The 144179-nt window shown below is 41.5% G+C and overlaps 5 protein-coding genes across 8 annotated transcripts; 2 read left to right on the forward strand and 3 right to left on the reverse strand.

The window, feature by feature from the left end:
• Nucleotides 1–14179: 14179 nt before the first annotated feature.
• rpe65a (retinoid isomerohydrolase RPE65 a) lies at nt 14180–18819 on the forward strand. Its single transcript, XM_042104754.1, has 15 exons — nt 14180–14250; nt 14538–14620; nt 14731–14881; nt 15046–15153; nt 15339–15480; nt 15637–15784; nt 15939–16020; nt 16118–16250; nt 16464–16603; nt 16857–16986; nt 17249–17363; nt 17540–17634; nt 17809–17920; nt 18078–18261; nt 18629–18819. Exons 1-14 carry the CDS (start codon nt 14240–14242, stop codon nt 18221–18223), a joined length of 1596 nt encoding a protein of 531 aa, XP_041960688.1. The 5' UTR covers nt 14180–14239; the 3' UTR covers nt 18224–18261; nt 18629–18819.
• An 874-nt stretch (nt 18820–19693) lies between these two features.
• On the reverse strand, nt 19694–23562 carry LOC121719282 (RING finger protein 11). The gene is made up of 3 exons (XM_042104761.1): nt 22955–23562; nt 22081–22250; nt 19694–21947 (listed from the first exon to the last, which is right to left on the reverse strand). The coding sequence occupies exons 1-3, from the start codon at nt 23075–23077 to the stop codon at nt 21776–21778; spliced, it is 465 nt and encodes a 154-aa protein (XP_041960695.1). The 5' UTR covers nt 23078–23562; the 3' UTR covers nt 19694–21775.
• A 321-nt stretch (nt 23563–23883) lies between these two features.
• Nucleotides 23884–38037, reverse strand: si:ch73-140j24.4. Of its 2 annotated transcripts, none has more exons than XM_042098420.1 (9): nt 36239–38037; nt 35467–35536; nt 30986–31147; nt 30503–30700; nt 28809–29054; nt 28590–28682; nt 27343–27469; nt 27194–27238; nt 23884–26924 (listed from the first exon to the last, which is right to left on the reverse strand). In XM_042098420.1, exons 1-9 carry the CDS (start codon nt 36292–36294, stop codon nt 24427–24429), a joined length of 3495 nt encoding a protein of 1164 aa, XP_041954354.1. In that variant the 5' UTR covers nt 36295–38037; the 3' UTR covers nt 23884–24426. The 2 variants fall into 2 exon arrangements, with proteins under 2 accessions (XP_041954354.1, XP_041954342.1); XM_042098408.1 differs by having other exon boundaries at nt 30488–30700.
• Nucleotides 38038–39075: 1038 nt separating this feature from the next.
• On the reverse strand, nt 39076–52833 carry dsg2l (desmoglein 2 like). The gene is made up of 15 exons (XM_042098433.1): nt 52738–52833; nt 51588–51713; nt 50941–51066; nt 47218–47373; nt 46970–47120; nt 46718–46884; nt 46304–46438; nt 45925–46110; nt 44947–45209; nt 44568–44710; nt 44166–44384; nt 42377–42616; nt 41392–41522; nt 40957–41250; nt 39076–40785 (listed from the first exon to the last, which is right to left on the reverse strand). The coding sequence occupies exons 2-15, from the start codon at nt 51636–51638 to the stop codon at nt 39748–39750; spliced, it is 3300 nt and encodes a 1099-aa protein (XP_041954367.1). The 5' UTR covers nt 51639–51713; nt 52738–52833; the 3' UTR covers nt 39076–39747.
• A 12818-nt stretch (nt 52834–65651) lies between these two features.
• On the forward strand, nt 65652–77249 carry LOC121720382 (desmocollin-1-like). 3 transcript variants are annotated; one of them, XM_042106437.1, is made up of 18 exons: nt 65652–65735; nt 65827–65982; nt 66084–66170; nt 66375–66468; nt 66629–66828; nt 66950–67054; nt 67623–67778; nt 68211–68352; nt 68658–68812; nt 68966–69100; nt 69612–69800; nt 70387–70634; nt 71010–71152; nt 71486–71707; nt 72441–72665; nt 72845–72957; nt 75732–76019; nt 76266–77249. In XM_042106437.1, exons 3-18 carry the CDS (start codon nt 66105–66107, stop codon nt 76461–76463), a joined length of 2679 nt encoding a protein of 892 aa, XP_041962371.1. In that variant the 5' UTR covers nt 65652–65735; nt 65827–65982; nt 66084–66104; the 3' UTR covers nt 76464–77249. The 3 variants fall into 3 exon arrangements, with proteins under 3 accessions (XP_041962371.1, XP_041962389.1, XP_041962380.1); XM_042106455.1 differs by lacking the exon at nt 65827–65982 and having other exon boundaries at nt 65721–65735; XM_042106446.1 differs by lacking the exons at nt 65652–65735; nt 65827–65982 and having other exon boundaries at nt 66003–66170.
• The last annotated feature ends 66930 nt before the right edge of the window (nt 77250–144179 follow it).

Genomic DNA, 144179 nt, shown 5'->3' on the forward strand with positions numbered 1-144179 from the left:
GTCCACGAGGTGCGGCTAAAAGAGGTGGTCTGTTACGGACGCCTCTGTTGGCGCTCTCCGTCCCCCACCCCCACTGCGCACCGTCCCTGGCCAGTGCAGATGGGCAGCCATCAGAGCGGCGTTACTCACGGCTGGGTGGAACGGTGATGATCTGGTGGGGGGGTGGGGTTGGTGGTCAGACCGTTGGCCGCAATCATGCAATCATGCAATCCGAGCCTCCCCTCACCTGGCCACCTCCATGTGTACGTGTACAACTAGGTCACTGTTTCAGTCGTGCTCGGATTGAATGTGGGATCGAGAGTACAGTAGTGCCTTGTGTGTGTGTGTGTGTGTGTGTGTGTGTGTGTGTGTGTGTGTGTGTGCGCGCGCCTGAGTGTGAGCGGAATGTGAACAAGGTGATGATGCTGCTCTGCACTCTGCTCTCTCCCCCATCCTTTCACCCACCCTCTCTCCCTCTCTCCCTCTCTCCCTCTCTCCCTCGCTCTCTTTCTCTCTCTCTCCCTCGTTCTCTTTCTCTCTCCCTCTTTCTCTCCATCCCCCTCCATCTCTCTCTTTTCTCTATTCCATTTCTGGGTGATAGCTGCAGTAATCCTCGGAGGGATGTCAGATCACAGCTCTAGGGGAGGATGTTAGAGGTGGATTTGGTGAGAGGAACAGAGGTAAGCCTCTCTCTCTCCCTGTCTTAATGGCAGATTAAAGGACTCCTCGGAGTTAAGACACCAAAGTGGGAGGATAGGGCAACACACCACCTTGCACAGCAGCAATAGGGTGTGTGTGTGTGTGTGTGTGTGTATCTGTGTGTGTGTGTGTGTGTGTGGGGGGGGGGGGGGGTGGGTGGGTTAGCTCAGCAGCAGGTGTGGTACTAAGAGGCAACTCTGCAGACATGCGAGATGTAATTAAAAGAGACTCAGTGAGATGGGCCCATTCTACTCACACACATCAGCATGGGGTATATGCTGGGGCTTTCTCGGAGAGTTAAACTGGCAACGTGAATGTATCTGTCAAGGTCAATGCCAAGGACAGAAGGTGTGCAATGCAATCTGAGTTGAGGCCCACCTGCTGTGTGATGGCGGATGGTAATAGGGCCTTGGCGGTACAAGAACAGCGTGACGCTACAGGCTGGAATAAGGAGAAGAGGGTTAACACACCGCCATGTATGTCTTATTCTTTATATGTCTGGAGTGTGCTACATGCCTGTCAATCACACACATGCAAGCATGTCGCCCAACCTGGCATCCTGAAACAATATCTATGCAAATGCATGTGTTCTGTGCAAATATGGCATGCCCAACCCCAGCGTTTCCTGCCATCGGTATGTCAGAAAAAATCATCTCGGCTGTGGAAGGAGCAGTTGCATACAAATAGGGGCCAATAGCACTAACATCGATCGGCGTGCCATTCAGCTGCAGGCAGCCATAATCAGGCTAGCTGAGAGGAAAATCATAGTTGTGACTTGTGAGGTTGGCACGTTTAAGCCTTTCACTCTCACGGTGATGTGATGTGTCTGCAGTGAGCAGAGAGAGAGAGAGAGAGAAGAGAGAGAGAAAATCAAATCTGACCTACATTTGGGGAGTGGGTATCCTTGGCATGCTGCACTCCTCGGAGTGACGTGGCATCACATGTTGGACACGGGGGGCCTGGTGCAGACTCCTCCTCTGCTGCAGTGCTTACTCTCCAAGGTGTGCCAGGGATGCCAGCTGCTCCACCCATGCTAACAGGGCACCGTGCGGGTGGAGGGGACAGAGGGGGCGTGGAGGCATATAAATCCCCCTCCACAGAAGGAGGACCAATATTTAGGGGGACGTGATTGTTTTGTACAAGCATCTGTGGAAATATGCACACACACACATACACACACACACACACAAATAAACAAACACATAAGCACACGAGCAAACACACACACACACACACACACACACAGCATGAGAGCAAAGATAAAAGACCCTCACAAATCACACACAGGGTTAGAAGTATGAAAGTCCAGGAGTTAAATGATTAGTGTGAATCATATTTGTTGTTTAAAAAAAGGTCATATTACTATTAGTATCAGTTGATATATAGACACGAGCAGACAAAGGCTCACCAGTGATCTTTAACACTGAAAGCGAGAGACATAATCTGCCTGATTCAGATATTTTTGACACACATCTCTTTGTGTTTCTCTCTCAGGCAAAGATTTTGAAATTAGAGCAACTTGAATACGAGAGGGAGCAAGTGAGAGAGAGGGAAGGAGGGAGAGAGGAGAAAGAGAGAAACATAGAGGGAGAGAGGGAGGAGGAGGAGAAAAGCTGTGCCTGTGAAAAAAAGCTCAGTTCTGCAGTTCTGAGGAAACGCTTTGATCCCGTACTGCCGCAGCCGGGATGTTGAACACCCAAGGGTTAACCAAACCCTGGCTGCTGCTTTTATTTTAGGCTTACTCTCCATTCTATTTGGGAATGCTGATTAGCAATTCAAATGCCGCCTCTTTCAATATGCTTGCCCAGCTCTCTCTCTTCCTCTCACTCCCTCACTCTTTCTTTCCCTCTCTCTCTCTCTCTCTCTCTTTTCCTCTCTCTCTCTTTTCCTCTCTCTGTTTTCAGGGCAGTCTGACAATATTTCTGCTAAGCTCCATTTCCCTTTTATACCACTGTGGAGTTGTTGTTAGGATCAGGAAAAATGGGAGTGGGATGTGTGTGTGTGTGTGTGTGTGTGTGTGTGTGTGTGTGTGTGTGTGTGTGTGTGTGTGTGTGTGTGTGTGTGTGTGTGTGTGTGCCTATTCGTGCACACATTTGTGTATGTGGAGGGTTAAACGATTTTTTCCTACCATCTGTTTTGGTCATAATCTGCAATCAGGAAAACATGCTGATGGAGGTCATGTCAGTCATGATTTTCTATATAGAGCTGACGTCTGAAGATATCACTTTTCTGAACACTTTCCAGCTAAAATCATGTCCATGTAATTGTTCTGAAAGTGTTTTTCATAGTAGTTTGTCTCTCAACCCACCAACTCTTTATATCTTATTAAAATAAAACCACACTATTTAACGTAGGTCTTTAGTAGAGAACACATGTGAGCTGCTGTCATGTATGTATCAGTGCCTTACATATGAATGTACATTCTTGTTCATATTAACCTCATAAGTTTGCATCCCACCCCAGTTCGGGTAATTGGATTTAGTGCACAAACAATAGGATCCTGCACTTACAAAACAAGAAGCATACGACTCGTCACAATAGCCCTTTCAGCTGTCCTGCCAATCACGGCCCGATTAACACTGTTTACTAATCTGGACTCATCGCATCACTTTTCTGGCAGCACCACAATGCAGTCTGTATTTTTTTGTTGAAGTGGCAGTGCTGTTGGCGCCCTATTTAGGGGATTCCTTTATCACAATGGCGTCCATTAAACATTCATCCATTCATCCTGGTTCATTTGCATGTGCACACCAAAGGCGTATTCATAAAACATTCATCTGTTCACTCCATGTCATTTACATGCTCACATTCTTACTGGAACCCTTTACCCAGATTTCAAACAATGTTTGATCAGCCAATTGCGTTGAGTTCAGCCGATTTATGAAATAAAACATGCTCAACGCAGAGAAAATTGCTTTTAGTGTACATGTGTTGTCATGTTTTATGTAGCCTATAGCTTTAAAGCTTTGAAAAGTTCATTTCAGTCGGTGACCTCTAACCAAGTGCATCTTTCTTTCCTGATCCATGTTACCTGTGTTCCCCTTGTGCAAGCTGCAGGTAGGTGGCATCAGTCTCTGTGACAGGTGAGTAATAGCTCGTCTGTGGCCTAGAGGAAGGTGGAATAGTGCTGAGATGGGTGTGTATAGCCCCACACATCATTCAGGGGAATGACAGGCCGAGATGGAGCCTGCATGACTCTGCTCCTTCCCACGCACAGCACAGCACAGAAAATCACCACAGCCGCCAGAGAGCGGCCTCACATTCACAAGCACCTTGTCCGTCTTGTCTCCTCTCAGCTGGCTCGGTCTGTTTCACCCGACGCACACACACACACACACACACACTAACACACACACACACACACACACACACACACACACACACACGCACACACACACACACACACACGCATGGCTACACAACCCAGAGCGCAGTGTGTGGATGCACAGCACAGCAATGCTCACCTGGAGGGGGATTAGTCATCCGTAACGCATGCACACACCACACAATTGAAACAGTCTATCACTGTATGAACAAAGTATACACACACACACACACACACACACACACACACAACAAACACACACACAAACACACACACACACACACACATACTGTACACACCTCTTACCCATGTACGGTAAGAGTGACAACCATTATAGCCAGAATGAGCACTCCTTTTTTTCTGCCCTACTGAAACCAAACCCCATGACAGATATTGAGCAGAGAAAAGCAATATGACCACCTCCTGACATGACAGGAGTCAACAAACATATGGGACATCCTGGCCATGGCAGTAATTTGGTGAGGTAGCAGGGGGTGGCCTTGGCTTGGGGGGGCATGGGGTTTGGAAGGGGCAATCTCATGGCAACATTTTCGGGATGACATCAGGGGTTCGGTGGTGCCCCCCATCCAGGATGACCAGCTAAAGCTTATTGTTGTCAGTCTTGCCTGGTAGGATGTTATTAAAGATTACACTAGATTATTGCCACACCACAGCGCCATTGCTCCACAACACAATATGTTGCCTTTTTGGAACCATGCAATATTTTCAGAGTCACTCATGTGCAGGATTTCAGAGCTAACAAGAGTTGGTGTCAATTTATGCTCTTTTCAGGATAACCATTTCAAATTATAAGCCTTATATGTCTTGCGATATGCAAACTGCAAGGCACATACAGTATGTTAAATGGGTGAAAACTGTCAGCTAAATGGCTGTGCTTTAATATTGAACACCTGAAGAAACAAATTGGTATGAGGGTCACTTACCAAAGAGCATGATCCATGGAATGCCTGCAAGGCATGCTGGGTTTTCACCGTCATTTCGTGAAATATATTGATTGGATGTGATTCTAACCCATATGTCAGTACTCAACTGCTCATCACAGGTTATCACTTTATAGAAGGAAAATGGTAAGAAAAACACAAACCCTGAAATGATTGAAGTTGAAGTTATGAATTGTAACATAACTTGTGAGTATTGTGTGCATTGCATCAAGTCATCATTGAGTCCAGTCAGTGTGAGGAACATGTTTAGACCTGACTCAGCCCTCACCACCTTGAGACCCTGAAGGATATCGAGAGCAAGAGGATGAAAGATACACACTGAGATGAACAGAGAAAAAAGCGATCAGTGCAAAAGTGCACATCGTTGTGACAACTTCAATAGACGTACCATCAAACAAGTCCACAATTCTTGTTATTCATCCGTTCTGCCAAAGTGGAGAAGAGCAGTGGTAGGACACATGGAGTCAGAAGTCTGACACAAAGTAATAAATAAATGATAAAAAAAATCTCAACCACTGGAATGCTCAGGAGCAAGAGCAATTGCTAGAGTTCAATAGCAACAAAAGATGACTGTCATCAAAATAGTTCCCTGAAGATGAAAAGCACAATCTGTCGTATGGTGACTGGGAAACTGAGAAAGTGGAGCTTGAAGGAACATTACTACAGATTAGAACATGGACAAACCACTCACGACTTATTTACTGTATAAAAAAGAAGATGTGTTGAGATAAGTATACCCATTTTCTCCATGTCAAACGCTGTGGTGGCACAACACAACGAAGACAAGTGGCGTCCTCCAGAGGAACAATTACAGTGGCAGTCGGCTTCTGAGGAACACAAAGTGTTGATTTGCATGCGCTCATCTGGGACTCCGGCAAACTTCCTCTCTCTTTGAAGAACACTTCTGACGATCGCTCCTTACATAATTAAAGGGCAACATTGCGTAACACGTACTCACTGTGTCTGTGTGCTGTCTGTCAGCAAGTGTCGCAGTGACCTCTTTTGAGTCCCCATGGCTAAAGGAAGAGGATTGAGGGGGGCATGTAAAGCTGGGGGACCGTTAATACGGTCAATACGGTTACCGTGTGACAAAATACGGTGACCGTGATTTGTTCAAGTAAGAGTTGTTCAAGTAAGAGTTGTGATGTCATCAATGTGAGCCTCATGCTTTTCCCATTTCCATTTTGAAATTTCCCTCCAGAAACAACCAGTGGGTCACCATAACTTGTATCTCAATACAGGTAGGTCCTTGCATATTTGTGTGTAAAATAGTTGTAAAATAAAATAATTCTGAGTGGAATCTGAATATATGCAATCATTTTTTATTTTCGTTTTAGCTGACTTGGTTCCATGTTTGTCTAATGTTAGCTGCCAGGCTAGGGACCACACATTTACTGTAATACATTAGCTTCCTAATAGGTAATTCAGTGGCTATGCATCTTTTAAATAACTTATTTTGAAGGGATACAGTAGTTGAAGTAGCTTTGAAGCTCATTTAGCAATCTTGGTGCCGCTATTATTATGTTAGAGGCTAGGCTAGGGAACATACATATATGCTACCAAATTAGCTTGCTAATAGGTAGGTGAAGCATGCAACTATGTGAAGTGCCAAGCCGGTGTTATGTTAGTTCACTGGCTAAGGAGCACACTTTTGGACTACTAATGTAGCTTGGTAATAGGCTAAAGCAATAGCTTTTGTTTGTACATGGTCCTGGAGCGATGTTGCCATGTTGGTCTTGGACTGCCATTGTCATGTTTGTCCAGGACCGTCTTTACAGTGTTGGTCCAGGACCCACATTGTCATGTTTGTCCAGGACCGTCATTACAATGTTGGTCCAGGAACAACTCTTAGTTGAATAAATCACGGTCACTATGTTAATACAGAGGAAACCACCATAATGGCCTCAAAAACAGTAATCGTGATAATGAAATAAAATCTGGTTCTGAGGTGAAGGAAAGACAATTGGATCTTCAAGATTCCCCTGAAATCCTAGATTAGGAAAGCGAGCCCCACCCCCCACCTCTACAGCCACACACACCCATTTGATTTGAATTCTTCGTATTTGCATCCTTATCTTGGAGTGTCCAGGGAGAGTATTACAGTATTACAATGCCCACCAATTATTGCCTCCAATTTCAGTTTCATCCTCCATGAAAAAGAAAATGTGTTTGCTCATTTTTAAAAAGAGGACTGAACACAAAAAAATAGCCACTTGAGGCAAGAGCTATAGTCCCAGAGCTTTCAGGAATAGTTTATTTACACAAAGTCTGTTATTCTTTTGGAATACAATGAAGCCTAATGGGATTATTCAGACAGGCAGGGGCGGATTAGGCATGTCAAGGATTGAGTGGGAGAATCCTGTGGAGTAACAATGAGACACTGGGGAACCTGCGCATCATATGTCAGCACAGCTTCTACAGAAAGCAAACCTGTGAGAGGCTAGGTTCCATTTGGGACTATTTTACAAGCACAACTTAATTATTCTAAAGATTAAGTACACACCTACACTAACACCCCCCCCCCCCCTCCACACACACACACACACACACACACACACACACACACACACACACACACACACACACACACACACACACACAAAAGATGAGGCATCGTCTCCCTGATCCTCCATGATCCTTCTTGTGGAATGTTGCGTAGAGAGGCACTTTGCGCGTGTGTGTGACCCAGTGGCTGGATCCTCTGCTGTGTCACTGAGATGTAGCTCCGGGAGAGTGTTGTCTGTGGGGGACAGCAGCCAGATGTCCGGTGCCACTCTAGCTCTCTGCGGCAGCCAAGTGATGGGCTCACATTTTTTAGAGAGGGAGAACGGGGCAAGGATGTCTTCTGTTGTTTTTTTGTTGTTGCTTATAGTAGACAGCACTGATATAACCATATTTTCTAAGCGCTTTGTACGTTTTTGAGTAGAATAAGACGAAAGTATTGTATTGCTAAAATATTTAACAAAAATATGAACCATATAAGCTTATCATATTCTGACCTAAAATGAAGGTTGAGATGCAATAGAGACAAATAACTGATTCATAAACTGATGAACACAAATAACTGATGAACCAACGAAGATAATATGCAGTGAAACGGAGCTCTCCATATACTGTACACACACACACACACACACACACACACACACACACACACACACACACACACACACACATAAACTCTGCAAGACCTGCAGTGAGAAAACAGGACCAGTTTGGGAAGCTCCTCTTCATCTGTATCATGTGTGTGTGTACACTTGTGATTTGAACAAAAATTCAAATGTGAAGAACCAAAAATGTCAAGGTCATTTCAGAAAGAATGTCAGTGCAAGTGACTTTTGAGATCATCTGCATCGCATGTTGGTGTCTCCTCAGTCACCACAGACAGCACCCCTACAGCTGATTCAGTAAGCTCCTCACCTCACGTTCCCACCATACACAGCAGAAATGTTATTCAGGCCGTTATACAGAGAGAAAGTGAATCATGCAGCGTGGTGGTTGGTGTCTGCCCATGAGGGCAGAATGCCTCAGTAGGATGAAAGCATGTGAAAGTGCACACAACCTTGCTTACGGGGCCAAATGTTCTGTCCTAGATTGTCCTCCGTGGTGCGCTCACCTGGTTGTTTTTCTGTCCTAGATTGTCCTCCGTGGCGCGCTCACCTGGTTGTTGACCCCTCAGGGGAAACAGTGGATGGAATTTAAGGTGCTGAAAGGAAACGCTAGAGGGTGCAAAAAAATCACCTCTGTTTTTTTCTCTCATCTCTCTCTCTCTCTCTCTCTCTCTCTCTCTCCTCCTCCTCACACACAGACACACAGACACACACACACACACAGAAAAATAGACAGTCAGGGCAAGTTTGATCAACTAGTGGGGTCGCTTAGTATTCCTCACTGCCTGAGGCCGAGTGAAGATGTTCCACTGATGAACATGTACATCCTATTACTGCAATGCGAATGGGTCAACCTGACATGAGTCACATCATACTGCACTACAGCAATACTACGGTTGGTCATATGGACAGGGCACTCTGACCCATTTTGATTTGACCATAACAGGTCGGCTTGATGTTGAGACTGTAATGCCCAGTGAGGTAATGCATGGATCCTCTCTGGGCTTAATACTGACACCCATAAGCCTGGTCTTAGCCTCATATGTGTGTGAATGCATTAATGTGCTTGTTTATTTGGTGACCGCACGGTATACCCCAGGATTACATTTGTTTAATAATGATGAGTGACGAAAGAGAATGAGAGAGAGAGAGAGAGAGAGAGAGAAAGAGAAAGAGAGATAGAGAGAGAGAGAGAAAGAGAGAGAGAGAGAGAGAGAGAAAGAGTTGCTTTACTCAAGAAAGTCAGGTAATTCCCATCTAAGTCATAGTCTTTAAAGGAGAACTTGGCAACTATTTCAATGTAATAAACCCGTTTAGAAATCATTTGGATGGTTAAATGACCTGTTCCGGTGAAAATGGTGACTTTTCCCGCTGCCCCTAGCGTCCCCAGGCGGAAAACCAACCTTGCAACATTGAGACTACCGTCCCGGAAAGAGAAGTGAGAAACAAGAAACTTGTTTTAAATCGTGTTTCTTACCTTGTAACATCCACATTGTCTACCGAACTTATGCTAACCGTTTTGCTAGCTTGGAAACAAATCCATGTGCTTTATCATTACCTTTTTCCACAGTTTGAAATAGCATAATGCACAATTTCTCCAGCAGAGGGGGAAATCCTGCCAAGTTTCCCTTTAAGAATGTGGGACTGATTAGAACAATACAGACAGATGATGTCTGTTCAACTAACCAAAGGGATTTAATCAGTGTATTGTTTACAACTGACAAATAATCTCCAAAGATAAATTGCAACATTAAGGAAAGCAAATTCAACCAACGTCCTATGGCAGCTTTATGGGAAGTATCAGTGATAGACTGTGGCCATCTGGCCAAACTAAGTGATACTGTAGGCCCTCCCCTTCATCAGACCGCACTATAAGCACTTTAGACACACTTTACTAGGACTGATGTAAAGTATTGCTATGTCTTTCAGTACTGTTTAATGTAATAGTTAAAGCTGTTAAATTGTTGCATCCAACAATTAATTTTCATTACAATATAACAATATAATGATGACAGTATATTTTCCATTCTTATGGATCAATGGATGGAATGAATTTGACCTTGATCTCCTTTATTCAACATTTACTATGTTCTATACAACCATGGGATACACATTTATCACACACATAGATTACAGTAAAAACATATATATATATATATATATATATATATATATATATATATATATATATATATATATATATATAGTATATCTGAACAGCATAAATATATGTACTTTATATCAGTAACATAATACTTTAAGTCACAAAGAGAAGTGTGAGAAGTGTGATGTAAATGTAAATGTCAAACGTGGTTGTGAGACTACTGTACTGTATGTGATTTGAATTGAATATAAATTGCAATGTAGTATGTCATCATACACACAACTACACAACAAACACAATTGTTGAGCCAACTCATGAAAAGTTGTTTGGAAAGGACGATGTCAGTATACATCAATGTTAAAAGAGATAGAGATGGAGCGAGATAGGAATGGAGTGTGTGAGGGAAAGGTAGACAGAGGAAGAGAGAGAGAGAGAGAGAATCAGAGACAGAGGAAAATAAAAGAGTGAGTCACTATGAATCAAAATGAATTTTGAGAGAACCACATGTACTTTGTATGGAAGAAAGCATCTCACTCTCTCTGTGTGTGTGTGTGTGTGTGTGTGTGTGTGTGTGTGTGTGTGGATAATCTTTCTGGACAGGAAACCTAGGAATTCTGTGCTGGGAAAAAACATACACACAGTCACACAGACAAATAAAAAAGGCCATCAGTCGTGCTGATCTCTGAAAGGCTTCTGCTATTCCAAATGAGGTCAGATGACTAAAGAGGTTTTAACCTAATTTCTGACATCCACTTCTACTTCTGTTTAGTGCATAAGAACTAAGCACAACAGGGGAATCAACATTTACCACAGGGCGAAAAAAATAATATTGAAATGCATTCTCTCTCATAGAGGCGCCATGGTGACACTATAAAACAAAATTTGATCATCAATCTTACTTGGTATGAAGTAACACTTATTTGAACATTCCAAATGTGGTAACACTTTACAGCACATTTTAGATGGGCTTATGTTAGCCTAGAAATCTAGACGCACCCTAGTGGCAGCAAATTACATTTGCTGCCAGGGCTAGTCTAGCAACTCTCAGTTGGCTTGTGAGCTTGAAAAATTAAACTTCTATCAGGCCAATCAAATCGTGTATAGAGTCATTAGGCGGGCTTAACATAATGATTGATGGCAGAGTTGCAACGGTTTGGCTTGAATTCCCTGCTATTTGAAAACAAATAAGATAATGTTGCTGTTGGCGAACAGTGTGACATGAGTTAAGCTTTTATTAAGTTGGCAAAAGGTTGAACTAGCCAACTAGCTCCGCTGGTGGGAAACGCATGGGACTCATAGTGCTGTCCTATTGCGTGCAGAGAGAATTTGAAAGACAACCGATTATCCCGCCCCTCGGACTGAGCACTGCGAACGGTGAGTGCCCAGACCCTACATTTTAATGTGGGTCTGGCTCGTCAGGCTAGGCTTATGTACCAAGAATATTGTAGGAACAATATTTTACAAATGATGAACAAACCATTAACTAATAGCTTACAAATGCTTCATAGTGTGTAATTATTATAAAGTGTTGCCGGGTCATAAGAAAATAATATATAACGATACATTTTTGGACACAATTCAGTTAGGAATGTGTCTTTCAGCAGGAGAGTGTCCAAGAGGATAATTTATATGTGAGTAGTGTTATGCGTCTGACATGAAAATGTGAGGTAAAAAATATGAAAAAGTCCTATTAGTAGATGTGTATATGTGCTATGATAAGTTTGTGTTATGTGTATGTTACATGATGTGTGCATAGTAGTAAGTAAGCATGGTAAGTTGTGTCATAAAAGTTGCATGTCTTATTACATACAAAATAGAAAAACAATAGATGCATTCAAAACACCTGTTTAGTGTAAACTGGCTTTTGTCCACTGTTCTTTCCCCAAGCAATACATTGAATTGAACTATTTTTATATAAGCTATGTTAGAGAATTAACTATCCTACCATATTCAGGCAGAACACGCCATATTGAATGATGACGTTTCCAAAACATATCCCAATAGCCCCACCTACTGGATAAGGTAGAAATTGTCAGTGTTCACATACGGTTGTGCTCATAAGTTTACAAAACCCATGCTAAAGTTGACTAAAAAGAAGAATAAAAAGTCATCTTTTGGAAATTGATCTTAGTGCCTTATTAAAAAATGAGGAAAAATCCAACCTTTAAGGACACCAATTTTCTTTGTGAATGAATAATGTATCGTAAATAAATAAATGTTCTTCCTTAAAATACAGAGGGGAAAAACACCCCTATGTGAAATTTCCATAGAGGCAGGCAGATTTTTAAAATAGCCCCACATCATTACATACCCTTCACCATACCTAGAGATTGGCATGTTCCCACAACCAGTTCCACACAGTTCCCTGAGCTCAGTCTCCTGTCCGCCACATGCCCCACAACTGCAAAATCATCTGAGAATTCCTGTAGATGATAGGAATCCGAGTTGAGGAAAAGTGACAGCGTAGTGGTCCCTTTATCCACATAAAGCAAGACATAAAAAATACAGTAAAATGTTAGCTAGGGCCATATCCAAACTCTTATGTCATCATCCAGACCAACCCCCTTTGATATGGCAGCACAAGGAATTTACAGTTTTATATGACGTAGAAAAGTAGATAATAATAATAATAATAATAATAATAATAATAATAATTTAAAAAACAGTATGCTTTATCTATTCTTTGAAAGAAAGAAAGTAAGAATGTGCACCGTACTTGTGTGAACAAATGGAGAAAATGACTTTTTTGCTTGCATTTGTTTATGTCAAAAGACTTTCTACGAGAGTCTAAATCAAGTCTGTCAGAGTTAATACAAATCTGACATGGAATGTAATTCAAAATCAAAGCCACCCTTGAGCAACAATAACCCCTGGTATTCAGGCTAAAGCAATACCTATGGTGAATATTCATTTGTGTTGTCAACATATAGCCTACGAACATGCATACTTATTGATATGTACATAACATAATAAAGTTAACTGTAAATACTTAACAAACATGCAAATTAATGTACCACTTTTAATTTCAGACATACACAGGAAAGGTGTTATATTCCTTGTGCTATAGGTAAGGTAATTCTGAGGGAGAAAAAAAATCAGATACAAAAGTGAATTTAAAACAGTCAGTTGGACATATTAGTGAGTGTAAATGCAGATAGTTACAGTAATTCAGATTCCTGACTGACAAATCATCAGCCCTACTTGGCCACAAAGTTACTAACGTGGCTTTCTTGTCATGATTTCTTGCTTTTGTTGTCCTTGGTGAATAAACAATGTTGCTCTTGTTCGTTGCTCATGTCCAGTGTAATCCACGCCAGGCTGACACGTGCATTCTAAGTGTATCAAATGAGGGCAGTTTAATACGAGGCAGGTGTCTCGCATGACCTCTACGGCTGCTTGAAGCGCAATGTTGTTTCCTACTCCCTTTGCTTTAACGGGCCAGATCTGAATCTTTGGTTTCGCCTAGTAAATCAGATGATACGTGGTACTGTACAGTGTTAAAGGATATCTACCTCTTCAGTGTCATTTACACTCAAAGTTTCATGAAAGAAAACGTGTAGACTGCCTGTGTGTGTGTGTGTGTGTGTGTGTCTTTGTTTAATGTGTCATGCTGATTAAAGTATTTGGTAAGGAAAGGAAACTAAGACATGGAACCAGCGATGAAAATAAAGAATCAAATATACAAAGCATGTTGGATCTCAAAGCTCACAGACCAAGCGGCTCATGTCCCTCTTTTTCTGTAAAACTCTTAAAAGGTTGTACAATCCTGAAATTATTTTTTATTGCGACACGCTTGTCGGCAGAAGCACTTTTGGCTATAGCCATGGGAATTAAATCCTGAAGGAGATTGTGACTATTGTACCCACAGGCTCAAGAACTGGAAACAAAAGCATTCTTGTTCAGACAGTCATCTGATTGGCTAAGAGAGAGGCAATAATGTCTTGAGTTACTACGTATGAGGGGAGCTCTTGGTATAAATGCTGAAATGGTCACCCAAGGTTGAGGGTTCTAACACTCCAGCCACAATCCACCTAAGTAAGCTCACATCAAGGAGGCAACCATGGTCAGCCGGTGAGTGAACATTAATATTTTCATGAAAAGTTGTATGGACTCACTGCACTGCTTCTTTGAATGGTGATTCATGGTTGGTTGGGTTTTGGTTAGATTGAAAGAGTTCACAATAGAAATAGAAATAGCACCCATCTTTCAGAGTTTTGGACATTCAGTACCACTTGGTGACCATTTGTAGACTGCCTGAGCAATGTCTCACTTTGACAAACTGAGCACAACAAACCAGAGTGATGAGCTATGCAGAGGTTTGAGTGATAACCGATTTCTCCGTTCTATTTGGAGAGCAGATTTGAACACCCCGCTGGTGGCTACAAGAAAATCTTTGAAACCGTAGAGGAGACTGGAGAAGCCCTCCCAGCAACAGTCACTGGTAAGCCTTTACGTTCCCTCCATTAACTAAAACAAAGGTTCATTTCTATTTTGTTTAATTAGTCGAATTGACCACATGACTTTTCACATTCCTTTCTGGCCTGTCCACAGGACGGATCCCATCCTTCTTGAGGGGCGCTTTGCTGCGTCTGGGCCCAGGCCTGTTTGAAGTAGGAGATGAACCCTTCCTCCATCTTTTTGATGGCCAGGCTCTAATGCACAAATTTGATTTCAATAATGGACAGGTCACCTACATGCGCAAGTACGAATAGATTTGTTAATATTAAATAAAATTAAGTCCTTCATTTTCAGTATTAGTGATAAAACTTTTATAAATACCAAAACTATGTATATAAATATGTGAATGATTACCTCCCTCAAATATTATATCCAAATGCAAGTGCCTGATTTTTTTGGTTAAATTAGGTTTGTGAAGACCGATGCCTATGTGCGTGCCATGACAGAGAAGCGCGTTGTGATCACTGAGTTCGGCACAGTTGCCTACCCTGACCCTTGCAAAAACATATTCTCCAGGTTTGTAATGATCCATTTACATTCCTTACAGGTGATACTGTACCAAGTAAAAGATTACAAGTCCTCATGGTACCATCTACACCTCTTTCTGTCAATAGTACAATAAAAATCCATTCTATTTGACATAAATCCATTCCGTGCAAAATGAACCACTCAGTAACTCTAGGAATTTGAAATGTTTGCAGGTTCTTCTCTTACTTCAAGGGTGTTGAGGTTACTGACAACTGCCTGGTAAATGTTTATCCAATTGGGGAGGATTACTATGCTGTTACAGAGACCAACTTCATTACAAAAGTCAACACAGACACGCTGGACACTCTTAAAAAGGTATATCCCATCAACTGACAGATGTTTCATTCTCAGCTAAACTGGATTTATTTCCCTTAATTTCACTGGTACTAATTATACACATTTATTCCCCACCATGCACATCAGGTCTCATTAATTAATTGATTGATTTATTCATTCAATAATTGAATTAAGGTGGACCTCATGAGCATTGTGAACGTCAATGGAGTCACAGCACATCCCCACATTGAGAGGGATGGCACAGTCTATAACATTGGCAACTGCATGGGAAAAGGAGCAAGTCTGGCCTACAACATTGTCAAGATGCCACCAACCCAGAAAGGTATGATCTTCCAGCGTTTCCAGGCGACTTGTCTCTGTGCTTGTCATGGCAATCCATGCAGAACCAGATGCCATGTGTTGGTTTGGTATAGTATTGTGTCTCTGATCCCTAAAACTAGCATGTGATATGCGCTCTACTTGTGCATGATCATCAGATAAGTCTGACTGTGTGGAGAAGGCTCAGGTGGTGGTGCAGTTCCCCAGCGCAGAGCGGTTTAAGCCATCCTATGTCCACAGGTGCAGCACTAGTGCACACATTAAATTACACAAGATACTTTTGTACTCAATTGTACTTTTGTACTCACTTTCTATTTGTGGGGTTGGACTTTCACAGCTTTGGGATGTCAGAAAACTACTTTGTATTTGTGGAGACACCCATCAAGATCAACCTGCTGAAATTCCTGGGGGCCTGGAGTGTCCGTGGGACCCAATACATGGATTGCTTTGAGTCTGACGACATGAAAGGAGTAAGTGTCGGAGCACCTGGTCATAATGCAGGTGGTGGGTTTGTTGCTCCCACCAAGGAGGTTTTTGGTGCAGTTTGTCTGTAAGCAGGATAATGCAAAAACGACTAAAGTGGAAACTCAATTCACTTCAAGTATTTCCGAATACCAGCACTTTCTCAGCATTTGTTTTCTGGACATTGTGAATTCTGAAATATGCCTTTCTATGTTTTACAGACCTGGTTTCACATTGCCAGGAAGAATAATCCAGAGTACATTGACATTAAGTACAGGACTGGTTCCATGGGCCTTTTCCATCACATCAATTGCTATGAGGACCAAGGCTGCATTATTGTGGATCTGTGCACTTGGAAAGGGTAAGCATATGCATGAAGCCTTTATCAAACGTCAGGAAAATAATCTCTTGATCTAATATACAAGCTGATTTGATGACATAAGTATCCTGCATCTTTGCCAAAACTCTTGTCCAATAATTGGACTGGTATTTGTACACAAGGTACAAATTATAGGCCTAGAAGAAGCATGTTACCTAGGTTTATTCTAATTTATGGATTAAGCACATGGATTATACACATTGATCACCCATACCCTTCTATGTGTTGTGTGTAGGCCTGAGTTTGTGTATAACTTCTTGTGGCTGGCGAATCTCCGTTCCAACTGGGAGGACGTGAAGAGAAATGCCGTCCGGGCCCCTCACCCTGAGGTGCGCAGGTACGCCATTCCCCTGAATGTCACCAAGGTGAGTTCTTCGCCATCTGTCTGCATCCTAAAAAGCATTGGGACATTTTTACTTAGTATTTACATAGGATTACTAAGTCTGTGATGCTGGTGAAAGTCTGCATTTGGTCCAAAATGCTCTTTTGTTTTACCATTCTTTCACATTTTACAGCAAAAAAGTGTATTTACAATGGCTCAATTAATTTGTGACATCACTAATTAAGTCTGTCTGTGTGTGTGTGTGTTTACGCATGTATGTGAATGTCTGGAATAAACATCAACAGGAAGAACAGGGGACAAACTTGATCACTCTGAACTACACAACTGCTACTGCAGTGATGCGCGAAGATGGTACCATCTGGTTGGAGCCCGAGGTGCTATTCTCCGCTCCTTACAATGGTAAGAGGACCACTGGTGGCTTTTATATCACTTCCAGGGTTTGCCATGTCAGTCAAAGTTTTCTTTGCCAAATCTTTAAATAAACATTATTAGAAAAGATAGAGGAATAATTTACAACAAATGTTGAAAATTAGGATCAGTTGTAATTTATGACATTTACTTTTTTTTGTCCATAGCTTTTGAATTCCCCCAAATCAATTACAAAATGTGCAATGGAAGGAATTACACGTATGCCTATGCCCTGGGCCTGAACCATTTCGTTCCAGACAGGGTATGTACCTAATTATAATTGTGATCAGATTTACAGTATAATCACCCGACGGAAGACCATAAAGTGAACAAAAGCAAAACACAAATGAACTCAAACCATGCAATTGTGCTTGAGCTTCTTGCATGCAGTGCTATTTTTGTTTTGATCAATCTTTATTTACTATGTTGACTTCAGATTTGCAAGCTGAACGTGAGGACCAAGGAGACCTGGGTATGGCAGGAGCCAGATTCCTACCCCTCTGAGCCCCTGTTTGTGCAGACCCCTGACAGCACAGATGAGGATGACGGTGCGTGTGAACTCACAAGTTTATTTATTTATTTCTCAGATCATTTACAGGTCTCTTACACTAAAGCCATACTTTTACTCATTTTATACACACACGTCCCAGTAAACATAATCAAAAAGGAAAGATTTCTGACAGCACATGAAAAATTAATTTCCAGGTGTGCTCTTGAGTATTGTCGTGGCCCCGGCATCCGTGAGACCGACGTACATGCTCATCCTCAATGCAAAGGACCTCTCGGAGATTGCCAGGGCCGAGGTTGATATCATCACTCCTGTCACGTTCCATGGAATGTACAAGCCTTAGGAAGAACAGCTCACAGTTCAGTCTTCAGACACCTAAAGGTATACGACTTGGCAAGCAATTTGTGAAACACGTCTTCACAATGTGTACACAGAGTTTGGTAGACGTCTTTTTAGTAACTAACAGGTAATTGCGAGCAAGCCTTAAACACTGGATTAGTGCATGTATGACTTGATATGGCACAAACTGCTTCATGAGTGTTGGATTTGAGTATTGCTGGAACACATTACATGGTATTACAGATGACTTGCATTGTGGTCAGCCAGAAGTTTATATTTAAATGTTTATGCTTTTGGTTCTTGATCTTATTTAAATTAAAGACAAACCCACTTATTTTAATTGGTTGGACCATCTTATTTTTCCCAATGAATCTAACAGTATCTCGGCAACTCTCCTTTGAATTTACAGGGCAGAGCAGAGCCCTGGCTTTATTTGTTGCACATTTGGAGCACAACCAGTCTTAGCACCACCATGATTGGTGAATGCATCTCAGGTATAAGTAACAACAGCAGCAAAAGACAGTTTGGTGAATGTAGAATACTCTGAACAATTGTTAAGATTGAAATCAAAACCAAAATAAAAGCAAATATGTTGACTAAGTTGTGTGTAATGTAAGTGTTTCCTTATTCCTGGTTTAACATCCCTAGCTCTGAACTTTTATATTGTGACCACCCTTACTCAGAGTAAATAACTCTGCAACAACAGTAATGTCAAAATGTGGAAAAGGTTTGGTCCCAGTCTACAATGAGGCTGTTTGGTAATACCATGCATGTGACGCAAATGGATCAGTATTTCAACTTCTTTGCATAGTCTACAGGAGAAAAGGCATGGAGCAACCTGTGGAAGTTCTCAGGAGGTCAGAAATCTACATTTCCAGGAAATGCCCAGCAAGGCACCTGGCTTTCACAACACCACAGGGCTAATACGCTGTTCCATGAGAGTGCTTAAACACTGAAGCATGTAGGTTACTCCATGTCTGTGTGTGAAGCAATAGGTGGATTTGCTACAGCATTACCATTCTTTGCCACAGGAACACAACAAATACCAAAATGGATAAGACTTTGGGAACACAAAGATGCATTGTAGCCTACATTTAATCACAGTGGGATTGGATTTTGGGATTTTAGAGAAAAAAAAAAAAAACTTTGTTGTTTAAAAAATGATGATAAAGTACTTTAACGTAAAGCACCCATTGTAAAAATACTTCCCTAACCCATTTAATGACCATCAACAACCAGTGTAGAATCCATTAGGGGTGCAAGACTCTTGAATTATGCACACAAGTCTGTAAATTGAAAAGTTTTCAAAAAGTTTTCTGAACATTAAAAAAAGACAGATTGACAATTTATCTGATATAGTAAAATTACCCCAAAACACAAATTTCCACAACACACACACACACATTTGGTTGTGAAACTTAATTTTCAAGTATTACGGTCATCTATACAAGCAATAACATCACTTGCCACTATAGCATGTTCATATCATCTTTAATGTGATCTTTATTACATGGTTACTGAATGGGCAGAGTTGAAGTGTCAATGGTCAAAGCTTGGCTAACTATAAAGACAAAAGAAATCCTATACTACTCTTCTGGAAAATAAAAGAAAACAAATATATTGACTAAAGAGACATTAAATATAAATAAAATAAATTGGTCAACCGATAAAGCTACAAACGCCCCTACAAATGTTAGTCTGGCTAACACAAGCTGTCAACCACAATAATGTAGACAAGGAGAAAGTGTAAAATCACTTGTCAGTAAATTATTAAAATTGACATAGAAGAGCTGATTGAGAGCGAGATCTTACATCTACTACTACTAATAATAATAATAAAAAAAATATTTTATCTTCAACTTCTCTGTTTTTCATCTGTGGCTGCCTATGTTGTCAGTTAACCCAAACATAATAAACAACACTGTAGCATTACAGCCATGCCACCTCTTCAGCTCGACCTGCGAGCAATTCTACAATAATCCAAAATGTTAATTTCAACATCCTGAATGCAGAAATATCTAGTTTTTGTTTTTGTTGTTGTCACACTGTCAATCACAAGTTTTCATACACTGTATATTTCACCTAAGGTATTGTTCATATCATGATGATAATATTCTAAACTGACAGCAAGGGTGTATGAATCTCATTGGTTTACTTTTTCAAATGTACTGCTACTGTACACAAAAGAATGGGACTGTACACTGCTATGATATATAGGGTGACCAACACATTTGGATATAATGCAAAAAAAAAAAAAACATTTAGGAACTGACATTAAATAAACTGACACTTCAATAAAAGGCCTTCAGTAGTGTAGTGTATGATGATGTGACCCAAATAGATTGTTTACTGTAACACTTCAGCATCTGAAATGTACACCAATAGTATGTCACATAAATACTGATCAACAATAGCATTAATAGAATTATTTACAGTGACCTATGTGACAAAAATAAGATTAGTGCAAGGTTAAGGTTATACTGTACATAAATATATGATTCCCATTACTAACCTATGTAAAGTGCAATTTTCTAGGTTCTATATATATATATTTTATATATATATATATATATATATATATATATATATATAAAATATATATATATATATATTTATGTTTTGTATGTGCAAGCAATCCTACTGTACTTGCAAACCGGTGGCTACTTGTTCCTGATCCCCATGCGCAAATGAGCCCTTTACATTGGCTGAATGAGAGTGACTCGACTCCTCCAGTTGTGGACAAAGTATTACACAGTTCTGAAGACTAGAAGAGTTAAGACATGAAATGATGCCTGAAAAACTGGGCAACTCAAATAGAAATGAAGTTTTCTTTTTGTCTCAATAGAACATTGCACGTTTGCTTGAAAAGTACGGCAGGCACGACTCACTTGACTGCCTTTCTCTGCACTGCTAGCTCAGAGGAGATAAGACAGTCAACATCTTTCTGGAAGAAAGAAATATGGATTGGTCTTTCTAGGCATGAAACCTGCTCTTGGACTAAAATTTGGTTTTCAACCTAGAATTCAAAATTCCTTTTGGTCCTAGGCTCAGAAAAAAAAAAAAAAAAGAAAAAAAAGAAAAACATTTCGGCAAGTCGTTGATCTAGACCTTGACTTTGAAAACTGATTTTAACTTGACAAATCCTTTTTTTTTTAAGATAGTAAAACAAAACAAAATAAAATATATATAATGCTAAGAGCTAAAGACAAATGATCCTCAATGTTTATGCAAACCACAAGACTGCACGCCAGCTGGCCACACAACACAGCATGTACGCAGGGAAACCATTGACCAAAACCTAACCACAGTTTACAGCCCCAAAGCATACCGAGCCATTTCCAATGCAGCAACACAGGCTGCTGCGTGAAATGGGGTCTTTTTACACCCCCCCCCCCCCCCCCCCCCCTCAACCCCCCAACACCCCCTATCTTCATTGATGTGTCCCCACCACACACTGGCCAATAGGGTTTGAAGTCTGGGTCAAATTGAGACTAAGAGCTTTGAAGGAGGGCGTAAGAGCAAGAAGAAGAAGTAGGGAGAGTGGTCCACTCCACGGTCAGTTGGTCTCGTACGTGGAGAGAAGAGCGGCGTCCACTGGCTCCATGCATGAAGGGCAGGTGAAAGAGCGCATCAGCCAATCATCTATGCAGTCCATGTGATAAATGTGCATGCATGGCAAGAATCGGATTGGGTCTCCATATACAAAGTCCATCATGCAGATCACACACCTGCAAAAGAGTAATCAGGTATTACACTGTAGCTTTACTATAATCAAACTATAAAGGCCTTGTATATAAAACTTTGTTGCGCGCACCACATTGGTCACTGCTCAAACCTTTATCTGCTACAGCTTGTACTTACTCTCTAATTTTCTTCTCTGAGCCGTCCTGACCCCCATCATAGACCCCCCGGGGCAGATGTTGGATGAGGCCTATGCGCTGAGCGATTCGGATCTGCTCCTCTTCAGTGAGCTGAGTGGCTAGGCATGTTTGACTGGGTGTGGGGTGGTAAACAGGCATGTGGGCCTGCTCCTGCAAGATAGGGACAACTGACTTAAGAAGTGTCTGCTTTGCCAAACATGAGTTATAGCCTTGCCTCTGTTTGAGATTGACTCTGACAGGAAAGTCAATCAAGATGGTAGACCTTTCAGGCCCACATAAGTAGATATGGTAGGGTAGGTATTGTAACTTCTATTACACATTTCCCCTAAGTTATCTTATTTTTCAACTTCATCAACACATCTGACACATTCAATTTTGGGGAGAGGCTGTCAACATTTCTAACACAGGCCATAAATAATTCGTGCTAACCTGCATCACTCATACCTATATAGTTGAGTAAACATCACAATCTAGCAGTGTCTGAACTTCTACAGATAGACTGTTACTTAGCCAGCGTCTATCCAGGTCAGTAACCTTACGTTAGCTAGAGATAGCTGTTTTAACTTTAACTCTATAAGTCCTGACCAAGTTTTGTGTTCTCAACGTTTTTTTTTAAAAAATGCCTCGTGTTATATTAAACATACATCTACAAAGATTCGTCCATTACATTAGACATCACATAACACAGATCAATCAATACACAAAGAATAAAAGGCTTTGCACATATGCGGAAATGACCCGACTATAAATAGCTAGCTGGTTGGCAGAAATGCTAACCTGCCTAAATAACAAGCCAAGACTGTTCCGTCGTTGTAATTGCGATGTTATTGCTAACATGAACATAAAACACTTACCTCATAAGGTGGAGGTGGCTCTAAATCCGGGTCTGTGCCATCACCATAACTAGCTCTGTCAGACTGCGATTCATGTAACAACGAAATATCGTCTGATGTAGGGGATTTCAGACAATTGCCCATGACCACTCCAAGCCCTTTCCCTCTTCCAGCTAGCTAGCAAATCTTAGCGATCGTAAATTCCTCTATCACGGTCTGATTACAACTATTTCCGTGACAAATTAAACAAACAGAGTCAAATCAGTGGTTTAACTCTTGAACTCGCTAATTCATTTTGGGTAAATTAGTCACTCAAGTTTACGGTCTCGGATTATCAATATGGATCATTCCGAAACAAAGGACCTGCCTATTCAGATGTTTAGACTGAAAACTAGCTTCTAGCTAGCTACCTAGCCAACTAACGTTAAAATTATTTTCTTGATTAGACAGTGATCTACATTCATTTACCGAAAACGATTCTAATCCTACTACTAGTATTCGTTTTGATTACACAACATATTGGACGCCCCGTTCCTAAATATATCACGCTGAATATTTAGAGGATAAATTTCACTGCTAGCAAACACTTCTCTTCCGTAGCAGGCGTCACAGCTTGAGTGTTGTTTTCCTACGTCAGAGAAAGGTGGTTCCAAAAGCAAGCTCGCTCTGAGTGGATGGTTTGAGTCTAACGTCACACATTAAAAACGAACACGTGGAACACCAAATACATCTCACGCTATTCTATGCTCTTTGCACAGGTCTGGGTCCTTTCCTTTAGGGTACTGTTGGTAGGTTGCATGGGACTGGCATCCATCTTCAATTAAACTGGCCGATTATTAGATATGAGATTATTACTAGGCCTATTTTCCGGAGCCAGATCAGATCAGATAGTGGTGCATGTGTGATGGCATGGATAGCCTTCATTTTAGTAAAGCTGCAAGGACAACACATTTTGAATGAAACACAATTTATTTTGTTTACAACCAACTTAATCTCGATGGTAAAAACTATTATTATTATTATTATTATTAATCATATTATTATTATTTACTAGGCTACTTACTTACATTTTATTACCAATCCCTACATTAATGTGTGGAGTGGGCTATATACAATTAAACAAAATGTACAGTATTAACAGTGTGGATACTGTGGACAGGAAGAGCAAAACAATGACACAGGCGTGGTGGCACAGAAGTCATGCCCTTAGTAATGCTACTAGACAATAGTTTAGGCCAAATCAAGAACTAAGCAGATATAAGAAAAAAACAATCACAGCTACGGCTATGAAATCTATTGCTGCTCCAATGGAATGCACAACACTGTTCTTTTCACAATATTATTAACTATTCAATTTAAAGTTTAATAGTGTTAATCATTCAAAGGTTTGTATAGGCTAAGCGCTGTCTGTTTCATTATCTTCCAGTCAAACATGAGTTTCAGCATTTAACATCCAGCTTAATCACTTTGAGACCAACAGACCCACAATTCACCTATCTTAGGTTAGGAATTTCAGAGGCTCCGGAGTTAACTGCAACACTGCCATTGATGTCATAACCTGAAATTAATCCGAACTCACATTTGATGGTGTCAGGACTTTCTTCTGGACTATGGTTGTCACATACAATTGTGTTGCTGTTTTCAAAATCCCAGGGATAAAACCTGGCTGCGTTCAGCTCAGGGCCAAACAACATTTCCGCAATGCTGTCAGGCACAGAACTATGGCGACTTGAACGTGCCACTTTGTTCAGCTCTGAACAGCAGCCATCTTGCTCTGAGAAGTCAGAGCAGGTGGTCGTTCTCTCTCTAGTGTCCTCTGGGTTCTGATCATTTAGCCTACTCGTTTCAGACTCTGAGAGGCTCCAACCAGTTGTCTCACTGGACTCTGAATCAAAAGGGTGACCTCGCACAGAGTCATCAGAACTAGTTCCAGTAGGTGTGTATTCACATCTTTCTACTTGTTCAAAACTATGGCTCCTGTCACTGGTGGTGAACATGCTGGGCTCCAAGCCCCAGGAAGAGAACTGGCTTGGCCCATTAGATGCAGTTTCAAAGAATGCAGATTGAGAACAATGGTTGCTTTCGCTACCTACATCACACATCTCTGCATCACTAGGCTCAGGGCTGAAGGGATCAAACTGCATTAGTTCTGGTGGCCGCAAGTCACAGTTTACTGTATTGCTGGTTTTATAACAGCCACTATCATACTCTCTCAGATGGTAGCCACCAGAGTCAGCCTTCGGTTCTGGACTGAGAGAGTTCAGACCCCTAAATTCAGATGGTCCCGAGTTCATCAATAGCTTGCAGTTGTGGGAGACAAAGTCCTCAGATTTACTATTAAAGTTGTCACAGTGTGTTACAGCACTGATGTCTGGAATGTGAGAATTCTTTTGAGCTGGACTGGAAAAATCATCACTGCCCAGGGAACTGGAGGCCTTTGTGTCCCATAGCTCACCGCCACTCGAGTCACAACTAGCTCTGTCATTGGGTTCTGAGCTAAAAGATTCATAATCTGTGTGTTTTGAACCTACTGGATCAGACCTGGAAATATTGTTAAGACCAAGATGACATGGGTCTAGATTTATTACCTGCTGACAGTTAGCATTCATACTTATCGGGTCAGCTGCGTCTGGACTAAAAGGATCACCTGCTTTTAAGTCAAAGCTCTCAATGGGAACTAAAATATTGCATTCCCCATCATCCAACCCAACAAAGTTAAAGTGGACAGCTTCATTTTGTTCTGGACTAAATGGGTCAGGATACCGATACTGAGTTTCACTGACTTCCTGCTTGCTTGAACCGGTGAGGTCAGGACTATCATGATTATTCTGATTCATTCCAGTTCCATCTATGTCATCATCTTTGCCATTATTGAGTTGAGGACTGAGGGGACTATGTTCCACAAATTCATAATCACAAGAACTGTTATCAGCTGGAGAATTTACAGAGGCGCAGTCGCTGAATCCGGAGCCCTCCCTGCTAGCTCTCAATGTGTCAGGATCAGCAGCAGTAGGGTAGTGATGGCAAAGTTCAAAGACACAACCATCACAGTTTGTGGTGTTATTGAGGTTACGAGAAGTACCTTCTTGATCACTAAATTTTGGAGCAACAGATGAAACCCTGATCCTCTGACTGGATTCCACATTCAAATGGTTTTCATCACAGACATCAGACTCTTCAAACTGATACCCATTTATGCCATTTCCATAGCAAAAGGGCTCAGAACAGCTTGATGTGGCCTCTGAGGTCTCAATGCATAGTGCCATACTTGCTTCACAGCTAAAGTGTCTACGAACCTGAACCTTGGACTCTGCTAGGCTGTACATCCCCGTGTCCATCAGTGGAGAGCCACTGTGCTCAGAGCCATCGGGGTCACATCGATGGACTTCACTGCCCTGTGGGCGTGAGAGGACATACTCCATGGGTCCGCACTGTTCCTCATCAATACCATCAACGTTCAGGGGGCAGGAATTGTTTAATTCAAGACCCTCTGATTTCCGTTCTTGTTCGCCAGAGAGAGCAATACTTAAAAGGGGAGGATCCCTAAGCTCAATGGGGCCAGGGTTCTCAGTGACACTTGACTCATGATGTGTTATGTAAGTGTTCTGATCAGCTAGGTCAACTGGGGAATAATTTGTGTGACTAGATTCAGAGCAGATGGACATGCTTATTTCAAAGCCATCACATTCTCCCCTGGTTTCAAGAGCATTAGAATCAGGGTTTGTAGCAGTGCTGTCAAATTGGTCTCCAGCCTGGGACCTATCTCCAATGTGCCCTATTTCATTGGAGGAACAAGATTCAGCAACGAAACACTCTTTATCATCCATATTGTTAGTACTTTCAGGCACACAAAGTTCAGGCTTAGATTCACGTTGGTCAAGATGGTCATCAGGTGGGTACTGTTCTTCTCCTTCAAACTGGCTGAAGAGATTATCAGATGCAAATGGATCAGTGCCTTTGAAAGGATCACTGAAAAATCCATCGGTAGAATCTGTGGAGAACATTTCACATGATTAAATTAAATGTTTTGGGTCTTTTATCACCAAATGGTGTTATCAATTTGCAGATTCTATAGAGAGATGTGCAACCCAGCTGACCACTATGCTTTGGACACACACATCGCCCTGACCTTGTCATTCATACCGATGTTGGCAAAGCAAATGGCAAAGCATTATTTTCATTTGTACACACACGTTTCATGCCTGAGGCCCCACAGCAAAATCATTTCCAAAATTAAACAACAAATTAGATTATACTCACCAGCAACCTCCACTTTTGGAAACAAGTCATCTCTGAACATGTCATCTGTTGGAAATAAATGTGTTATATATGTGAAAACATAGTGTGTTTATGTGTTTGTTGTTTTGACTACTTCAAAATGAGTACTACTCTAAAACAGTATTACTCACTGTCAGTGAAGGGGTCTGGATGATAAAAGTCAAACTGCCCAAGCGTGGTGCGACTGCTAGTTTGGGTCATGAGGGACTGAATGGTTGATGCCTCTTCCTCATCCTCCTCTAAGTCAGGAGAGTCAATCTGCCAAATGAGAAATACCAAGACTGGCTCACCATTGAGGGTAACATATACATGCAGCCATATCATAATGGGATATTTTTTACCCACAACCCTGTCTTACTTGCAGTTGCATATTATAGTGTAAGGCCAGCCTTTTTGCATACCTAAATCAGTGGAAGGTTTCCATATTGACAAAAGTGTTTGTAATCACAGTACCCCTGTCGATACCTACATACAATGAACTGGAAAGTCACTGTTTTCAGCTATAGTCACCCTACTGAAGGCCTAACTCAGTCCTGGGCCTCTCCTGGACCACAGGAAAATACCTGAACTCTAACTGTATTTGTCAAAGGAGAAATGATAATCTGCTCGTGTTTGGTATCATGTTAGAAGTCTCCATGCGGGAAATACAACATTGTCAGTTTCTGTAATCTGGGATATTGTATGCCCTCTCTGATGAGATGTGCCCACACCCTGTGCTCTCAGATAAGATAGAGTCCCTGGTGATTCAGGGGTTTCCAGTAGAATGGTGTCTATATGTTAATATGTTAAGTTGTTTTAGATGTAAGATAAGAACACAGATTCTTCTGTCTTTTCTGTGGCTCTTCTGTTCTGCTCTCCTTGTCTTGGGCTGGCTAGGCGTTTCTCAGCCCTTGCTCTATGCCCCCCCCCCCTCTCTCTCTCTCCTTTCTTTGGAGTTTGTTTTATTTTTCTTAATATTTTATGTACTGTTTTATCTGATGTACTGTATTTAACATCTAACTTGTTTTATAATTTGTTAAGTTTATGTTTTTAATTTGTTATTTGGTTAAGCTTACTTTGTTTAACTGGCATCCAACTTGTTATGGTATATATGCCTATCTGAATTTTACGTCAAATTCAATTGAAGTGATATTGCTTTACATTTAAGTTTATGGATATTGGTTAATAAATCATCATTCTACCACCATTTATATATCTCCCATTGTATGCCATGCCACTACTCTGCTACTACTTGGTAATTATTAACCAAAAATGTCTAAGATGGGTGAATAGAGGCCAGGTAAAATCAATACAGGAATTTATCAATAATTCCCATTCCTGTATTATGTAACATAATATATCTGATTTACATTAAATGTTTGTTCTAAAATTGGCAAACCTGTGGTGTGATAGACCTGGGTGACGACCCTTCCTCTTCCTCTTTCACCTCAGTGAGTGTGATTTCAGTGAATGAAGAGGATCCGCTGCTTTTCTGTCAGAAGGGCCAGAGATGCGGAGGTGGAGATAAGAAAGGGGTCAGCCAGCTAGTGGCGGAACACCCGACAGAGAGATCACATGCACACATGCGTGTGTGAGTGCGGTATGTGTGTGCTCATACCAGGTTGTCTGCAGGATTGGGCCTGTCTGGCTCTTCCTCCCTGGCGCTCTCGCTCTTCTCCTCATCATCTGCGATGTGCAGCTGCAGGTCCTGTTCACTCAGCTCCCCCTCGTCCCCCTGGCTCCCCTCCTCAGGGCCGTCCTCTGTGTGGATCTCTTCTCCTCCCTGCTGGTGGCTGATGCCTATGGCAACAGGTCCCTCAACGGCAATTAGCTCGGCTATGAGCTCACCAAGTCTTTGTTGAGCCTGGTCAAAAGACACAACACCTGTTATGTGATGGCAAAAGGGGATAAGATTGGATGACTTTGTCTGTGATACTTGTTGTCGGAGTACTCTGAATACGGTGAGAAATATGACTCGTGACTGTGTTTACATTCATTACATTTGATATATGGCCATTCCAAATCATGCCCCCTTTTTTTCTGAAGTCTGATAGATGATCATGAAAACACCAGCTGAAGAGGTGTGGTGACTATCCCTGAAGTAAGCTCACATGCAGAGATGACACACAGTGTTACAGACGTACACTCACTTTGTCCAGTGAAAACACAGTTAATCCTGGCAGGGTATCACTTGTACAACTTTGAGACGGAGAGAAGATGCACATGACCGTTGAGGAACTTACACCTCTGGAACATGCAGGTTTTCACATGCCCTCATCTCATTATGCTATCCTTATGCTTCTTGTAGTTTGTAACACTAATATACATTTAGCACATGTAAAACATTCCATTTCACACCTAAATAATGAGCAACACTAAGACCATGCCATGCATGATTATGCATGGTATGCATGGTAAACTAAATATTAGATGTAGAATCTTTATTTTTAGCTTGTCTCTACAAAAGTGGCAAGTTAATGCTTGTCTCACTAGTAAAAACAACTATATTAAATATAGTTTATTAAATATACTTTGCAACATTTGCAAAGTATCCAAATATCCTGGTCTTGAAGCACTCTTTCTGCCACTAAAATGGCCACAACCAAAACCATTATTACAGAGCAGTGGCATATCCTGAACTAGAAGAGGGAGCATTATTATTTAACTATTTTGACTATTTGAACAATAGTCAAAATAATCTCAAAGATGATGTGGGAGGGATTTTGCTACTCATATCTGCTAGCTAGCATAGCATAGCACCCAAAGCATGAAATTGTACTTTGCGTGTATTGTACTTGGCTGTTGCTTAGCTGTCTGTTGCACATGGGAAGATCGGAAAGCTGCAGTGGTATACATCTGTGAGCACATTCTGCAACCTGGAATGGAAACTCTTAGGTCTGAAATGAGGTCAAGCACTCATAAAGCTACTGCAACCCATTACTGCATGTGCTAAATATTTTACATATGCTGCAAACTTCTATTTAAAAAAAAAAAAATTGTACATCTGTTTCTGTACATCTCCATGCTTAGAAACTGTCTTAAGCGATAAACAGTTGATTCCTATGAAGATGGCACTTTGGTTCCTTACTTGCCCAGAGCAGCAAGTAAGTTCTGGTATGTAAGACACAGTTGCTGATAGCCAATGAGCAGCCATCCAATGAGCTTGGGCCACACGTTCACCTTAGACCATCACGTTGCTCGCTCCATAGGCAGCCAGAAGAGGTGACTAGGACAAGCAGCCATTTCAAGCGTGGTCAGACAGTGGGAAGACAAAGCTTAGAACAAGGGGGACCTCACCAAAGACACACCAACCCGTGAAATCTCGGCATACGATTGGCTAATGGAGTTCTGCAGAGGGCTGATGCGGACCCTGGCGCCCTCCACCTTGCGCTCCGCCTGGGTGATGTCCTCCTGCAGGCGCTGTAGCTCCCCCTGGGCGCGGGACAGCTCTTCCTCGTACTCATGCACGCTCTGCTCCAACTCCTCCTGCTCCTCCTGTAAGGAAAGCAGCTGCAAAAACAATTAAGTATGTCAGTAATCTGCGACAAATACTGTAGCCCTAGGTTGTGTCAGTCCTTGAAAACATGTTCTAAAGCAAAGAGAAACAATCTGTGTATTTCTTCCCAAGCATGGTATTCAAAATCACATCTATGGCAAGCAGAGCAAATTTGAACTTTACTGTCATTAGTACTGCTGCTGCTGCTGCTACTACCAATGATAATGATAATAATATAAATAGATGAATAATCTCTAATTATGTTGAAGGTTCATGAGAATATTGTCACTGAGGCTCACCAACTGTCTCTCTTCTTTGCGCTGCTGCTGGATCAGCTCGATCTGCTTCTTCAGCTCTGTCCTCTGCTTTGCCAGCTTCTCCAGTTCCTCTTGAGTCTCATGGCGCTGCTCCTGCTCCTCCTTCAAGCCAAGCTCCTCACAAGCCATTTCTTCGTGAAGCTCCTGGTGGTCAGATTAGGACACACATAGAGAGGGTGGGGGTTCATAAGAGACCTTATGAATAATAATTCTGAACTAGATGTACTGTATAGCAGTACAATATATGACCGCAGCTCAATCCTCTCTGCGAATATAATTCACGGTTGTTAATTTGTCTCCATCTCCTACAGAGCCTGACCAACACAGGCTTTTGAAGGCCGATACCGATTTCCATGTTTGAGTTTTTCAAAAACCGATGACCGATATATATCGGCCGATAGTCATTTTTAACAAAGACAATGTAAAAATGTTCTCCCATAACAAGGTTCTGATTAAGGTGGGGCATTATGTATTTGAATAGGCCTAACTATCTTTGTTTCTATCTATCCATCTTTATTTGGGGCCGTGGCCTACTGGTTAGCGCTTCGGACTTGTAACCGGAGGGTTGCCGACCAGTAGGCACGGCTGAAGTGCCCTTGAGCAAGGCACCTAACCCTTCACTGCTCCCCGAGCGCAGCTGTTGATGCAGGCAGCTCACTGCCCTGGGATTAGTGTGTGCTTCACCTCACTGTGTGTTCACTGTGGTGCTGAGTGTGTTTCACTAATTCACGGATTGGGATAAATGCAGAGACCAAATTTCCCCTCACGGGATCAAAAGAGTATATATACTTATATTCTATCTAGTTTCCTAATGAAAGGCTCTTCATATAGGCCTACAGTAATCAATTTTTTTAAGAAATAAAAGTGTCAGGTCTTTGTTTTTAGTAGGGCGGCTAAGAGCGGTTTTTCAGTGGAATCGTGCAAATAGTGAAGCATCAAATTTGGCACATTTGTTCTCTAGGGCATACTAAAACAATTTGTCCAATTGGCTAATGGAAAATCCAAGATGGCGGCCATATTTCAAGATGGTTGCCAAAAATTTTCATTTTTCTCATTGAAATGCACGTACTGGCTCAATTTCACCAACGGTAACAGACAGGGGAGGGTCCAAGGATTCCAATAGTACCTCATTTTTGAAAATCGGGCATACGAGTCAAAAGTTAGGCTACATGCATTAACACAATATCCAAAAAGTCCCCCCCACACACACACATACGTATGCACACACATGTATGCACACACCTTTACACAGACACACATACATACCAGGCTTGTGCAAAATTCCAGAATTGAATTGAAACTGGCTCTTAAATTCCAATTCAATTCTTGAATTTAACTTGCATTTCAATTGAGGTAGCAAACAGGAAGCAGAATTTCGAATTGTGCACAACCCTGATACACACACACACACACGCTTTGCATAAGCATCAGCACTGTAAAATCATGACTAAATGCAAATGTAAATTTTTGAATGATTTTAATTTCTGATTACACTACATGAACTTGCATACGGTATACTGTATGGTATCGCAGGGGCCAAAATGTGTCCATTTTTTTACTATGTAGTTTTACAGTAATAGGCTAAATGTTTGGGATAAAAAAAGCTGATTTGCAAAGTGCTTCCATGCTCCCTTGAAAAGGGTATTTTGAGTATTGTCAAAACACAAAAATACAGTATTTTATTTTGATACATATATGGTTACTGTATTTTGTAGTTAGCTTATTTGGATACATTTAAAATGAGGGTATTAGGTATTTTATTTTGAAATACATCCTGATGTATTTTTGCCCATCCCTAGTTATCGTTCTTGGTGTGAACGGCTCTTAAGAGCCAAAATAGGGGCGCTTTCCTACCTAATTTGTTTCGAATCACAGGCTGAATCAATACTCTCCATTGTGCCTGGATTTGTTTTTTGTTTGTGTTCACATGGCAGCATTTAATTCGTAAACAAATTATATAACAAACCCACGTGAGATAAAACATTTTTGTCTACAAACAACCTCACGCGTGATTTAATTGTTCCATGATTATTAGTCCATGATTATTCACTGTTGAAGACACTATCCCGAACACTTCACCCCACATTTAACTTATTATAAGAGCTCCACATGCGTGTGTATGTGTGTGTGTGTGTGTGTGTGTGTGTGTGTGTGTGGTGTGGGTTTGTGTGCGTGTGTGCGTGCGTCCTAATGTGTGGGTCTACAAAAATGTAAGTACGAATTGTTTTCCTACACTGGGTCGATTGCTTTCTCACTGCAAAGAAACCACTCTAGAGTTCGATTGGAACCGAGCCGAGACCACCTCCTCCAATCAAACAGATCTTTGAGGGAAACACTCCACGTTCCGATTCAAAGAGCCAGATGTGAAAACGTACTAAAATAGAGATTTTACCAGGACAAACACATTTATGATGAGTGTGTGTGTATGTGTGTATATGGGAGTGTGTGTGTATATGTGGTAACGTATGTATGTGAGTCAAGGTGATTTTCTGTGTGTGTGTATGTGTTTGAGTGTGTGTGAGTTTGTACATGTAAATGTGTGCAAGTGCATTGTGTTTGTGAGTGTATGTCTGTGTTTGTGTATGTGTATGTGTATGTATGTGTTTGTTTGTCTGTGTGAAGGTGTGTGCATATACTGTATGTGTGTGCATGTGTGTGTGTGGGTGTGTGTGTGTGTGTGTGTGTGGGGGGGGGGGGGGTATACGTGTGTGATTCCAAACAAATGTATGTGTGAGTGAAAGAAAAAAAAGGTGGCTGCAATGCCCCCAAACAGGAAGTGAGGTCATATCTCAGCAACACTTTCATGTATCAAAGCCAAACTATGTGGACATTTCATGTCAGTGGGTGGCAGTAGGCAGTAGCGCAATAATGACCTTGTTAATTAAGCGATGTGCACGAGAAGTAGAGAAATAGATATTAGAAAGTTAGATACCGCATTGGGCTCCAGAACATAGCCAACGTAATAGCGCTGCCATCATGGTGGGGGCAACAATCACTAGGTGTCTGATTGGAAATCAAACAGGTGTCTCTGATTGTCGGCAAATGTTGCTCATAGACAGTAAGGCGCTTGCATCCAGCAATGTGACGGGTGCGTTCACGTATAGCCTATGCCACTTAATAGAACTTGACGGACAATCTGGTAGTTTTCTAATATCCATAGGGGGAAAGACGTGGGGGCCTAAAACAGCGATGGATAAATAGGCCTGCTTGAATAGGAAAAATGGAGACTCTGAACTGAACTGTAAACAAATGGAGAGACGAAATTGTCATTATTTTTGCTATATTAGGCTACAGTGTGTAATTCTGTTACATTTTGAAAACCTATTTAGCAAGCAGAAGTGTCCCAGCCCAATGTTTAGGATGCATCGTAGACAGGTAGCCTATCTATGCCCTGCTGTCGCATTAGCGTTGTGGCTAACTAACTTTGCTCCTGTCAGTATGGTCAGAAAAGAATAGGATGATAGTCAAAAGAGACAGTGCTGTTATCAATGTGCTCGGCAGGGGCGTAGCACAAGATCCTGGGCCCGTGCATAGGCAGTGCTGATGGGCTCCCATGCTCCTCAACCCAGGTTAAATAAAATATATTCCAGACTTTTCAAGGGCCCTCTCTTCCCAGTCCGACGCCCCTGGTGCTTGGTGTAACCACGTTTATGTTTCACAAACACACCAACAATCAGCTTACAATACTGAGTATGGAATGTCGGACATTGCCGATGTCCCTGACTGGTATTGCTCTAGACGTTGTTGTAGGAGCTTGAACCTTTTCATCGGTTTGAGATGAATTGGGTGTGTTAAATGAAAAATGTCCTACATTGTGTTGTAAAGAATTTTGTAAAAACCAAAAATGTCCTACATTGTGTTACGTTAATTTATTCTAACTTGACTGCTTACTATATAAGCACATTGGCAGAGAGTTTGCGGGGCTCCGCACTTAAACTGCTCTAACCGCTTGCTGCTTTGCACTTCGGGACCCACCTCCACCTGAACTCCTCCTCATTATGTGCCTGCTCTGTTCTGTATTCGGCTTTCCATGTTGGCTCATAGGGGGAGGGTGGTCTCAGAACAGAGCCATACTGCCAAATGTAACTTGTTGCAAATAGAAATACAATATTATACAATATTATTTTGAGTAAAGTGGTCCTGACTGTAAATGATTTCATGTCAGTTACAACTAATTCAATTCATGGTTCAACATGTGTTTGGTCCGCAAACTTGATTGCTCAACATTAGTCGGTTAATCCACAATAGACGGTAGAGGATGCACACTGAAGAGTTCATGCTGAAAAGCCTGCACTCTTGCCCAGGTATCGATGCTAATTATGCTTTCAGAGAAACTCCAGAACATCTCCTTCTTCCTTCTTTTATTAAACTTTCAGTTTGTTTAGATTATAAATGCATGTGATCCAACATCTAATCAATAAGCAATAAGCATTCTATAGCAATATAAAATCATAATACTGTACCTGGATTTCATTGCTTTGATGATTGGAAGTGCCATCCTTCTCCTTGTCCACCTTTTCCAGGGAGATGTCCCTGAACACCAGGATGAAAGGCATTATAAATACACAATCAGTATTAGCTAAAATCATTAAGGCTATTAGAATTGAATCTCTTTCTCTCGCTCTCTCTCTTTCTGTGTGTGCGTGTGTGTGTGTGTGTGCAAGGGTCCGCGTGTTTTTGTGTGTTGGTGCAGCTTCAACGGAGCATGTGCAAGGTGCCGCACTCAGTATGAGTCAGTCATTCACAGAAAAAGGGGTTCTGATAGGAGAAACATCCTATAGGCTACTCTTTCAGACCGTACACCTCAACAACAAAATTAATATGCATAAATACATAAACTAAAACTAGTCAACTTAATGGAAATAACCAATCTGGTCATGTTAGGACACAAATGGAGCCTACTTCAGGAGTTGCCCTAATATGCGTCTGGTCATGGTTGTCATGATTCGCATCCACCGTGTCCTGACTGACTTAAGTCGCTGCCACCTAAGATGGAAATTATTGTAGGGCAAATCATTCACTAGATTTCAATAAATCTAGTTATTGTCACGTCCATACGTAGGCTAATGTCAAGATTATTTGTTTCGTGGCTTCACTCTGTTCACTCACTAAGGAGAAGCAGGAGGCATGTTCACGGCTAATCAGTGTTTTTCATCGGATCTGCGCTTATTCAATGTCAGAGAGGCCATTGAAACCTACAAAGTCGTTTCAAAATGGACTTAACGTGAGCATTACCTTTCGCCAGCCCGTTGCCGTGTCGGCCTAAGGCAATCCAGTATAAACCGCATCATCTTAGCGGTCCTTGATTTCACATCCCAGGTATTTCCATCCCATGTAGAATTCGAATTATTCCGGGCAATGAGGCAGAGTTTTTTTTGTGCAAAGAAGCGCCACTAATTACCTAGAATATTAAAACAACAAGTCCTTGCAGTAAAATCAAATATTTTAACACGTAAATGACAGACGTTTTGTAGCCTTTAAAGGTAAGAAGATGCAGAGCATCTTCTTGTATCCGGTCTCTCTCCTTGAAACAGCAGTGTTGCATTACACAGTTAAACCACTAGAGACAGTAGACTTTAGAGCATTCAAATAGCTAGAGGGACATAAAACAGACATTCTTGGAAATTCACACTATAGGAAGGGGTTATTTGTGCTGATATGATATGGCTGGAAAATAGTCAAACTGTTTTAATGTGTATAATATGCACAACATTAGTAATGGCAAGATGAATGAAATCAATGAAATCAACTGTATTTTGTGATTTATTTCTTGTCAAAAGATTTTGATCAGATGCACTTACAGTAGGGTGAAGGTAAATTGGGACATCAGGTAAAACTGGAAAAATATGGTTTTACATCTTGGGCTCTTTAAATATTAGAAGGCAATCACCAACAATGTTATTATATGGTAAGTGTCCTTTATTAGAAACAACAATTATGATTGGTCTGAGTGAGATAACAAGGATAGGTGGGGTTACGATGAAAAAACAACAACATTGGACCCAAAACTTGCAAGAAAATCACCTGGCATGTTGATTTTGTGTTGATGGTGATAAGGGCACTGCAGCTAAAACTTTAATGATATAACACAAAACATGCTTGTATGATGTGATAAGTTATAAATTGTGTGTTAATTGTTAAAATATTGTAACAATACACTATAGGCTACTTTTTATGGGAAAGAATAGTGACTATCTGATGCAGATGATATCTGATGGGCCAAAACAATCAGCTGAAATGGGACATTTTCTATGTAAAATTGCCATGTTTATAAGCATGGGAGCCATAAAATAAAATAAAAATATGAAATTAAAAAGGTATCAATTGTGGATTTTACGCTTTTTTGAGATCTACCAAATTACCTGACGTCACCCCCATGTCTTCTTCTGTACACATCTGACAAAGGCAGAATAGTACATTTTCATACTGCATAATGCAGTCATCCATTGATAAAAACAATGGTTCTTTTTGACCCCAAACCCACTCAAGCATTGTGTCTTGCCCACCCAAACAAAGTTTTCAGTTGTGTATCTGTGCAGCCTCAAACCCAGCTTGGATGTAGATGAGTTGGTTTTGAGTGTCATGGTAGTTAGCTGGTACATAGCTGTGCAGTATAGGCCTGTGTATGTGTGTTAGGTAAACACCCCAGCTGATGCTTTAAAGGAAAACTGTCCATTTTTCACATAGATACTGTTTCTCGAAGTCACTGAGTACTGTCGACAGGGGGGAAAAAAAAAAAACAAAAAAACAATCAGTGTCAGTGCTATCTCGAGTTTACTGAATGCATTAGACAATATGGTAATATCACCATGGTTTCTGTATAGTTTTACATAAAGTACATATATTACATATTGTTTTTTTTTCCGGCAAAGTAGGCTATCCAGATCTGCCATCATTTCAGCTATTAGTACTAGCATTGATTTTATTTTGATTTTTAAAGAATTCAAATATAAAAAGCTTATTATAAAAATCTTATATTTTGACATGTATCTCACCACAGCAAGCTCACAGCTCTACATGCATTTCATGTGTGTGTAGGGCAGACTGTCCTGAATCTGGCAATATCATTGCCACGGTGGAGGGATTCTCTGGGGCTGAGCAATTAACAGATGTGGTGTGCGCCTTACAGAAATAAATGCCTTTTTTTTTTTAGTGATTAAAAATTACCTTTCTGCGCTCCATATCTGGAACACGAACTGATCTGACCTGACTTGACCCGAGTTTACGTGTGTGCCTGTCTGCACTCATGATTCTCTACAACTTTTTACTGCGTTGCCATGAACAAATTAAAGGCAAAAAAGGTGTTTCTTTGTCGAACAAATTGGGATGCAATGTGAGCCTTGAATTGAATGCCATGCAGGAATTTGCTAGGATCTCAAAACCGGATTATGAACATTCTTTGCCATAGAGAAACACACAATAGCGTTGGATTATAACCATGCTTTGCCACAAAAACAGACAAAAACGTGAGGTAAGTCGAGCTATATGAAGTTATTATTTTGCTGTCACTTCGTCTGTTTTATAACCCAGAAGGATGTACTTGGTATCAAATGATAGCTCTGTGTCTCCTCTTTCATCTGACATGCGTGGCATATCTATCCGATCACAGGTCCGTGAGTAATTCAAACGAGAGTAATGGGTGTGCAGTTGGTTTTTGTACATGACGTTATTATTTTGCAGTCACTTCGTCTGTTTTCATAAGCCAGAAGGATCAACCTCGGGTTGCGTTCACGGGTTCGCGAGTAAGCCTAAGAGTTCAAATAATAGGTAAGTGCAGATGCATGTAGGCTATACTCTGCTAGTCACAGGCAGGTTTTAGTAAAGCAAGGTTTATTATTATTATTAATAATAATAATAATAAAAAATAATAATACATTTTATTTATAAGGCACCTTTCAAGACACCCAAGGTCGAAGTCCTGAGCAGTCCGAATTAGAGTAGCCTGGAATAGACGCTGTTCCTATGGCTGTTTTACAAGCTTTCCAATGGCTTATCAGACCAGTTTTAAATATGCAAAGCAGCAGTGGCAGGTACAGTAAGTGAAAAAATACCAAATAATATAAAAAGAATGCAAATGACTTAGAATCAATATTTAGCACATTTAAACATATATTACATCTTCTGCATAAAGCTTCAAGTAAAAAAACAAAAAAATGGAAATATCAAACTAAAAAGTTATTGAAATGTCAGTTACATACAAACCTTATTCTTCTGAAAAAGTTAACCTTATTTTTTCATTCATTACGGTAATGACATACAGGAAGTCATTCAGTAGCATAGAACAGTAGCACCCTCTAGTGGTAATAATAAGCAGTGTATTACAGCAAACCTAAACCCATTATACTGTTTATGCTTTCTTGGGAAACAACTATAGAAACATTACATTATTATACAAAAAATTGATTTTGATGATTCATGATCTTCAATATACAATAATTGTAAAGCAACAAATACAGTGCTGGATACAGTTTAATGAGGAGGTTGTGTGTATCTTAAAAACATTTAAATCTTGTACTAAAGTCAAAAGAAATCTTAAGAGTTCTTTTTGTCCGGATCCTTTGCCTTCTGATGGAGTTAATACTTAATCCTAGTAACACTAACTTTTCATTTTGCATTCAATAATATTGTTATTTTGCATTCTAATGATATTTTGTAATTCTTCAGATAGCCACTGGTCTCCCTATAGTTCTAATGTATTAAACTTGATAAACTGGAGCAAAATATATAATTGAAGCCTTAGCATTTTATGCTGTACTACTGGATTGGATATTTTTCTCAGTGACTGACACCCTCTCCTGGACAACCACTTTGTGGGTGCCTTCGTGCATAGCCTCCAGTGGAACATTCACGGAGGCACTTTGGCCTCTCACGTCTACACTCTGACTGGGATGGCCTTGGTATGGCAGCACCTGAATCGGACCTCCACTGCCTGTATACTGCAGCCTCCCGCTCCCAGCACTCATTGCTGTCCCTGAGAGTGAGACATTACCAGAAGTGTAACTCTCACCATGACCGATTCGATTCACAGAGCCGCTCTTCATTCCTTGACCACTTGTCTCGACCATGACCACTTGCCTTTTCCCCAACGTGCCAATAATCTGCTGAGGGTCACCAGCCGCAGAAGCCCTGCCCTCCAGTAGAACCAGGCTCTGGGCTCCGTGCAGGTTCTCCACCCCGAGCACCCCCTGACGCACACCCTGGAGCTGGGCAGATCCTGTTGTGGCGGCCTTTCTCTCGACCATGATCAGGTTTTCACCCACATTGACAGCAGAACCTACGACCAGGGTTGGATGGGGCTGTGGGTCCACCACGTACATAGGTGGGGCAGCAGCATAGTAGAGAGTTGGCTGCTGGATGAGCAGTGTCTGGGTTGGAACGACTAAGTTCTCTTGAAGCTGCACATTGGTGGTGGCTGGACGGGTTGACGAGAGTGTGCTTCCTTGGATCAGGGTGGATGAAGTGGCCAGGCTGGTGGACTCGGTTCTAGCAGCATTAATGCTCCGTGAGATATCCCCGCTGATATCAACGTTCGCCACGTGCACTGCTGAAGGCTGAGGAGCTGTGACCGTCACCATACTAGACCCGACTTCAAGTGCCGCTCCACCGCAGAGGTCAGCCAGAGTCTTAAATTTAGGCCCGAGGTCACTGAGGAAGTCCAGGTCCTGGTCATCCTCGAGGAGACTACAGCAGCCTATTGAGCCCGATGGAGACTCCTGGCCTTCATAATTAGAGATGAGCAGAGCATCTTTTGGAGAATGCTGATCATGAATGCAGTGGGCTTTCTAAAGTAAAGAAACTGAGACTCAGAGACATGTTTGGGAAAGTTTGAGTTGCTTTCAAAGTAAAATACACACACACACACACACACACACACACACACACACACACACACACACACACACACACACACACAAACACAAACACACATACACTATACAAATAAAGAAACTCACTTGTGAATAATATTGCTGAAGAAACCCCTCCGATAATGCAATGCCTTCAAATGCACCCGTTTTGCTGGACACCCCCTCATATCTGTGTTCATGTTGCTGAATCCCATACCCATACTCAAATCCTCCTCCACCAGTGCCCACTGTTGAAATCCACTTCTGCTTGTTATACACATTATTAGTAATTCCTTTGTCTACATGAAGGCCAAGACCGGTGGCAAAACCTTTTCCGCCTCCATCAATGGCCGGAATGTGGCCACCATCCACTTCTGTTGGTATGGTCACCAGAGGCACTCCCTGTAAAGTCAAAACCACACATTTCAGTGAAATGTCAATCACGTCATGCAGTCTGTTTCATGTCATCTGAACCTCCCTGGCTGCTATGCACTATTACAAAGACAGTGAAGGCCTGCCTCTGGGAGTGCGCGTGACCGATACCTTGTCTTCCCCTTGGCCCTCAGTGTGATAAGCGATGAGGTGTTCTTTGGCTCCCCAGGGCATGGGGATAAAACCATCGGGTACCGCTCCGGCACCACCGCACAGGCAGAACAACAGCAGGAGGAGCAGCACTGTCAAGTTGTGAGCACATGTCAAATGCACAGGATTAGTACCATCGAAGATGTTCTCTCTTTTTTCTTTTTTAAATTTAAACGTTTTTAAGAGTTCTCTTTTTTTAACTTAAATGAGCAACTAATGCACCAGCAAGATGAAACACACGGGTAGGGAGTGTATTCCAAGAACGTGGGTTAGTGACAAACCTCAGAACAAGATCAGAATAAGCGGTAAACCCTCATAATAGCAGAGCCTTGTGGCTTCATCAAAGCAAAATAGTCACAGAGGTCTTCTACCTGTATTAGGAGCTTTGCCACTTACTCTGAGCTCATAATTCAGGGTTGTCAGTAAAGCATACACTTGGAATCTCCCCCTGTTCCTCATGTTTTGATGAAGCTATTTCCAAACACCTTTCAAGAGGTTGAATTTCATCTACTAGCCTCTTTATCAAGAGGAGGCCATTGAGTTAAACTGATTACTGAAGTGTTAGTGTCAAATAATCAGTAATCTGACAGTATCTGGCTAAATTCACTGTGACAACAACAACAACAACTTGTTGACAAGCAATATCTGTTCTGTATACCATTTTCACTTAACAGCTATCACACAAACTTGCATGCATTCTTGGTTGCATTCTCTAGAGCTAATTTAGCCAGTTTTCTTATTTCTTTTTACAATTTCAAAGTAACTAACATGGAAGTGACACAAACCACCTACTGCAGCCGTGGCCCACTGGTTAGCACTCTGGACTTAGTAACCGGAGGGTTGCCGGTTCGAGCCCCGACCAGTGACCAAATTTCCCTCACGGGATCAAAAAAGTATATATACTTATACTTATACTAAACACTGTGCGTGAGTTGAATGCACTCACAGAAGAGCAGTAGGAGTCCCAGGAGGAGCAAGAGGATGCCAGCGGGTCCCAGGACGGCAGTGGGCCCCCTTTCATTTCGTGGCAGGCACAACTTGGTGCCAGCGGCACAGCTGCACACCTCCATGTTTAACACCTGGCCATCAGCTGCACAGTATTTTCCCTGCTGGTCTTCGATCTGCAGGAAAACCTTGTAAAAGCCTGGCCACAAAGTCTCTTTGGGTCGCAAGATCACTGTGGTGTCTGATAGTGAACAAACAAACAAAAAATCACACAGAATGATCAGATGAGTGCAAATCTCTCTTTCTCTCTCTCTCACACACACACGTGGGCGACTGTATCAATTTATTCATTGCGTCTTTTTATGTGCAACCATATTGAATCAATTCCGCCTATCTTTTTTAGGAAAATACCCATCAGTGACGATGCATGTCAAGTTTTCACCGCAAACCTCCTGGCAGAATTATTGCACCCAAGTGCAGAGCAAACACGAAGCACATGAGCACAAGTATCGTAACAGTGTAGCTTTTATTCAGAAATATGGCTAGTCTACCCTATTCTGTATCTTGGTTGTAAATAAAGGTGAAGTTTTATTTTGAACACTTACTTTGTCTTACTCTTTGGATTTAGACTACAAAAAGAATGTTGCAAACCTTTCATATCTTTCAATTTAATCTCTTCCTTCATCATTGCACTGACTCTGTTGATTACTGTAAGTGGACAGTGTTTGAGGGCAACAGCTTTTCTCTGCCTACGAGATATGCTATTACCTGCAAACAGTCAACAGATCAATATGCTGACTTGCCTGTTACATCTCATATCCTAAATGCTGTATCAGAGATGCACTCAAACCCGGTTCCATGTGTTCCAATTGGATTATTATAGTTCTCAAGAAACTGATGACTAAAGTTCTCAAGAAACTTGAGGGATCACAACAACTCTGGGCAAGACAGCACCAGTCAGAGGCTGTATCCATTGTTTTGCACTTTTATGATGTCACTACAACTACAAAAATACACACCTATAAAGTATTTTGATACAAAACGGGAAGCCATTTTTTCAACAAAATAAAATACAAAGACAACATACTATTTTGTTTTTGAAATACAAGTACCAGAAATACTACCTATCCCTGGCTGTTTGCTGCAGCAACTCAAACTAGGTAGTACCGATTTTTCTGTGTTTGTGTTTATGTCAATTTTGATCCAATTTGACCGCTTTGCTGTTACCCACCCAAAATTTCTACCAGCTTACCCACACGTAGTAGGCTAAAACCGGCTCTTAGCCTAGTCATTGTTTAATATTAACAGTAGGCCTAAGCTATATCGAGTTCAAACCGTGGTTTAACCCAAATGCAGTGCAATTTTGTCACTCTGGAAAGCATGCTCAGCTCAGCCAGGTTTACTTGTGCAGTAATGTAATGTGAACGAAAAAAGGAATCGCCCTTCTCCAGTAGGCCACCTGTTAGAATGCACTAGAATAATGGAAATCACATCTACTCAGTTAAAACAAATCCTGAGGGAGAACCCCCTAACCCCCCGCTACTTTGCTCCACGCAGGTGCGTGGACGCCCTTGCTCACACACACACACACACACACACACACACACACACACACATACACACACACACACACACACACACACAAAGACATAATACTCAAACTATTCACTATTTTTCCAACTAGCAATATGTTAAAGAATACAAAGCAGAAAGCAGAGTTAGTTTTCTTGTTTGAGGGAACATTCCCCGTGTAATAATTTATCTGGCCGTGACTCTAGTCAAATACTCACCATTCAGGCGCTCTACAGTCCACTGTTCTTTTGTGCTGGACATGACTTTAAATTCAAACGGTGCTCCATTGGGAAAGGAATCCCTATCCACGGGTGTGGCATACACCACATTATCCTGAAAGCACACAGTCTGGGTCGTGTTGGTCAACGTTGGGCAATGGTCATTGAAGTCCTTAACCTGAATGGCGATGGTTCCTGTGGCTGTTTTCTCTGTGCTATCTAAGATGGAATATTACAGATTGTGAGTAAATGGCTTACTCAAGGCGTCTGACTCCTAATACACTTAATCAAACTAATTGTTTATAAATCTTTGGGAGGTACATTTCTGATTTGTAGCACTAGCTTGTTGCAGTTGTAATTTTGACCAAATGTGTGTAAATCAAAGTTTCAAACAATCCCTACCTTTTGTGATACAAATGATTTTGGCATAGTATGTTCCATTAACCAGGTGCTTGGATTCTCGGTCAGGAAATTTGTTTAGTCTGATTTCAGCAGTGTTTTGATCTATAGTTATCCAGTTGTCCCTATCTTCTCCTTTGGCATAACTGAAAAACGAAAGCCATAAACACCACAGCAAACATGAAGATAAAACGTTACATTCACATTAGTAGTGTTGATGTGTCATTTAGTCTACAGCAGTAGAATTGTTTAACAAATCATTCACAAAGGCAATAAAATCATATGCACATCAATGTGTATCGTATATTGAATGTAATGCAGTATATTTTAGTTTTGTTTTTTTTAAATGCACAATACAAACAACATACAAAAGGGCTCTTACATGACATTGGTGGCAAACATCAGTGTGTCACTATCAATGGCCTTGTAGGTAGTGATGACCTCATTTAAATTAATGGTGGTTCTGTCCTCTGAGACTGTCACTACTTTGATTTGAGGTCGGAAGTGAGGGCCTTCCGGCTCATTTTGGACATGGATCTTGATGGGGTAAGTCTTGGACTGAGTGATGGTGGAGGAGTGGTACTCCGCTTTGTTGGAAACAGCCACCCGCAGGTTGACCTCTTTCAGTTCTTCATAGTTTAAGGGCTGCCAAGGATATAAGAAATGCTTTAATTTCTAAATACAACAACCTTGTCTAAAGTCAACAATGTGCTTTTCTAAATATTTGTTCATGTCCATAGATTGCTGAAATATTTCACTCTGTCCCTCTCAGTTTCTCTGACCATTCATGACAAAAGCATAGAAATAGATGAAGATTCTATGGTGTCAGTCAAACACTAAAATGCAGATGATTTGCTGGGAAGAGCAGGTAGCAGTGGGTAGCTTAATGCAGCATTTGATGTTATTGATCACAACATATTACTACACAGACTAGAACACTGGGTTGGATTTGCAGGTATACTTATCAATTGGCTCAAATCATATCTACAAGAAAGGAGCTTCTTTGTTGCCAAAGCCACATGAAAGTAATAACTAAATATTTTTTTACCACCTCAAAAAAAAAAGCCAAACATGTAGGGCTGATATCAAAACATGATTTAGAAACTGATCAAATGTACTTCCTGTTATCACTGAGTTATACATTCTGAATCTGTCTTTTTATTATTCTACCTGGTGTATTTTGTGTTTTCTTTTTAATTATTCTCTATGTATGTAGTTTACTTTTTAAACTATTATTTAACTATTGCCCTTCTATGCTTTTATTTACTAGTACTCTTTGCTTTTGTATTAAATGTATGAAATGTGCTATATAAATAAAGTTGACTTGAATTGACTACTGTGACATGTCTCAGTGTCACACCTTATTCAACACCAGTATGCCCTCATTTGTCTGGGTGTCTGTAGTGATGCTGAAGTATCCTGCTTCATTTCCAGAGACAATGGTGTACACAGCCAGCCAGTTATCGGTATGAATTAAATCGAGATCTACTGCTTGGATCTTCAACACTGTCACGTTGACTGTGTTCTCCATTACTTTGGCCTCGTACTATGAATATAAAAGAAGAGGTTAGAGCAATTCACTTCTAAAGAGGTATTCAATGTGTATACAGAAAGTGCAATGCATCTAACACGGTATGTTATATGATTTTCTAAAATAATTACTTATTCTCATGTGATGTTTATGTTAAAAACAGCTGAGTTACTGTCATGGACTTATCTTAGAGTGAATAATTTCTTACAAAGTTCTTTTCCAGAGTTGGAATGTTGTCGTTTACATCCAGAATCTTGATAACAACTTTTCCCGTCCCCGAGAGCCCTCCTGCACCTCCATTCATGTCAGTTCCTTTGATTGTCAGTGTGTATGTGTCATGGGTCTGCACATGTTACAAACCAGACAAACAATGCTTCAGAGAGACATACGACAAGCCAGAGGCAATAACAGTGTAACAATTTGTGGTATTCAAATTATGCTTCTAGTCGTGACGTTAGGAAGGATACAAGTGGGAGTGGGATCCCTCGATTGCACAATGACTTACAAGTTGTGACACTGTGCTCTCGAACACTGAACATCTGAATTCTCTGAGTCATATTTTGACATGAAGTCAGTCAGTGTCGTTGAAAGTCACACAGTCAACCAACAGTCTGACACTCACCTCCCTGTCCAGAGTTTTCAGCTTGACATAGATCCCTCCTGTTTCCTGGTTGATGTAGAACATGCTGCCCCCTGCAGGGCTTTGCTCAACAATGGTGTAGGCTATCTGTGAGTAAGGAGTGTTGGGCATGTCTGCATCTGTGGCGCTGACTTTCATCACATATGTAGCTGAAATACACCAAAAGTCATCAGTATAACCACCAGTTATTAACCTGAGGTAGAATTTCTGATATCTGCAAAGTAAAACACATACCAATTGCACTTGCTTCACTAATTTCACCAGTAGTTTGAGATGCTTCAAAAGAGAACACAGGTGGACAGTCATTTTGGTCTAGAACCTCTATTACCAGATCAATGTCTTTCTCTGCTCGTGTCCCATCTGTGAACTTTGCCACTCCCTTCAACTAAAAAAAAACACACACCACAAATTCAACTTCATTATACCAACCACAGCCTCATGACAAAAGTCCATTCCTCAGCCAGTGTGAAAAACAGACTCACATAGTAAGAAGATGTCTCCTCCCGGTCCAGAATTCCATTGATCCTGACATAGCCATTTTCAGGATTCACTGTGAAAAGGTTCACTGGAGTTTCAGTTGCTCCCTTGCCTTCGAGATAGTAACGTATGCTGGTTCGTGTCTCTTCATCAGAACGAATCTGTTTGAAAAGACATGAGAGTCTGGTGATGTACAGCTAGGGTTGCCCCATTTGATTTGTGAAAATCCGGAACCCCCCCCCCCCCCCCCCTAGTTCAAGCGTTATGGATGTGACATTTGGACTCATATTGGTAAACAAAATGCCTTAGAGTGGGGGCAAAATTAGTATCAGTGAATTAATTTGCATAACTTTTAATGTAACCTCTGTCCTCTGAATACTGAGAAATCCTCAAATTTCATATAATCAATTTCATCCTAAGAATACAAGGCATTTTATCAGTGCTATGGATGTGACATGAATTGGACACACTTTTGTGAGAGATTACAGGTTTTCTACAAACTCTGTGAATTTTGAAGGAAACTGCCGAAACTATGATATATGTAGCATGAAGGAGACTTGAATGAACACAAAAAATGTGGTTTTGAAACTATGCGTCATTTTCGTAATGCATTATGTAGGAAAAACTGGCGTTATGGATGTGACGGTTTCACGTTATGGATGTGACGTGTCTGAACCAGTCCTCGACAAACTACATAAAACACATAATTAAGTAGTGAATTTTGATATGAAACAATTGAAAACACTGTATGTGTAGTATAAACTTTTCCTATAAAACGTTATGGATGTGACATGGCCATGGAACTTGCTGACTTAAAAACAAAAGCCTTACAAATGTAAGGAGTTGTGCTCTTAAAGGCAAGCTGAGCATAGACATTGCTCTACCATTCCCTTGTCAATCTGGAATTTGTCAAATGACACAATTTGTTTGAACCTTGGGTCCATTTATCCACTTTTTAAATATGTATAATATTACCATGTGAAAATGTTGTTTCTGTATGGTTGCACACCATATTTATGATGTAAAAAGAGTGTCATTCTCCATCAAATTCAATCAGATCAGTTACAAACAATAAAATATAGACCTAAATGAAGATTTTAACAACAGTTCTATTTGCATATGCACAACTTTTTTTTCCATGGTAAGGATGACCTTTGCATGGAATTGCCCTAATAATAAAATAAAATAAAATAAATTAATAAATAAAATAAAAAAATTTATAAATTCTGAAGTTATAAATATTAAGAAATGCTGCAAATGTTATGCTGTTATAATACATAATGGTGCATTGCCACTTTAAGGTCGCTCAGTCTAAGCTTTCTCATGAAACCCTCCAGCTCTTGTGAGATATAAGGCTGATCCATAAACTCTAGCCTTAATTGTTCGTTTGTGCCAAATTGATAACTCAATATTAACAATACTATGCATAATATTAAGTTGTTATAAACAGTTTCTTATATTTAAAAGGGGATATCACAACAAGCCACCTGGAGCCTGCCAGCCTCTCTCTCTCTCTCTCTTTGGTGCGCACTCATGCATTCCCAATTAATTAGAGTAAGTAACGTTCAAGTTTATTGGCTACATTTAGGTTTCCCCTCTGTCCCTTGGTGCCCTTGTGTGTGATGCGTGTGGTGAGAGCGGCGTTACTGTGTAGCAGCCTATATACAATGTTGAAACATTTCCTATAGTATCTTACTTATATTTGCCCTGATGCACTTGACGCAGACACACCCACTCGATTTGGACTCCTTTCCCTGCTACTGTCCCTTTCTATAGTAGCCTACAGAGCAACTAGCTAGACAGGCGCGTGTAACTACAAAGTGGGGTCTGGGGTCATAGCTGTGCTGCCCTATACAAAGCCAAAGAGCAGTATCTGCAAAAAGGCCAAACTGAGAAAAACAGCTTTTTGTGTTTTTCTTACACCAAGTATAAGCATCAAATTATATTCAACAACAAGGGGTATCATTAGATAGATCAAAGTGAGGTGAATATTAAACATTTTGTTTTGTGACATTTAGGCAAAATTTGGTAGTTTTATAGGCTATACTGCACTTTGCCTTTGCATTACTGCTTATACTTACATGGCCATACAATAACATTGCAGTAAGTGTAGCATGTGATCATAATCACTCAGTTTTTATATTATTACATTACATTTAGCAGACACTTCTTGACCAAAGTGACTTACATATGTTAGCTATATTACAAGGGATCACATTGTCCCCGGAGCAACTTGGGGTTAAGTGCCTTGCTCAAGGGCACAACGGTGGAAGCCGGGAATTGAACCGACAACTTGCAGGCTACTGCACGCTAGCCCAGCTCCTTAACCACTACACTACCACCGCCCAGATATTATTAATATATAATATATATTAATTGAGGAGGTACTTACTACATTTTAGTGAAGATATGCTGCTTGATGCCTTAACAATGGCAACTCTGTCATTTATAAACATTTATGTAAAAATGGAACAAAATCAATCGGGTATTCTTGTAGACTTTCATGTCAAGCAATATTGCATTGCTGCACAACCTAACCTTTGACACCTTTGCACACTGCTGCTTATTTGTCAAAGTATATGTTAATTACTTTCTGTAAAATCTGACTGACTATTTTGAATGAATATGATACTTTCACTGGCATTTAATATTGTGAGACTGTATCATGATAGACACCTAATGTGTGTGTGAGTGTGAATGGTAGTGTGCCTTTTTAGAAGAAAGTCCAGGGCTTTTTTTAGTCCCAGTCCACACACACACACACACACACACACACACACACACACACACACACACACACAATTAGAGTAAGGGCAAGTGAAACAAAGGCAGAATGCAGTAATGGCAAGTGACATCAAGGCAGTAAGGGCAGATACTGCACTCTGCCTTGGTTTCACTCTACTTTTCTATACAAACTGCAAACTAAACATGTACATTTAGCTAAGAAATATATTAGGTAGCCATATTAAATTTGAACAGATTGAAGAACAGACCATGTACTTCTTATTTGTGCAAAAAAAAAGTGCAAAAGTGCAGATACTGCTCTTAGCCTTTGTAGGGCAGTGTGGTTGCGCGGCAGTTGCTAGGTAATAGGCCTAAGGTAAAGCCTATTTTGCTGCCAATCAACAAAAAGCATGCCTTTTATGTCTGTGTACGTAGGCTACATAGGATTTGATATACGATAAACACAACCAAGAACAAAACCGAATAGCCGTTTCATTTGAAATAGCAGAAATGATAATCAGACGTTCATTTTCACCAACAATTCGTATCCCAAAAAATATTAATTATCCGGACAGTCACTCAAAAAAGAGAACAATCTGTTCCTGTAGCCTACATGTGGCAACTATCTACAGCCTACTTGTGTAAATTATCAGTGTAGGCTACTAGTGAAAGTGTAAACCGAGCTTTAAATGACCAACAGTGCAATACTCTTGAACTAAGCTAGACGTACTTGCAGATCAGTGTCATCAATAATATTGTAGGCTAGAAGGGATATAAATATACTATGCAATAGGCTACATAATGACGACAAGATACAGCATGGCCTTTTAAACCTAAAATTTGTCTATCAGTTGCTGGAGCAAGGAGGTTGCATTTAATAGATAAAAAAAAAAAAAATACAGACAAGTTAAGGTGCAAGGTTCCAAGCATTGCATGTCTACAGTGTGATTTAACATCAGTAACTTAACTACAGAATCATTTTTTGATACTAAAAATATTCATACTTTTGATATGTATTCCTTCTTAGTATAGTCCGTATTCTCCATCAATTTCTTGGGAGGAATGATCCATTCTCTCTTCTGCCTCTGAAGCTTCTGTAGTCCTCTGTCATACCCCTGGACTTGTAAAATCTAAAAACGAGATGCATAACACGTCAATGTCTGGCATTATTGTAATGATCTAGGGTAACCGTGAAAAAAGTCACTGTTGTTAGATGTAAATAAAAAAATGAATTCAGTGGTAGCCTATTTTCAAAGGTTGCTCCTTTAAACTTCCAGTTTAGATTACAGGCACAGCTCGTGAAATAGCTTTGAACTCCTCGATCAGAACAGTAAGCCAAAGGCAAATCACAATAGTTGTGAAAGTGTCAAATTGTGTAGATTCCTCGTAAAAGCTCTGTTGGCAGGTCACAACAAAGAAGTGACAAATTGAGATTGCAGTCGCTTTAAAAAGGTATGCTTAGTTCGGAGAGTTTCAGTAGGCTACGTGACATATCAGTCACGTAGCCTACTTCTCTTAACAGTGACTCTGTCCAGAACTTAATGATTTTTAGCCTACGCTACTTGTTGAATGTCACTCAACGTTCCGTTATTTACCGTTATTGCTTGAATAGGCTATCCTAAGCCAAAGTTGTCGATATTTTCTTACTTACCAGTATCAGAACGGGCACAATAAGTCGTATAACTGACGTTGCGTGAGCCATTTGATTCGTTGACAAATATCCTTTCAATTCGCCTATCTAGCCTATTCCAGTCGAATAAATACTCCAAATGCCACTCTAAAACAAGAGAAAGTGGGAGATACTTTTATGATACAACACAGGCAGGGGCAGTAGCCTAATGGGCGGCGCTTGATCAAGTCAAACTGCGCCCACATTATGGTCTACTACAGAGATAACACAATATGCAGTTGCAGTATAGTGGTGTTTGGTGTCATCCCAACCCCTGGCATAGTGCACAGTTGCGTAATATCTAACATCTGTCTCAAGATCAGTGTGCGTGTGAGTGTGTGTGTGTGTGTGTGTGTGTGTGTGTGCCTGTAGAACCATTTAGGAATGTGCACCCACCTCCTCTTCACCACTGGCCTGTTTATTTGCAGGTGGTCTTGGATCTGAATCGTGTCACGATTTCAATTCACCTGCTGCAGCACATTGGTGTTTTGCAAACTTGTATTCATTGTTTGGTGCCTTTCTGGCATACTTTTCACCAGACTGCAGATTTTACTTAACGTTCTGCTGTGTTAAAGTAACGACACCCCTATGCTTAACTTAAATGAGGAGAGTTATACTTCAATATTTTTTAATACTTCTCTGTTTGCCCCATCTCAGTCCCTGAGTTTAGCAGTTTTACAGCTTTCCCTTTCGTAAAACTGCAAGTTCCTGTTAGCATTTTTTACAGGCTATTTCAAAGTACCATGGTATAGGTGTGGCACTAATTATTGATAAGGTGAAGCAGAGACAGAAGTCCATTGTGAAGTGTAGGATCCTCATTCATGGGTGAAGTCAAGGCAAGTCAAGTAAATTAATTAATTTATTGTAAACAACACATTTAATGGCTTCTGCCAATTACAAACTAAACAATACAAAATAAGTGAGTATACCCCTGTGCAATATCACCTAGATGTTTAATGATTAAAAAGTACTTCGGGTCAAATAGTTATTCAATACACATGCAAGATTAAACTCAAAGAACGCCTAGAACATTAAAAACATGAAAGTCTATGAAAAGAAGCCTGGTGAATATTGGAAGCAGTTCTTCAGAGATAAATAGCCTATGTGCAGAAAATGTCAGCAAATGATTTACAGTATTCAAAGGATAGCTTCAAGGATAAATCAGAACATGTATGTGAATGACTTAGTTAGCAAGTTTGCCTGTCATGAAAAAGCAACTGTGACTTCATTTGGTTTCATATCTGAAAAACAAACGAATCATTAACTTACAGCCTAGGCAGTACGCTGTACTCAAGGGTGAGTCCCATAGTTACAGAACTGACTCCTCGCACTGTTAGCAAGACAAAGCAGGTATGTTGCTTTGGCACTGGTGTGGCGTTGTAGCCTGAAGTGAAGGTGTAAGACTTCATGGGAAATATGACATTTACTTGTGGTGGATCTTTCTTACGAAAAATGAGCAATATGGGTGTGGGTGTGTTCTGATGAAATAAAACTGTTTTGATGTGCCTAAAGGAGAGGCAGATTATTATCGGTTAACAAACAAACACACACACACACACACACACACACACATGCACACACACACAAGGGCAAAAAAAGAAATAACGTATATTGGCATTATGCAACCAAATGTGAAAGTTTGTGAATCAAGCTGAAAAATGAGTGAGACAAAAGTGAGACACAAATACAAAGATGTAGAAAAAAGATGAACAAAGCCACTCCTCACAGGCAGATAATGAGATAAAAAAAAGATAACATTGCCATAGCGACTCAAACAATGAGAAGTATGTGGACAAGCATGTTGTACATGTTGACATATTTTTTCTTTAGTTTATGGGAAGTAAACATTTCTGCCTCTCTGGCATAACACCACAGGGCAGAACACAGAAATGTACAAAATATAATTTTTTTAAAATTATAATAACAAATTCAGACAGCTCGGGTGAATGCACTACATGAGACAAGTCAATGTTGGTTTTTCAGTGACACAGTTACTTAGTCAGATTGTTACACCTGATAGGAGTCGAATGCATATGCTTTAGACACCCCCTCCCCTCCATTGACACTTTACACTGAAAAGGAGGGTGCTGTCAAACATTTGGGGATGCCCATAATGCAGTATCCTAACAAAGTGAATCTGTACTGTTAGAAGGATTTCTCAATCCCAAATCCCATGATTGCTTCTTTTTTTGTTGAAAAGCAAACTTTTTTTTTTCACCTTTCAATCTGATTCTTAGAATCCCCACAATAGCTGTTACCCTTGTAAGCTGTACCAGGATCTCTGGACCCCTCGTATCCCTCATATGCCATCCCATTGTTAACCACCAGATGGGTGCAACTAGAGAATATCATCTGCTGAAGGCAGAATTTATTGTCTGTTTACTTAAGCCACACCTCTCCCTCTCTCTCTCCTTCTCTCTCTCTCTCTCTCACACACACACAAACAGCTGAGACACACCCAGTCATACTGATATACATTAAAGATACGTTTTATCAGGCCGTGGACAAGTCACTAGAGGTAATGTTAACCTGTAAGTGCTCACTCAGTCCATGTCCACTCAAACCATAAAAGTTTCTTCATGAACTTTTCATAATGTTCTGATGGGAAACAATTCAGAAGCAACAAGTAGCCTCCAATTTCAGATTTCCTGAAACCACTTAGCAAAGACTTAAATGTAAGGTGGAATGAGACAGCTTTATAGTAATGAAACCAGAGACAGCTTTAGAGATACATCATGCTGTTCCTTTAATATGACTTTCTCTGAAAGGAATTGCTTCTCTGTGCTGTACACTCAGCCAACCCAAAAGCTTTGGCTGCGGCCTCCAAATGTGGCTCTCTTATCAGTCTGCTCAGGGTGACGCCGTGAGTTCATCTGCCTGACTCAAGCCTCTCCCACTTGAGCTCCTTTCCCAGTCACATTCCACAGCACTTAGATGAGAAGTCACATGTCCACATTGGAGCAGAAACACCACAGAGTAAATACAGGGCAGATGGGAAAAAGGCTCTTTTGGTTGCTTAGTAACTATAGTCTGACTCTGAGAATACTGTAAATACTCTAAGAAACTGGAACACAAATATCATGTTGCTTTTTGGTATTTCATACTGCTCCCAGTGTGTGTGTGTGTGTGTGTGTGTGTGTGTGTGTGTGTGTGTGTGTGTGTGCTCACTGCACCTAGTGTGTTTTTTTTTTAACAGATAATACATTCCAGTGCGTGGGAATTTATTATCTGCCTTTTACCCATCTCCGTCACAACCAGTGCTCATTTTGCAATTTTATTAAGAAAGATCAATAAATGAATCATGTCCATTATATTTCTGATGAAGTCTTACACCTTTGCTGCAGGCACTAACACTGTACATAAACCACACAATCTTGGGGTGGCACGCCAAAACGGGGAGGGGGAGGGTATTTAAAATGAATAGTAATATCACATATCACATATAGGGCCACATAAGAAGAGTTTGGCTCCAAAACGCTTTATCCTCCATTTTAATGCATTTTCATAAATATTTTTTTAAAACAACACAACTGCACTTTTATTGATATGACCTGAAAAACACAATTAAACTAGATGTACCGCAGAGCGGTACAAAATATGACCGCCGCCCAGTCCAGCACATTTTTTCCACAAAAAGAAATCACGCTGAAAGGCCTATATGATTCTAACTGCCTCACTAAATTGCATTATCCACACTCAATTCTCACTGGTATCTGCTAGACAACAAGTACCAAAACATGATTAGTTCATAGATTTCACATGTAAAATTCATCTTATACAACCCCACCTCCATCTTGCCTGTTCATAATTCTGAGAAATTCTTGATTGTCTGTGTTATGTTTATGTTATGTGTGTGGGTGTGTGTGTGTGTGTGTGTGCGTGCTTGTGTGTGCCTGCGTATGTGCCTGTGCATACAAGCGTACATATGTCTACTGTGTGAGTATGTGTCATACGTATGATTACTGTGAATGTATGTGTGTGTGTGTGTGTGTATCTGTTTGTGCACATGTGTGCACATGAAATGGGTTAACATGACCCCTGGAGGCAAACATACGGAAAAAAATGGTCATCCTATGCCCTACAGTTCTCAAGATATTCACAGAGAACTGTGTCTGCCCTACCCTCCTTTCGGGGGGTCCAGTCCAGCGGGGGGGCTACAGATCAAAACGAAAAATGACGGTTCCATGCTATCCATGTCGGGGTACATGCCCACCAAGTTTTGTGTACCCCGGTCTTTCAGTGTCCCGGGAATCCTTGTTGGTGTACGTCACTAAATGTACACATAAATTATTTTATTGTAAGGCCCCCCATGAACGAAAGTACACAAAACTTGGCATGCATTCGGAGGGTGTCATAATGATCCTACACTTTTAATTTCGTGCAGTTTTGACCTTGTCAGCCAGAGATATTGTGACACCTAATTTTTTGCTTTTTAATTTTTAACTAGGTGGCGCTATACATGAAATAAGTGGTAATGGGATGGGTTGACATGCCCCCTTAAGACCAACATACATAAAAAAGGTGGACCTCCTAGGCCCTACAGTTCTCGAGATATTCACAGAAAACTGTCTCCGGCCACCTACAGGCCAGTTGGTGTATAGTAACATAAATTAATTTATTGTGTGGCCCCCCATGAACGGAATTCCACAAAACTTGGCGTGCATACAGAGGGTGTCATAATGATCCTACACTTCCAATTTTGTGCAGTTTTGACTATGTTAGGTGACAGATACCTTCAATTACAACACCTCATTTTTACTTTTTTGTGTTTAACTAGGTGGCGCTATACATGAAATGAGTGGTTATGGAATGGGTTGACATGGCCCCTTGAGATCAACATAAAAAAATGGTCCTCCTAAACCCTACGGTTTTCGAGATATTCACAGAAAACTATGTCTGCCCTACCCTCCTTTCGGGGGTCCAGTCCAGCGGGGGGGGGGCTAGAGATCAAAACGAAAAACAATGGTTCCATGCTATCCATGTGGGGTTACATGCCCACCAAGTTTCGTGTACCCAGGTCTTTCAGTGTCCCGGGAATCATTGACGGAAATTTGGGCATGCGAAAAAGAAAAAAAAAAAAAAAAGAAAAAAAAAATCTGACTAAACCTATATGACCGCCGCTTCGCTGCGCGGCGGTCATAATAACATGACATTAATGTTGACAAAAATGGATTTATAGCGTTTTGGAAAAGAGCTCTTCATATGCTAGGCTATATCCGTTTTCAGGTCTAGCCTACCCATATCTGGGAAAGTATGATGTGAGCATATATCTTAGATCAGCCTTTATATTATGGAAAAATACTTGGTGTCTGCATCCATGCCACCTGAAGCATGCTGGTAGAAATATCTAAAAGCACAGATGATCTGTGCATGCCATGACCAACTTATGATTCTTTGATTTGGAAAGCAAGTTCATTATTTTGGGCTGCTATTAGAATTTCAGACAAAAGTTGGATAACATGTAGAATTTTGCTGCAATTTCAAAACCGGATTAGCCTACTCGGGATCCACTTACTATACTGAGGAATGCTTATCCTCGTTTATTCTTAATGCATAGGCTATCCTAGTGTTCGGTGAGGTCTGCTGTTTATTTTGATATATGGTTTGTTTTGACCAAAGCGTTTGTGAGATAGACAAAGCACAATGGAAATATGATTAAATGCCATGTATAGTTAATTTTCTCGAGAACCGTTTATCACAACAGCCAGTGGCGTGCACAGACATTTTGGGGGGCACTTTTTAGCGCACGTGGAACACTTAATTATAAAAAAAAATTGCACGCACATGTTGAATGAAATTTGACTTGTGCTGCACAATTAGTAAATCAATATACAATTAAGACAATAAAGAGACCAAAATGTGTTAATTTATGTTGCCTAACAAAACCTATACAACAGCAAAACGTTCGTAACACATAGATTTGCAATTGCAAACTAGAAATGCAATTCCAAGGCATTACCAGTGCATGAAAATGCTAAAGTTGTGATGTAAAATATCATGTATAGTTAAAACAGATAATACAGAGATGGTTACTACAGTGATGCTAGGATAGACATGGTGGTTGCATAGCTTAATAAAAGTTGATAGTTTAAAAGTAGACTGTTTAAAAGCTGAATGTAGATAGTTTAAAAGTTGTTGATAGACAGTAGATAGTTTAAAAGTTGTTGATAGACAGCTAGTTTAATAGATAGTTTAATGATAGTTTAAAAGTAGACCGTTTAAAAGTTGAAGGTAAATAGTTTAAAAGTTGTTGACAGACTGGAAGTTGAATGAATGTTGATATTCAAATAGTTTAATGGCTGTGTATAGGTAGATATTTGACGATAACTGAAAGTTGGAATGGCTCTAATGTTTGCTAGCAGTTATGCTAAGATTTTTAACTATGCTAACTGTAGGAGCCAAATTGAACTTCATGTAATTCTTATATTTTCTTTGTTTATTGGCCGGAGTAAGTGTGTGTGTGCATGTCTGTGTGCGTATGTATGTGAGAGTGGTTGATTGGATTGAGTATGGGCACAGGTCTGTCTGTCCCACCTACAGGATCCTGGAGGAGGTTGCTGAAGGTGGAGCCCCAGGGGGATGACCTTAAGAGCTGTAGGCCGCAGCTTGTGGGCGTGGCTGAGAAGGGCATACAGTCTTTTGACCGTGCTGCTGTGCTGACTTTGGACTTGGACTTAATAGAAAGCCGTATAGTGTTTACTTGTTTTACTTTACCACAACTGTCAACAATAAATGGTCAGAAGGGACCGACTTGGAACAAAACCACTACTCCTCATCATTTAACACGCGTCAAGACTAGGATCCACTCAGCCACAAGTGGTAGACAAAATAGGAAAAACTTAAACGCTACTACACTAACCATGCTACTTAGCTAATGTTTTATAGCAGTGCTAGCAATGCTAACCTGCTAACCATACGTTTTCTAGCAGTTTAATGAATGTTGATATTCAAATAGTTTAATGGTGATAACTGAAAGTTGGAATGGCTCTAATGTTTACTAGCAGTTATGCTAAGATTTTTAATTCTGCTAACCATGCTACTTAGCTAATGTTTTATAGCAGTGCTAGCAATGCTAACATTCTAACCATGCTACTTAGCTAACTTAACTAACATTTTCTAGCAGTTTTGCTAAACATGCTAACTATGCTAGCAATGCTAACATGCTAACTATGTTAACCATGTGACTTAGCTAACCAAGCTTATCATTTTAGTAGTTATGTTAACTATGCTAATTAGCATGCTAACAATGCTAGCATGCTAACTATGTTAACCATGTTACTTAGCTAACTTAGCTAATCATTTTTAGCAGTTTTGCTAAAAATGCTAACTAGCATGCTAACATGCTAACTATGCTAACCATGTGACTTAGCTATCCTAGCTAATCATTTTTAGCAGTTTTGTTAAAAATGTTAACAATGTTAGCAATGCTAACATGCTAACTTTGCTAACCATGCTAACTAGCTACAGTGGGTAGGAGTCATAGTTGATGAAAAGTGTTGACATAGTTGATGACAAGTTAAAAGTTGTTGATAGACAGCTAGTGAATGTATATAGTTTAAAAGTTGAATGTAGATAGTTTAAAAGTTGTTGATAGACAGCTAGTTTAATAGATAGATAGTTTAATGATAGTTTAAAAGTAGACCGTTTAAAAGTTGAATGTAAAAAGTTCAGTAGTTTAATGGGTTACATTGTTTAACAGTGGATTATTGTAGTGAGGACTTTTATTTTGAAACAGTTTTGGGCAGAGGAAACAGTTGAATAGGATGTGTAGTCTTAATTGACCCAGATTGTATGCTTAAAGCCTGAGGCTGCAGGTGGCCTGAACACCTGCCATAGGATTCTAATTGCTTAACGGCCGTATTATGATGTCACAATCGGCAATGTTAAGTCTATGGGGAACAGTTTTTCTAACAAAACATATACAACAGAAAACGTTCTTCTTAACACATAAATTTGCAAAATCTACCGAAATTATTTGTATGTGGTCGTCACGTTATCTGTCATTGATTTGGGCTACAGCGTAAAACTTTATCTAGCTCTAGCTTCATCTAACTAGTTTATCAGGTGACCAGTCGGCAAAAATGCTTGTTTGGTGCTGAATGAGACATTTTACTGCACAACAAAATTATTACATGTTGGGCTTAGAGGGCAAACTGTAAGATTTTGCTTGATCTGTATGTCACCTGGCTGATGGGGCACGGGAGAAGCAGCCTGTCAGCGACCATGCCTGCTATCTGAAGACGCTTCTGAACTGCTATGGCGCTGCGCGTCTGGCGTGCCCTGCGCGCGACCGCGCGAGTTCACGTGACAAAGGAAGAGAGATAGGCTGGTCGGGTGTGCGCAAGGAGGTGGCTCATTTCGGGGCATTAGGCGAGTTCGACTTCAGGCAGCTCTGTGCAGATCTGACTTGATGTGATGCATGCTGGGTTGAACACAATGCATACTGGGATGGACGCAATGCTTGCTGGTTAGAAATTTTGTCCGACTTCTGTCAGCCGGGGAGGGACCATAGACAGTAAAATAAAGGGAGGGACTTACCACCGTGACACCATGTAACATGACCTTAAAATATCGCGGGAGTCTTAGCCTGCAGACAGATCTTGCAGTTGCCTTCTACGAGCTGCACGAGCTGAAACACGCCCTCATGACGTCAGTTCAAAGACGTGATAGGGCCATTTGGGAGGAATGTCCTCATGACGATTTTGACAGAAGTCTCATGCTGCTTCTTTATGTTGGAATATGCGAAAATAAACAGAAATCGAAGGGATACCTTCTCATACGTGATTTCTGCAACAATGATAGGCTAGCCTACTGAAAATGTTCTGTTATTTTCTGCTGTTGGTTAAATAGATAGACACACATATAGGGAAAACACTTGATATTGAATTTATGTGCTACAAAGCAGGCCTGTTAACTGTATGGCAACAGTGGTTTATTTAAACTACATTATACGAATTTATTTCGTCAGTCATCATGCTCATTTTAATGAGTAAGAATGAAAGTTCTGCTGTGTTTATTGCAAACAACATTCCGCGATATCTCCCGCGAGTCACGTCAGGCAGACTGTAGCCTGTCTGTCCGGGATGAGCTGCCCTCTGTTGTAGCTCCTCCCGGCTAGGCTCTGAAGATCACGTTTACGTAGTAAGCCAGACCAAGTCAGACTCAGTCGAAGTCGAACTCGCCTATTGTTTCAGTCGTTTTTAATTGCTCAGGTTTTCAAAAGATCATTTCAAAACCGACCTCAGTAAAATCTTAATAATATTAATAATTAAAAAAAAAAAAAAAAAAAAAAAAAGTTTCAAAAGGGCATTTTCGTTGATAAAGGGCAAACGTCCTAGTGCTTTAGCACCACCTAGTGTCTATGTATGCACGCCTACGACAACAGCCGTTAATATAATGGGAAAGCTCAGGTTCTGCTCTTTCACGTCATATCTGTGTGATTTATGTGTGATAAGTACTTCTTGAGAAATTCAACAGATAATAATGGGTGTGACATAGCCAGGGGTGGCCAGAGTTTATGTTGTGGTGGGCGCAGCTACCCACGGCCCTTGGTGACATCCCTGTAGCCCAAGGCTACACCGCCACACGAGTGCTAATGCAACATGTTGGTGCCCGCCGGGCCGGAAGTTTTTTCACTTTCCCAGATTACAAGGGTGAAGTCGGGCGAAACTGGTGTACGTCACTAGAACAAACACAGGCTAGAGTTTATGCCAAAGATTGTTAAAGCGGAGCTCCGCAATCTTCGTTTATGCCGTGAGTGTTCAAAACAGCGTGTGGCTACTCAACCAGATGAAGGTATGGGAAGAAACAGAGCAGATTCACTCCACCCATCCACGCCCAAAACACCTACAGTATATACCCTTATATACTGTTTTTACTTTTTCAGTTAATCATTGTTGTTTTGACCATGAAGAGTCAAGAAGTTAGTAGCATGTCTCATCACATGATATTGTGGATTTGCGTCTGTGTAGAGGTTAATAACAACTACTTCTTTTAGTGACTGAGAAATACCCTTTTAAGAGACAAAAATGTGTTTGATGTTAATCTTTGATGGATTCTACATAGTTGTATAAAGAAAAAGATAATTCCATAAAAACACTGAAGTCTACATTGTTATCTGTTGATGTTAAAGATGGTAAAGTCATCAGTCTTATACAGTGCCATATTGTTGTATTTCAGATTATTTTCTGTGCATGTGGCGAGTCTTGTTTTCCTCCTTTTTATGCTACGGCTCCCCAAGAAATAAATGCGGGTCACGTCATATCTGTGTGATTTATGTGTGATAAGTACTTCTTGAGCAATTCAACAGATAATAATGGGTGTGACATAGCCAGGGGTGGCCAGAGTTTATGTTGTGGTGGACGCAGCTACCCACGGTCACCCCTTGGTGACATCCCTGTAGCCCAAGGCTACACCGCCACACGAGTACTAATTACGCCTGTTTGAGTCGTGATTCACTCGGATCTTTCACCCGTATCTTTAAATTAACCCATGAGTCGCGAGTCTCTAGTATCATTAACTCGGATCAGTTGAGTCCTACTACAATTCAATCTAAAACGATAAACAGCGCCACACACAAACCTCTTGCAACATTTAGCTAGCCTACTAGCCATCATAGCTGCCAAAAATGTAACAATTTCGTAAGTAGGATAACCACAACTCCACAAATCAACTCAAGCGACTGAGTGAGCAGGCAGTCTGAGATAACTGGTTAACTTCCCGCAGAGCCGGGTTAGTCGGATCAGCCGGCCGGTTAGGCTACATTGAGTACGAGTCGGCTACGGCTACGTTGTCATGAGTGGCTGTAGACGAGCGAGTAGCTCCTCCTCAAAGTGAAAAGCAATTCCACAACAAAAGCCATTCTTCACCTCTTAAATAACATTCAATGTTCTGCATGTAGCCTAGGCATACTTTAGATTTGGTGTATAGATGTAGCATATTAAAATGCAATTAGGTCGCGCAGACAGTCCGAAACATTGCACGCTCTTAATGGAGCTGCTTTGTATACCCGGGTTAGTCGGATCGCTGGGCCAGGCGGTTACGTTATGAGTGCGAGTCAGCCGAATCAGCCGGCTACGTTGTCATGAGTGGATCAGTAGACGAGCGAGTAACTCCTCGTCAAGGTGAAAAGCAAATCCACAACAAAAGCCATTCTTTCACTTCTGAAATAACATACAATGTCCTACACGTAGGCATAGCCTAGGCCTACTTTTAAATGCAATTAGGTCGCGAAGACAGTCCGAAACATTGCAAGCTCTGTATGGAGCTGCTCAGGCTAGCCGGGTCAGTTGGATCAGCAGGGCGGGCAGGTTACGTTGTTATGAGTGCGAGTCAGCCGAATCAGCCGGCTACATTGTCATGAGTGGATCTGTAGACGAGCGAGTAACTCCTCGTCAAGGTGAAAAGCAAATCCACAACAAAAGCCATTCTTTCACTTCTGAAATAGCATACAATGTTCTACACGTAAGCATAGCCTACTTTAAAATGCAATTAGGTCGCGAAGACAGTCCGAAACATTGCAAGCTCTGTATGGAGCTGCTCAGGCTAGCCGGGTCTGTTGGATCAGCAGGGCGGGCCGGTTACGTTGTTATGAGTGCGAGTCAGCCGAATCAGCCGGCTACGTTGTCATGAGTGGATCTTTAGAGGAGCGAGTAACTCCTCGTCAAGGTTAAAAGAAAATCCACAACAAAAGCCATGCGTTCACTTCTGAAATAACATATATTCTGCACGCATAGCCTACTTTAAAATGCAATTAGGTCGCGAAGACAGTCTGAAACATTGCAAGCTCTGTATGGAGAGTAGGCTAGCCAGTCGGATCAGCCAAGCGGGCCGGTTACGTTGTTGTTATAAGTGCGAGTCAGCCGAATCAGCCGGCTACGTTGTCATGAGTGGATCTTTAGAGGAACGAGTAACTCCTCGTCAAGGTTAAAAGAAAATCCACAACAAAAGCCATGCGTTCACTTCTGAAATAACATATATTCTGCACGCATAGCCTACTTTAAAATGCAATTAGGTCGCGAAGACAGTTGCAATGTCCGAAACATTGCAAGCTCTGTATGGAGTTGCTTGAGTAGGCTAGCCTACCTGGGTCATTTGGATCAGCCGCGGGCGGACCGGTTACATTATGTTGTTATGAGTGCGAGTCAGTCGAATCAGCCGGCTACATTGTCATGAGTGGATCTGTAGACGAGCAAGTAGCCTAGTTTCTACTCGTGTCAAGGTGATAATAATAATAGGCCTAATGAGAATAGTAGTAGTAGTAGTAGTAGTAATAATAATAATAATAACAACAATAATAATTTAGTCACTGCAGGGCATTTCTACGTTCCTGTTTCTATGTCTACATTGAAAGTCAATTGCTTAGGCTAGGTTAAGACAATAAATAAACAGTCTGGCTCAAACTGCTTTCTTTCCCGTGAGTGGGTGGAGATTTTGATGCTATTATATTAGGCTATTTTATATTATATTATATTATATTATATTATATTATATCATATTATATTATATATGATATTATATTAGGCTACCTAACATGATATGTATATATATATATATATATATATATATATATATATATATATATATGTATATATGTATAGCTATGATTAATAGGCTAATAATATTAGTTGCCTAGTAGGCCTATTAGCTGCCTATAATACTTATTAGAATAGATTCCTAGTAGCCTACTATTAGTATATAGTAGTGGTAATAAACATTGTAGCAGAGTAGCATTAGACCTAGGCAAATTTTCTATTGTTAACAAAACAACAACAAATAATTAATTATTATAATATAGGCTACCCTCCCTGTCAATAAGATCAAAGTTTCTGAACATGAGCACCAAAAAGATGAACAATGTGTGGATGCACTTTGACCAGGAGACCAAAACTCTTAGGCTAAATGCAAGTACTGCAAAAACCTGGTTTCAAATCATGGAGGATCCACATCCAACATGAGAAGGCACTTAACGAAATGAAGCACCCCACTGCACTGCTTGAACGTAGGACTGAATTTCTTTGCGATTTAGCAATACTGACTCAAGTGACTCAAGTGACTCGTTCAACCCGGATCAGTTTAGTGAGTGACTCAGAATAACCCGGATCCTTAAAAGGAATCGAGTTTGACAGGCCTAGTACTAATGCAACATGTTGGTGCCCGCCGGGCCGGAAGTTCTTTCACTTTCCCAGATTACAAGGGTGGAGTCGGGCGAAACTGGTGTACGTCACTAGAACAAACACAAGCTAACAATCTTCGTTTATGTCGTGAGTGTTCAAAACAGGTGTGTGTGTAGCGTGTGGCTACTCAACCAGATGAAGGTATGGGAAGAAACAGAGCAGATTCACTTCACCCATCCACACCCAAAACACCTACAGTATATACCCTTATATACTGTTTTTACTTTTTCAGTGAATCATTGTTGTTTTGACCATGAAGAGTCAAGAAGTTAGTAGCATGTCTCATCACATGATATTGTGGATTTGCGTCTGTGTAGAGGTTAATAACAACTACTTCTTTTAGTGACTGAGAAATACCCTTTTAAGAGACAAAAATGTGTTTGATGTTAATCTTTGATGGATTCTACATAGTTGTATAAAGAAAAAGATAATTCCATAAAAACACTGAAGTCTACATTGTTATCTGTTGATGTTAAAGATGGTAAAGTCATCAGTCTTATACAGTGCCATATTGTTGTATTTCAGATTATTTTCTGTGCATGTGGCGAGTCTTGTTTTCCTCCTTTTTATGCTACGGCTCCCCAAGAAATAAATGCGGGTCACGTCATATCTGTGTGATTTATGTGTGATAAGTACTTCTTGAGCAATTCAACAGATAATAATGGGTGTGACATAGCCAGGGGTGGCCAGAGTTTATGTTGTGGTGGACGCAGCTACCCACGGTCACCCCTTGGTGACATCCCTGTAGCCCAAGGCTACACCGCCACACGAGTACTAATGCAACATGTTGGTGCCCGCCGGGCCGGACGTTCTTTCACTTTCCCAGATTACAAGGGTGGAGTCAGGCGAAACTGGTGTACGTCACTAGAACAAACACAAGCTAACAATCTTCGTTTATGTCGTGAGTGTTCAAAACAGGTGTGTGTGTAGCGTGTGGCTACTCAACCAGATGAAGGTATGGGAAGAAACAGAGCAGATTCACTTCACCCATCCACACCCAAAACACCTACAGTATATACCCTTATATACTGTTTTTACTTTTTCAGTGAATCATTGTTGTTTTGACCATGAAGAGTCAAGAAGTTGGTAGCATGTCTCATCACATGATATTAAGGCGGAGCTCCGCCTTAACAATCTTCGTTTATGCCGTGAGTGTTCAAAACAGGTGTGTGTGTAGCGTGTGGCTACTCAACCAGATGAAGGTATGGGAAGAAACAGAGCAGATTCACTCCACCCATCCACGCCCATCCACACCCAAAACACCTACAGTATATACCCTTATATACTGTTTTTACTTTTTCAGTGAATCATTGTTGTTTTGACCATGAAGAGTCAAGAAGTTGGTAGCATGTCTCATCACATGATATTGTGGATTTGCGTCTGTGTAGAGGTTAGTAACAACTACTTCTTTTAGTGACTGAGAAATACCCTTTTAAGAGACAAAAACGTGTTTGATGTTAATCTTTGATGGATTCTACATAGTTATAAAGAAAAAGATAATTCCATAAGAACACTGAAGTCTACATTGTTATCTGTTGATGTTAAAGATGGTAAAGTCATCAGTCTTATACAGTGCCATATTGTTGTATTTCAGATTATTTTCTGTGCATGTGGCGAGTCTTGTTTTCCTCCTTCTTTTTATGCTACGGCTCCCCAAGAAATAAATGCGGGTCATGTTCTGTCAAAAGGTGAGAATAAGAGGCATTAAGAAGCATTCATTTATGGATACCATTAATCTCTCTCTCTCTCTCTCTCTCTCTGTCTCTCTCTTTCTCAATGATCCACATAATAGCTACAAGCAAAGAATTTCTCCACCATGTTAACATCTGATTTTCCTACCCTTCTCAGTTTATGTAGTTGGCTGTGCTTCCCAACTAAAGCGTGTTGAAACAAGTGACCCTGACTTTGCCATACACCTAGATGGCACCATTGTTGCTCTCCACAGCACTGAGGTGCCCTCCGCTGGGAGGCACTTCTCAGTGTGGGCCCAGGACAGTGATGGGAGGCAAAGTAAAATGGATGTCTACATCTCCCAGAAGTCAACTCAGGTAGATCTACACTCAACTAATGTCAGTAGTGTTGACTGGTATGGTGGCTCTGGACTAAAGGAAATTTAATGTTTGTCAAATTCATATGTAGTGTCTCATGAGTGTGTGTCATACATTGTAGCCCCCAAAGACCGGAATTCTGAGACGCTTCAAAAGAAGATGGAGCCCTCCTCCCATCAGCATTGTTGAAAATGACAATTCAGGGCTTCCAAAGGATATTGAGCGAGTAAGATGCTTTGTAATGTTGTATGTTTATGGAGTCAAGTGTATTTCTGGAAATGAGGCACAAAATTGAAATTCTCAAAATGTGATTCTTTCCTACAATCTCCCACATACAGTAATTTGTCATTTGAAATTGATAATGGCAAACAGGAAAAAGCAGCCTTGTGCATTTTCATAAGAAGGTTCACTGGGTAAACCACAATAGTGACATGGCTACGCATTTTGACTATCTTGTTCATGACAGCGAGAGAGGAAGGTGTCATTATGATGGCACTGCCATGTTGATTGGCATGAATATTTGCTTTTGAGACATGAAGTAAGCATTTTGAGCAATTTACATGCATTTGCAGGTAATCCACTATGTGTTGCTGTTTGCACAAAATGTTTTGAGAAAAGCAGTTACTGTAGTGCAAACGTTAATGATGATTTGAAAAATCCACTGAATCATGACTGAGAAAAACTGTAATTCTAGCAGAGTGCTCGAACAAAAATGTAGCTTGTGGTGCTGCTTATTTAGCCATATTTGCTTGTCATTGACATTATGAGATATATCAACTGTCTTTTTTGTGCAGGTTGGATCCGACTCATCTGCCAGCCACTCTGTGTACTATGTCATTTCTGGTCCTGGAGTGGACAAGGATCCAGTGGGGGTATTTACTGTGGACAAGTTCTCTGGGATGCTGAGGGTCCACAGTGCTGTTGACCGTGAGGAATGGCCTCAATTTCAAGTAAGAGGGGAAAAAAAAGGTGTTTACCAACAAAACTAGATGCGCGCTCACTTTAGGAGTTTATCGTTCATTTGCATTATTATGGCGAAGACATGCATTCTTTTAGGGATATTGAACATTCTCTAACCATTGTGATTTTGAGTGGTGCAGTTTTCAGCAAAAAAAAACTCATTGTAATCTTTTCATGGACAGCACTGCTCTATGCTGTTCTATGGTGCTTTCTGCCTCTTAGTTGCGCACGCATGTTTTCGTGATGTTGCATAGAAATCCATGTTTTGTATTATTCAAAGACTCAAGCCAATAAGTTTGACATGTGAAAAAAAGACTTAAGACTTAACAGCATAATTATTGGATTGTCAGATTGTCAGTGTTCATTATAGTAACAGTTGCTCTTCATTTTTTGTCCTTTTTTTGTTGTTTTTGTCACTTAAGATTGTGGTCCAGGTCTATGATAGGTTTACTAATAAGGAGACTGACCTACCTCTGCCTCTCACAGTCCAAGTGACCGACGTGAACGATAATGCCCCAACATTCACTGGGTCACTCAAATTCTCTGTTTTGGAACAGAGTGCAGGTAAGACATAAAAAGTGTTTTGGAAGATGGTATTTCTGTTTAAACTATGACATGTTCAGAATTATCTTTACTTATCATCTGATCATTCACAACCCACCACCCAAATTAATGTATTTTCAAAGGGTTTTTAGAAAGGAATTAGTACTGAAATCAATCATTTCTTGTTTGTGACATCAATAGATTTCAAAACCTTCAAATCTATACCTAGTTGTTCGGAAAAAATATTTATAGGTTATATAGCAACACCAAAAGTCAATCAATCACAATTTAATGACTCAAATATTCTTTATTGATCCCTTGTTCAGGTGTTGTAGTTGGGCACGTTAATGCAACAGACCGAGATGAAACTGGCACAGAGCACACCAAGATTAAGTACACTCTTTTGGATGGCAACGACCTGTTCTCTATTGATGCTCAGACAGGTGTCATTAAGACACGAACTGCCACACTAGATCGAGAGGTAACCTGAGACTCCATCATTCAAAGCAACTTTTTATCTCAGGAAAAGAAAAGTCTAAATATTAACTAATGAACTTTTTACAAATCTGCAACTACGTGAATGTATGTGTGAAAACCCTTTGTGATAAACCCTTTCACTATCTCCTTTATGCAGGTGAAAGATAAGCATTTCATCACCGTGGAGATAAGAGACATGAATGGAGCACCAAATGGTTTGTTTAACACAGCCACAGCCACGATTCTTTTGGAAGACATCAATGACAACCCACCAGTTTTCTCAAAGACCTCTGTAAGTATCCACACTTATAGGCAAGGAAAACAAAATGATTAATGCTATGGCTGTTTCAAAATATGGTCTTTTAGTTAAAGGGAAACTCCGGTCTAATAAGTTAAAGATAATATGTTAATATCTAGTTAAATACTAAGTCAATACATTTCACTTTTTTAAATATGATAAATAGTGATATTTAAGATGATGGCCCCTATTTTGCACCCTGGCGCATGTAGTAAAACTCGTTTTCCACCTGGTGAAAGTTGTACACCACCTAAAACGCATTACGCCACTGACCAAGAGAAACCTGGTCGGAAGTCTGTGGCGAGTTGGTTATTTTAAGAGCGCATTGTCAACAGTCATATTGGCGGTTGCACAACGCACCATCCTTCTATCCTCCATGAAAGCGCACCAGCGCACATCCATGCAAAACATTAGTAATTAGGAATAATACCTAACGCACCTGTGAATTCTGTGAATTAGCTACTGTAGATGTACACTGTTCTCAAGCTCTCTGTTTCCCTCACAGCTCAGTGTAAATGTCAAAGAAAATGTAGAGGGAGAAACTCTTCTACTCAGAATCCCAGTGGAAGATAAAGACCTGACAAAAACACCCAACTGGAAGTCTGTGTTTGCCATTACCAAGGGCAATGACGCTGGCCTTTTCAGGATTGAGACCGACCCAGACACAAATGAGGGACTTTTGTACCTGACAAAGGTGATTTTCCTGATGTACCTGATTCATAAAATGCTGACAGGAATTCCTACATGTTAAGCCTTGACTGAGGATTTGAAAGTATATCATTCAAATACTTTTATAATAATTACATACAAATAATTTTATAATAACTTTTAATACTTTTATAATAACTTTTATAATAATTATAACAAATCATTTTTCATTGGTGTTTTGACATCCATGTAGATATGGAATGCAAGGAATTAATAGTGTGAACATACAAGTCTAATCTGATCATTATAGCTGATAACAGTGTGGACAAGATATTCTTAACTTAGCACTGATAGGAAAGCAGTATGTGTGGTTCATGTAGTTTTGCTGAATTTACTGGCTTTACTTGGATGGTTGTGGTTGTTGACACTGTTAACAACAAAATAAGGTTGGGGTTAGGGGTTAGGATTGGTTAAGGTGATTTTCAGTATTTCTTTGAAAGACTGAACTTCATTGAACTGACTGAATTTCTAGAAACATCTGTCAAGTCTCTCTAAGTGGACTACCTGAATAAAGTGTTACCCTGGATTTAGCTATACTAAATACTCAACATTCCTCATCGTCTGTATTCCAGCCCTTGGACTATGAAAAGAACAAAGCTGTGAAGCTTGAGGTTCAGGCTCGGAATGAAGCAGAGTTGAGTGGCACCCAGGCCAGCTGGGCCTCTATCCCCATAGACGTGAATGTGGAGGATGAGGACGAGGGACCAGAGTTCATGCCCGCAAACTTGACACTGAGAATCAAAGAGGGCCTGCCGAATGGTACAGTCATTGGCAAATACATAGCAAAAGACCCAGAGACCAGTAGTAGCACAGGAATCAGGTAAGCCTGTTATGCTTGTAATATGTGTTTGTTTTTACTTACATATACTCCGTCTTGCATTACATAGGCTATGATATAACTGTTGCTATGGTAACAGACTCAACAGCGGAGGCACACCTTTGCTATCTCTTGTGTGTAAATGACTCATTGTAACAGAAGCATGTGAACTTTATTATCGCGTCTGTGTACAGACACTGTCTGTTGATATGGCCTACCCATCCCTTAGTAGGACTTTCATCTTAATCAGTTACAGTGGCTATGAATTTACTCGAATTTGAATTTGACATGTTTACCAAGCTCTCTGTGATGCCAGGAAGATCCTCATCAAACATGATCAGTGAACTGCTCCTATGATATTGTATGGTTGTGTTGCAGGTATTATGAGATCTCAGACCCAGCTTCCTGGATTGAAGTGGGTGAGAGCACTGGCGAATTGAAGATCACCAACACTGTGGACAGGGAGTCTCACTTAGTCAAGAATGACATGTACAACATCACCGTGAAAGCAGTTGATGCCAGTGAGTAAACCATGACTGCATGAGGATTATCTTGCTTACACCAACAACAGACAGCACATTAGTCATAGTCTGAACTATAGGCCCACACGCCCCTGAAGCCTGGGTGTGGTCACCACTTGTCAGTCATATCTGGGAGTCTGATGACCTCTATTTCACATGTACTGGTGGATCAAAATCCTTCAGGCAATCTGAATAATCCTGCCCCACCAAGTGACACATACAAAACCAGGTGCCATTACACAGAGCCAGCTGGATTGATAATGATGCATAGGTACCAGAGAACACTAAATCCTATTCAGCCCCAGTCAAATATGTATTGCTTTGTTCTGTCAGGTGCTAAAACAGGAACAGGAACCGTTTTCATCATTGTTGAGGATGTGAATGACAACATTCCACTTCTCCCGACCCACGAACTGATTGTGTGTGAGAAGGAGGGGGAGCTGGGCTCTGTGGTGCTGGTGGCAGAGGACAAGGACAAGACGCCATATTCCTCCCCCTTCCTGTTTGAACTGAGAAAGCCTTATGAAGGCGAATGGACACTGAGTAAACTCAATGGTAAGGTTTAACATGATAATGAGAGCAATTGTGTTATGATGATCACAACCATCATTCCTAGTAAGATCAGCCTATGGCAAGAATCAGGAGTGCATTAAACGTGCACACAATTACAATAGTAACATACAGTAAAGGATCAGGAGTGCATTAAACGTGCACACAAGTACAATAGTAACATACAGTAAAGGATCAGGAGTGCATTAAACGTGCACACAAGTACAATAGTAACATACAGTAAAGGATCAGGAGTGCATTAAACGTGCACACAAGTACAATAGTAACATACAGTAAAGGATGGGAAAAGAACGGAGCTCAGGAGTGGCCATTCTGAGTGAAGGTTTTACTAAATCGGGCTGTTGTTAAAATCATACCATGCAGTCATTATAATTATTTAATTCCCACAATTTATTCTTGTTTAATTAAAACAAGAGACATATTAAGTCAAATGAATTTACAGTTCCAGTAAAATATCAGTTTCCAATGTAAAAATGTGTTGCAATGGCCACTCCCAGGCTCCATAAAAATGAATATGCTAATTTCTAACTGTACATAAAATTAGCTGATGTGTGATCGTGATCGTGATGAAAGTGAGATTGAACAGTGTGGCAGTGGGTTGGGCCTGACAGGGTTGTTAGTGTTTAAACATCTTCAGTTTTGCTCCTAATTGCAATGGTTTTACCTCAGTCCCCAAATATGCGGTTAAATAACATATAACTGACCTGTGTTTTCTTAGACACAGCAGCCACTTTGCAGCAGGCAGACGAGCTTCCCACGGGGACGACGTACACAATCCCTGTGCTGGTCAAAGACCTACAGGGTGAGGGAGACACACAGACGGTCACAGTGAAGATCTGCCGCTGTCAGCTCAATCAGTGTGTAGCCAGCCAGACGTCCACTGCGCTGGGGGTCGGAGGCATACTGGCCATGCTGCTGGGCCTGGCCCTGCTCCTGCTGCTTTGTGAGTACAACCCACAGTGACAAGCAGGTGTACACAAGCAAGCATACACACCCACTAGCACACACACTCTTACTTACTTACTTACGTTATACAGAAATAACGGACTGCACAGAGTGGTGCATGTTGAAATCACAAGCGATTCGTCATATGTGACTCGTGTTTTTTTTTCACACTCTAAGGTGTCCTAGCTGCTTTCTTTTGTGTTACGGGGAAAGACAAGCCAAAGCATGTTGATGCACATGGGAGTGGCGGAATGCTGCTGAAATCCAACACTGAAGGACCAGGAGAGGAGGTAAGCACTGCATCTGTTCATACATTTATGCATTGGCCTGAAAATAACACCTCACCTCTTGGAAGCAACTTGGCTTGATGGATTAAACCAGGCGTCTCAAACTCCCGACCCGCGGCCTATTTCAAAATAATAATGTAATTCGGCCCTTGAGGGTATTTTTAATTGCGACAAACAACGACACTGATTAAAATAGACGATAGATCCAAGTACAGTAACAAATCTCATTTGTACTCTCCTCCACTAGTTGCTAGACACCCAGAGGTTGATTCAGGCCCAAAATCGCTGCACACAGTTTTCAGGAAATACAGTGTATTAGCCTACACGCGAGAAACATGAAGTCAAAGTCAAAGTCAAAGTCAAAGTCAGCTTTATTGTCAATTTCTTCACATGTTCCAGACATACAAAGAGATCGAAATTACGTTTCTCACTATCCCACGGTGAAGACAAGACATATTTTACCAATTTAAGTCCACAGACAAACATAACATTCAAGTAAACAAAAAAGTAAGTAAATAAGAGGGCACATATAATAATGAAAAAAATAAGAGCAGCAAAATTTGGTTGAAATTGTGCATAGACAGTCAATAAAATACTAGTGCAAAGTCAGGCCAATAAAAGGCTTGTGTAGTTCTGTTTGACCTAAGTAAGAAAGAAAGTGACATAGTGGTGCAAGTTATGTAAGAGCAGCAGATGTGTTGTGTTTTCAGGACAACAACAACAAGTTGTAAAGTGTACAAGTGTGCAAGTGTGCAAGTGGAGTAGTGCACGCGGCCATTGTGGGTCCAATGTCCAGGATGTTATGTAGCTGAGGGTGGAGGGGGGAGAGGAGGGAGAGAGTTCAGCATCCTTACAGCTTGGTGTATGAAGCTGTTGGTGAGTCTGGTAGTGCGGGAGCGCAGGCTTCTGTACCTCTTCCCAGAGGGCAGTAGATCGAACAGATTGTGAGCGGGGTGACTTGCATCACTCACAATTTTGGTCGCCTTGCGGGTGAGGTGGGTGGTGTAAATGTCCTTCAGGGAGGGGAGTGAAGCACCAATAATCCTTCCAGCTGTGTTCACTATGCGCTGCAGGGCTTTCCTGTTGTATTCAGTGCAGCTTCCGCCCCACACAGCGATACAGCTGGAGAGGATGCTCTCAATGGTGCCTCGGTAGAATGTGGTCATGATGGCTGGTGGAGCACTTGCTCGCCTGAGTTTCCGCAGGAAGTACAGGCGGCGCTGAACTCTCTTCGCCAGTGATGCAGTGTTGGTGGTCCAGGAGAGGTCTTCGCTGATGTGCACCCCCAGGAATTTGGTGCTGCTCGCTCTCTCCACCACAGCACCGTCGATGGTCAGTGGCAGGTGTTGGGTGTGACCTCTCCGGAAGTCAACAACAATCTCTTGACTTCCGGAGAGGTCACACCCAACGTGCATGAATGAAGAAGTGCATTTGTTTGTAATGATGTGGAAGCGATGCAGGCCAGGTTTTTAGTTTCGCACAAATTGAAGCAGAAATAGGCCTACACCAAATGTTGAAAAAACATTCACGTGTGATGAAGACTTGGGTAGGCTATGCTATTCACCTATTCTGATTATGAAGGAGAATATCTGCCTTTTGGAGATTATATTATGATCGATCGTCTATTGACAGTGATAGTCACGGTGCGTCTGTGAATGGAGGTGCGTCTTTGCGTACAACGGTGTCCACTAAGCATACCATGCTTATTTCGACCCTCTGCCCAAAATAGCTGGAGGTTGCAGTGCTAATCGTGATGATAGTGTCCGTAACGGACATGATACAGACAGCTCTGAAGAACTACAAAGTCACCCGCGATAGGAACTGATTTGACCAGGCTATTTTATTGTAGACCTATAATAACAGTTTGTGGAACAGGCTAGTAATAGTTTACTATTGTTACATCTTAGGCCTACTGTTTTCCTGGTAATTTGTTATTTGGGTAATATGACAAAAAGAAAGTAAACCTGCTGAAATAGTAGCTCAAACATCCAGTATTTACTGAAAGGTGCATAATTTGAGGTGCTTACCATCCAGTGGCAAATTAGATGGGTAAATTTACCCCCTTCGTAAACTTTTGTTTATACTCAAAGATTTTTACATTTACAGTAGGACTTTATCTCTGACCACTTTCAAGCCATGGCCTTTTGAAATTTTGATATGCCAGGTTTAAATAAGTTATGAGAGGAAAATATTTTTATTTGGTGTGAAACACACACATACCTGTTTTTATGCTTTTTTTGTTTCTTTTCATAATTTGTATATATATATATTTATTTTATCATTATTTTATAGCACAGGTGTCTAAAAATAGATAAAAAGACTTGCACTTTCTGTTTGCAGTTTTGTATTTGAAAATACAGTATTTGAAAAAAAAACCCCATTGCATTTTAGGTATTTGCCATTCTTTTTTGTATTATTCTTTAACACTGACGCGGCCCTCCAATTAGATGACGTTGGCAGAAGTGGCCCCCAGCTCATTTGAGTTTGAGACCCCTGGATTAAACACTTTGTTTATTTATTTTTCAACGGCAAATAATGGTGTGCGAGTTTTTTTCTTGATTGACTGTTACGTTGGCCTGAAAATAATCCATGCTAACTTACATAGCTAACAATTAATATTTTGAAAGCAACATACTTTAAAAATTATGCCAGATTGTATTTCTGACCTCCTTTGCATTGGAAATTTGTTTGTTTTTTTTCAGTTACGAAGTCATATTTATCTCAGGAAAGTCTGATGGCCTCCATTAACATGTTTGTTTTTGTTTCACACGCTTTAGGTTTCCAACATTCTTATTGTGCCCACATCGGGCATAGATCAGTCAGTGAAAGGTACTGCAGTGGACAATGGCATGTTTGACACCATGAACTCCATGGGAGTCATGAACGCCACCTCCATGGCAGGAGCCTGGCAGGACTCCCAGCAGCCCTTCCTGCAGCAGTCCTCAGACATGTTGGACATGAACAGCCAGCATGACTTCAGGGCAGAGAACAATGTGTTCCTTCTTAACCAGAGGGACGAAGCCACTCTTCAAACATGGAGAACAAATGGCATCTATTTAGACATGGTGAGCACCTATTGTCACTTTTCAAGCTTTTAGCTATAGTAATGACCTGTAGTTCCTGTGAGAGAATTATAAACACATTCTGACAATACAGAAGACTTATGTATCCTAAACATGAACATAAACATGTTTTTGTAGTTGTCCTAAATAATCTGGTTATGCTCTTGAGTTGACATAGTTTCATTGTGGTTGCTCTACTAAGTCCTATGGGCATTCAGTGCTAATCCCAGTCCTGCTGTGCATTTGCAGAAGCTGAATTACCTGCGCACAGGTGAGGATGGTAGATACGCAGATGACATTCTTCACTCGTATGGCTTTGAGGGGGAGGGCTCTGTGGCTGGCTCAGTGGGTTGCTGTAGCGACCAGAACCCCAATGACAATCTGGACTTCCTGAACACCCTCAGCCCAAAGTTCAGAACACTGGCAGAGGTTTGCAACAAAAAATGATGACAGTGCACAACATGATGGCATGTTTTATTTTCACCACCAGGATGGTAAATCCAACTCATATCTGTACTTAAAACCTAAAATGATATGGTGAATCAGTTTATAAATTCTACTCTCATCCCGGGTTCAGAAAGTAAAAATCCTGCCAAATTATTTTTCCAAAGATTTAGTAAATCAGCTGATCAAAATTAGCACATCCCTTCAGTCAAGTAGGTCAGCTAATTAGTGATCACCTGTGTTACGTGCACAAGCAGAAGAAATACATAGAAGGACTTTCACTTTCTAAATTCAGTGTTTACTCCACCTCTGAGTGCTGGAGAGACATCATTGCAGACAAGTATTGGTTTGATGACAAGTTTACTGTATGTGTTTGTGTTGTGTAAGTGCTGCTGACCTTAACTCTTCATAACGTCGTAGACCTCTAATGGATGAAGTGAGTACTTTCCAGAATGTTTTGTTTTTCGTCAAAGCTTTTTGCACTTAATACAAGTACTATATTTGCACTGGGGGTATCGTGACACAGTGCTCTAAATTGGTACTCCAAAAATGTCTTAATGGCCAATTTCATTTGGAATTCTCCTTTTTAAATACTTTGAAGAGAGTTTATGATGTGTCACATGTGTTAAATATAACACAGTTTCATAGCAGGAGTCAGCAGGAGTTTACCTTTGGTTTGGTGTCAGAATGGGTAAATATGTATATGCAGTTTGTTGTAAAGTTCTCAATTTTATATACCTGTTTGTTAAATAAATGTTTCCTCTGTGTGTGTGTGTGTGTGTGTCAGAACAGCAGGCTGTGGCTCATTTTGTTTTTAGCACTGAGGAGTTGATGATTAACTAGGTGTGGCTCACCATGTTGCTTAAGCGAGTGACATCATGAGAGTAGGGATTGTCGGCTTCCGGGTGAATGTTTTTGCTCTTTCCAAAGCCCTCTGCTGGTGTGTCTTTGTTGCACTGCGTGCATGGCATATCAAGCATACTGTAAATCACTGATTGCACATGTGACTAACTTACTGCAGGTATAGTAGTAGTTCACTCATGAACATGGCATGTGGTTGTTAGGCATATTTTTTCATTTTTATGTTGTTTCACTCATCCATCTGCTTGTTCAGTGAATGAAAAGGTGGAAACAATTACCACTTTAAATATTCTGTATTCCAACATTGCTTTATATTGAAGTGGTATCCAAATTAAGAACCACCGTCTGAAATTAATATTGATGAGCAATGAATAATCTTTAAAGGCAAACAGGGTTGCTGATCAGTAGGATTAATATGGACCCAAACTCTGATGTTGGCTCAGAAGACATAATTAGATGGGTGAGATTCTGCTACACATGCATATCTTAACCTCCTGTGGACAAGGACTTGGAAAGGAAATAGTCTCTGGCTTGTTGTAATGATCAAATGTTTTAGTGTATTAAAAGGATCCCACTATGATATCTTGTTAGATCACAATTACTCTCATCGTAATCAGACGATCGTGCAGTGGAGAGTGTCTTTTCATCTGCGACACAAGAGCTTATGTTTGAGAGCAGTGCACAAGTCACATGAAGGATTTCCAACTCCAAATTCCCAGCGGGGCCAATTAGTGCCATCTTGAAGAAGTTACTAGGCTCTATTTTGAATATCCACCAAAGTGACGACTCTCCCTCTCTCTCTCCTTTGTGGAGCCAACAAAGAAAGAGCAACTTGTGTAGAATGCAGCTCTTTAACCTCAGGCCGCAAATACCCCCAAAACCATCACCGCCCCCTCCAAAAAAATAAATAAAATAATAATAAAAAAAATATCCTGTTCCTGTTCTGTGTGGCTGCATCAAACAAGGCCTGTAAGTGAAGTATTTCAATACAACTGAGGAGTGTGAGTGACACTCAACTGAACTGCCTGTCACTGGCAGAGAATTGCTTACTGATTTGCGCATTCTTTACAACATTACTTGTAATTAGACATTCCCTCTTCATATGCTCATATCATACATTCAAGGTTCTGCCATTTTACACACACTGGAAACTCACATTCATGTATAGCAAACCAGAGAGATTAGTCAGGCAGGTTTTGTGATGAGTGTGGTCTCTAATTGAGTGCTGAAGTACGCAGGCTCTATTCCGGTAACTCTGGGTCTGGTGTGAAATGTACCACCCGCCTCCAAAGGAATGCGCCTCAACCTCACGCGAGGGTGATCTGGAAGAATGAAGTCAGTGAGGTCACAGGCACGAAGCCCTCCACTTACTTGATGTTCCTAATCAAGGGAATGGAATTGTAACTCCACCCTGATAACAAAAAGTCTCTTTCGCAAAAAAGTGTCTTTGTAAGGCTTGCTTCCAGGGTTCAATGGGTTGGCTCAACAGAAAAGTCCCTGAGGGTTGCACTTTGAGACCTGGGATGATCAGGGGATCTTTAGCTGTCAGCTTCACAGCCTTTTAGAACCAAGGATTCTTTATGTAGGAAAGATCCTTTGCTGGACATTTAGATTTCCCAGAGCCAATAAAGAACCATGTTCCATCTATACAGTGTTTTAATGTAGTCATGTTGGTAGCTGTAGGGCACTTTATATAATTCCTTTTTAGAGAAGCTACCAGAAGAAAAGATTAAAATCTGCCAGACCCATGATAAATCACATAATGCAGTGTGTTGAATATGCTGTATGTGACCAAAATACCCCACCGCTAATTGCAGAGGTACAGTATGAGTATCAACTTAAAGGAATCATTTCAGAGAGTCTATTATTTCCAGAAATAATTAACTCCAAAAGCACAACCGTGAAATTAATCTAGTGGAGCTACCACTGATAACTTCCCCATTTTACTGTAGAACATTATAGCAAATGGGGCTTAATTTGTCCTGGTGTCTGGGAGATGCCAAAGAACAAAGAAAAAAAAACATGAGGAGGGAGAGTGGGGAAAAGGATGCCTTTATCACTCAATATATTCACTCATTCATTTATTACAGACCTTTTACAAATTAAATATTTTTTTAGAAGGAAATGATTATTCAAACATGAAGAGATAAATGCATACCATGTCTCTCATTTTTAAAGCTGTGTGCAAGGTCTAACCCAGTTTACTCCTATAACCAATTTTAATTTTTTTTTATCAACACTAGGGGTCAGTCTTACCCCTTAAGACAGGAAAGCACATGGGGATGAAAACTCGTCAGTGTTAGTCATTATTCTGAGAGCAATTCCAAGGGAAGACTACGAGTAGTATTTAGATCAGTGATCGGGAAAAATAAATTATGTCTGTGGGGCTGGATAACATTTGACCTAGTAGGCAAATACATGAAACTGAGACTAAACTTAAGCTAAAGACGGAAGAAAGACAAGGCAATGCTCATCTAGTGCTGCCACACCACTTACAGAATCAGAACTCCCATTGGTACACACAGAGCATCTCACTAAGCAGTCAGCAAACCAGAGTGCACATACAAGAGGACAGGAGCCAGGCTAAAAGGACAGTGACATCACACTGTTTGAATATTTAAGATCAAAACCTTGGTAAACCGAGTAGTAGGCCTAGATCCAACTTTCAATGATTAGCCTATTCCACTTTGATATCAGTGCATTGAGACTAGCTAATCCAGTAGTTATTAAACTGAAAGGTAGGCCTACAGTGTCTTGGAATATGATGACAGAGCAGTCTGTAAGAAACTAACTAGATTAAATGAGCTCAAACGAGTATATTGCTGTATTCTTCCACATTTTAGGAAATGCACAGAAAATAATCATTGGATAAATAATGCAACTCTGTAAATGCTGCAGTGTTGTAACAACTATTTGGGAAAGACTAATTGCATTCAGTATAGTTGGAGGCATTATCTTCCGCAAGTAATATTTTGCTTAACCCATTGCTTCATTATGTTACTGTCAGGATCATCAGTGCCGAGCATATTTCTAATGAGTTCATTTGACATGTCAATTTAAACATGACATATCCTTGAGGAAAACGTAGTCTTAATGAGTGAAAATAAACCAACAGATATCGAAACAAAGTGCCAGTTTACTCATGAAATCACAACTCAAATGCTCCTTTTTTTCTTTCCAAGCTCATGGTTGCAGAAAATGTGATTTTGAAACCAAACTGTTTCTTTATTTTGACTGCAATTTTGAACCTTCAGATCCTTCCAGAATGTCCCAAAATGAAAAGTTTGTGATGTTCATGTGGAATGTAAAATAGGTCACCATCAAGGACATTGGTATCGATAGTTTTGTTATACGCACACAATTCTAATTAGCTTTTCCACTTCATCATCAGGCACATAACACAGCCATGGGCTGCACTGGAGGAGAGCAGGAATTAAGACACTAGAGACCATTAGGTGGATAAAACGTACACAGAATATGGTGTAAGTTGCACCCACCATTTACCGACAGGAGTAGATTTTTGGAAATATAGGCTAGATTTTTAGAAGAGTGAGGGCTGTGCCCCAGGCTCCTTGTTTCCCCTTATCTCCTCTGTCACAGGTTCGTCTGTCTTTGCTCTGGGACAGGTGACATGCGCTTCATTCCTCATCTGAACCTCTGATTCACCACCTTTGGTTTCATCTCTCCCAGCCTCACCAGTTGCTAAATGCGGTGAGAATATGACTTCAACAGCGTTTCACCGCTGTACTTCTCGCTGCCAATAAAACATTTTACATTTTAGTAATTTAGCTGATGCTTTTATCCAAAGAGACTTACAACAATCAAGGTACAATAAAGGTGCAATAAAGGTAGGCTACAGTGCCACTAGGATGTTATAGAACAGTTCAAGCAGATCTTAGTGTGCCAGCTACCATGTGAGTGTTGATCTGGTTTTTCTGAAGAGATTCTGCATTCTGATTCTGAGAGTACTGCATTCTTTTTCACTGTGTATAAAAACAATTTTGGTAATTAATCAGAAACAAATGTGCCAATGGATCATGTGTATTTCCAAATAAAATAAGCATCATACTGACATCTGTCAGGCAAGGAGATAAAAGAGTTGTGATGAAGACGTCCATGCGTACCATGCACGTAGTATGCACTATGCAGGCAGACATCTCTAGGGTAATTGCAAAGCTAGTGATTAATCACACTCTGAATCTGATAGCTACATAATACAACTCAAGCCCTGCCTTTTGACACAGACACGTCACCTTTTAGAGTTCACTCAAGTCACCCCTGTTTTTTCCCCTTCTCATAATCTCATTTTTTCCTCTTCTCCTTTTATATTATGCAGTGTAATGTAATACTCCTTAATTGGATTCAGTGATTGACCTGTACAGATGACCTTCTCCTGACAGTGTCAGAAAGGTCTGCTGCACAGATTTTCCGTACTGTAGTGCCATGGTGCTCACTGCACAATGTGAATTTGCCTCACTCTCTAGGCTACAGTAAATAAGGGCTTGCGGGATGGATGGTGCAGGAATTTCTAAATGGGGATTACTGAGGAGTTAAATGAGTTGGTTACCTGGCAACCACAGACCAAGGCCAAAGTGATTAAGTCCACAAGCTGCATGCAGTGCTGTGGTAACAATAAGGCAACATCAGTCGAAGGTCACAAGTAATTAAGTCCTACATCACAGCTTAATTTGGTCACCTTCAGATATGTGTGTGTGTGTGTGTGTGTGTGTTTGAGAGAATGTGTGTTTGTGAAAGAGAGACAGAGAGATTGAGTAAGAGTCCTCAGGGAGAGTAAGGCAATTATCAGAATGAAAATATTGTTAGAGCAATTTGTACCAATGATATCGTTTCTCCACACATGCACATAGAAATGATGAAGCACAGCTCTATATTAACATGAGCATATTATCCAAACAATCAGTTTGGCCTTTAGTAACAAGCGATCACTTCACAAATTGAGCATAGCGTCAGTTGAAGCAGGCCGCACAGTCAGCTGACAGCTCAGCTGATCCCTTGCTATGCCTACGATTGGCTACATCTGTTTTGGGCACCTTATTTAAGCTGCATCTGTTTTGGGCACCTTGTTTAAGCTGCATCTGTTTTGGGCACCTTATTTAAGCTGCATTACTTCATGCCACTGCAAGCCACTTTGAGACTCACCTCCATCCCAACTCTTTCTTTCCTGTCTGACTTGATCAATGTATGTTGTCATTGACACCTGCTCTGTTCTGTACCTATCGGGGGTGGGGGTCTTGTCTCTACTTGCTCACCTCAGGCTTTCCATGTATGCACATGGAAGGGCAGGGAGGTCAACACGGTCGGACCAGAGCCATAGATAGCTTAGTGCAAATTGAAATAAACATTCTCTCTTGACTGAAGTGGTCCTGGCTGAAATGCCCATTAGTTCTGTGAAATGACACAATGTCTTATAAAGATAAACCACTCAGATAATCACAGTTCATCCTGTAATGTAAGATAGGTGAGTTTCAAGTTTAAGCAAAACTAAGCCTAAGCATGACATTTTGGATGTTATTTCAGTACAAATGTATATCTGACAAAACGTATGTGCAGATCTTCTGCACAATACTGGATTTTTGAATTTCCATTCATTGGGCATGTGGGAGAAGTTGAGTGAGTCACATCCATATTTCAGCTCTTCTTTAAACAGCTATGCAAGAAATCCTGTTTCAGCCTGTTTCAGAGGCAGAATGGCTTAGCCAGCAAGTCCAACTCCATCTTCTTAAATAAATGATACCAATCAGTTCTTATGCACACATACACTCTGCGGTAAGGACATAACGAATGGCCAAATTCTTGTGCGCAGTGGATTGGACACGACAGAGCTGTAGTAGCCTTTACAAGAGCATGTGCCAAGGCCGCTGATGAAGATGATACCATCACAAAGAGCCCCAACAGGGTTGGATGTGTGGAATGAGAAGTCAGGAGCCAATGGATATGTAAATCACGTTCCACATCCAATCAGGGACCATCTAAATAAAAGATGTCGAGTGGTGCCTGTCGTCCACTTAAACCTGTCTCAGAGGTGCCATCAGGTTTTGCACAGCTACGGTCCTCACCCCACAGGTTCTCATTATCTTATATAATACCTAAGGTCCTTGGACACCAGCTGCCAGTTCACTCTGGACTGTCCCTTTGATAAGGAAGCTGTACAGGGCGAACTCACATTGCAGGAACAAGTAAAATGGCTACCACTGTTCATATGGCCTCCTCCGCACTTCACACACAGCTTCTCACAGATATTACATGTCTAGCAAAGAGTAACAGGACCTAGTTTTCCTTGTCAATGCAGTGTTAACAGCCAGTAGATGTGTGATGTGACTTTTTTTCTCAGTTTTAAGTAATGGAATTTGTCAAGCCACATATTAATTTCCTCTGGGCGCTCAAAAGAGCAGTCAGTAGTTGGTACTCTGAGGGAGATGGGATGGGGAGAATGCATTCAGTCAGGAGAAAAGAACTGCTGCAGGGTTTATAAAAAATGGCAAAATATTTAGAGGAAGATGAATTTGCAAAAGCAAAACTAAACACATTACAAATAGTAACCATTGAATGGTTTTGTTGTGTCTTCATGAACAGGTATTGTATGCAGAGGTTCATAAATACTGTAGGTTGAACTATTACCATGCATGACCATGACCACAGCATGGGTTTGTTTTTTATTCCACTTTCATCAAGGTGACATTGTGCCACTGTTGCCGTGCATGATTCATCTCTCCCCATCAAGTGCTCATTTTTCTTCTTTTCATATTGTCACCTGTCTCCCTTCCGCATTGCACTCTCCTTAAAACCATCAGCATTATGTGTTGTCTTATTCCGCATTGCACTCTCCTTAAAACCATCAGCATTATGTGTTGTCTTATTCCGCATTGCACTCTCCTTAAAACCATCAGCATTATGTGTTGTCTTATTCCGCATTGCACTCTCTTATTCCAAAAAGTAAAAAAGTAAATGCAAGTGAATGAGAAAGGTAGAAAAAAACCCTAACAATGTTGGATTTAGCGTAGAGCTAATTAAAATTCTGCAAATATGCTGGTGGTCGGGAGGCTGTGATGGATGTAGTGTCAGAACTCCTGGGCCGTGGGAGGAGCACTGAAGCAGCACCGCCAATCGATAGCGCCGCCACAGAGCCATGACACCGCACAGGCATTTAATGAACCAACAGTTTTATCTGTTAATTACATGCCAGCCACACATTTGTGTTGCCCCCTCCGGACGCCAGGACCTCGCCGCTTGTCCAGATAATTGCAATTTCACACCGCAAATACACCCTGGTGATGCGCACTTTCAAGCAGCTCTTTCTCATTTGTCCTTATCTCTTACTCGTTGTTTGCCCCACCCCCAACCCATCTCCATTTTATGCAGCAGGTAATGTTCAAGAAACAATAAAATTTGAGCTGCATCAATAGACTCCCTCCGCAACACACACACACACAGACACACACACACAAACACATATGAATGTATGGCTAAAAACTGGTGGTATAGAACCACCATTTATTAGTACTGTGAATAAAACATAAGACAAACTAGAGCTCTGTGCATGACCAGTTCTAAAAAAAACCTGTGTTGTAAATATATATATGGTGTGCCCCAGAATCCCTTAACTACTGATGATAACTCCTGGCTCATTTGTAACTCGGAATTATAACTCCATCCAGATACAGCATGCTTCACTCCTCAAGGAGGTCCTGAATAGTCTGGGACTGCATGGCTACTGCTGCTCTACCAACACTGGTGGTATGTTTTCCTCCTCCTCTTCCTCCTTGTCAACTTAATGCAACCAATCCACCTAGAATCCCCATTATCTGAAGGCAGCAAACACATTAAGATTTAACTTCAGAGAAGAGAAAAAATGCTTGTAATTTGGAAAGAAAGGACAACCCATTCCACTAGACATGTAATTTGTGTGAAGGAAAATTGGACTCCCTGTGCAGGGAGTGTGTTTTTGTTTTTGTTGGTAATTAAGACCTCTCACACACACCCTCTGAGTTGATGACAGTGGGAAGAAGGTATGTGTGTGTATTATAGAGGAAGTAGGAAACTGGATTACCCACAATCAGATCCAAAGTCGGTCATAGAACAGAAAAGTGCAGATATATGAAGATAAAAAAAACACTAGTATTTCAATTATAAGGCAATGTAGAAATTCCTCTTTTTGTTAAATTTCAACATACTGGTTATCAAATTAGTGCTACAGGAGCGCCTAATTCATCTTAAGCCGATAAAAAGGGTCATGCTCCTACCCTTGAAAACAGTGTTACATAGTGCAATACCAGGAATTTCGGGCGCACATCAGCAATATCTGAGACCTAAATCAGTGTAGCATCAAAATGAGTTTGAAGCTGTTATTATATGGTAACAAACTACATTGAAAAACTTTACAGCTCTTTAATTGGAAACCTATAACCTAGTGAGTGGCAGAGCCACAGAGCAGGTGGCATTATAGTATGGAGAGAGAAACTTCCGACAGAGATTACATTTCAGGAAGGTGTGGATTAATTAAACACTTAATTATCACCCACACATCACAAATCGCGTGCACGCGCACACACACACACACACACACACTGATCCATACACACATTCATGCACACATATATCCCCATTCTTCAGAGGCATGTCTTCCTGGTTTGGACAAGACTATGTACGGTATGTCTTCATGAATGGACTTTGTAAATAAATACCTATCTGTGGTGAGCTGGTGCCTTATTTTATGGGACATATTATCTTATTGAAGTGCACTAGTATGCACTAAGGCCTGAGGGCGTTTTAAGCTTTAACAGCCCTCAGCACCTTGCATCAGAACTGATGTATAATTTAAAACTGTTTAAATAAATCAAGTCAATTTTAATCTGAAATCTGAGTGGAAAACTTGAATCTCTAGGTAAGAGGAGGTGATAATCCATAGAACTACTGAGAAACAGCACACATATCCATTATCCATGGTTCATTTGTTGGAGTGGGTGGTTGAGAAAATGAAACCAAGATTAGTACCTGACATAGAATATCACATTTTTTTCTTCTCGCTTTGGCTTGGGAGTTGGGTTTATTAGTGTGGAGGCTTAAAGCCTCAATTGCTAGCTTGTTGTAAATGCATCTGTCTTTTTAGGCTTAAGGAAATGGAGTTTGATTCTGATACATCTGAGGTTAAAACTAAGTTTAATTCCATTTTCAAGTGATGCTAAATTGTATTTCCTGAGGTATATATATTGGCTGTGCCACATTAAACGCTTCAGTCCATCAGGTTAATCAGAGTGTCACTGCATCTTTAAGAAAGGACTCTGAATTTTCAACTGTGTATATTTCTACCATTTCTAAATAAACTGAGTTTTTGCTGAAGTATGTAGAAAAAAACATATTTGTGTAACTATTTGTGAATCAGCATAACAATGAAAATACTTCTTTTTGCACTTTCCATGGCAGGTGTCATGGACATCCTCATCTTTCTTTAAGCTCTGCATCCACCCTCATTATGAACACATTTTCATGTATACCTTAGAGTGCAGATAAAGAAAATACCTAGTGCATATAACTTTACCTCTGGAGTTTCCCTGCCTTGTCCTATCATAAAGGAATCAATACATTTAATGGAAAGGACAGATTATTGTGGCATGGTTGAAAATAGTTAAGTCAATTCCTCACTTTTTGTCTTGGTTCCCTCTGTCCTCTGCAGTAGATGGAGTTACTTTATTTTAATTGGCCCTCAGTATGAAGACTGACAAAAAAATGTGAAAGTGTGCACCCGTAGCTCCCATTTATGCAGTCTTTAATGTTTCATATCCCCAGATGTCCTGACTTCCTTTAGAACTCTCCTGGACATTATTATATAATTAGAACCATATTGTGGGGAGGGAGTCTCTCTCTCTCTCTCTCTCTCTCTCTCCCTCTCTCTCTCTCTCTCTGTGCACATTAGGGGTGCTATAAGATGTAAGAGATGACAGAAAGATCTCTTCAGTATGCATCGAAACTACAGATTTCATTTTGACTGACTCCTCATGATGTACATACAGTACAGAATGTAGCATTCATCTTGAGTCTGACAAATGTCTTTCTCTGGATTCTACAAGTGAAGAAGGCCTAGGGAAGCAAAACCCAAAAAAGAAATGCAAGGGAAAAACAAAATCCAGATATTTTCCTTGTCTACCTGTTCACACAGAAAACCCTCCTATGCAAGAAGAAAATAATAATAATGAAGACAGAAACAGAACCGTAACATTATGCTGCGTGTGAAACCAGACAAACAAACACAGACCGCTCTCTTTCACTCTCGTGTTTATCATGTAGCCCTGGACAACTGCTGTTTTTCCCCATTCAAGCAGCAAGGAAGAAGGCACACAGAAAGCAAAAAGATGCCAAAGTCTTTCAACTTTACTTGCCTCTTGGCTAAAAGGAGAGAATGGACATCTCTGTCACAATGCAAAGTATTCTGGATGTGCTTGAGAAAAGATCCTTTGCTTGTGTTCATGCAAATCTATTTACTTCCCCATATTGCAAATAAACGTGCCAATGCCTTCACCACACTGTTAACACCCAGTTGGGTACAGTAAAAGTAGCTGATAGCAACAGAAAATAAATAGACGTATATAAAAGAAGCATTTGATATGTTTCATTTCCAAGCAGTCTAAGACTGACTGGGAGTACAAACCCAGGCACATAAAGGATGAGAACCATTTTTGTCCCGATTTTCTTATGCTGCTCAAATAAAACAGTTTTAAAAGAGCTCCATTTTTAACCACTGTAAGTCTTCGTAAGGACTAAAATATATAGAGCTGCTAAGGTTTTCAAAGTGTAAATGGGTCTAATATTCAGAGCATAAGGTGTTCAGTTTTTTTCCCACATCTGGTAGGTCATGGGAGATCTCTTTAGAACAGGAGTTAAAACCCATTATCAGTCTCAGTTTGACACATTTGACACTGTGTTAAATATTTACAGCAAAGAGCAAACAGAAGCGACAAACTCTGTGCTAAAATGAACATTCTCTCTCTCTCTTTCTCTCTCTAGGGCCATGTGGCTTCTGGCCTAAAGTTCATATAGGCTGACTTCATAAGTTATTGACTGCTTTGAATTAACTTTTGTCTTATACAGGACATACATCCAGGTGAAACAGTTCTCTAGTGTGTCCTCTATTGTTATTTAGGTGTGGTTCTGTGTGCTAATGCCCACCTCCTCATTTACTCTGGAAATGGCATGATACAGTAGTAGCCATTAAGTTTTAATCCAGCTTGTAAGTCTTTCTCAACGTTCGTTGGTTCGTAGGAACTATGGTTTTGGAAAACACCTGTGTTGCTTAAAGGGCCGTTCTGTAACTCCAGTCATTTCATCGCCAATTTCTCACTTTTGTTGTCAGATTTTTCTCTACGGAGCTCCCCCTACAGCTTTGGGGGGCATATTTCACAGCCATCTCTTTGGTATTTTCGCTGGCTGTGCCATGATGAACATCAAAAAAATGAAGCCATATTATGGCTAACTGGTGCTTGAGGGGGGCGTGTGTATGTCCAGAGAATTTGAAGCATTTTGTGTTTCTAGCTCGCTCTCGCTTCTTACAGGACTTCCTGATTCAGACACTTCGGGACGCTATAGTGCAGATCTTGCAAGGCTGGTTTTCCCACTATAGGAGACGGTAGGTAACCTGACCCTAGCCAGATGAATTTCGCTCCGCCTAGCTCCACTCATCCATCTGGAACCGATCCATTGGAATGGTGTTTCAGAAGGCTGGGCCTAATCAAAAAATGCTTGCATATGATTGAATAAGCCACTTGTCCGTCATCTATTGACGTGCTACTTCAACCACTCACATCGAAGCCAACCCATGATGCTGATAACAGTCTCACGGTCGCTTCTCCACTACTTCACATCTATGAAACTCCCGCCCTGCGTCCTGATTGGCTGAACCATAAAGTCGGTTGCAGAAATCACTCTCAATGGAAGAGGTCCCAGATGGATGTGAGTGAAGCTAGGCGGAGCTAAGCGGAACGAAATTCATCTGGCTAGGGTCAGGTTAGACGGTCGCCACAACAGGTGATTTAACCATCACAATGATTTCTAAACTGTTTTATTAAGTTGAAAATGTTGCATAGGGGGCCTTTAACTATCTATTGGGCTATGTGAGTTGCACCACCATAGTTCAAACTTTGGTTTCACATATAGCCCTTTTCCACTGACAAAGAACCGGTTCTGTTCCTATTTGCAAACTAACATTTGACCAAACAAAAAGCGGTTCGGAATGTGGCCCTGTTTCAGAGTTTGAACCAACAAAAATAGTTGTTTTTTCCTGCGAACCAAAGTGCACATGTAATTTTACCAGAGGGGAGAAAGCTAAAGTTCTCTGCTAAAAGCATGAGTTTTCCGTCCATATCAACAGTTGCCATGAGTAAACAAAACTAGTCAACTAGCACTACACTGCAGACATTAACCTGCATTTTACACAATTTCTGCCATTTTTACGGGACAACTGTCATATCATCCTCCCATTTATGCATAGGCTATCATTAACTCTTGTTTATGCATGCAACACCCTCAGTTGTCTGGTCGATGATGATCTGGTCGTGTCCATATAAGTGAGCATTACTGAACAGAATGCAATGTGCGCAGCCATGGGGAAGCATTGGAGAGAACAGAGAAGCAGAGTGATATGTGCCCTTTGGGCTGATTGAAGACGAGCCAGACCCGTCTGATCCATTTGCAGAGGATTCACAATACATTGACAGGCTTGAAAGAAGGGAATTGCACAGACCAAAGCCGGTAATGAGTGTTTTCAGCCAGGTAGGGCCTGACATTCCTGGATGTTCCTGATGTTATACATGGGAAAATATGCCACACGCCTAGTGATTGCTAGCTGATTATCAGTCATTACTCCCACAGTTCCTGCAGACAGTGGTTGATGTTGGTATTCATGAATGTTCTGTCAACAGACAGAACATTCAAGGTAAAAACAATGTAAGAAAAGTGAAAGTTATGATCTATTTAAACATGAAGTACAATACACAATCATAATCAGAAATTGAATGCACAGCAACATATTTACATCAGACAAAGGATGGGAAGAGTGTCTGCAATCATAGGCTAATAACCTGATGCATACAAATGGTTACAGTAGCTCAATGTAGGAATTTCATTTTCTTTCCATTTTCAATGTAGTGATAAGGGTTATGTTCCTGGTTGGAACAACAAAGCTACAACAATACATTCTGCAATACTAGTCTTTCTGGGCACACATCTGTATTGAGTATTGTCTGTGTATTATCAGGCCAACTAACTGCCTGCTCAACCGTTTGGTAGAGCACACTTTAAGACACCATATCTTACCATAACATCCAACTGTTTTGAGTTTAAACATATGGAGCCATATCTACCACTTGAGCACTACATGTTAAGCACAAAATATTTGCTCAGTACCTCTGTAATGTCAAAGGCCAAACCTTCTCATCATACGCAATTTAAGAAATTAATTTACGCGATTTCGGCCATATTTTGTGGAGGCACATCTACCAAGTTTTCAAAAGTAAGACTTTTTTCCCTTCATTATTATGTTAAAATGAAGTGGAATAACACATGTATTAACTTACATTAAAAATATATACATATTTTCATGGTGAAATAATTTTTTGAAAACATGCTCAACCAATTGGTTGAAGTGCCAGTTTATGGTAAAAGTCAGGTCCGTATAGATAATTCTAGAAAACATGAAGTTTATGAATTAATCATATTAACCATTATAAACTGTTTTCAAATGTATACCACTACTGTAAACACAGCATATATATGTTTAAAAAGCATGCATACGCATGAAATATATCAAATATATGGGGCGGTGGTAGTGTAGTGGTTAAGGAGCTGGGCTAGCGTGCAGTAGCCTGAAAGTTGTCGGTTCAATTCCCGACTTCCACTGTTGTGCCCTTGAGCAAGACACTTAACCCCAAGTTGCTCCGGGGACAATGTGATCCCTTGTAATATAGCTGACATATGTAAGTCACTTTGGTCAAGAAGTGTTTGCTAAATGTAATGTAATGTAAGATAGATAGATAGATAGATAGATACTTTATTGATCCTCAAGGGGAAATTCAAGGGTCTCAGTAGCATACAGACATAACACACAACATGCACTTACAACAGAAATGGTAAACATTAGTATAGTATAAACATATAACTAAACTCCACTGTACAATAAAGACAGTAGAAGATAAGATAAGAAACTAACAATACTAAATACACTATATAAGTTAAATTAAGAAAGTCCAATGTGCTTGAGGGTGATCAAGCATAAGACGCTTGTAGTGACAGGGCCAGGACTGGTGAGGTGCTAAATAGGCTTGTTAGCTACTGTATGTTAATTTAATGCAATTCAATACATTTTGGTCTGTACCATGAAGGGGAAACTGATTCAATGATATAAACCATATATTTTCTGAAAGCTTAGACCCTCAGGATGTAATCTAACATGACATGAGACATGTCCCACCCTCCTCATTAGTATGCTGCCCAAGCATAATACATTGGGTATTGGTAAAAAGTGTATGGCTAATACTGTTTTGGGCTATCATGTCATGAGGAGGGTGACAAATGTCAAAACCCATGTCAGTTTCATGTCATCTTGAGAGTATATGCTTTCAGACAATGTATGGTTTAGATGGTTTAATTAGTTTTTCCTCCATGGTACAGCCCAAAATGTATCAGCCATACGCTTAATTTACCAATACCCAATGTGTAATGCATGGACAGCATACTAATGAGGAGAGTGGGACATGTCTCATGTCATGTTAGATCTCATCCTGAGGGTCTAAGCTTTCAGAGAATATATGGTTTATATAGTTGAATCATTTTTCTCTTCATGGTACAGACCAAAATGTATTATGTGTACACATTCTTCACCTAAATCCATAGAATCCCATTCATTTCAATGGTAAAATTGCTTAAGTGGTCTGCAGGTACAGGAATGAGTTTATTTCTTGTTAACATGATTTCTCTTAAACTCTGGGACCAGGGCTACAAGATAATAATAATTTTGGGGAAAAAACTGTTTTCTTTCAGTAAAACACAATAATCTCATGCCAAAGTCATAACTGACTTTTACCATAAACAGGCACTTCAAACGTTTGGTGGAGTTCATAGAAATTGAATGGGAGGGTCCTTTGAAAAAAAATCACAGATTTTTCATACTACAGCCGAATAGAGCAAGATAAAACAAAAACAAAAAATCATCACTTTTATCATGGTGTTCCAGTTAAAGGGTTAATTACAGCAAACATAAGCATTTAATTTTCAAAATCATTAGAGGGCATATATCTCTGCCACTGCCTGATCAGTGACGTTGGTGCTCGGTAGGATCCAGACTGTATAAATAAGACCTACTGAACTCTCTGACACGGAAGGCGCTTCAGACAGCAATTTATTTCCACTGGAGCATCAGTGTAATGGCATCTTCTTTTATATTCTGCTCCTTTCGTGTTCACTCTCGTGACACTTAATACTTTAAATGCCCAACAGGGCAACTCTTTATTCAACTTTGAAACATACATAAATCCTTCAGCATTTTAAAGACCAACTTGCAGGTTGAAAACCCCTATAAAACATAAAGTTTCTGGTTAGGAAAACGGTGTATATGATGCCCCGGCAAGGTAGAATTTGTGCAACCAGCGCAAACAATGATTTAACCATTATGACTTTCCAAAAAGACTAAGAACTCTATCTCTCACTACTCCTCTAGGGGCGGGGCCACAGGGGCCCTGGCCCCAACTGAAATCTCATTGGCCCCTGAATGGCCCCTGTACCGTTAATCATCAATAAGTGTCAAACTTGTTGAGAACGATGATCAGAGATGCAACTCCATTCCCAAACAACTGGTGGCAGTAATGCACCTTTTGAAGCTTGAAAGCTAAAGCACACAGCGAACTGCTTAGGTCTGTACATGAAAGAAAGAATACATTTGGCTAACCAGAAAAGTATCAGCTAACGTGAAGAACCGATCAATGGCGTTTCATCCTCCACAGAAGTTTCTTGGTGAGTCACAAATCTCTATGTTGGTTATCATTAATATGTGAAAAGGACGTTTATTTGTTGCTGTTAGGTTTGTCAATTATGAAGCAGCAGCAAGCTGCTAACGTTAACTTAGTCAGTGAACTGTTACTTAATGTTAGGTTACTTGAGTTCAGGTTTGAATTCATTGTTAGCATGCTGATAGATTTTATGCATGGAAAGGTAATGTATGAAGTGTTTGAAATGGTGTTATATGGCTTAAATCTCATGAGAATGCAGGCCTAATTGAGGTGTAACGTTAGCTAACACTACGTTTTTGTAGAGTTAATGTGAGCTATCATTGCAAAGTTATTAACCACTATTCTGAGTTTATTTGATTCATGGGCTTCGCAGTAAGTATGGATTTTGTGACACGCATTAGTGTTTCACCTACAGACGATGGCGCAGGCTCAGATTGGAGCTGGTGACTTCAACCCACAGTCTTCAGAACCACCAGTCACCAAGCGTAGCTGCTCCTAATGGTACGATGCTATTTCCTATTGCCACTACAGTGAGCATATTTTGTCATTCATTTTAGAAACGCCATGTTGACAGTGCTGTTTAGACTCTATGGGCTAAGCCCAGGGGCGGAGTGGCAATCGGGAAGATCGGGAGTTTTCCCGGTGGGCCGGTCTAGCTTTTAACGCGGCCCGAGTCGTTCGTAAGATAGCCTATACATGTAAACATTTCCGCGAAAATCTCCGAGATCTACACTTCAATGTACGTGGGAGTCCAACCAAAATTTATACCACTCGTCTATATGTCATTCATGGTTTCCCTATTCATTTCTCCCATGCTGATTTTTGTGAAGGCTAGCCTTAATTTTTTTTTAATCTTAATTCATTTTTGTTTTATTCAGGCGTTACAGAACTTGCATGGTCATAAATAAAAAAAATGACAATTTAATTTGTTATTTGTTCTTAAATGAACGCAGGCCTAGGCTAGAATGGAGCAAAGCCTCCTGGGAATGGGGAATGAGTTTCTGGTTTATCCAATGAACCGGCAGGTCAAGAAATGTAGGGGGATAAATGAGTGGCCCCTTGTCTAATGGCATGACCCTACAAGCGATCAAGTTCGAGGAAAACTGTTACTGTCTATGGGAAAACTACAGGATTTTTGACAGTCGACGGATTTATGTGGTTGCTTGCTGTTTTACACATGGATGGAAGGCATAGAGAAAGGTTAGCGGAGCTAAAGCATTGACGTTATTGCAGAAACTAGCACAAGCAGGTCTTATGTTGATATGTATAGCCTAGCCTATGACTACTGTAATTAATGGGCCACTCAGGCTGATAAATGGTTTGTGGAACTCGTTGAAACTGTCTATATGTAAGCCTTTATAGGCCTACTTTAATCTAACTATTCAAAGTGCCTGGTTTTTCCAATTATTTAATTACCTGTCTTATTAGGGTGACATTGTCTGTAGGCTAGGCCTTGTAATGTATACAGCAGGGATGTCAAAGTCAAATACATTAGAGGGGCAAAAAAACAAATTTGCTACAAGCCGAGGGCCGGATTGGTTCAATGTTTATTAAAAAATATTAAAATGACTGCACGTAACCTATTGAACCAAGACGTGTACTGTATTTTATTTAATGATTAAATTAATAATGACTGTGACTGAAGTGCGGGCAAAGTTTGCACAGAAATATACGATTTTTCCCATCCTCACCGACCTTGTCATAAAACTTGTTTAAATGATCATACGATGCCTCCTTGCTGCTTTGTCGTCTACATCAGCCTTTCTCAAACTTCTTTGACCTGAGGCCCAGTCAAGGCATACTTTGGGGTCATAGGGCCCACCTACATGAACCCACGAACCCCTCCTCCCACCCCCCATCAATTTATCATAATAATATCACAATTATTATTATTTTTATACTATATTGCTATACATGCACTTCAAAACAGTCAATGTTTAAAGTGCTAAGATTGTTCACAAAAGTTTGTGAAAACATGCATCAGAGTACTGCTTTACTAATGTAAAATATAATTAGGCCTACAATAGTTTCATTGTTTTTGCATTGTTGCATGATGCTTGCATGAGAAATACTTCTCAAAACAACAGCAGTTATATGGGTGCCATTGTTTTGGGATGTTTCCCTCATGCACGCATCATACACTGATAGAATATTTATGTGCTATTTAATTACATTTAATTTGAATGCCTGAATGTAAGGATTCAGAAAACACAATACCAGCTTTTGTGAATGGTAAATGGCGGATCAGATAATGCGTAAATCACTGATCTGGAGATCTTTAACTATTTTTAACTAAGACTAATTAATAGCTTTTGGCTGACTTTTTTTATATAGTCTGTGCTCTGTTTTTTATGGAAGTTGCATAAATCCACGTCGTTCTATTAAATGTCGTTTCATAATTAAATAGCCTTCCAATAGGTTGAAGCTTAGCTTTGCTACCAACGTGCACACGCATGCATTGAATAAACGATTATACTACGACTTAATTCTATGCCTCTATGTTTGATGACACCAAACAAGTATTTTCTACTAATTGCAGAAATGTTTGTTTTCTTTTTCTGTCCGCGGCTCCTTGATCAATTGCGCAGCAAATTATCAGACGATGACCCGGGAAAAATTTCACTCTGCAGACCATTGTCCACATTGCGGACTGCGGCCCATAGTTTGACAAATGGTGACCTGCATGCTGCCATATTAAGGCCTTTTGACGGTGTTTTTAGCCGGGTTTTCGCGTGGAAGGCTCTGTAGAAATCTGACACCCTACAGTAGCCTACGTTCAGTTCACGTTCGCTCAAAATATGAACGAGTTCATGAACTTTCGTTCAATGAACACGTTCAGGCACAACACTGGGGAGGGGGGTAGCTGAAAGTTGACATCTGCCCTGACTGAATACTGATGAATAATGAAGCCGAGGCCCACTTGCGGCGCCGCAGTGAGTTCGTGGGCTACCGTTGCATTGTGGGAAATGGAGTATTGGTGCGTGCAAAACAGCAGCCGGCGGCTGCGGCCTGGTTCTAATACTAATCAAATATCATCCCGGGGGCTGTAGATAATTCATTGGCCCGCGGGCCTTGACTTTGACATGTCTGGTATACAGGCAACTATTGGAGTGCTATGATACCCAGATATGTCCTTGCATGATGCTTGAAACATCCACCCACAAAGCTGTTTTTATACTGCACTTAAATATGTAGTTCCTTACAAATGTATTGAAAGTGCCTGGTTTGTGGTTGATAGGCTTGTTGTATTGCCATCAGTAAGCTCACGTCATGTTTGCTTGTCAAGTGCTCATGTAACCTGCGTTGTGTTGAACCTGTGCGATTCAGCCCTGCACACGCCCGGACTCGAACCCGCGAAACAGCAACACCTCGGATCGGGAAGCGAGCACGCTAACAATTGAGCCAATAGCCCAGGCTACTGGCTCGCATGCCAGCAGCACTCTTGAGGCGTCGGGGAGTAAGGTTTACCAACGTTCCACAAGCACAGCTAAGCTTGCTGGCATTCGTTACACTCACCCCGCTAAACCTCACTCCCGATCCGGGTCACGGCACCAGTGTAACGGTGGTCAGGCGGTGAGGGGACTGAGACCAAAACTGGCAAAAATGACATTTATTCCTTTAGGAAAAGTTCAAACAAAACAAGCCTTCAGGCACTGGTGTACATAACACGGCATCCAATGCAAAGCATAACGCTTCCGATCTCTCTTTTAAAATAACGCAGACAAATCATCCTATAAAGGAATACAATTCCAGTAAACTAGATAGATATAAAATACATATGAAAACCTTTACATAACATAACAAAATTTACATTTTGTCTGGAGCATACCTTTAGGAAAAGTTCAAACAAAACAAGCCTTCAGGCACTGGTGTACATAACACGGCATCTGCACATACAAAATAAAAGGAATACACTGAATCCATGGGCTATATTACATGCATTGTTCATATACCCTCACTGTCAGACCTACTAGAAAGGGAGGCATGCAACATGGAACGTTCAGGTGCACAAAACGAATTAATTAATATTCCAAAAGACTCACTAAACATTCACAGACGGAATACGGAGATGATGCATACACATAATGCTAAACTAACTGTAGATTCATTGCCTGCTAATTCATTGACTGAAGTACTTTCCATGCACACTAAGCTAAACTACACTGAATGCATGGAAAGTTGCTAGCGGAGTTTACAGCTAGTCACGTAAGACTCAGTGTGTATGATCTCATGGTCATAATGTAAACATAAATAAACTTTCTCCAAGTTGTTAGAAATGCATCCAAATCCTAACAATACATGTAAAGTAATATAACACAGGTGATATGTCGAAGGTTTCAACTTTTTACAGTTACAAAATTAAAACAAAGTGGGGAGTGCTTTATACAGTCAACCTACCCAATGCAAAGCATAACGCTTCTAATCAGGTACAGCAACAACACATGGACAAAAAGTAGCAGAGCTGCAGTACACCGTTTCTCCAAAGGGGGCTCCAAAACACCAATCTCAGTACAGCTGCTTAAAGGACAAGTTCGGTATTTTACACTTAAAGCCCTGTTTTCAGATAGTTTATGATTAAATAGAACGTTTAAGATTGAAATTTGGACACATGCTGCTGTCCTGAGAATTTTCGGTTTCTGTGGTAGCGCCCCCCCTCCTCCAGAATGCTGCATAGGTGCACTGGAACAATCCTTCCTAAAACGCATTAAACTTTCGTTTACAAAGACGTGAAACTCACCGAGTGGTCAGGGGTGTTCGCTGATATGCTCACACAAAAATCGCTGCAAAAGATGCTTTCCAACAGGTGTTTACCATGCGTTGTAAAACTGTGGAGCTATTTTTCCAAACGCCTCACACCCGTATATACATTCTTCCGTTGAGAGCTTGAATAATAGACACTCCAGCCCAGTTGGTGGCAACGTTCTATTTAATCATAAACTATCTGAAAACAGGGCTTTAAGTGTAAAATACCGAACCTGTCCTTTAATTACGGTGAAAATCACATACAAACACTAAACTACATTTATAACTCTGTTACACCCACCAGAAATGAACATTGCATGACACTTCTCTGACTTCTCTGCGATCCAAGACAGGTTCTCTTCGAGTTGTTTGGTTTTTCAATATTTATTTTAACTAATCAAATAGCAAACATCCTGACTTACATCCTCATATGCACATCTCATTTCCCAATAATAGCCTACAGACACGGACACAAGTTACTCTCCTTCTTAAAGTGAAAGGCCCCTGGACTTACACACCACTAATATAATGTAATCATGACATTATAGGTAGGTGTTAAAAGGTAAAAAAGTTGACAGTGGGTTATGAAAGTTAATTACAATTAAGTTACTCAAACTTGTTTCATGTTCTTATCTCCAGACATTTCCCATTATAGAGCAGATGGTTCTGTGCAACCTCTCTTAAAGGTATTCCGCAAGATTCAACATGGAAATAGGAAGAGACCACTCAATGAATTCTGATACAAAGACTTCAAATGGTTAGAGTATTTCATCTTTATTGTTTTGCTACCCCTCCCGTAATTTTTGCGCTTCCAAATGCCCCATCGTCTGTCTTCAAATCAGAATCAGGCTTTTCTAACTGGAAGCAAGACGGTGACTTCAAAGACCATTCCAAATCAGACCGTTGTAAAAATATTTGTTGAAAAAAAAAAAAAACATGTGTGTAAATATGATGTAGTTGTTGCTCACATGCTATGTGTGTGTGTGTGTGTGTGAGTGTGTGCGTGTGTGTGTGTGTGTGTGTTTGTTTAAATGTATGCAAACTGGCAGTGAAAGTGGTTTCTCTTATCAACTAAAGGGGAAAGAGTTGAAGTAAAACTTGTCCAATTGAACAAACATGAATGTGATTGAACAAATATGATGTATGATTTCTGTTTAAAATATCAATGCATTTCCGCTGAAGTGTCTATTATATTTTAGTTTTATATATTGTGTTTTCAATGCACATTATAAATAAATGGGACATTTGTTAAGATTTATATTGGCTTTTTAGTTTTTTAACAAAAGTATTTGAACAAGGTGAGACTGGTGAAATATATGCACCTTACTGCTATGATGTAGTCTAGTTAGCTGTAGTGGGTATACTGTGATCAACCCCAAATGTTAATACCTATCCTTGCCTATTTTAAGTGGGTATACTGAGATGGTGATGCTTTTTAAGTACTATACTGCATAGTCCTGCATATCATGTAGACTACACCACTGCCATATTGAAAAAGGGATTTTCTGTGCATGGATGTTGAACGGTTCTTGGCCCCTCAGTGTATGATGTGGCCCCTGTCTCAGAAAAATCCTAGAACCGCCACTGGTTAATTTATAGGACTATAGTAGCTGGACACGTAGCCGACAGAAAACACATAGGCTACTTCTGAATTGGTGTGCTATGCGAGCATAACTCGAATGCTACACTTCAGTGTTTGCCTTGAAACAATTCCGGCATAAGTGCTTTGAACGTTTCAGTCTCTCGTCTCCCATTCCTGCTTTATATGTCCCGGTCAGCCAGAAAGGACGAATGAAACAAAATGCTTGTTTGAACGTGAACTGTTTTGTTCAGAGCTGAAAATGCAATTGTGTTTGACAGAGGGCAGATGTAAAATCACAAAATATTAGCTTTCAGTGTGGCACGATATCTTTGTAAATTAGCCTACGTTTAATTAAAAAGTGGTTAATTCTTCCTGCTTCCTGTTTCCGTCACTCTGTCTCTTTCGTTGCTCTGATTGGTTTTTGGCCTCTCCTATTGCGTCCAAGGCATTTTGATTGGCGTCCGTTTGGGAATGCCCTTTGGAAATGGGCTGTGAACGAACCTTCCCCAGACCCACTCTCAGTTACGACTGAGAAGGGTCTGGTTTTAACCAGGCTAATCTACACCCACAAAGTAGCCTACTATTGGCCATTGACAGCTTGACAATGCCGATGAGGCTGTGATTGAAATTCGGGACTGGAGCTGTCCCTGATGGGACAAATCAAAATCACCTAAAATACCTGATGTCCCAGACAATTCGGGACGGTTGCCAACCTTATTACACAGAGTTGTAGAAAGTCACTCTTCTACAGTACAGTCTACAGGACAACAAGAACAGGTAAGTGTTTTATCCTTCCAAGGTGCCATTAACCTTAGGTCTCAGCTAAACCGGAAACCCGGAAATTGTGAAATGCGTTAATTCCACATTGCATTTTTCTGCCTCAGATGCTACCATCCCACAAGGATATTGATATTCACTTTCACAGGGCAGCCGTGGCCTACTGGATAGCACTTCGGACTTGTAACCGGAGGGTTGTCGGTTCGAACCCCGACCAGTAGGCGCAGCTGAAGTGCCCTTGAGCAAGGCACCTAACCCCTCACTGCTCCCCGAGCGCCGCTGTTGTTGCAGGCAGCTCACTGCGCCGGGATTAGTGTGTGTTTCACATCACTGTGTGTGTAAATGCAGAGCATACTGTATATACTTATACTTTCATGATGTAGCTTCTCTTTTAGTGTGCTTATACTCACACTTTCTCATCCATCTCTTAGCTCAATTGGATGTGAATTATACCTTTAAAATGCACTACACCTTTAAAATGCCACATAACATGCAAATGTTAAAAACATTAAAAAAAAAACTTCAGATGTTCAAGATGTTCCTCACAACTGAGTTAATCTTGATTGAGGTGTGAAAGCTTTTTTATCACTTGAGCTCCGTCATGTTAATGGAAGGTCTAAATGTATTATTGTTGCCGCCCTCTTGCCAAATACACCATCACACATATATTCAGACACACACGCACACACACGCCACACGCACACACACGCACGGATGCACACGCATGCATACACACGCACACACAGACGGCCATAGTAGATGAACACAGCAGTGCCGTATGGGAAAGTGTCTCTTCTTACATTGTGCCATCACGATGTCAAGCAGAGGCTTCATGCTGATTATATAATTAGTTTCAGAAATTCACAGAGTTAGCATCTCACTGCACTCTACACAAGTAGCATATGGATGAAGTAAGCTACTTCAGAAAATCAAAATATGAAGTAGTCAACTTAGAAAAAAGTTTCACTCCACGATTATAGAAAATTATATGTCTTTGGTATGCTCGTATCGTGGGGTTTGTTGGCTCGGAAACTTTTCTGAGTGGAAGACAGGAAGTCATGGATTCAATCCCCAGCCACAGTTCCTGAGCATGGCTTGCATGCATAACCAATTGAATAATTGTGAATTTTATGAACAACATACTTTTATGAACAACATACAACAACATACAATATATACAGTACCTTCACAAAATATATACTACTGAGAACTGTGTTTGTAACCTGTAGCCCTAAACTTGTATGTATAATATATCACTTATTGCCAACCTCAGTCCCTACTCCTGACAACAAGCGTTACCACAGAAAACAGCTTGTAGCAGCATCCACCCCCACCTCCGCGTCTAACGTGTGTGCAAGGGCATCTGGCTTCGGAAAATAAATCACTGCTGACTTCGGAGATGATTTTTACATAGCCCATTTCTGGGCTGTGGCCTCTTCACGGTGAAAGCTGCGGGCTAGAGCGATGCAGTGAGAACATGACCTTTAAAACATGCTTCGCCGAGAAGATCCGCCACTGCTGCAAACGCTGCACTCCGGCACACCATGCACGGCACAGCACAGCGTCTCGCGCCTTCACATCCCCCTGCAGAATTAGCTTGATTGAATGCGGCCCAAACTGGATCAGCCAGATCTCTGCCACTGTAGCGCTGAACTCAGGAGAGAGATGACCTCTGGGGAACATGTCGTAGTACTCCAACCATCACCAGCATGACGGAGAAGGGTTCAATTCAAATCAGTGTGACCAGAATTATGTCAAAACGTTCTTGAGCTCTGAGGTAGTGAGAAGAGTCTGGGTTATATTCAATTATTTTTAATGTTTACCTAATGTTGTAGACTAGACTAGAGGAAGAGGGCATTGACTTGATAAACTGCCATTTCTACCAGAAAGACTCATGAAAGGTGAATGGATCTGACAATTCAATTCACAAAGAAGATCTGAACAGTAAGAAGCAAGTAGGCTCCATCCATAGTCCAGATTATAGTATATAGTGCAGAGTCACCCTTGCCCATCCCTCCGGATTGAGGCTGCAGTGGTGGAGCCTACTCCTTGGACAGCAGGACAGGGATCAAACAGGAACGATGGAAGAAGGTGCACTGCAGGCAGCAACACATATATTGTTATTTGGTTATATGGAAACCGGAGTGTACATGTTATCAGTCTGAAGCCATGACCGAATGAATAACAAGTAACAAGTAACTGCTGCCTGAGCTTCCATGAATCATAGACATATTTTGTATAATAGATTCAAACTGTCAGTGCCAATCTACATACTTATCTCAGTCTGCAGCAACACTTTTGTCTTTCCTAGCAAGCGGCTATGATGAGTGATTTCATCTCTGCATCCTGACAGTATCCATATTTGTCTCTGTGTGTGTGTGTGTGTGTGGGGCTGATGACGGTGGGGCTGTGTTTGGGGTCTGGGGGAGGTGTTGTTTTTTTCCTCTGTGCTTTGGGTGAACAGCACCTGTGCAGTGCATCCAGCAGACAGCCTGGAGCCAGTGGAGGCAGACAGGCGTTCCACGCAAGCTTTCCAGGCTCCACGAGGGGGCTGCTCAGGGAAAACAGGCTGACAACTCCAGCAGGGTAGTCTGCACGACTCCCGAATGCATCCCTCTCTTGCCAGCCCCAACACTTTGAATGTCGTTAGCATCAGCTAGCTGTCCCCCTGCAGAGTGGGAATTTGGATGAAATGAAAATGAGGCCTAAATGACAGTAGAAAATGAGCTCAAGTGTGATGAGAATGACTGCCCCTCCAGGTCGCATCGGACACAGATTTACCAAGATGAACACAGGCACACACACACACACACACACACACACAACATGCACACAAGTGCTCTCTCTTTCTCTGTAGCACACAGACACATACAGTAGACACGCTGGTTGTCCCTGGGTAGCAGTGTTTGGATGAAAATGAGGCAAAAATGAGCTGATGTTTATGTGAACCTTTCTGGATATGGCTGCCGTTCCAGGTCTTATTGGACCAGTTAAATGCACAGCATGCAGGATGTACACACACAGAGAGACACACTCACACACACTTTACCCTCCAAACTCTTATGAAGTGAGCAGTGAAGTGTAGAGGAGGCTGGTTCCTGATGGAGGTGTGTATGTGTGTGTGCGCGCGCGTGTGTGTGTGTGTGTGTGTCTGTGCGTGCGTTGGAGCATCAGGCAACCCATACCACAGATGGAGATGTGCCACAGGAGATTAATCTTCCTCTCAGTCAGGGGGCTGTGAGTATTTTAATTACTCTCTCAGAAAAAGTTACAAATCCTCCTTACAGCATGTCTCTGATTTAGAACTGAAGAGAAGGGGGTGCTCTTAGTCCTCACCCCCTGACCCTGGACTGGAAGCGTCCACCAGCAGTTACACTGAAGTCAGACACCAGGAGGATATGGATGGGTCAGACGGAGAGATCAAAGATTCTGTTTATTAATTGACTTGGGGATTCCAGCTTTTTTCCCACTCCTCTTCAGCTATAGCATAAATCCTGGACAGTCTGTGGTCCTGTGAACACCCATCTGGCAGTGGATTTCCATTGATTAATGGAGACATTCATTGGAGAGTTCTCCAGTCATAAGAGGGAATGCCTAGAAGCAGCAGACTGCCATTTCTCACAGTGACACAAAACAGAGGCTTTTTATGCCTGATGAGCTGTTTTGCAATATTTCGCTGGATGCATATGTTTAGACTTTTAGAGAAAACCTGACACAGGAAAAACAAACCTCAACAGAATGATATCAAAATGGGAAAGTTGACAGATGTGGAAAGCTAATGAAAAAAAAAAAATCAAACATTCAAAATGTGAAGCACCCTCTCAGATATTAGATTCTATTCAACCACTGGTCCAGTGGATAAGAACATTATCTTTAAAAATAACCTTTCAATTTGATGTTTTGAATAGGTAGCAATTCAGTACTTGAATTGGGACTCATTACGTTTTTGGAAAGCCTTTGAAGCATTTGTTGATTAGTGAAAAAAAAGTCTGGAACTATAATGAATGCAAAACCATGTATTTTTACTTTATGGCATATGCAAGGGTTCCCACATCATTTCTCTTTTTCCTCCTGGCAGCGTTTTAGCTACTGCAGCTAGTCTACAAGCAGTTTCCCATATTGTGTATACACACACTTGAGGTTTGACTACCTCTGGAAATCATTAATTGGCCAGGTGGTCTGAAGGAAAGTTGATACAATGTACGAGCTTGAAAAAAGAATGTATCATGCTATGTATGACCACTGGATCCTAATTGAACAGAGTACTGTATATGTTTGTTTTCTCAATAATGGGCATTCACAGAAAAACTGAGAACCAGAAGCAGCACTCCAAGGCACTGTCATGGCCATGTCACAATCTGAACAAAAGAGACAAATCATTTGTGATTCCATCCTGCAATTCAGACCTGCTCTGAAGTGTAGCTCTTCCTCAGCACATGGCATGCTACCCCTGTGGTGAAAACTGGCCTAATCCTGATTACAGACACAGACAAATAATATTTCTCAGAATATTTTCACCTTCGTTTTTGATGCAAGGTGCAAGTGCTGTCACAGTCTTATCACAAGTCGAGGAGCGTGACCGAGAGAAATAGCTGTTTTTGTTCCTGTGCATCTTGCACAAAAGGGTTGACTGAATTGGAACACAAATATAAAGGTGTATTGATCAAATAGTTTGTTCATAACCAATCTTAAACATGGAAATTCCAGTGTTGCGACTCCCAAAAAGCAAATAGGAAAATCCAAGCCTCAGCACAGTGCTGAAACTCTACATGCAGTTCCACAACAAGGAGCCTATACATTGTTGCAAACCACTACATAGGTGATACTCCTATCACTTCAATCCTGAACATGTTAAAACCAAACACATTGCCAAGCTACTATTATTTGATAATAATCTAAATAAATACAACATACAATACAAGTATTCAAAACTTGGCAATTATTTCAAGATAACATCGCTAGGTCTGAGGTCTTAAATCTGAGATGAGACAGAATTCTATTTAGAGGGCAAGATATTCTGGGACAGCTTTTGACACAGCTTAAAGGTTCCTTCAGATTTCATCCTTACACATAAAGGGAGCACTGATTTGACATGGACCTGTTAAATGGGACCAAAAACAAAAAGCTCCTGTTATGTCTGCATAGTCAGTTGTGAGAGCTTAAGCCATTATAAAAATGTGTGAGTTTGTTTTGTCCGAATGAGTTTACCTCATGAGGTGTTCAGCAAAGAACAATGTATTATACATGAAACATGATGCCTGTAATGTAACACTCTCTCTATCTCTCTCTGTCTCTCTCTCTCTCACTTTCTCTCATTCTTTCTCTCTCTTTTTCTCTCATACACACACACCACACACACACACACACACACACTAAATGACTTCCATCCGAGATGCTGTCCACTTGAGATAATTCTTCTTCACAGGGGGCGAGGCAGAGCGGTGCAATGTGGAGAGGCTGTGTCCTAAAAATAAGCCGGTGAGGGAGAGCGCTGGCAGCCTGCCCAAGGCGTCCAGTGGTGGGACAGGCGGAATGACGCAGTGGAACAGGACAGAACAGCCAACACCTGCACCTCTGCCCCCAACACTAAAGGGGGCCTCGTCTTCATTTCAAAAGAATGACAAAAAACAAGTGTGAATCTAGAACAGACAGCCAACACACAAAATGGTTAAGTCAGCCCCGTTCTTATGTCCCGTGGCTGTTTAACAATGAAGTGACTGATGGTTTCACGCTTTCAATTTATCTTGGTTGTGTCAACACGGTAGGTGGTAGGTACCAGTGGGCTTTTTTTTTTTTGAGGGAATGTTCCGGACCTAATCCACAGCAGATGTCTGCGAGCTGAAGTCACCGCGGAGACGAGGGGGCACCCTTTAACAGCAAATTTAAACTTCCCAAAGACCCTGTGAGTCATGTTCTCACACATGAGGTTTGCGTCTGCGTGGAGGGCTGGGGCAGCTACCATATCCAACCAGCGTGATACCACAGGGACCGTTGTGTGGACCTTTGGCGTCAGAGAGACCTTGTTCTGCCTGATAGTGAGCGGCTCTGTGATTGAACACTCTCAACATTCCAGGAGAATCCAACCTCCCTGACCCAGTATTTGCCTGCCTGACCAGGCCACAGGCAGGAGAGAGGGATGGAAGGAGGGAGGGAGGGAGAGAGAGAGAGGGAGAGAGAGTCATTACTCTCCTTGACCTGAACCTCTGCTCTCTGTAGACTGTGCATGCGTGAGCCCTGTCTAAAAATCACAACGGTGGAAGTGGGTGGAAAGAAAGAAACACTGTCAAGCTCCTTGGACATACGATTCAACTGAATGAGACTGACGAAAGAGAGACCTTGGTGGTGGCAATCGACACTGGTGCCTTTTTTTAAATAAAGGCCATAATCTACAACAGGACCTGCACTTACTATAAAATAATGTCTAACACATAAGCATATCACACCTGCAAATTGAGTACCCTTTCTAGAAATGCATACCCTGGAGTCAATTACACTTACACTGTGGTCAGCACAGACCTGGGTTGGCCTGAGGGCATGCTCATTAATTTCATTCCACACAAGCTTTTTGTGGGCACCTGTCTTGGGTTATCAAAAATATCAACAGCTGGTCAATGGCCAATTAACTCAATGGTTTATTATAGGACTGTACTTGTTATACTGTATTGTGATCTTAAGAAATCCATTTGTCTGTGGCACAAATACTTTAGTTTCATGTCCTGTTCAGTTTGGTTGTACTGTATGTTACTTCAAGAAGGTGATTAATATCTTTGCCCAGGACATTCAATGCATCTGATGCCTCGCAGATTGGACAAATCATTGATTATTTCACAATACATTAATGCGACCACTGTATGACGTTTTCATAATTGACAGTGTGTGCATTGTTCCATGAATCGTGTGAAGGAATTCTTCGCAGCTTTTCACACACTATTTTTCATTCTCTATTTTCCAATTTCAGCCCGAGGCTAAAAGCTCCGCTGGCCCAGGGCTAAGGAGACTCTCAGGCGAAGCAACAAACATCTCCCACTTGTGCATTCATAGGGGGATAATGCCAATCTTAGCCCTGAGCCAGGGCAGGTTGAGGCGAGCATCTTTAAGTTATCCCCAGGACATGAACATTTCATCTCCCGTAATCTGGCTGCATACAACTGAGTTGGTATGAGCTACGGTGTGCTGTGAAATATACATGCTGCATACAGACATTCCTTGATTGACATGCACATGTCTACTCTGAATTGTAAAGCAACACCCTTAATCTTCTCTGGCACTTCACACATTTTCAGACCATTGTTGGAGTTTCTCCCCACCAATATGAGAAGAGCACGGAGTGGAGCGCTGAGACAATGTCATCTGATGAGGTGACATGCGGAGTCACCCCTGAAAGACAGCACCGTCCTCCAGATTGGCAAAAGTGATCAAGACTGATGCGCGACATTAGGGCCACGTTTCAGAGGCTGCCAGGAATGATGGAGGGGTCTGTATCTCAAATGGGTGGATGCGCCATCTGCTCCCCGAGCTGGTCCCTGCAGAGTGCGGTCATTACTGTGATCAATACCAGCGTGCCCTTATTATCATCGGCATCACGATTTCCCATAACCACTCTGCATATTCAGCCTTGGTGTTTGCTTTTTTCTGCCTAATTTCCCTCATTAGATGATCCAGAATCTGGAGTGTGCATGGAGAACAGTAAGATAGAGTCGTGACCTTGATGCTCTTTAATACCTGAGAATTGCATAATAGGTGATTAAAAAGTAAAAGGTAACACCTTATAATAACTACACACAATTCATCATTTATTAAGCCTTTGTTACTTATTAGTTAATGGTTTGTTCATCATTAGTAATTTCTTGTTCATACATAATTTATCATCAGTAAAGCATTTGTTCACACAATTATAAATGGTTTATTCATAGTAAATAAGCCTATTCAAAAATATGTTTGTAAGTACATGATTTATACTTAATAAGTAATGAAACAACCACTTATAATGAAATAATTTTCTTATTATAAACCAGTTGCAAACTATTACAAAATGCTTTGTTCATCATTTGTAAAGCATTGTTCCTATGTTAATTCTCATAAATAAAGTATTTGTAGACACAGTTATAAATGGTTTGCTCATAGTAAATAAGCCTATATCTAAAATATGTTTATGAATTATTGTTAATACTTAATAAATTATGCAATAATATTTTGTTGATTAAGTAACATTTCTAGTATTTAACAGTTGTTACATACACATGCACTAATGATTAGTTAGGGTGAGGAAACATATTTTATAAACCACTTCCTAATACTATAACTCATGATTAACTCAGGAGTTACAAGTGGTTAGTTAATGATATTTTGTGAGTTTATCTGAAGTGAGGACTTTCTATGCCTTGCAACACATTTTCAAATGAGTTGTAAAGATTACATTCACATTCATTCATTTAGCATTATGCATTCATAATCTCGTGATTCAGTGAGAGTGATCCCAAAACATCGCAACAGTCAAATATCCCGCTGGTAAAATAGCATCAGCCCCAAGATCCGCCCACAAAGTGACTTGCGTTTTGCACAAAGACACATCCGTTTCAGACCGTTAAAATAGAGCCCATAGGCTTATTTACTATGAACAAACTATTTATAACTGTGTGAACAAATGCTTTACTGATGATAAATTAGAATGATAAATGATAAATTACTAATGATGAACAAACCATTAACTAATAAGTAACAAAGGCTTAATAAATGATGAATTGTGTGTAGTTATTATAAAGTGTTACCAAGTAAACTAACAGCAGCCGTGCACTCACTGACACCACTTTAGGCTATGTGTTGATTCCATCCTTTTTTTGATGTTGTGATTCTTTTGCTATGTGTTTTTCGTGAGTGAATAACAATGCGACACTTGCAGGTGTTCTTAGCACTTCTGAGAACATGCCTCATTAAATGGTTTTGACTTCAGCAAGATGTCACAATGCTTTAAATCCAGTGGAATATAGTGTCACAAAACACATGAGACACCCCCCCACACACACATGCCCCCCAAGTTATAAACACGGGTCCCAGAAGATTACTGTAACAACTGGCATCATGGGGGCGAGGTGGGTCCCATGGTTCATCCCCGGCCAGATCCTCCATATTATTGGTTGGCCAATACCCTCTCACTTGAGCTTTGTGGCACGGCGCTTCATCACTGCTCTCTATTTCCACCCGTATATTGCCTCACTAGAGAATGGCGAAGGCAATCAATGCAGCTCAAAGCCCTGAGGATACAGGTTTAACAATACAATACACCACTGCTGCTCCTTCCTACCCAGCATTCCTCTCAGGCCCTCAGGGAAGGAGAAGAGAGAAAGAGACGAGGGGGGGGGGGGGGATAGCAAACACAAACAGAGCGCACCACTACCACCTGGAAGCAGAAATACAAGGATATACTGTACAGGCAGATAGGGGAGAACAGCCGAGAAGACAAGGGGGAGTCAACGCCGACGGTGGATTCATGTTTGTGTCTGTTTGGTGCTTCATTTTTTATTCATTTTTGTGTGTGTGTGTGTGTGTGTGTGTGTGTGTGTGTGTGTGTGTGTGTGTGTGTGTGTGTGTGTGTGTGTGTGTGTGTGTGTGTGTGTGTGTGTGTGTGTGTGTGTGTGTGTGTGTGTGTGTGTGTGTGTGTGTGTGTGTTGATATGCAGCATATTTCTCAACTGCCACGTGCATGTGTGTTACTGTACACATCTGCATCTCTTGCACTTGTGAGTGCGGAGCGCAGAGTGCGTGTGAACAGGATGTGGCACATGTACAGAGGTGGAGGTGTTTGTCAGACAGTCGAGCGTTGTTGTGCGCTGTGTGCTTTTGATCGTCCTCCTGTGTGTGTGTGTGTGTGTGTGTGTGTGTGCGCAGCGGGGTGAATTCCTGCGGCTCCCAAGCCTTATTTAGCTTGGATAAAAAAAACTCAGGTTGGCTGTTTATCTGGACTATCAGCATCTGGCACGCATTACAGAGGACGGAGAATGCAGGCAAGGATTATTAGGATTACAAGGGGATTGGTAGGGAAGGGATTCATAGCTTTTCCTTACAAAACCCCTCTTCCCCTCCCCTCCCCTCCCCTCTACCCATGCTCACATAACAAAAACCAGATAGACAGAAAGAGCCCCCACCTACATGTTCATAAATGTACACCACCCCCTGCCCACCTTAATCCTAAAGAATGAAGCTTTCTTTGTTTCTTTCTCCCTCTCTCTCTCTGTCTCGTTCAATCTTCACACCCCCACTGTCTTGAAAGAATGCATCAGAATAATCAGGTGGAGTTCTTCACGAGCCAATTCCTTTCACAGCACTTACGGAAAAATAAGCGGCTAATGAATTTCCTTTTCTGCCATTTTATCAATTTGTCACGTTTGACACTAAGATAGTGTTGACACTTAACACGTCATCATACCATGAACACTCTGTTATAGGTACGTGGCATCACCTTAATAAACCATGTCTCCTCATTATGTCCTCTAATTCTCACCACACGCACCAAAAATATATAATTTACAAATCTACTGTTAAACCCTTTTAATCCATCACAATTATGTTCACAAACAGCAGGTAAAACCTCTTTCTCCTAAGGTACACAGTGTACAATTCGAATGCAAATATACCCAAATCCCAGCACAGTAAACACAGTAAAGTACAACTGTGAGCTAATGAGGGATGATAAAGCAGCGCTGCTAATAGGCAGACCTGTAGCCCTGGGAACAGCCTGAGTGGGCTGCTTTATTGCTGTGCTCATACTGATTCACCAGGATAGTTGATCCTATCAGCAGGGTGACAGGTTAGCTTCAACAACAGCTAACGCTGAAGGTCTACTGCAACAGGCTGGCCTGGAGAGGATTCCATGACGCAAATCAGTTAATGGTTTGGAACAGCTCGATAGCTCGAATAACGAACAATGGGAATGCAATGTTTTCATGTGATGTACCTAATGGTGTGATTTGTTTGTTGCATCTGTTGTGTTTTAATGGTGGTCACGCTGTGGTATACGTGCTTTAGTATTCAGTTTGGCATTTGAGTATAGGTTTAAAAATCTGGAAAGTACAGATGCTTTGTGAGTATGAGTGAAGTTTCACTGAGTTTCCATACAGTCAAAATAAAGTAAAAGGAAAGCCTGAGCTAATCACATGACAAGTTGACTCCCCTCTGTGATTTAGAGAAACTCGCTTCGCTTGCCTGCTCGCTTGCTTTCACATTCCCACTCTTGTCAGTGTCATCCAGACAGCAGAGAGAGGCAGTGACCAAAAAAAAAAAAAAGAAAAAGTGAGCTCAAACACCCCCTCCGCACTTACAAAAAGTCCTGGGAAAGTGGGGCAACTGCCTGTTAGGGCTCGGTCTTTGGCGTGCCACTTTGGCCTCAGGATTGCATTCTCCCCTCCCCTCCATTCGCCTCTCCTCCCCTATCCTCCCCTCTGCCTCCCTTTCCCACTGGCACGTGTACAGTAGCACTGCGCCTGCTCCAGCTCACCCCTCACCCCTGCGCACGACGACAGGAGGGGGGGGGGGGGGGCACCCCCTCACTCCCCCCACACGCTCTGGACACTGCATCTCCACGCCCGGCTATCGGCTGCAAAAATAACATTATCTTAAAAAGCTGGTTTGATAAAGCAACATTTCCTGTGCGGCTGTCTGCGGTGAGGGGAGAGAGAGCTTGATGTATGGCACCAGATGCCCCGCACCAGATGTGTGGCGGGCTGGCGTGTGGGTTTAGGCTGCTCCTCGGTTTCAAAGCCATGTACAAACTAATTAATCTACTCCCACCTAATGGTTCCCCAGAAGGTCACTCGGAAACGTGTGCTCACTCTGTGTGTGTGTGAGTATGTGTCTGAGTGTGAGAAAGTGTGTATGTTATATAGAGAGAGTGTCTGTGTGAGTTTGTGAGAGAGAGAGAGTGTGTCTGTTAGAGAGAGAGTGTCTGTGTGAGACAGAGAGAGTTTATGTGCGTGACCATGTACTGTATGACTGTATGTGTAAGAGCATGTGAGTGAATGTGTGTGTGTGTGTGTAATGGGCACCGTGTTTGCAGGGTCGTACTGGCGTGCCAAAAAGCCAGTCAGAGACAGTGAGAGGCAGTCTGGTTCGGGATAAATCGAAACAAGATGTGGTAGCCTCATGTTCTTTTGAAGGTGTTCCATGCAATACCTCTGAATCTGCAGAGGGCATGCTCATGTCCATAAAAGGAGATGCTGTTTACCTTAACCTGCCCGGGTCTGCTCGCCAGATGTGCCTCTCCTTCTTTCTTCTGCGTGCCCAACATTCATTTGAGTTTTTATGATAATGTTGCTTGCTTTGAATCTTTGATCGTGCTGAGGTTAAGCAAAACCTCAAAACAACAAGGGCCTTCATGTAAACCTTTAAGGAGGCCTTGATCAAAAAGAATAGAGCAAGTTTTCATCAACCTTGAGTTAGTTTGAGAGAGAGAGAGAGAGAGAGAGAGAGAGAGAGAGAGAGAGAGAGAGAGAGAGAGAGAGAGAGAGAGAGAGAGAGAGAGAGAGAATGGAGAGGTTTGAGAGTGAAGGAGTGGAGAGGTTGTTTTTTTTGTTGAATGTCATGGTCAGATCACTGGTCTCCCACAGCCTCCTGGGGCTCAAAGCAGAGAAAGGGGACTCCACTGCATTAGAAAGTTGTCTTTATCTGGGACAGATTAATCCACGCAGATCAAGACTTCAGCTTCGGTTAAGCCCTGCATTTCAAACTGTGTCCTGCTAAGTCAGTTGCAGGGACCTTTTTCTTCAATTAAGCAGCGATGAAAGTTGTTTTTGCAGGATGTAGCCCAAACCAGGGTGACTCCTACACTAAGAGCTTCCTAGAATCATCTGAAGAAAAGCAGTGATATTTCACAGACCTCTCAATCCCCCCAGAGGTTTTCAGGAAGGATCTTAGCTTCAGCTTAAAGGACTCCTTGGGTGTTTTTAAATACATGACAAACTCTGTTTAATATCGCGAGAGTGTAGTGCTATCCTATTATGAGTGTACACAAACTATTATCAGACTTAAAATCAAGGCTTTGAACCGGTTTACGGAACGAAAACGAAAACCAGAAACTTTAAAAATGTTTATGTTCCGGAACAGAATCGTTTATCTAAAATAATGGTAACACACTTAAAATAGTCATAAATAATAGGTGCATCTACTTAAAATACTGTCCATGCTGACGGAAGTCGGGGGTAATGGCAAGGTATTTTGAATGACTCATTCCACTTCTCAAAGAAATGTGTAATGCTGACATTGTGAGTGGGCAATGCTTGTGTAATCTATTTGCTGATAAGCACAGACTGTTAAGGGCCAGGGGAAGGCAGAGAGATAAAGAGGGCAGATTGCTGACTCTTTTGGTACTAGCCTGTAACATGGCTGAGGTAGGGGCCTGGCCAAAAATAGATCAGTGCGGGGCCCCACCTCTCCAGTGGAGAGCTTGGGTGGGCTGAGTAGGGCAGACATGTTGTAAACATAGGTTCTGCTCGAGCCACAAGGCACAGGGAAGAAATCCAAGGTCTATTTAATACGGGTCTGTCTATTTTGTTACCTGGAGGATTATATTTGGAATCCATGGTAATTTAACCTTGATGGTCTCAGCCTGTTTCTTTCTGAAGGTGAAAGTACACACAGAATTTCTGAAAGAAAGCAGACGTCAATTATTGCAAGCCTGTATGGATCAGACCTTGCATTTCACCATAAACACTTAAATAGTCAATGGAGAATGACCTTGAATTTACTAAGGATATAGTGCAGTGACCTACAGAGTGATTTAGAAACAGCATGTCCCTTTGTCAGTGCACTTTGGAAAACTCACAAAGCAACTCTTGCGCTTAGCTGGTAATAAGCGAATAAATGCCATCTCACTTCACAAATGTCATCCCCACCCCCAAGAGCAATGCTTTACAGTCTCCTGTGTCTGCACAGTTCAAGTATGACACATCACCTACAAAAGCCTGCTTGATTAAGGCCCAGAACAAAAACGCAGAGTGGCCCTGGGCTGTTTTTCTCTGAATCACAGTGTCTGCCGGTGAGATTGATCCGGTTTGTTTTGGTACAGTTGAAACACTTCTTTTGAAATTATGCATACCTTCACTTCCTCGAAAGACAGTTTTTTTGTTTTGTTATTGAACATGGAGAATAGAGGAGAGAGAGAGACACCAAAAGGGATTCTGAAAGATACTAACTCCATAAGCATGGTTGGACTTTAATTCACCATTTTTCCCTACTAGAGCACAGAAAAATTCATATGGAGATTGATTTCAGCTGGATGTAATGCTATCCACAGCTGTGCATATTTTAAAAAGACAAGATGGTGCACAGTATGTGACAGATGTGAGGAGAGAGAGCAGTTGGAGCTGAACTGTAAGTGTAGGCTATAGTTAAAGAGAACAAAACTCAGTTAAAGGTTGCACTGCAATTTAGGAAAAGATGACACTTTATACTCTTGAATTGTGAGAAAGAGTGAGAACACCTGACTCTTCATCAGGCATCAATCCATGTCCTGTTCACTCTTGGGGAACTCAATTTGATTTTATTATTGAGTGCTTCTGACTAAAGATGTTGTTTTAATGGCAGTGGGACATTGTTCCTGTGCGCACAGGACTGGTAACTAAGCCTTCCGCTTCGCCACTTGGAATCCGAACTAAAAACTCAGAATAATCGTGTTAATCTCATTAATTCCAGACCCTACGCCTCTGTCGCACAAAGACACCCACCAAAGCAGCAGGGGCCCTTGGGTCGTGTTGGAATCACACAAGGTTCAGCATACAGATGCTCTTTCAAGGTCTCACTGCAACCTCAGACGCTAAAGACAAAAGAAAGTCAATGCTTCATTCCTGCCAGCTGCAGATGTGTCTCGATGTGAAAGGCTTTTTGATGAGATGGGACGTGGACCAGAAGTGGAGGGTGTGAAGAGTGAATCTCATCTTTTGTTTATGGTTGTTTTTCATTTTTTACTCCATAATCAAATGTGTCACTCCACGCTTGTAATTAGTCACAAACTGTTTTGAAGCGTGTTCTTTCCCACATTACATTGTTAACATACATAATAGGTTCAATATTGTCTTGTCAGCATAAAATGTGAACATACACCATACCATAATGCATTAAAGGGCTTCATATTAAACTATACTTTACCTCAAATGTCTAGTGTGGTTTGTTTTAGACTTATCCCATTAAAACAAACCCACAGACCAAATCAGAGTTGTTTTTAGCATCGCAGAAACAGACTAAACACTATGACTTTCTTTGAGACCAAAATTGTAGCTTTTAACAGACTCCTCTGACAACTCAGAGGAAGTGGTTGGTGAAAGCGCGTCGTTTGAGTTACCTCATCATAACACGTGACAATACTTCTATTAGGGATTCCCCTCAGAGAAGCCATCTGCACTGCCGCTTCTGACTACTTTAATAACCATTAAAAAAGGAGCCGGCCGGGTTGAGAGTCGAAGGGGGCTTGCATGATTCAGATCACACATGCTGCTTGTATCTCATTAACGGCTACATGTGCAGTGGGTCTCGGCCTCAAAGTGGGGAAGGCAATATGCCGATATGAAGCAGCAAGGTTGGAATTATACGAGACACTAAGGAATAACAAAGCAAATGGGAAATTGTCTGAGAGAGCCAGTGGAACATGAACATGAAAATACACACACACGTACCTCCAGCCATACGTACGCATGTACTCTCATGCGCGCGCACACACACACACACACACACACACACACGTCAACAGCTTTAAGCGTACACACTGGCCATCAGACGCCTCTGCACTGATGCATATGGATGCATGCAGATTTGCCTCACCCTTGGACAGGTAACACAAATGCATGGGAGAAGGAATGGGAGACATTCAGATCTCAGGAGTCATTTCTGTCTGGGTGCCTCCACCGCTTCCACACTGTCGGCCATGCAGGCGCCGTGTGTGGAGAGCAGCAGCAGCAGCTGCTGTGCACTAATTGTGGGCCTCAGGTGAACTAAGCTGGTGATCTACCCCCCCCCCCCCACACACACACACACACACAATTAACTTGTAAAATTCTGATATACTGTAGATATATAGAGATGTGAAGGACAGAGAGGTAAAGACTATTGTGATACCATGAGAGGCTACACGGTTCTCAGCGGGACAGTTCAAGCAGTGCAAGGAGACAGTGTTCGAATACAATGAAGGATTTTAATACAGTTCTTGGGAATTAACAGAAAAGGTACGGGTAACGGGAAAGGGTAACTAAGAAGGTTGGTCTTCAACTTAAACAATGTCTCTTCAACTGTGAAATAATAATCCCGATTCCCTCGGGTAAGTGTCCTTTTGAAAACAGTCTTTAGCCTTACTTTTAGTTAGCGCTGCAGCCCGTGACCAATCCAGCAGTAAGTATTCCCGTCTTCAGGTAAGTATTCCAACCTTCAGGTAAGTATTCCAATGTTCAGGTAATCCACATTGACAGCCTGTACCTCCAGGGAGAATACAACTTGGAGCTTGTCTCCCAAACCCCACTCTGCCACTAACCGTGTCTGAGCCTTAAAAAGCCCTTCAGCTCATCAGGCACTGATCAGCATCAGGTGTGTTGGGATATCGCAGATGGAGCCAAAGCTGTCTGTGACTGCAGCCATTTCAGGGGAATGTAGCGCCCCTCCAGGACACAGCCTCTCGTGACATCACACACCCCCCCCCTTGAGACCGACGTCCTCGTCAGGGTGAAGGAGGCGAAGAAGGCGTCGTGCCGGGAGAGGGCGTCCGCATTGCCATGGCGCTTGCCAGCCCTGTGGACAACAGGAAAGTTAAATGCTTGTAAGCTCAAAAACCATCTGGTAACCCTACTGTTGGTCTCCCGGTTCCTGGCCATCCACTGCAGAGGGGCATGATCAGACACCACCGTAAACCGCCGTCCCAGGAGGTAGAACCGCAGGGATTCCAGGGCCCAGGTTACAGCAAGACATTCCTTTTCAACAGTGGAATAGTTCCTCTCTCTTGGAAGTAGCTCCCTGCTTAGGTAGAGAATGGGATGTTCCTCACCGTCATGTGCCTGGGCGAGTACAGCACCCAGACCTACCTCTGAAGCATCCGCCTGGACAATAAACTCCTTCCTGAAGTCCGGCGCCACCAGGATCGGACTGGAACACAGGGCTTGCTTCAGGTTGACGAAGGCTGCCTCCGCCTCGGGATTCCACCTCACCATTCGTGAGTGGCGTTTGGTTGTCAGCTCTGTTAGAGGTGCAGCAATGGTAGCAAAACCCGTAATAAAACGTCTGTAGTAGTCGGCTAGGCTTAAAAATGACCTCACCTGTTTCTTGGTGATGGGCTGTGGCTAGTCCTGTATGGCCCGCAACTTGGCTTCCTGAGGCTTGACCAACCCCCGCCCAATGGTGTACCCCAGGTAGTTTGTCTCGCTGAAGGCCAGCCTACACTTCTTTGGGTTTGCTGTGAGCCCTGCTTCCCTGAGTGAATCAATCACAGCCTGTACTCGGGGCTGGCCCAATCTGGACTTTGTATGACCACATCATCCAAATATGCCGCCGCGTACCTCTTGTGGGGAGCGAGGACGCGATCCATCAAGTGCTGGAACGTGGCAGGCGCCCCGTGGAGATCAAACGGGAGCCGGGTATACTGGTAGAGCCCCTCTGGTATGGCAAAGACCATCTTCTCCTTCGACTCCGGGCTTCGACGCCGGGGTCAGGGGAACCTGCCAGTAGCCTTTGGTGAGGTCAAGAGTGGTTAGGAAGCGAGCATGCACCAAGGAGTCTATCAAGTCATCGAGGCATTGGGTATGCATCAAACTTAGACACTTCATCTTCCGATAGTCATTACAAAATCGTACAGACCCGTCTGGTTTGGGAACCAGTACAATGGGATGGGACTTGCCCAGGCACTTTGGGACTCTTCGATTACCCCCAGCTCCAGCATCTTCCTTACCTCCTCCTGAATAACCCCTTTACGAGCCTCCGGCACGCAGTAAGGGCGCTGGTTTACCGTTTGGCCAGGCACAGTGCGGATCTCATGTTGGACCACCTCTGTGTGCCCAGGTAGGGAGGAGAAGACATCTCTGTTGCGATCCACCAACTCCAGGGCCATCTGCTGTTGATGTGGAGACAGGCTTGGACCCACCTGAACCTCTTCTCTCCCTGGTTCCTTGGACTCTGTGGGGGGTAGACAGCTGAACAACGCCTCCCTGGCGTGCCACTTCTGTAGTTTACCTCTCACCACACGTTCAATGACCTCATACGGCCCTTGCCAGGTTGCCAGGAATTTGCACTCAACGGTTGGCACCAGGACCAGCACTCTGTCCCCGGGCTTAAACTCTCTGGGTTGAGCAGATCTGTTGTAGGAGGCTTGCTGCTGCCGTTGAGCAGTCTCCATGTGTTCACGCATCATGGGATAGACAGCCTTCATTCTCTTTCTCATGGCCCCGACATGCTCGATCAGGGTCCGCTGTCGGCACGGTTGCTCCTCCCAGGCCTCCTTGGCGATGTCCAGCAGTCCTCGGGGTCTGTAAGAAAGCAAGAGCTCAAAGGGTGAAAAAGCAGTAGACGACTGAGGTACTTCTCTCATGCAAACAGTAGGTACGGTAGCAGCTGATCCCAGTTGCGCCCATCTTCCGCAGCATGGATTTTAGGGTTTTGTTAAAACGTTCGACGAGCCCATCTGTCTGGGGGTGGTAGACTGACGTTCTCAGCTGTTTGATCTTCAGCAGAGCACAGAGTTCTTTCATCACCTTGGACATGAATGGACTCCCTTGGTCTGTCAATATCTCCTTCGGGAGCCCCAGACTAGTTGAGAGAAGGAACAACTCCTTGGCGATGTGTTTGGACGTAGCCTTCCTCAGCGGGATGGCCTCAGGATATCGGGTTGCATAGTCCAGGATGACCAGAATGTACTGATATCCCCTGGAACTTTTTGGTAAGGGCCCAACGATGTCCAGTCCAATCCTCTCAAACGGGGTTTCGATAATGGGCAAGGGAATGAGCGGGTTTCTATATGTGGGCTTTGGCGCCACCCACTGACACTCAGGGCAACCCCGACAGTAGTTCTCCATCTCTGTGTACTCCTGGCCAAAAGAAGCGTTGCAAGATTTTCTTTCGTCTTCTCTACCCCTAGGTGAGCCCCTAGTGCAGCGTTTCTCAAACTGTGGGTCGCGGAGACATGCCAGGTGGGGCGCGAACTGACATGAAAAAAACTGACATGAGTTTTTTTTATTTATTTTTTATCTGTAGCCTGGGCCCAGGTAATACCCGATGCGCAATGGACGCACTGTGTTATTCACAGGGAAGCGCTCATGTCAAGGCAGCTTAGTTAGTCCCGACCTACATGAGATTTTGAACGTTGTTGTGAGAGTGGTGAATTTCATCAAAACCCGGCCCTTAAGAGCGCGTCTATTCTCTGCACTTTGCGAAGAGATGGTAGCTGACCAAAAGGCTGTACTGTTTTACAGCGAGGCAAGGTGGCTTTCCCGAGGTAAAGTGCTGTCGCGCGTGTTTGAGCTCCGAGTCGCCTCTTCTTGGAGGAAGAGCGCATGTTTGAATCTGCAAGCACGTTCACTAATGAACATTTCTTGACGAAGCTGGTCTCTTAGCGATACATTTGAGTTAAATGTCCAGTTACAAGGCAAAGACAAGCACCTACCTCACCTAGCAAATAAGATTACTGCATTCACCAAAAAAACCTGAGTATGGGACAGTCGCGACAGTATTATGCCTTTGAGATTTCTGAGCGAAATTGCTGAAACGTCTGATTGGGAGGCACTCTTGTGATCCCATGTATTATGGGATATATTACTGTAACAGTAGGCCTACATCACATCCCTGCAAAGTTTATTTCAAAAATATTTCCCAACCAGCAGTGCTCAGTATGACTGGATTATGGATCCATTTAATGCAGCATGTTGGTATTTCATTGAATATATTGTACAATGATGTAAAATGGCCTATGCTTCATAATATGTTGCCGGAAAACAGAAATGTGTGTTATGTATTTATTATTATTATTATTATTATTATTATTATTATATCTGCAGCACCCGCTGATTTTAACTCTGTTGAAGAGGATATTTACTTGTCATTATTTCAATAAATTTGCCAATTTTAAGCTTGACCTACCACTTTCTTAGAGCGATGAGGGACAGGTGGGGCTCGAGAATGCCCCCTTGATCAAAGTGGGGAATGAAAGAAAAAAAGTTTGAGAACCACTGCCCTAGTGGGGTACGAGGAGCTGTTCATGCACTTCACCATTTTTCTGTACCACCTGATACATTAACCCCCAGTTTACTGCAAAATGGTGGTAGGTAGGGCTTGTCCTATCCCCTAGCACCACTCCCTCTATCACCTGCACATTTCTTAAAGCATTTGCAAAAGTGGGATCTTGTAACAGGGCTGTACCATACTGGCCTGTGAGAGGGGGGGGGGGGGGGGGGGAGTTCTTTGGTGCCTTGGACGTCTTCCTCGCTGGAGATTGGAGCACTCCCTGGGACCATGTTCTCTTCCCCCGTGTCTGGACCAGTCTCTGAATCAGCCTGGGCACCTGCCATCCCTGCAAGAGGACAGGCTGGAGTGAGTGGTTCTGAGGGTTGTACTTGCGTATTCTCAGGATAAGTCTTACCTCTCCGCTTCCGAGGTAGTCGGGTCAGCCTCTCCTGAGCCTCCCTCCACAGTGGGTGAAGGGCTGGGCAGTCTCGTCCAATTAGGACAGGAACGGGCAGGGAATCAACCACACCCGCCGTCGTGAGTATGGTTCCCCTGGTGGTGGTCATTGTGAGTTCAGTGGTGGGGTAGTCTCTGGTGTCTCCATGGACACAGGAAACCAGGAGGACTTTCCCTGGGGTCAGACACGATGAACCCACCAGATCCTTACGCACCAGGGTGACCCGGCTACCGGAATCTAGCAGAGCTTCCACATCTTGGTGATTCACAGTCACCGGGCAGGTGGGGGTTCGTTCTTGGGCGCCATCTACGACTACCACGAGCGAAGCAAAAAGGTGGGCGGGTGGTGAGCTGGAGGATTCAGCAGTGGGCATAGGCTCATCCGCCGGTTTCCCACACTGCCAGGAGATGTGTCCCATCTCCCCACACCGGTAACACTGTCGGGTTTCACTCTCCCGGTGTACTCTTTCTGGTGCTGGCTGGTTTCTGGCTCCCCCTGGAGCCTGGACAGCTCCTGAAGTGGCTGGGTTGGAAACCTTGGGGTTCTTTTGGATGGGCTCCACCTGTCTGTGGCGGGGACGCACTCCGGGGCTCCTTGCTGGAAGTCCGAAGCATCTCTGCTGTGGCCTGGTACCTTTCTACAGCTTCCATGGTTAGATCCGCTGTCGTCAAGGCCTGTTGACTGATGAGCCGTTTCGGCAGGCCCGTAAGTAATGGTCCACCACAATGGCCTCCACTACTGCAGCTGCCGTACTCTTCTCCGGTTCCAGCCATTTCCGCGTGATCCGGACAAGTTCGTGCATCTGTGCACAAGGAGGCTGGTCTGGTTGAAAGGTCCAGCTGTGGAAACGCTGGGCCATGCCAAACTTGGTGAGCCCACTTCTGCTGAGGATCTCCGTCTTCAGTGCATCATAGTCAGTCGCCCTGTCAGGGGCCAGGTCCTGGACAGCATTCAGCGATTCCCGACAGAAAGGAGGCTAACCCAGTGTACCTTGTAACCCACTGTACCTTGGGCAACGCTTCCCTAGTGGCTGTAGCTTCAAAGGCGTGCAGGTATGCCTCAACGTCATCTGTGGCCCCCCATCTTGGATATAAAGTCAATCGCTCTTATTGGGCGGACATTACGGACAGCCAATTGTTTCTGCAATTGCAGTTCCTCTGTTTTCAGAAGATTGGCTCTCTTTTGCTCCTCCAAGATAGCCACGTTCACTTGCGTCTGGGCTTGCTGGCCAGCCACCAGGGCTTTCAAAATTGCCTCCATTTTGTTTTGTGGGGGCCCTACGGCCAATGTGGAAAACTGGGAGATCAAATGTTCGGTGTCCTTCTCTGACATGCACTATTAGCGCTTGAAGACTGCCCGCATTCTCCACCATATGTGATACCATGAGAGGCTACACGGTTCTCAGCGGGACAGTTCAAGCAGTGCAAGGACACAGTGTTCGAATACAATGAAGGATTTTAATACAGTTCTTGGGAATTAACAGAAAAGGTACGTCAAAAGGGTAACTAAGGAGAAGGTTGGTCTTCAACTTAAACAAGGTCTCTTCAACTGTGAAATAATAATCCCGATTCCCTCAGGTAAGTGAAAACAGTCTTTAGCCTTACTTTTAGTTAGCGCTGCAGCCCATGGCCAATCCAGCGGTAAGTATTCCAACGTTCAGGTAATCCACATTGACAGCCTGTACCCCCAGGGAGAACACAACTTGGCGCTTGTCTCCCAAACCCCACTCTTCTTCTTCTTCTTCTTCTTTTTTTATATGGCGGTTGGCAACCAGCTTTTTGGTGCATTACCGCCACCATCTGGACTGGAGTGTGGATCAAATGGTCATCCTACACTTTCCTAAATTCTTTTAAATAACCCAGTTACCTTCAAAAAAGAAAACAAAAAGGAAAAACAAATTTCACCTGATTCTCTTTGCAGTATATCATTCAAATTTAATGTCATCTGGATTTCACCAAGTTGTGAGATAAATCTTTGTCTGGCTTGATGGTACTCAGGACAAAACATAATTACATGCTCTATGGTCTCTTGACTATTACAATATTCACACATTCCATCAACATGCTTTTTCATGGTAACTAATGTTCTGTTTAGTCCTGTATGTCCTAGCCTCATTCTGGACACCACATCTTCTTCTTGCTTGCTTCTGCATGTATTCCTGCTCCTCCCCACCTTTCCTTGAATACTATGCAGGTGTCTTCCAGACTGTTCGTTATCCCATACAAATTGCCATTTTTCATTTATTTTAGCTTTGATTATACTTTTGACTTCAGCTTTGCTGTATTTAATATTCAACTCTATATCAGACTTCCCTGCTGCTTTCTTTGCACATTTATCTGCTAATTCATTACCTCCTACACCTATATGAGCTGGTACCCATATAAATGTAGTACTAATACCAGACTTAAGCAGATTGTTGGCTAATTGCATTACTTCATATACTATGTCCTGTCTAGACTCAGAGTGACAACGTTTAAGGCTTATTAAAGCTGAGCTAGAGTCTGACGCAATCACAGCTTGCTTAGGTCTATTGCTCTCTACCCACAATAAGGCCATCCATATTCCTATAATTTCTGCTGTGTATACAGCTAAATCATCATTGATTCTCTTTCCAGATTCAATGTTTAATTGAGGGATAACATAAGCAACTCCCATTTTCTTATCAGTCTGCTTAGATGCATCAGTATATAAAATGACTGCTTCTTTATATTTGCTCGCAATGTAACTCTGGACCCTGTAATGATCCACTTCAACATCCTTCTTTTCCTCTAATAAGCCCAAGTCTACTGGAACCTCTGACATCAGCCAAGGAGGAACAACAGGATATGCCACTGTAGGGCTTATTTCAAGAGCACTGATTCCCATATTTATTATGACCGCCGCGCAGCGAAGCGGCGGTCATATAGGTTTAGTCAGATTTTTTTTTTTTTTTTTTCTTTTTTTTTTTTTTTTTTTTTCTTTTTCGCATGCCCAAATTTCCGTCAATGATTCCCGGGACACTGAAAGACCGGGGTACACGAAACTTGGTGGACATGTAACCCCACATGGATAGCATGGAACCATCGTTTTTCGTTTTGATCTGTAGCCCCCCCGCTGAATTGGACCCCCCGAAAGGAGGGTAGGGCAGACACAGTTTTCTGTGAATATCTCGAAAACCGTAGGGTTTAGGAGGACCATTTTTTTTTTGTATGTTGATCTCAAGGGGCCATGTCAACCCATTCCATAACCACTCATTTCATGTATAGCGCCACCTAGTTAAACACAAAAAAGTAAAAATGAGGTGGTGTAATTGAAGGTATCTGTGACCTAACATAGTCAAAACTGCACGAAATTGGAAGTGTAGGATCATTATGACACCCTCTGTATGCACGCCAAGTTTTGTGGAATTCCGTTCATGGGGGGCCACACAATAAATTAATTTATGTTACTATACACCAACTGGCCTGTAGGTGGCCGGAGACAGTTTTCTGTGAATTTCTCGAGAACCGTAGGGCCTAGGAGGTCCACCTTTTTTTTGTATGTTGGTCTTAAGGGGGCATGTCAACCCATCCCATTACCACTTATTTAATGTATAGCGCCACCTAGTTAAAAATTAAAAAGCAAAAAATTAGGTGTTTTCATCTCAATATCTCTGGCTGACAAGGTCAAAACTGCACGAAATTAAAAGTGTAGGATCATTATGACACCCTCTGAATGCATGCCAAGTTTTGTGTACTTTCGTTCATGGGGGGCCTTACAATAAAATAATTTATGTGTACATTTAGTGACGTACACCAACAAGGATTCCCGGGACACTGAAAGACCGGGGTACACAAAACTTGGTGGGCATGTACCCCCACATGGATAGCATGGAACTGTCATTTTTCGTTTTCATCTGCAGCCCCCCCGCTGGACTGGCCCCCCCCGAAAGGAGGGTAGGGCAGACACAGTTCTCTGTGAATCTTTTATGGTATGTTGGTCTCAAGGGCCCACATCAACCTGGCTCATAATCACTCATTTGTGATTTGCCCCCCTCCCCCCCCCCCCCCCCCGCCCCGGTCAAAAATGAAAATGCAATATTATTCTGCTTTAATCGCCCCTATCTTCAGTTAAGATGTTCAGAACTGCACCAAATTTTATGTGTATGATTGACCTGGCATTCTCTGGGGGTCTGGGGGTATGCCAAGTTTCATAGAATTTCATCCATGGGGGGGGCTAAAAAAATTAGGTTATGTGTACATTTAGTGACTGTACACTCATTGGCCTGTAAATGGCGGTGCACACATATAAACATGCACACACACAGGCACCCACATACTATCGGTATTAGAACGGCCGATACATAATTACAAATTCAATAGGATCAAAAGAAAGCCAAAATATTCATCATCATCATCATGGCTGCATTTTCAGTATTGGCGATAAGTAGTCGTTTGTCCACTAGATGGCGCATCGTTGCAGTGAGATGTAATTTTTTTGAAAGTTAAAAGTGTGTTGAAAAAATAATGGACACTTCCTACAAGGACTGTAATTTACCGCAGCGAACATCTAATAAGGACAGGACGATGTTCACATGAAGTGTAAGTAAGGATGAAGTGAGGATGTTTATCGGACATGCTTGGTTTTTACTGCAGGTACGTTAATCTTGTAATATCAATAAGGACCTAGGTAATGTTACCGTTAGCGTTGGTTGAGTGATGGAGGCCCATTTGATTGATTGCATTTGTAGAAAACTATAAATGCGGTTATACCAAGCAAATTGATAGCAGCACTGTTTGTATCTTTCGACTGTCATTTATTGCACGTGCTACAAAATCATTCTGTGCAATGGAAGATTTACCAACGTTACACCGGTCTGATACAGTTTTGCCTATACATGCGTGAGACTGAGACGCCTGTTTATTTTGTTTTAAGTGCGTGCAGGGTGTGAGAGGGGAATCGATGTGCTTTGATTCCAGCTTGGTAGTTGTAGTCTGTGAAATTAAAAAGCATGTGTGTGTGAAGTATCCAAACAATGACACCTTCATTTCATTATGGCTGCTTTAGCAACACACCTTAAGCTACTGTGTAGTGGGTCCCATTTAGAAGTGGCTACTTCAGTCGCGCTTTCCTTGACTCATGGAACTGCGTGAATGTTATTACAACTTTTCGCCACGATATGGCAGTTTAAGTCCGCTTGATACTGTAAGTCGTAAGCCATTGGTTTCCAAAGGAGATTTTATTTGTGTCGCCAGCATAGCCTATTGACAATTTATGTTGTAAATAGGCCTACCTTATAATCCTACCTGTAGCTTAGGGAAGCTAACAGCTTTCTATTAGGATCTAGTTTGTTAGTTACAGTTTTGTCATAACTCCCTAATGCATTTTTGCATTTAGAATAGCCAGAGCGTGTATATCTCAATCTGAAAATTAAACAATATCGGGTGCCTATGGACTAGGCTGGGTGAACCCAGCCTGATCTGCCCGCTATTTATTTTTTGATTTCTTAAAAGATTGAGCTTGGTCTGATGAAAGCCAGACTAGCCATGGACCTCAGTTACACAATGCAAGGGAACATGAATCAGCCTATATTTGCACGAACAATAACGGACAAAAGCTCTTCAACTTTGGCCCGTTAAAATGTGTATGAACAGTCTAGCGACGCATTTCATCAAGGCCCATTTGGACATGTCAGTTATTTGCACCACTGGTTAGATGTAAAACAGCATTTCGTTTCAGACTACTGTTACTTAATTTGTGCATTAACAATAACGTTTCAGACTACTACTTAATTTGTGCATTGACAATAAAGTATTACATGAACTAAAGATGACTAAAATCTTATGTAGAAGAAGAAATATTCACAAAAAATCCATCCATCCAAAAATGACCTTTGTTTTTGATAGCTGTTGAAAACGGCATGGAACTGACAGAGATGTTTTTGTTTATAAATACATAAAAAATAAATAAATAAATAAATAACATTATGCTGATACCTTTTGCTTTTCCCAAATACAATGTAGCCTACAGGTGTAAGTGACCTTTCATCAATCCAGTTGCAATGGATGAACTGTGATGACCTGCCCTACTTGTGATTGTTTAGAGATTTTAAAGGTTTTATAACAATGCTACATCTTCTTTTGCTATTCTACAATCTATTCACCTTTTCAGCACAAGTAGGCTACTTTCTGTGCAGCCGCACACACACACTCAGGCATGCCAAACAAGCATACACAAAAGTTTCAAGAGTGGGGGATGGAGTAAAAGATGGAGACAAATTGAAGTGTGATTTATTTTCGCGGAATGGATGTACAGGACTGAGCGGCGGTCATATTTTGTACCGCTATGCGGTACATCTAGTTACCTTTTGTTTTATTGTCCAACCAAAACTTTTAATAAGGTAACTCTCTCTCTCTTGACACTGCCATAAGACTGATTGACTCATGTGTTTTTCACTATGACCCCTTAGATTTGTCCAATACACAAGAGACAGCTGGTCTCTTCTAAGATAGAGAGGCATCTCTCCCATCTCTACCTGGACTGCTGCCACTGGCGTGGTCTTAATTGCCCCACAGCATAGCTTCAAACCTTGGTTCTGAATTACATCTAGTTTCTTAAGTGATGTTTTAGCAGCAGACCCATACACTACACACCCATAGTCAAATACAGATCTCATCAGCCCTGTATAAATGGCTTTTAAAGCAGGTCTACTTGCTCCCCATTCAACTCCACGCAGACACCTCATCACATTCAACACTTTCTTGCATTTCTCAATATTTTTTTGTATATGCATTGTCCAAGTTAATCGTTTGTCAAACCACATTCCTAAATATTTGAAGAATTCCACTCTTTCTAAATCTGCCCCAGATAATTTGATTTTAACATCTACATTTATTTTCTTCCTAGAGAAGAATAAAGTTTTTGTTTTATCTATTGAGATCCTAAACCCCCATTGAAGGGCCCATTCTTGGACTCTGTTCACTGCCTGTTGCATCTTACCCACCACAAAATCTATATTTCTTCCTTTTTTCCACATTGCTCCATCATCTGCAAACAATGCCACCCCAACTGAATTTTGTATGTCTTTAAAAATATCATCAATCATTATTGAAAATAATAGTGGACTAACAATACTTCCTTGTGGGACACCATTTTCCACACTGTATTGCTCACTTAATTCTCCATTTATTTTAATTTGAATTGTTCTATTAGACAAAAACCCTTTAATCCATTGGAACATCCGTCCCTTTATTATGACCGCCGTGCAGCGAAGCGGCGGTCATATAGGTTTAGTCAGATTTTTTTTTTTTTTTTCTTTTTCGCATGCCCAAATTTCCGTCAATGAGTCCCGGGACACTGAAAGACCGGGGTACACGAAACTTGGTGGGCATGTAACCCCACATGGATAGCATGGAACCATCGTTTTTCGTTTTGATCTGTAGCCCCCCCGCTGGACTGGACCCCCCGAAAGGAGGGTAGGGCAGACACAGTTTTCTGTGAATATCTCGAAAACCGTAGGGTTTAGGAGGACCATTTTTTTTTTGTATGTTGATCTCAAGGGGCCATGTCAACCCATTCCATAACCACTCATTTCATGTATAGCGCCACCTAGTTAAACACAAAAAAGTAAAAATGAGGTGTTGTAATTGAAGGTATCTGTGACCTAACATAGTCAAAACTGCACGAAATTGGAAGTGTAGGATCATTATGACACCCTCTGTATGCACGCCAAGTTTCGTGGAATTCCGTTCATGGGGGGCCACACAATAAATTAATTTATGTTACTATACACCAACTGGCCTGTAGGTGGCCGGAGACAGTTTTCTGTGAATATCTCGAGAACTGTAGGGCCTAGGAGGTCCACCTTTTTTATGTATGTTGGTCTTAAGGGGGCATGTCAACCCATCCCATTACCACTTATTTCATGTATAGCGCCACCTAGTTAAAAATTAAAAAGCAAAAAATTAGGTGTTTTCATCTCAATATCTCTGGCTGACAAGGTCAAAACTGCACGAAATTAAAAGTGTAGGATCATTATGACACCCTCTGAATGCATGCCAAGTTTTGTGTACTTTCGTTCATGGGGGGCCTTACAATAAAATAATTTATGTGTACATTTAGTGACGTACACCAACAAGGATTCCCGGGACACTGAAAGACCGGGGTACACAAAACTTGGTGGGCATGTACCCCCACATGGATAGCATGGAACCGTCATTTTTCGTTTTCATCTGCAGCCCCCCCGCTGGACTGGACCCCCCGAAAGGAGGGTAGGACAGACACAGTTCTCTGTGAATCTTTTATGGTATGTTGGTCTCAAGGGCCCACATCAACCTGGCTCATTATCACTCATTTGTGATTTGCCCCCCCCCCCCCCCCCCGGTAAAAAATGAAAATCAGTAGGATTAAAAGAAAGCCAAAATAAATATTCATCATCATCATCATGGCTGCATTTTCAGTATTGGCGAGAAGTAGTCGTTTGTCCACTAGATGGCGCATCGTTGCAGTGAGACGTAATTTTGTTGGAAGTTAAAAGTGGGTTGGAAAAAACAATGGACTCTTCATACAAGGACTGTAATTTACCGCAGCGAACATCTAATAAGGATAGGACGATGTTCACATGAAGTGTAATTCCCATTTCTTCTTGAAGCCGAAATAAATCTGAGGATGTTTATCGGACATGATTGGTTTTTACTGCAGGTACGTTAATCTTGTAATATCAATAAGGACCTAGGTAATGTTACCGTTAGCGTTGGTTGAGTGATGGAGGCATTTGATTTATTGCATTTGTAGAAAACTATACATGCGGTTATACCAAGCAAATGTATAGCAGCACTGTTTGTATCTTTCGACTGTCATTTATTGCACGTGCTACAAAATCATTCTGTGCAATGGAAGATTTACCAACGTTACACCGGTCTGATACAGTTTTGCCTATACATGTGTGAGACTGAGACGCCTGTTTATTTTGTTTTAAGTGCGTGCAGGGTGTGAGAGGGGAATCGATGTGCTTTGATTACAGCTTGGTAGTTGTAGTCTGTGAAATTAAAAAGCACGTGTGTGTGAAGTATCCAAACAATGACACCTTCATTTCATTATGGCTGCTTTAGCAAAACACCTTAAGCTACTGTGTAGTGGGTCCCATTTAGAAGTGGCTACTTCATTCGCGCTTTCCTTGACTCATGGAGCTGCGTGAATGTTATTACAACTTTTCGCCACGATATGACAGTTTAAGTCCGCTTGATACTGTAAGGCGTAAGCCATTGGTTTCCAAAGGAGATTTTATTTGTGTCGCCAGCATAGCCTATTGACAATTTATGTTGTAAATAGGCCTACCTTATAATCCTACCTGTAGCTTAGGGAAGCTTTCTATTAGGATCTAGTTTGTTAGTTACCGTTTTGTCATAACTCCCTGATGCATTTTTGCATTTAGAATAGCCAGAGCGTGTATATCTCAATCGGAAAATTAAACAATATCGGGTGCCTATGGACTAGGCTGGGTGAACCCAGCCTGATCTGCCCGCTATTTATTTTTTGATTTCTTAAAAGATTGAGCTTGGTCTGATGAAAGCCAGACTAGCCATGGACCTCAGTTAAACAATGCAAGGGAACATGAATCAGCCTATATTTGCACTAACAATAACGGACAAAAGCTCTTCAACTTTGGCCCGTTAAAATGTGTATGAACAGTCTAGCGACGCATTTCATCAAGGCCCATTTGGACATGTCAGTTATTTGCACCACTGGTTAGATGTAAAACAGCATTTCGTTTCAGACTAGGCTACTGTTACTTAATTTGTGCATTAACAATAACGTTTCAGACTACTGTTACTTAATTTGTGCATTGACAATAAAGTATTACATGAACTAAAGATGACTAAAATCTTATGTAGAAGAAGAAACATTCACAAAAAATCCATCCATCCAAAAATGACCTTTGTTTTTGATAGCTGTTGAAAACGGCATGGAACTGACAGAGATGTTTTTGTTTAAAAATACATAAAAAATAAATAAATAAATAACATTATGCTGATACCTTTTGCTTTTCCCAAATACAATGTAGCCTACAGGTGTAAGTGACCTTTCATCAATCCAGTTGCAATGGATGAACTGTGATGAACTGCCCTACTTGTGATTGTTTAGAGATTTTAAAGGTTTTATAACAATTCTACATCTTCTTTGGCTATTCTACAATCTATTCACCTTTTCAGCACCAGTAGGGTACTTTCTGTGCAGCCGCACACACACACTCAGGCATGCCAAACAAGCATACACAAAAGTTTCAAGAGTGGGGGATGGAGTAAAATATGGAGACAAATTGAAGTGTGATTTATTTTCGCGGAATGGATGTACAGGACTGAGCGGCGGTCATATTTTGTACCGCTATGCGGTACATCTAGTTCCCAATATTTTAACCTTTATCAGTATACCTTCTTTCCACAACATATCATATGCCTTCTCAATGTCAAAAAACACTGCCACTACATTTTCTTTGTTCACTTGAGCCTTCCTTATTGTATCTTCAAGGCATACAATGGGATCCATGGTGCCTCTACCTTTCCTGAATCCACTTTGATAATGACTCATTAATCCTTTCGTTTCAACCCAATATGTAAGCCTGTCATTAATCATCCTTTCCATAGTTTTTCCCATCTGGGATGTTAATGCAATAGGTCTATAGTTAATTGCTATTTTAGGATCTTTCCCAGGTTTCCTAATAGGAATAATTATAGACTCCTTCCATGTTCTAGGAATATAGCCATCTATCCATACTTTATTATATAGACTTAACAAAACTTCTTTCCCCTTATCACTTAAGTTCTCCAACATGGAATAGCAGATTTTATCCATCCCTGGAGATGACTTACCTAATTTACTTAATGCCTTATTGAGTTCAGATTTCGTAAATAACACATCCAATACCCCTTCTTCGCTATCCTCAATGTCAAACACATTGCGATATTTTCCAATTGTAACTTCTCTACCTCTTTTTTCTTCTTGATTTAAATTCCCTGAGCTGTGCACCTTGGCTAATGTTTTAGCCATAACCTCTGCTTTTTCCTTATTATTGGTGATCGTTCTTTGCCCCTCAACCAACACTGGGTATCCATATTCCCTTCCATTCCCTTTCATTTTTTTAATCATATTCCAAACTCTCTCCACTGGAGTAGTTCGACCAATAGAGTCACAGAACTTTTTCCAATGATCTTTTTTAGCTTGTCTTATTGTTTTCCTAACTATTGCCTGAGATCTTTTATATTGAACTAAATTCTGAAAATTATGTGTTCTTTTTAACTCTTTAAACGCTCTATTTCTACCTTTAATTGCTTCCTTACATTCTGTAGACCACCATGGCACTATTTTAGTTAACGTCTTAGGCTTAGTTTTTGGGATTGATACTCCTGCTGCAACAATTATTCCACTGCCAATTTCATTACACAACTTCTCAATATCCTGATTTTTTATCAATAGATAGTAACAATTCATCACTTACTTCTCTATACTTATCCCAATCTGCTTTTCCTAAAATCCATCTCTCTTCTCTTATGTCATGTTCATTTCTTAATTCCACTCCTATCTGAATTCTAATAGGATAATGATCACTTCCTACTGTGCTTTCCCTCACTACCTCCCAGTCACATCTATCTGCAATGGTTTTTGTGACAATAGTTAGATCTATTGCTGACTCTGTACCCCTTGCCACATCTATTCTAGTCCCAGATCCATCATTCAAACATACTAACTCTTTCTCTTCCATAAATTCTTCGACTACATTTCCATTCCCATCATCCCTCTCTCCCCATAATGTACTATGTGCATTAAAATCCCCACACCAGATAATTCTCCCTGTCAAATCCTTCCAAATATCCTCCAGTTGCCTTATCTCCACTTGTCTACATGGGTTATAAAAGTTTATAATTGTCACATTATCTTCATTTGTCCATACTTCTGTAGCAATGTATTCCAAGTCATTCCCCCTCTTTACCTCTCTATACTGAAGTCCCCTTTGTATAAAAATTACAACTCCTCCTCCTTTACCTATTTCCCTATCCCTTCTTATAGAGTCATACCCCTTTATTACAAAATCCAACCTAGGCACTAGCCAGGTTTCTTGTATACAAATAATATTAGGTTTCTCTTGTAAATTTTCAACATATTTTTTGAATTCTTGGCCGTTTGCAATTAAACTCCTAGCATTCCACTGAAGTATAATTAAAACCATTATACAGGCCCACTCCATGACTGTGATTGTTGTGTTTCATCATTAAGAATATCTCTTACTCTTTCCCAAGGCATTCCCTTTGCATCCAGGTATTTTTCAGCTGACTTTACAATTATTTTAATTCTTTCAGTTCTACTAGTGGTCTGTGCTGAGCAATTGATTATCTCAGCCATGAAGAGCACAAAATCACCTTTACTCACAATCAACGTATCTTCTTTTAGTTGATCACACTTTACACATTCCTTTATATCTTTAGTCCCATCCTTTATTGTTTCTACCGGTACACCTACACCTCTTGGGACTTTCTTAGTTGCCTCTGCATAGGAAACCCCTTGGACTACTTTAATTCGCTGTACCTCCTGCATTCTTTTGTTAGCCTCACAACCTCCATATGCTGCACTATGTTCTCCTCCACAGTTGCAACATTTTAGTTTTGCCCCTTCTTCACACTTTCCATATTCATGTTCACCACTACATTTGCTACATCTTTGTTTGCCCTTGCATATCGCCGCTACATGCCCATATCTTTGACATTTAAAGCACCGCAGTGGTGGAGGAATGTAAACCTTGACATCATAGCTCATGTAACCAATCAAGACTTTTCCTGGGAGTTTAGCTTCGTCAAAAGTTAACAGTACTGATAGACTGTCACATATAACTCCATTCCTTCTTGTTTTAAGTCGCTTTGCTTCCCTTACTTTAACATTTTGTATTCCTTCTTTCACTGAATCCACTGACTCACTTAGAGGAATCCCAGAGATCACACCCCTAACAAAGTTTGTGTCATATGCCATTGAACACTTCACTCGCTGTCCATTTAGTTTATTTGTCTTTATTGCTTTCTGTTGTTGTTCATCACTTTTACATATTACCAGTAAAGAACCATTCCTCAATTGTTTAGCGCTCCTTACCTCCCCTATGTCTTTATGCAGACTTTTGGTTAGTTGGATTGGACTCCACTCGTTAAAAGTAGTCCCCTCTTGTAACAATTTGATAAATACCTTGAACTCATCTTCACTCCTTTTCACCGTTTTTATTTCTTTATCAATGTCACTATAATCTGATTCGTCTCTATCTTTAGTTTTCCGTTTCCTATTGATTACTTTCCACTCATCCAAACTCCCGCGTCCAACATCCATCTCCCCATCCTCACTTCCTGATCCGTCATTTCCTGACCTCTGACCATTCACAGTCCAGTTGTTGCCAACCGCCTGTAGCTCACGATCACCAGACAAACGTCTACGCTCCTTTCCTCCAGTCGCCGCCATTCCCCTCCGGCCTCCAATCCTCCAAACCCCACTCTGCCACTAACCGAGCCTTAAAAAGCCCTTCAGCTCATCAGGCACTGATCAGCGTCAGGTGTGTTGAGATATCGTAAGTTGAGGGGTGGAGTTTCCAACTCTACCAGTAGATGGAGCCAATATATATATATATATATATATATATATATATATATATATATATATATATATATATATATATATATATATATAGAGAGAGAGAGAGAGAGAGAGAGAGAGAGAGAGAGAGAGAGAGGATACTTTTAGAATACTTTGTTACTTTTAGAAAGTTTATTTTCTCTCTAACATTTGGGGGTACACCTGAAATGCTCAATGTATTTGATTATGTATTTTGTGAAAAGCACACTGTCCATTCATCTACACTTAAAATAGCAGAATGAATGCCTATCTATGTTCCAAATGCACAAATAAATAAATAACTGAACATCCGATCAACATTCTCACCCTCTTAACAAGGCCTGAATAACTGCTGGCTCAGCACTTCCACCCGTTACACTTTGAGCATTTCTAATGGCCTTGATCAACACTTTTGGTGCAGATTTGGAGTGCACCATTCCCAGACTTTCTCTGCTGATCAGGCAAGACCAGCTCGGGAGGGGGGGTGAGAAACAGCAGTGCTGATCCCTAAAGACAGTGTCTGCTGGGGCCAAGGCTGTGTGCTGCTGTCAGCAATGGTGCTCTAGGTGCCTGGGGAATGACTCCCCCAGCCCCCCCCCCCCCCCCCCCCCGCTTCGAGGCAGTGAGGGATGTGTCGAGTGAAAGCAGTTCATCCTGTGTCTTGATACGTGATGAAATCTGAGGTCATAGGTTTTGGCGTAAATAAAGCACTAGAGCCTCTTGGTTCTTGTCATCGAACCCAAGTGATTGCTCTTTTATCATAGTGGGTGAAATGGCGTCCACAGAATCTGCTTGCCTGTTAAGGGAAAGACAGCTTCTGATTGGAGCTCAAAGGCCCCATACACCCTTTTAGGTCGCAGCTGTATCTCTAGGGGGAGCCTGAGTCCCCAGTTCTGGTCTGGAGGTGCCTGGAGGATTGTTAGTGCTGACCTCAGATCTGCTGTGTGGGTAACGGAGACCAACGGCGTGAGTCTAGGGATTGGGTGCAAAAGCAAAATTCCAGAGTTAAAATTAATGAGAACAAAGTGTTCTGACTAGTTCCACTGAGAAACTGCATGTCTGGGACTTCTGAAGGCAGAATTAAATAATGTGCCAACAAAACACATATACTTTTACTTTTAAAGAAAACTTCCATTGTTTCCCTGTCAAAAGGCTGGCAACATCCCCAAGATAAACACTAGCCATTTGTCCTGAGGACTACATTGATCCATTACAACATGAAAGGGGAGCTTTGTTTTCCTTTGGTGCCAAACATTTCCTCCTGAATGAACATATCTGATGTGTAAATCTGGCTTTTCAGATGGTTTTGGCAGATTTTGGTAATGACACTGAATTTATGAATATCTGAACTGCAGAACATTCATGGAGGAAGGTCTTTTTCATTTCTGAAAAAAAAAAAATATATATATTTGTAAGAATTTCTACAACATGAACACTATGACCACATAGCTGAGAGGACAAAAAAATACTGTTTTGTAATGATTACGTATGTCAATCCCAGATTGTAGAGGAGACCCTGGGTGTTTATTGAGAGCTGTGCTGCTCCTTGGCGCGATGCCTGATTAGGCAGACTATTTATGAGCTCATTTCTTGGAGTGGAGGACTATTTGAAGGAACAGAATCATGGAACATTATCATAAAAAAGAACATTGTCATGATGCACAAATCGCAATTATCTATGCAATGGCTTATTCTATGCCCTGTGTCATATGAGGAAACTAAATGTGTGACCTTGATGTCAAAAGATTCTCCCTCTGTGTCACACACACACAAACTCTCTCTCACACACACACACATGCAGAAAAAAACACAGGTATAGCATACAAAATGACCATCTTGCAGTTAGTTGCAGGGCGTGAACGGCCTGCAGAGACAATGAGAGGAAATGAAATCTGACGGGAGTAGACTGCGTGGGCGGGAGATGCGGATAATTGCTGATGTTTCCAAATCACATAAAGTCAAATAAATGGTGTGTGCTAAAGACTGTAATAGCTTTGAAATCAAGTTTACCCCCCAAATACCTCCTCCTCCTCCTAACTCTCTCCTACACATTCTATGCTCTCTATCTTTCTCTCTCTCTCCTGCCTTTTCTTTTACTCACTCTCTTATCTCCCTTTCTCATTGTCTCCATCTCACTCTCTCTGTATCTCTCTCTCTCTGCCTTTTGTCTGGGAGTATGTCTGCAGAGTATCCCCCTGTTTGTACTGGGCTCCGCTCTCCCTCCCCTCTTGCCCTGTGGTGATGATGACAGGGCCAGCAGCCCCCCCCCCCGCTCCACTCCGACGCGCTCTGACCTAATGTAATAAGTATTCGCCGTGCTGACTCTCCCCAGACTGGGGCAAGAGGATCATGGATGATAAAAGGGGCCGAGGAGGGGCTGGCTGGGAGTGGCGCGAGGGTGAGTGGGGTCGTTAGCGAGCGCCGGGGCTGACTACCCTGCTTTTCTAGTGCTCCACTCCCCTTCTTTTGTTCCCCGGCAAATTCTGCTTCGTTTGGCAGGAAAATTGGCAGGCAGGCCGGGCAGGCAGGCCGGGCAGCAGCGGCTGAGAGGGAGAGGGAGAGGAGGGGAGGAGCGGGGGGGAGAGCAAATAAAAGAATGCCTCGGTTGGAAGAAGCAAGGCCAAAGCTAAGGCAGCTTGTCCAAACCAGGCCCCTCCTGAGAAGGAGTAAAAACAAAGAAAGAATGAGAAAGAGAGGAATGAGCAGAGAGAGGATGAAAGAGTGAGAGAGCGAGGGCGAGAGAGATAGGGAATAGAGAGAGAGAGACATTGAGGTAAAAGAGAAACAAAAGGCTTATTTCTTAGAGCGGATGGATAATGCAGATGACTTTAAAATGGTGGTTGTTCTGTCAGCTGTGCACAGAGCCAGCCTTGGACACAGACCCATCTTCCTGAGCACCATATTTGGGGCTTTGATGGGGGTGTGAGAAGCACACACGCCATTGCTCTGGTATGTCGAGGGAGGTTACCAAAATGACCCAGTGCAACCTGGTGCAAAGTGCATAAAATTGACAAATAAACCACTTCCTTTCACTGCCTTGAGAAGTGCAAATAGTCAGTGGTTGTAGGCGAAGAGGAACATGAATGTAATTGGTTAACCCTGGGGTTAATGTGATTTTGAATAAAGCCTTGAAGATCTGTATTTTATTCGGTTTCTATTGTCTGATAAATTCTGATTATTTCATTCCAACGCATTACAGATTTCCATTATGGGACCATGAATGTGCAATGAAAAGCCTAATTGAAACACTTCTCTTTGAAATACAAACAGAAACACACACACACACACACACACAATTAAAGCAATTGCAACTGAAAAATGTCTTTTATTTAAGCTTGTTGCTACAGAAATACCGCCCCCCCCCCCCCCCCCCCCCCCCCCCCCCCCCCATTCTCTTGCCTTTAGCTGGAAGCAGCAGGAGCTATGCTGCACATACCTCACACTATTAGACTTCAGAGGTAAATGTCCTCAACAGGAATGTTAAATGAGCTGTTAAATACAATCACACCCCTCATCTTTCCAAAGCAGGACTGCTCGGTGGGCTCGGCGAACGGCAGAAGGGATGCAAAGTGACAGGGGCTCGGAGGAAGAACATTTATCTTACTGTGGTTTCTGCTGCCTGGCAGAATCAAAGAGTCGTAACAACACCCTCTGTTAACCCCGTACCAGCTCCCAGACTCACACCGACAGGTACGTGCTGACTAGCCTGCAATTGTATAAACACACACACACACACACACACATACATTCACACACACATGCACACAGACACACGCACACATACACACATAGGGGACTCTACTACAGTCTTGTACGAGTGTAAAATGACTCATAAAATGACTAAATGGTTTGAAGAAGCTATTAGAAGCGCTGCCAAATGACTTGCAGGAAGCCCTGCAATATGGGAAAAGTCTGAGATATTTATGGACATATAGCTAAAATCAATGTTGCACATTGCACTTTGAATTCCTCATCATGTGGATTGTATACAGTGTAAATGACAGTTTATTAAACACACACACGCACACATCCTTGGCTTTAATGAAAACCTTAACATCTTTAGATCATTATAGGATTGAGCAACAATCAGCACTAAATATCTACAATTAGAGCTCTTCTATGTCCGTCTGGCCACACGTTTAGAGCCGCATGTCAGAGTCATATAGTATCTGACCTCTCTTCAGTGCAAGCTCAGGCCCCAGGTAAGGAGCCAATGCCAGGTAATACATCGTGGTAAACCCATTAGGGGAGCCATTGGTATCTAATTGTCTGATAGGGGGCCTGGTCCTGGGAGCAGTTCATCCGTAATGGGATTAGAGCGGATGACACAGAGAATGCTCTCTCTCTCTCTTTCATTTTCTCTCTTTCTGTCTCTCTTCCTCTCTCTCCATTTCTCTCTTCCAGCCATCGCAGTGGCTAAACATAGCAGTGGTTGTCCTTCACTGCTTCTCCTCGGGCAGAGGCAGGGTGAGCGTTGAGGGATGATGGCACTGTTACATGGATTGTTTTCTCAGCTCGAGGAGGGGAGTGAAGAACCATGGGTCATTTTTTTGTCCTTATACCCACTAGACTACACAAAAGACGTGGAGGTTTTCCAGGAAGTTTCAGGAAGCTGTGTCACCTCTGAGTCATCTTGCTTTGGTCAAAAAAAAAACCCAGACAGATTCTTTTGGCCTGTGATACACAACAGGATCAAAAGGCAAACTTTGTGTGTGTGTGTGTGTATTGGGGGCGGGGTGTTGGTGTGTGATTGCAGGTTTAAAATTTATAGAACAGTGTCCCCTCTCAAAGGTTAAATTCCGACAAATACAAACAATAACTCAATGTAATGAAACAATTGTAATGAAAAAAATCTCTTGGGTGTCCTTCCTGTAATGTAATGTAATATAATATAATATAATATATAACACGATATAATATAATATAATGGGAGTTTATATTGTCTTAATTGTGTGCAGTTATTAAATTAACTTTGGTTAGACTTTTAAATGACTTTTAGGGCACTCCAGCGCAATTGACTTTGTATACTCACGCTTTTGTCTTTCTTATTTTGCAGTCAGCACATATTGGAATTTTCCCTCCACAGGTACATGTCTGTAAATTAGGGAATTTGATTGCACCCACGGGGGTGGTTCAGCGAAAACACGGGCCGTGTTCCGGCGCAAAAGTTACCTGTTGATATTTTGCAGTTTCAGAAAACAATTCGGCCACAGACCAGGAACTCCCTGGTCTAAAGTCAGGGTGCATGCATGGCCACAGGCCTGCAGGAATGAATGCGTTGCACACCGATCTACAGACACCCCCGTGCACAGACGGAAACATTAAGCCTTGATAATATTTGTCCATTTCCCGGTTTTGTTCGTGCATTGGTCACCTAAAAATTTAGTAGCCTATATAGTACAACATCTACATGCAATATCTTTACAACAACAACGCCTAATTACGACCTATTAATTTGGACAACTTTATACAGCCCTATAAAGGCTAAAGTTACCTTTAATTTTGTTCCAATTTACCGTTGTGTATGGCTTTAAACATTGTGTGTGCTTTAACATCAGCCTAAGCATTATTCCAGCTGCGCTAAGATTTTGACAAGCACCCCAATTTTGCCTACCTTGTTGAAGCCCATCTGAAATAACTCCAAGCTTTGCTATGTTCCCTCCATCCTTTCGTTGTTATAAAAAAACATTTATATCCATGATGGCCTTGAATAGCCTGACGAGCCAGACCCACATTAAAATGTAGGGTCTGGGCACTCACCGTTCGCAGTGCTCAGTCCGAGGGGCGGGATAATCGGTTGTCTTTCAAATTACCTCTGCACGCAATAGGACAGCGCTATGAGTCCCATGCGTTTTCCCACCAGCAGAGCTAGTTGGCTAGTTCAAACTTTTGCCAACTTAAAAAAAGCTTAACTCATGTCAGACTGTTCGCCAACAGCAACATCCATCTTCTTTGTTTTCAAGTAGCAGGGAATTCAAGCCAAACCGTTGCAACTCTGCCATCAATCATTATGTTAAGCCCGCCTAACGATACAGGATTTGATTGGTCTGATAGAAGTTTAATTTTTCGAGCTCACAAGCCAACGGAGGTGGGGGGCGCTGTTGAGCAATGAGGAGATAAGACGCGCTAGGCTGTAGCTCCTGCAGAGTTTAACTTAAAATTACATTTTATACTAAACCTACGCAACTTTGACTCATCTGCTTGAAGGTTTGTGTATCTACGATACTCCTAGTATCTACAGTGTATTCCAAATGCGGAAAACCAACCAGAACTCCAAGGCCGAGCCGTTTGGGGATGGAGGCCCAACTGAGCCAGATTGGGAAAGAGAACCCGGAGCCGAGTGCTCAGAACACGGATCAAACTGTGATAGCCGCCATAGCATCCCTGCGAGCAGACTTGTCGAAAGCTAAATCGGACATCTGTGACAAAATTGATTAAAAAATTGCAGACGTGAGTATAACCCTGAGAGGAGAAATTGCCGTTCTGAAAACAGATACCGATAATGCATTTATTGCTGTACATGCCCGCATAGACAGCCAAAATGACACATTGAAAAAGTTTGGGCGAATCGGCTAATGCTACTTCCAATGTGGATCTTGAAGCTAAAGTTAAGAAACTACATAGCCAAGTGGAACAACTTTCAGAGAAGTGCCTGGATTTGGAGGGGCGGTCTAAGCGGCAGAATTTGAGGATTGCTGGAGTTAAAGAGGGGATGGAAAAATGTCATAAACCGAGAGAATTCGTGGCCCAGCTGTTAGCAGAAGTGCTGCAGCTTGATGAGAAACCGGTGATTGACCGAGCCCATAGAGCCCTGGCATGGAGCCACCACGACACTTGATTCTCAGGGTCCACTACTGCCATACCCTTGAGGATATTCTACACAAGATCATGAAGTCCAGAACCCTCAAGTACCAAGGTCAACAAATTCAAATTTTCAGAGACTTTCCACCCGCCGTAGTTAAACGCCGAGCCGCTTTCACCCCAGCCAGGAACTTATTACGAGACAAACCCGGAGTTAAATTTGGTCTCTTATACCCGGCCAAGCTGAGAGTGACGCACAACTGGAACGAGTCCACGTTCACAGATGCAGAGGAGGCCCGTCAGTTTGCAGAACGGCTTTTCGGCCAGGAGCAAGACTGAGACGCGTTACTTTCATGGCCAGGAGCACAGAATGCACATTTCTTTTAAGGCAGCTATCTCCTCTATTTTCTTTTGATTGGCCACCCTCCTGAAGGCAATCCTCATTTGGTAATATTGATACTGTTTTATTTTGTCTAACCTAATAGGCCTCACAGTTTCATTTATATGGTTATTTATTTTTGCCTTTTCAAGTCTGTAGGCCTACAGGACTTTGGAGTTTACATCCTTTCAATGCACTACAAAGATGATGCATAACCTTAGGTTTAGGATTAAAGTAGGTTTGGTTATAGATTCTACAACTGTAGAGTTACTAAGATTAAGAGTTTGACCACTGTTGGTTGTTAAAGTTAGAGTTAATTCTCTGTTCAGAATGCTTAAACTACGCACTAAGTGTACAACTGACATTATTAGGTTCTTCTATGTGTTTTGTGTTTTTAGGGTGGGTGGGAGGATGGGTGGTATGGGATAGTATTGGGAGGAGTGTCATTCAGCTTACAGACATATATAATATATCAAACAGAGAAGGAGAGACTAATGTACAGTATGCCCTTAATCTACCCATTAATTACCCATAATGCCCTTAATCTACCCCCGTAATGCATACTGGAATGCAGAATAGGAATAGTGGGGGTAATCTAACCTTCTGCTCTTGGAATGTGAATGGCGTTAATGAACCAGTTAAAAGAGGGAAAGCGCTTGCCCATCTTACATCATTGAAGGCTGACATAATTTTTTTGCAAGAAACGCACCTGATGAATGACTCACATGCTAGACTTAGATGTAGATGGATACAACAGATTTATCACTCTAATTTTACTATAAAGGCTAGAGGCACAGCTATTCTGATCCGTAGGGGAGTTCCCTTTAAGCATCTGTCTACAATAACTGACAGGGATGGAAGATTTGTCATTCTTGTGGGGGAAATTCATTCTACCCCAATAACTCTACTGAATATATACGGTCCAAATAATGACGACCCAGAGTTTTTTAGAAAGGTCCTAAACTTAATACCAGACATCTCTAGCACTAATTTAGTCATTGGCGGTGACTTTAACTTTGTGTTGGACACTTACCTAGATAGATCTACTACCTCGAGAGCGGAACCTTCCAAAGCATGCAACCTTGTAAAATCATACACTGAAAATATGAATCTGTTTGATATATGGCGGATCTCTAACTCCTCTGGCAGAGAGTATTCCTTTCATTCCAAAGTACACAATGTCTATACAAGGATAGACTTTTTTCTAGTTGATGGCAAATTATTACCACTCTCGTATAATGCCAAGTATCACAATATTATTATTTCTGACCATAGTCCAGTGTCATTTATGCTTAAGCTCTCTGAAAATATTCCTAACCATAGAAGTTGGAGATTTAACCCTCAACTTATTACGGATGTCAAGTTTTGTGAATATTTAGAAATACACATAAAACTCTTTTTTGAAACCAATGATAAAGATGACATTTCTCCCAAACCTTTAAGGCTTACTGTACCTGAGGGGTTGCATTATCTCTTTCCAGTCGTCCCTCAAAAAGCGTAATAAAGCTACACAGTTAGAATTAGAAGAACGCATTCATCAGTTGGATATGGATAATGCTCAACAGCCCTCTCTGGAAAAAACACTCTCAAATACAAGCTGAATAAAATACTGTCTGACAGAATTTGCAGAGCCTTTACCTTTGCTAAACAAAAATACTTTGAATTTGGTGATAAACCACATAAATTATTAGCGAGGCAATTACGGAAAATTGAAAATGACAGGGCTATTCACAAAGTCAAGTCAGGAGAGGGTATAGCTTTGACCTCCCATAAAGACATTAACGACCGGTTCAAGCAATTTTATGAAACTTTATACACACCGGAACATAACACGTCACCTACTACAGTACAATTATTCCTCGATGGATGCAAACTCCCTTCTTTAAGTGAAGAAGAGCAAAAGGTCTTAAATGCAGACATTACATGTGAGGAAGTACTAGCCTCTATAGGGTCACTAATGGTAAAAGCCCAAGCCCTGATGGGCTAAGTAATGAGATTTACAAGAAGTTTGGTGGGCTGCTGGTTCCTTATTTACGTAAATTATACACACAGTCATATGAGGATGGCATACTGCCACAGACGCTGACTGAGGCCACCATCACCCTACTCCTTAAGAAAGGGAAGGACCCAGAAGAGGTGGGCTCATATAGGCCAATATCATTATTAAATACGGATCAAAAAATTCTGGCCAAAACATTAGCCAAGAGACTTAACGCCTTTATGAGTAAACTAGTACATCCGGACCAAACTGGGTTTATCCCCAATAGGAATTCTTTTCACAACCTCAGACGCCTTTTTAATATTATACATTGCCCTAGGCCACCCACACATGACCT

The sequence above is a fragment of the Alosa sapidissima genome, chromosome 1 (assembly GCF_018492685.1).
Source record: "Alosa sapidissima isolate fAloSap1 chromosome 1, fAloSap1.pri, whole genome shotgun sequence".
Taxonomy (NCBI): Eukaryota; Metazoa; Chordata; class Actinopteri; order Clupeiformes; family Clupeidae; genus Alosa; species Alosa sapidissima.

Bases quoted from the DNA above. Each gene is read 5' to 3' on its own strand.
- rpe65a (XM_042104754.1), top strand. The intron at 14,621-14,730 runs GTAAGCCTTTAC...GCCTGTCCACAG, and splicing joins CCTCCCAGCAACAGTCACTG to GACGGATCCCATCCTTCTTG. The intron at 15,154-15,338 runs GTTTGTAATGAT...AAATGTTTGCAG, and splicing joins TGCAAAAACATATTCTCCAG to GTTCTTCTCTTACTTCAAGG.
- LOC121720382 (XM_042106437.1), top strand. From the start codon at position 66,105: ATGAAGAGTCAAGAAGTTGGTAGCATGTCTCATCACATGATATTGTGG. The intron at 66,829-66,949 runs GTAGATCTACAC...CATACATTGTAG, and splicing joins TCTCCCAGAAGTCAACTCAG to CCCCCAAAGACCGGAATTCT. The intron at 69,801-70,386 runs GTGATTTTCCTG...TCTGTATTCCAG, and splicing joins GACTTTTGTACCTGACAAAG to CCCTTGGACTATGAAAAGAA.
- LOC121719282 (XM_042104761.1), bottom strand. From the start codon at position 23,077: ATGGGCAATTGTCTGAAATCCCCTACATCAGACGATATTTCGTTGTTA. The intron at 22,251-22,954 runs GTAAGTGTTTTA...CCTATCTTGCAG, and splicing joins AGCCACCTCCACCTTATGAG to GAGCAGGCCCACATGCCTGT. The intron at 21,948-22,080 runs GTAAGTACAAGC...ACTCTTTTGCAG, and splicing joins TCAGAGAAGAAAATTAGAGA to GTGTGTGATCTGCATGATGG.
- dsg2l (XM_042098433.1), bottom strand. From the start codon at position 51,638: ATGGCTCACGCAACGTCAGTTATACGACTTATTGTGCCCGTTCTGATA. The intron at 41,523-42,376 runs GTGAGTGCATTC...ACAACTTGACAG, and splicing joins GGGACTCCTACTGCTCTTCT to TGCTGCTCCTCCTGCTGTTG. The intron at 41,251-41,391 runs GTATCGGTCACG...TTGACTTTACAG, and splicing joins AGGGCCAAGGGGAAGACAAG to GGAGTGCCTCTGGTGACCAT.
- si:ch73-140j24.4 (XM_042098408.1), bottom strand. From the start codon at position 36,294: ATGATGCGGTTTATACTGGATTGCCTTAGGCCGACACGGCAACGGGCT. The intron at 29,055-30,487 runs GTGAGGTCCCCC...TCTTTTGACCAG, and splicing joins CACGGGTTGGTGTGTCTTTG to GCTCAACAAAGACTTGGTGA. The intron at 26,925-27,193 runs GTGAGTATAATC...TGTTCTCCACAG, and splicing joins TCCAAAAGTGGAGGTTGCTG to ATTCTACCGATGGATTTTTC.